Below are 144,179 nucleotides of genomic sequence, written 5' to 3' on the forward strand. Positions count from 1 at the left end.
ATTTTTTTTTTCTTTTGTCAAGCTGGTTCAAAACAGGATTGTTTATGTCACATCTGCAGAAATATAAACACAATAGCTAGTCTTTTGAGGGGTAAAATGTAATTTGCCACCTTATATTTGAATTTTTGTGCATCATGTCTAAATATAATTTAAGCAAGGTATTAAATAAGGTAAGAATACTGCCACCTGTATGAAGCAGACGGTGCACTCGACTTATTAGCAAAATAATGGGTCAATTGAAATGTTATCAGTATTTTACATTTGAATATAATGGTGGTCATTCTATTAGAAACAGTTGGTAGACTTACCTGTTTGGAGCGATTGACAAGTACTAGGGGTGCTGTTGCACTGTGCCCCCTCAGCCTGCACAGTAACATTGAGATCCAAGCCACAAGGAAGATTATGGACAACACAACTGGTGTTTGTAGTCCTGCAGGTGTCCATATAGCCATATCCGGCTATTTCAGCTTTGAAGCTGTCTCGTCCAACATTGTCACTGAAACTGAGCACGACCGTGTTGTTGCCACACATATACTGCTTGGAAATGAGCACTGGAGGGCAGGGAGCTGTAAACAAACAAATAACAACAAGGTGAATATTAACTGCATGAAGCAGGCAAATGGACCTCAACAATGCACCGCCGACCTGTGGTGATATTTGCACTTGGTCCAGGTGGACTGTCACACTGGCTCCCCTGAGCCACAACAGTGGCTGTGTACGTCTCCCCACACTGTAAATCTGTTAGCGCACACGTCGCAGTCGCCGTACTGCAAGAAACTGAGTGGCCGCTTGCAGCAGTTGCATTAACCATGTAACCTGTGGCATCGGCCACTGGCATCCAGGACACAGAGGAGGAATTAGCGCCACATATCTGGGTGCTGTTCTCAATGTATGGGGAGCATGGAGCTGGGAGAGAATGAAAGTGAGGTTTAATTTTTTAATTATTTGAGATGTTTAAATTGTCAAAACATTTGCCTCGGCAGTCACATTGCGGATGAGAAACGTAGTAGTAAAATGGGGTGCACGCAACTAAACCTGACAGTATGTAATATGCCGTCACATACAATATTAGGGCGAAGCATATTTAGTCCCTGGAATCTCACATTGGATGCCTACAATCTGCCCTTGCAAGCGTACTGTGCAGCATGTGTGTGTGCCCCCCCCTACGCTGACACCGACTCTGGAGCTGGGCCACGCAGGGGAGCTACATACAACTTTGCCAGGGCAACAAATGTGCTCCAAAGCTGCCGGGTGTCCACTTTTCATCCGTAGAAAGCCTTGACAGAACATGAAAACCGTGAGGGACACCATCTGAATGTAACAGGCCGTGACGGGAGGGAAGGTCCTGGCATCTGTTATAAATCGCAGGTCAAAACATAGTGCCCCTTTGAGCCTTGTCCTCTCCCACGGACCATCACATATATCATGATGGACTCTGAGAACATTTAGTTAAACTTGAGAAAGAAATGGCAAAAATCCAAAGGCGCATTACATTCCGGGCAAACGGAACAGAGCCCTAACAAACTCATGCAGGAAATATTAGTCATTGGAACTAGAGGACTCTGCATCTTTTTGCACAATTGTCAAAAATAAATAAATAAATGTACCGGCATTACCAGATAACTAGCAACCCTTAACTGCTCAATGACTGTTTTTTTTTGTCAATGTCTTTATGTCTCCAAAGTGTTCTCTGTCAATTGTCGTACTAGAGCGGCTACAACTACCGGAGACAGATTCCTTGTGTGTTTTTGGACATACTTGGCAAATAAAGATGATTCTGATTCTGATGTTAAAATTTTCCACTACCTGTCATCAGCGCTACTTGTGATCGTCCTGTGCTGTTACAGGTATTGTCCTCAGCTAGCACAGTCAGATTGTATGTCACGCCACACTGCAGCTCATTCAATTGACAGGAAGTTGACATGGTCCCGCAGGATGTTTGATGCTGTGCGCCGTAAGCCAAAACATTGTACGCCGTGGCCCCACCGCTGGCGGTCCAGGATACTGATGCTGCATGAGAGCCACACTGGAACTTAGCGGTCACATTAACTGGATCACACGGTCCTGGAGGAAGAGGTACCAGGAGGATAAGTATTGAATCCTGGGAAATGAATCACAATAAATATCACAATTTGAAAAAAACTACCAGTGGTCATTGTCATCTGAGCGGAGGCGGTGTTGCAGTAGTCGTCGTGAGCGGTGACGTTAATGCTGTATTGTGTGGCACACTGTGGTTGACTAAAAGAACATGTGAGGTTCGATGTCGAACAGGTTTCAACGAAGCCATTTGGTGCAGTCATAGTCGCCGTATAGGAAGTAGCCCCCAAAGAAGCCTTCCAAGAGGCCCAAACGGAGGTTGTGCTACAGTCTGTCATTGCTTCCAAGCTCTGCGGTGCACATGGAGCTGTAAATAAAAATATATCATTTGATTTTATTATGTATTATTATTGTTTATTATTATTATGATCAAACTCTTGAATTAATTCTAGTCTTAATTTATCCTAACCATTCCGCCACTAAATCACAAATTCTAATACCTGTCATGATGGTCTGTGGGATGCTGTGTGGCCCAAGGCAATCTCCATAGCAACCTTTCACGGACACATTGTAAGTCTGTCCACAGTGAAGGCCACTCAGACTACAGTAAGTGGTGTCAGTGTGGCAGGTGGCTGATGTCATATCTCCAGAAAGAGGAGTGGCGCTGACGCTGTAGTTGAGTGGCCAAGAAGAGTTTCTCCAGCTGACAATTAAGTCATTGGTGCTGCAGGACAAGTTGGTGTCGACATCCACTGGAGCACACGGTACTAAGATAATAAAAAGAGGCAAAATCAAAAAAAAAAAAAAATGAATCAGGCCCCGAGATTTTCAGAGGCTCCCAACACATCTCATAAAAGCTGATGAATTTTCTTTGATTTTAAGCGATTATTATGGTTTGTCTTAATTGACAAGGTTAAAACATGTGTCTCTTCCTAGTGTCTACCAATCAGTTCCCTCCAATCACTCATGTCTTGTCCAGGTGTGACCCGTCAGTTTGCTTGTATTTAGTTAGCTGTTTTCTGTGTTTGGATCATTGTTGCTATAAGTCATGGTTCCAGTGGCATGTTAGGTGTTTTGGTTGTGGGGAGTTTATCCCTAGTATTTCTTGGTTACTTTGACCCTTGCTTTTAGGACTTTCAGTTAGTATTTTTGATAATTCCATGTACCCTTTTGGCTTCTTGTTTTTTGAAAATAAATACTTACTTTTGAGATTCCTGCACTCCAGCCTTGCCTCCCTTCTTCCCTGCTTCTGAGTCCACTACCTATTGCCTCCACTTTTTGCCAAAACCACGAAAAGATCAAACGTAACAAAACACATCACAATGCTTAATCTAATATGATCATTTCGAGTGCTCCCCCTCCCTTCTCCTGCAATGGACTATTCCATTTTCCATTTCAGCCTGTACAAACAAACAGGAGAATTTGTAAGTTACCTCACAGAGCTGGCAAAAGTACTCACACTCTGCACTTCAGTAGAAGCACACATTAAGCAGAAGGAAAAGTGTGTTTTTTTTTCTGCCACACTGCTGCTTGTTGTGACTTGAGTTGAGTTCATTGCCCACACAGTGCTCACATCCTGGATTTTTGTTCACAAGTTAAAACAAAAATTGTCCAAACAACGGCTTCTTTCTCGAAAAAGTTGGAAGTCGGGTCACTCGTATCTGAAGCCACCACTGTATTTGCGATCAACTACACTATCAATGGCCCTACTTTTGGGCAATAGAAGTGCCACATACTGAACTGTAAAGCTTAATGGAACCTGAGTAACAACTTCTAAACTTTTTTTTTTTTTGCTCTAGTTACGGTATATTTTTATCTTCTTTACCTTATTAACAACCACTCATTACCTGGTGCTTGCCAGATGGAGAGACTGTCGTTGCTGACACAGATGCCATCAGTAGCCGTCACAAAAATGTCATAGGGGTGGTCGCAAAGCAGGTTTGTCAGTGTACAGTTGGGGCTGGGGCTGACACAGGTGAGCTTCTGATCCAAATTGGTGGCTATCACAGTGTAGCTCACAGCATTTGGATCCGATTTCCAGGACACATGAGAGGTGCCGGCTGCACAGTCCAGTCGGCTGGACACATTGGTGGGGATGCATGGCTCTGCAGGAGGTGAATCAGTGAATTGGTGAGTGGCACTGTTCTCAAAGATGCTGAAGTGAGGGTAGCAGTCAGTGCGTCTCACCTGTGTGCAGTATCACGGCGTCTCCCTGGAGACCAGTGCAGTTGTCGTCCACTCCTGCCACACTGATGCTGTAAACCTCCCCGCACATGAGGTCATGGAAGTGGCACAATGTTTCATTGGTGGTACATAATGAGGTATAGCTTGTACTGCTCACAGCAACGGCAGTGTAGGATTTGGCACTGGCACTGGCCACCCAAGAAACAGGAATGGAATCCGGTGCGCACATTTCCACAGCAATGACAGATGTAGGAGGGCATGGCACTAATAGGAAAGGCAAGGAGAAAGTGAGATGACATCAAGGAAGTTTAAATGGCAACCTTAAAGATTCCATATTTTGCCACACCAACTTTTTCTGGTATTTGGGATGTAATATTGTGCCTCAGTAAACATGCAAAATATAAATTAAAATCGTCCACGCATTCCTGAGTTCCAGACATTTTTTTGCCGAGAGGCCTGAAATCAGGTCATTCAAATTTATCTACGTAACTAGCAAAGATCTCCGCTTACGTCCCCGCTACCGAGCCGGCGCTGTCAACATAGCAAACACCTGTGCTCTCACAAGTCGCCAACCAATCAGAGGAAAGGGGGTGATCTTAGCCAAATATGGACAAAACGGATACAGAACTGGGTCAGACAGAAGTAGCTGCCAGAGGGGTCTTTTCTGGAGACTCATATGACAAAACCAAGGTGTTTTTGTTGTTGTTGTTTTTTTAAATAAAATGGACACTTTTGTACTAAGTCCATGTTAAAGAGTCACTCTCTGGAGGTCTAAACACCCAAAGAAATGGGGACCTTTAAAGTATTACGTATATCTAATATGTGTTATATATGCACGTGATACATTAAGTATAATAAGTAGAGTAATCCCCCGCTATTTGTGGGGCAATAGGAGCTGAATTGTGCCAAGTAACTGACGTCCCCCTAGACTTCTTTTTACAATTACCAATATTATTGGTTTAAACTGTAAATATAGCACAAACTATGATCCCAAAACACTTTGATATAATTTCAAAATCATTTTACAAACATTAGCCTTAAAAATAAATGGCTGACAGATTATTTTATTTTTAAAAATGTGTCCCTCAGTGTCCATGCCCATGTGGAAGACTCTGCTTTAACAACCCAGGCTGAACTTAGCTCCTCCCTGACATATAACGTTTGTCTCTCAGTTGAGCTGTATCACTTCAACATACTTTCTTGGAGCAATTACTGTACTACTTTCCTATTCAGACAAGGCTTTGTTCCTATCTAGTGGCATCTTTGATCTTTCCAGAAAGACCACAAACACCGTGAATACTGAAAGGTGAATTTTTCAGCAAACCGCTTCGGATAGGTTCGACAGAAAAGAAATGTGAAGTGGGTAATTAATGTATAGTGATCCCCAAATACAGTATGTGGGAGATTACTGTATAATTATACATCATTGCAATCTCATAATTTAAACCTCTCCTAGAAGCGAGGAGCAGCATACATATTCACCTTTGGTGCGTTTCGATCTTTGATCTCATCGGGCATCGAATAATTTTAAAAACTGCGCATTTTTTGTATATGATTTGAGGACTTGTGTTGAACTAACGAGACATTTTTTTTGTGGTGCTGTGAATGGTAGTTTCTCAGCACGATGCATATCCTTACATGTTTGCACGATGACCTCTGTACTGGGCATACTGTGACACGACCCGATGACGGCCACAACGGTCACAGAGTAAGTGCTGCCGCAAGCCAACCCTCCGCTGGTGCACCGGGTGTCTGTGGAGTTACAGAATAGGGGCTGACCCAACCCTCTAGAAATGGTGGCTGTATAGTTCTCCGTTGGGACAGAGATCCTCCAGGTCAATGTCACTTCGCCTGTAGGGCAATTTATGCCGGCTTCAACATCCTCTGGACCACATGGTACTAGAAGAAGACGACATCATGTATTACTTTGAGCACTTTTATAACTGATGCTCAAAAACCTGAAGCTGCAGTACCCGAGTCCATGCTGATTGATGTTGAGGTGGAAAGGCAGCTCCCGTCATTGTTAGTGACAGTAACGTTGTATGTCTTCCCACAGGGCAGATCAGGGATTTTGCAGTTGTTGACAGTGTCGCTGTTGCAGGTGAGTTGAGCTCCACTCTGATCCTCTATGGTTGCAGTGTAGGTGCCCGTGGGCTGGTGGTTCTGCCAGACTATCAGAGCGTGGTTGGCATCACAGTCTCTGAATGCCTCAATGTTATCAGGAGGACAAGGTGCTGAGGAGAAGGAGCAGAGGAGATTGAAATAATACATATGGGATTTTTGATTTGTTTTTTTACATGTTGTGGACTATTCGCAGTCACTTACTCTTACCTGTAGTGAAAGCGATCTTGTTACTTGCACTGCTGTTACATTTGAGATTGGTTCCGATAATGTGAGCCGTGTAATTCTGTCCACATGTCAGGTCTTCCACCGAGCATTCAGTACCGACTGAACTACAGTCGTGCGAGTTTCCATCTAAATCCTGAACGACTGCAACGTAAAATATGGCGCCGATGCTCGTTGTCCAGGTGACTGTTGCTGAGTCTTGGCTGCAGTTAGCCAATACTGACACAATGGTGGGGGTACAAGGAACTGGAAAGATGGAGGAGCATAGAAATAAGTATTGAACTGGATTTAACTCAGGAAATAGAGACTATATTTGTTTCCCGTTTGTCTGTGTCGATTCTCAGTCATTCGGGTCATGGTAAGCCGCAACGGTTGAATTGGGGCGACTGGACCCTTCTTGTTTGCTGAAGATGTCTCACTTGTAATCCAAAAGGCTTTTTCAGCTCTATAAAAAAGTTCTTAAAAGCAATGGACTGAAGGACTGAAGAAGACTTTTGGATTAAAGGTGAATCATCTTCAACAAACAAGAAGGGTCCAGTTGGCCCAATTCAACCTTTGCATTCTCCATTGTACATTTCTGGATTTGTTATTATTTCGTAAACAATCATGTTGGAGTATCTGTGGTCATGGAAAATATGTTACTGTTTCAGAAAGGTCAGATTGTTGGTAAGCATGCAGTAAAGAAACTTGGCTTCAGCCTTAAGTCAATTATGACTCAAAACTGTCCAATCTACAGAATAGTGGTGAGCCATCATCTTCCAAGAGGGAAGGTCACCAAAAATATTTGGTGAAATCAAATAATCATGTACCATTAAACACATAGCTATGTTTGGGGAAAAATAAACTAACTACATACTGTAAATTTAAAAAATATATACACTAGTTTCACAGTTTAGCCCAAAGACTGGACTCTGGGGCAATTGAAAAATGGAATTGACCCTGTTCCAGAGTTATCAGGTTAAGTAAGTGAAAAATCATGCCAAATGATTACTCCGCAAGCCTAGGAGGGAATACTTTAATTGGGATTTACTACAGTTGCTCACATGTGGTTTAAGCTGACTGAATCAGAATATAACAAATTAACATTCTTTCTTTTTACATGCAGTGATTATTTTAATTACATAAGGCAAATGGGGCTCTTATTACGAAAGGGGAAGCTCAAGGAGCATGAGACACAATTTGATCTCATGGGTCAGCCACTAAAATGTCCAATCTAACTGAGAATTTTTTTTAGCCCAAAGTGTATTCCTCCCAGCACGTACTAGTCTGAGCCACCTCTCCCAGGACCCTTTCGCTGGAGCAGTTGTCGTTGGAGGCAACGATCCACACGCTGAGGTGTTCGCCACAAGACACGCCGGTCACTGCGCAGCTGTTGGACGAGGAGGTGCAGTTGTAGGTTTCTCCCGTGTTGCCCTGTGCTTCTAAAGTGTAGGACAGAGCTCCTGCGGCTGAGTCCCAGGAAGTAATCAGGGTTTCGGAATGACACTCTGCTGCTGTCTTTACGTTTGTCGGAAGACAAGGAGCTGGGAGAAAGTGAAACAGAGTTGCAGTGTATGCAGTCTTTTGATACACTAATTTCCTTTTACCGCAATCCCCTGTTTATTACAGGGGCTATGTTCCAGATCTGTGATGTAGTGGAACTGCAGTGGGTGAACTGCCATATAGCTACAGAACACTATATTAATAGCTGAAATGACTATACCTGTATCTATGTATGCATAGATAGATAGATAGATAGATAGATAGATAGATAGATAGATAGATAGATAGATAGATAGATAGATAGATAGATAGATAGATAGATAGATAGATAGATAGATAGATAGATAGATAGATAGATAGATAGATAGATAGATAGATAGATAGATAGATGAAGGTGAAATCATACTCACAGGTTCGTACAAACTCAGGCTGGCTGACTTCACTGTTGCACTCCGAACTGACAGCATACACGGCGTATGTATAGAACTGACCACAGCCTGTATTGGTGAAGAAGCAGGTGCTGTCTTGTGTCCGGCACTCAGTCACTTGGCCATTGCTGTCTTCGGCCATGGCGACGTAGTATAAGGTGTTGTTGGTTTCCTCCCAACTAAAAAGGATCACATTGCTGGAGCAGTCGTGGCTGGTCAGAGGGTGAGCAGGCGCGCAGGGCACTAGAGACGGAAGGTTAGGGAGTTAGATGTTCATCAGTGTATGTCGTTAAGTAAAACTGAGAATTAACACCTTTGTCTCTTTCCTCTTTGGTTACATTTCAGCCACACAGCACTTAGCAAACATTACATAATTTCTTTACGATAACTGACCTTTGAGATATCCACCTCACTTCAATAGACTGTAAAGAACTGTAAATTGACAGTGTTGGGTTTCCACTCTAATGAGAGGGTGTGACTGTGAGAAAATAGTGAATGATACAATAGCAGCAAGCTGAACCGCATCCCACTCGGCCGACCTATTGGCAGATGACATCGAGCTGCGGCTTTGCGCGTGTGAAAGTAGCAAAGTAAGATGAGAAGGTTTTGGCGGAGACCATACAGGCTCACTCACCCGTCTCGAACATGGTGGAGGTGTTGGCGATGCTCTCGCAGTCGTCCGAGGTTGCTATCACGTGGACTTTGTACTTCTCGCCGCACTTGAGCATGGTGATCTGGCAGCTAGTGTAGGCTGACGTACAGTTGAGCGAAGCACCGGTGCTGTCCACGGCCGTGGCCCGGTACGCGTTGGCGCCGAACACCAAATCCCATGTTACTGTCACCATGCCACTGGAGCAGCTGTAGACCGCCGTGATGGATGTCACTGGATTTATGGCTAAATAAGAAGAGTGAAAGGATTTAGTCCCTCTTTAGCATTGTTTCGTTATCCCGGTAAAGTGCAGTGCTACTAGGGCAGTAGAGGTTCATCCATAAGAACGTGGCTTGGGCACTGGAAGTCATGGTTCAAGAGCTGATCTAGATACAAAATGAGATCTGCCATGGATATAAAAAACAACTTGACCCTCACAGAGTAAGAAATCTGGAGGTTGCTGGTGGCACCAGGGTGCTCCACCAAAGCCCCTAAATATATGCATTGAGTTGAAAAAATATCAAAAGTGGAATGGAAATGTCCCTGTTACGGCTTGAATAAAGGATGTTTTTAATCCTGATCGCTCTTAATCTGATCATCCATTCATGATCCATCCATTTGTATACCTCCTAATTAGGGTTAAGATTGAGCTGGAGCCAATCCCAGCTGACTCTGGTGCAAGGTACACTCTGGACTGCTTGCCCTTTAACTGCATGGCACATAAACAAATATACATTCACACTCACATGCACAACGATTAGAATTAGATGAGAATTTAGATTCTTCTGTGAACCTAACATGCATGTTTTTAGATTGTGGGAGGAAGCCTGAGTATGTGTAAAAAAAATCCAGGCAAGCACAACGAATGCATGCAAACTCCATACTGGAATGCCGGATTCAAACCCAGAACCTCTGGACTGTGAAGTAGACGTGCTAACCACTAACCAAATCTGATTATGTATGATCAAAATTCTTCATCCTATGTGCAACCCTTAAGGACGGTGGATACATAATTCTGCCCATGACCATTAGGGAGCGACTCTGCTACTCAAGTAAATGGTTTACATGTACCCTTTTCAGGGCAACCTAGAGTGGCAAGCCAGAGGTTTTTACGTTGTACCTTTTTCCAGCTAATCCCACATTTCTAAATATTACATAGCCAACTGTATATTTTGTTGGATGTCGAAGCTTAAGTTGAAAGAGAAATTAAATATGATTGAGGATTCAGTCAGTTGTGCAGAATTATTATTTGTTAATGGCAAAATGGAGTGCATTACTTGGCAGCAGAGGTGCTCTTGAGTCAATAAATCAGTGAAGTCTAAAGAACAACTTCACTGTTAGCAATGGGATGTTCGTTAATCTGCCCAATGATCAATGCTCCATTGATTGATTGTTCATTTCACCCTATAGATAATCAAATAATTTTAGTCAAAATGTTCATCTCAATCAACCACCATTAGATACTCACTGGATGTTATGTGTGTGACATTGGAAGCCTCCCCTGGTACTAAGAACATGTTGACTGATGACACCCCCACCGTGTAGGTGGAGCAAGGCTCCAGATTACTGATATCCATCGTTGTGGACGAAGTGTTCACGATGACGGGCGCGTTGATGGGATTGTCGTCGTCGATCACGATCACTTGATAAAGCAGAACTTTATTGACAGGGTCCCACGACACTTGAGCCGTACTCTTTCCCGTCGGGACAAGAGTCACACCGGTTGGCGGCTGCACCACTAGAGACAAAATACAAATGTTACTGGTGTGTATCAAAATAAAAGCATGACATACTTTTTCATTGAAACCAGTGACCTGTGTGGACTTACAGGTGGTGATTGTCCTGATGTTACTTCTGGCCCCCCTCCCTGCTGTGTTGGAGGCGTAAACGTAACAGTTGTATGTTGTAGACGGAGTCAAGTCACCGACTTGCCCGCTTAGAGATGTGAAAGTCTGGTTGTATTTGTTCGAGGGTAAACTGAACAGCTGCTCCACATACAAGGTGTAGCTGTCAGCCCCAAACACACTTGACCACTCAAATATCAAAGAGGTACTTGAAATAGCTCTGGAATATGTGATCTGAGATGTTGCAGGCACTGTAAGAAAGCAAGAAGACCTTTAATGTAAGAACAGCCTGAAGACTATAACTGTCTAGTTAAACAATAGCTACCTGTCATGGTTTGGCGAGTGTCTTTGCACACAACAGTATAAAACTGAAAGACCTTGAGCGTGACAAGGTACGTGTGGCCAGGTCGTAAGCCCTGAATAAGCCTCTGAGTGCTGGGTGGATACGGCATTACCACCACAGGGGCAATACTGCTGAAGTTGACCACTCGTAAGTCCAGTAAATACACCGAACCTCCAATGTCATCGCTCCATTTGACATTCAGGGATGATGCTGAAGAAGATGTCACTGACACAATCTGACATCCTGAAAAATAGTGCAATTGAGCTCATTTAAAGAGAGATTAGAATTTACTGTAATGCAGAATAAAAGCATCATGTGACACAATTAACATACCGTACATCCATCCATTTTCTACACAGCTTATCCTATTCAGGGTCGCAGAGCGCTAGAGCCTATGCCATCTGACTTCGGGCAAAAGGCAGACTACACCCTGAACTGGTCGCCAGTCAGTCGCAGGGCACATATAGACACAGACAACCATTCAGACTCATATGCACACTGTCACTGAGTGGGAACTGAACCCACACTGCCTGCACCGAAGTCAGGCTAATTTACCACTACACCATCAGTGACATCAGTACATCCATGTAGAAGAGAATGTATTATTATTTTTTAATATATATATATATATATATATATATATATAATTAAAGTTGTATTATTTGTATTATTTTTTAAACTTTTATGCAAACGGTACTTTGCATGAGATTTACAATCTTTAGACTTTAGAGAACAGACTGCTGGATTTGTTGATCTAACACTCCTTCGTCATCAGAATCATCAGAATTAATTGATTTAATTACTGTTGTAATAATAATAATAATAATATTAATAATAACAATAATAGAGAAAATGTATTATTATATTATTATTTATTTATTATTTGTAATGATTACTAACTAAAAAGTTAGTCAAAGTTCGTACCATTTTTAACATACTCACCTGTTGCCAAAACTTGTTGCATCTTAAAAAAAGGGATGAAGAAACACATGTTAACATAATTGTACACTATGAAAGTAAAAACACCAAAAAAATAGATGCACTAATGTCGAATTACCTGTATGACAGACAGAAGGATTGCTGAAAAAAACGTCCACATCTTATCCAAACGTATTGCCATTCCAATTAAGGCGTTATTTCCATTCATATGTCCCACATTCAGCTCTTCTGAATGATGATCTGAATTTTTTCCGGCCCAAGTAGTGCACATCAACTTGGTGGGAACCAATCAGGTCGTCCCAAATGAGGACAGGTGGATGGATACCTGTGGGCGCTCTGTCATCATGAGAAGGAAACGAATGGGGTGGTTAGGTGGGGGCGCTTTCACTTCTCCACCCAATCTTCCATTCACACGTCTTCCATTTACTTAAGCGATACAGTATTTATATAAAAAAAAGTGAAGTTTAAAATAAAAACACTAGCATTGAGAAAGAAACAAGATTCACATAGAGTATATGAAGGGATTCTTCTCTTCATGTCTGCATTTCTATAAAATGACATTTTATATTTTTCACTTGTAAGATAATACGATCTCTTTTGTATGATATGCTAGGTGTCCTTGTACTTCCTTCCTGGATTGATATAATTTTTCTTGGAAATGCTTAATCATGTTTCGCTATTGTACAGTAGCTACTCTGTTAAAAAAAAAAGTAATTACAAAAGTAACTCGTTGCTATAGATAATTAATGATTAACTATGTAATAGTACCATTAAGTGAAGTCTTTTCCAGGTGTTTAACAAATTGTTGAGGCGGGCAAAGCAAGTTGAATAATTAAAAAAAAAAAAAAAAAAAAACCTCAAACAGTGATATACAGTAATTGTGCTGATATAAAGAAAAACATTAATAATATCAGTTTAAACTGATAAGGATAAAATACAGTGAAGCATCCAAGCATTACCTTGTTTTGCTTGCCATGGGTGCTAATCTAAGATTTAAAATCTCAGCTTTGTTTCTTCTTTGTGCAGCTAATATTCAAAGATTGAAATGTTAAAGAATGACTTTTGAACATAAATAAAATTACATAGGAGAAACTAGAAAACATTTACCTTTGGCCTGCCATGGAAAATGTTCTTGAGATTCAGGAACTTAATTTTCTTTGCTTTGGATCTTGAAGTTCCTTTCTCTCAAATCTGAAAGACAACTAGTTTCTCTCTAGGACCACTTAGCCTAATACTAAGTGACATTGTCAAGCTACTTTATGCAATGAAGATAATTACCTAACGGTACATGTCCTTTACAAATCATTTCGGTAATATTTGGGTATCACAAATGCAGCTTTTAGTTTAATTGAAAGTGGACCAGTACTTTTTTTTTGGGGGGGTGGGGTAATCCTTTCTCACTTTCAACTATTCTACTACTCAACTGATGTTTATATCCTTAAGAAAGTTCTAAGAAACCAAATTAAACAAATGTGTTGCGTTGAAGTTTTTCAATAGGAAATACACATCATCAGTCATAGCTCCAGGGATTTCTTGTTCGTTCTTCGCACTGTTATCCCGTTTTTATGGCCTCAATGCTGAAGGTGTTATACAGTATGTCTCTAGTATGTCACATGGCACTAATAAATAGGACCACGTTTTGCACTTTAGACAAATTGTTTTTGTAGGTTCACTCCAGGGATTCTTTTTGTTGACACCATCCTCATGTGCCGATGAAATCACCTGCATAAGCCGAGTTGACTTTGCGGAGGAAATGTACTGTAAAATGTTGATTTCAGCATGATGGTCTGTCATCATTTTCAAACGACCAAAATGTTAAAATGACTGTATGTACAGCTACATCCAATGACTATGAAGGACATTTTTTTCATCTCTGTTGTTGCTTTAACTAAAGGGACCACTGGAATAGTGAACTTTCCTTGATATCAGACAATTATCCACAATTCATCCTATTGTTCATTTAAGCGTTAAATAATATAACTTACTTGAAAAGTTTAATTACAAGAACTAGGGCTGGACGATTAATTGATTTTATTGATTTTATTTGTCAGGATTGCTTGCACTTAAACAATGGCTGCAAACAGAGAGGAGGTGGTTTACAAAAGCTGAGTCAGTGTTGGCAACTTCGCGATAACAGCCATTTTAACCAATGTATTTGGGGTAAAAATGTGGTTCTCAATCCCCAAAATGTACAGTACCGTATGTACAAGTGTAGAGTCTGTTATGAAACTTAAAAGATCCCCTTTAGTGTGAGATTAAGACCTATTTTACGGTATCACAACACCTCCAAGAACCTTCACATACACCCCAAAAAAGATGATCGAGACACAGAGTGTGGTAGGCAAAATAATGCTTTATTCTTCAACTGTGAGCGACCAATCACACGGATCATCCATAGGCCTGATGACTCCGGGCCCCCCGACCCACTTCATTAGTTGACCCTGTTTAATGTTTACACCCACCTGCTTGGGGGAGGGGAGTTGGGATTTACAAACTACCTAAGGACATATCTCTCAGCATCTGGTTTGGGATTTTCAGGATACGGAATATTGCTGAGGCAGCACAGTGTCGTAGTGGTCACTACGCCTGTTTAAGGTTCAAATCTTGTACTGTGTGGTGATTTCATATTCTCCTCTTGCTTGCGTGGATTTTCTCGAAGTACACCGGCTTCCTTCCATATTTCAAAAACGTCCATATTAGGTTCATGGAAGACTCTAAATTGCACATAGGTGTGAATGTGAATGATTGGTTGTCTCTGTGTGTCCTGCGATACAACGGCAACCAGGCCAGAGTGTCCCCCGCCTCTCGCACAATGTTAGCTGGCTCCAGTTTACCCGCAACCCTAATGAGGACAAGCACTATAGAAAACGGATGGATGGGATTACTGTGCAGTTTCCATTTCTGCATTGATACCACCTCCATCTTCAGGTTACATAAACTTTCATTCAATCATTCATCTTCCGTTCCGCTTATCCTCACTAGGGTCTCGGATGTCCTGGAGCCCATCCCAGCTACCTTTGGGCGAGAGGCGGGGTACACCCTGAACTGGTCGCCAGCCAATTGCAGGGCACATATAAACAAACAACCATTCACACTCACATTCACACCTACGGGCAATTTAGAGTCTTCAATTAACCTACCCTGCATGTTTTGGGGGTATGGGAGGAAACCGGAGCACCTGGAGAAAACCCACGCAGGCACAGGGGGAACATGCAAACTCCACAAAGACGGGGCTGGGATTTGAACCACGGTCATCAGAACTGTGAGGCGGATGTGCTAACCAGTCGCCCACTGTGCCGCTGTTACATAAACTTACACTACAAATGGTGTCATGTAGCCTATGACTCCTACAATTGAGTGGTATTCTGTTTTCATCACTATTTGCTTGTTTGCTTTGTGACTATTTAACTGAATGCTGAATGTAGTTGTAAATTTTGGGAGCACTGCACTTGTTTCTCTTTCAAGGAGCCGGTCCCATCTTGGGACACAATCACATCCGGTGTTTTACTTATGTCCAGTCTACTCCGTAATTTTGGTTTAATCATTGTAAAAAATTTAGAGGCTTCATTGCCTCGTTTGCGAGTCTTTCTCCACATATACACAGAGTGAGATTAGTGTGTGAGAATAACCCGTCGCTATAAATCTGTATTTTAATGAAGTTTTTTTTCTTGGTTTGACATGTATACGGAGGTACATGTCAAATACCAGAGTACGGTGTACTACAAGCTAATAAATAAAATATTTTTTTGTTCAGTCTTTGCCTGGTGGTTGAGGACTGCTGGTCTATAATATGCCTGGACACGTCTCATTTCGTTTTAGGACTAGCATTAATGCTAACAGAGATTTTTCAAAATTTTCTTTCCCTTTCTTTCTCTGTGTGACAGTGAAGCAGGAAAATTTGGTACTGATCCAAATTAGGACTGTTCAACTTGCACTCAACTGAATGTTATTCTAGTATAATGTATGAAAAATATGTTTATGTATTATTTTAGCTTTTTTAATCATTCTGCATAAAATAGCCATATTACACAAATACATATCTTAAGCAAACATCAGTGATGCACTAGATCATTCCTCAACAGAAGTATAAAATGACATCCATGTACACACTTTGGATGTAATTATAGTCTTCCTCCATGCTGTGGTGTTGTTTGGAGGCTCCCTGGGGATTGGAAAGATAATTCTTGTTAATGTTTGCTCACGACTCCTTCGTGTTCAATAACCATCATATTGTGTGTGACCCTGGATTTACAACAAGCACCTTATCATCTTACAGCCCAAACACACGATGTGTCATGTTCCTACAGCACCTTTGCATCTTCTTTTACCTGAGTCACATTTAATATATATACTATATAATATAATTTCCTGCCAAGTTTCTGTGTTGGAGTAAATGGGGATGAAATCAATGATTTTGTTAATATTATTATGCTCTTCAGATTTTTTTCTCCTCCTACAGTCAATCCTATTGTTTCCACACTTCTATGGGCACAGTCATTTTATTTTATGGAAGCCTCTGATGCAGTTATAAGATTTCGCGTCAAGTTGCGAAGCAAAACAATGGCTTTGTCCCGCTTTTATCAATTGCTTTCAGGCGTGCAACAATCACCGCTTTGTCTCAGGCTTAAATAAGTCATCCAGGAGGATTCACATGAAACTTACCAACCTTTATTTTATGCTTCTTCTTCCACGAGAGATCACTGAAGAGAGAAGTTATGTTATTTGAAAGTCCATAAAGTAAAATGTGAAATTACAGTATGTGAGAATACTTACCAATGCCACTGTTCAATCCTGGGCAAGGAACTAAGAAGAATTTAAAAAAATGAATGAATGAATGAATGAAGGAATGCATGAATGAGTAAAAAGAAACAAGATGTAATAGTTTAACTTTGACATAATATCCGTACTGAACTACTCTGCATACAGTAGCTAATTTCTACTTTTCTAGTTTTATAAATATATTCTACAACCCCAATTCCAATGAAGTTGGGACGTTGTGTTAAACATAAATAAAAACAGAATACAATGATTTGCAAATCATGTTCGACTTATATTTAATTGAATACACTACAAAGACAAGATATTTAATGCTCAAAACGATCAACTTTATGGTTTTAGCAAATAATCATTAACTTGGAATTTTATGGCTGCAATATGTTCCAAAAAAGCTGGGACAGGGTCATGTTTACCACTGTGTTACATCACCTTTTCTTTTAACAACATTCAATAAATGTTTGGAAACTGAGGACACTAATTGTTGAAGCTTTGTAGGTGGAATTCTTTCCCATTCTTGCTTAATGTACAGCTACAGCTGTTCAACAGTACGGGGTCTTCGTTGTCGTATTTTACGCTTCATAATGCGCCCGCCACACATTTTCAATGGGAGACAGGTCTGGACTGCAGGCAGGCCAGTCTAGTACCCGGACTCTTTTACTATGAAGCCACGCTCTGCAGAATATGGTTTGGCATTGTCTTGCTGAAATAAGCAGGGGCGTCCATGAAAAAGACGTTGCTTGGATGGCAGTATATGTTTCTCCAAAACCTGTATGTACCTTTCAGCATGAATGGTGCCTTCACAGATGTGTAAGTTACCCATGCCATTGGCATTAACACAGCCCCATACCATCACAGATGCTCTTTTGAACTTTGCGTCCATAACAGTCCGGATGGTTCTTTTCCTCTTTGGCCCGGAGGACACGACGTCCACAATTTCCAAAAACAATTTGAAATGTGGACTCGTCGGACCACAGGACACTTTTCCACTTTGCATCAGACCATCTTAGATGAGCTCGGGCCCAGAGAAGCCGGCGGCGTTTCTGGGTGTTGTCGATAAATGGCTTTTGCTTTGCATAGATTTTTAAGTTGCACTTACGGATGTAGCGTCGAACTGTATTTACTGAGATTGGTTTTCTGAAGTGTTCCTGAGCCCATGTTGTGATATCCTTTACACATTGATGTCGGTTTTTGATGCAATGCCGCCTGAGGGCTCGAAGGTCACAGGCATTCAATGTTGGTTTTCGGCCTTGCCGCTTACATGCAGTGATTTCTCCAGATTCTCTGAACCTTTTGATGATATTATGGACCGTAGATGATGAAATGATGAAAAGCAATTGTACGTTGAGGAACATTGTCCTTAAACTGTTCGACTATTTTCTCACGCACTTGTTCACAAAGAGGTGAACCTCGCCCCATCTTTGCTTGTGAATGACTGAGCAATTCAGGAAAGCTCCTTTTATACCCAATCATGGCACCCACCTGTTCCCAATTAGCCTGTTCACCTTTGGGATGTACCAAACAGGTACAGCATTCCTCAACTTTCTCAATCTTTTTTGCCTCCTGTCCCAGCTTTTTTGGAATGTGTTGCAGCCATAAAATTCTAAGTTAATGACGATTGACTATGACTATTTGCTAAAAATAATAACGTTTGAACATTAAATATCTTGTCTTTGTCGTGTATTCAATTAAATATAGGTTGAACATGATTTGCAAATCATTTTATTCTGTTTTTATTCATGTTTAACACAACGTCCCAACTTCATTGGAATTGGGGTTGTATTGTATATTTATTTTTCATCTATATGTGCTGTGCGATCTGCCTCACAGTTCTGAGGACTGGGGTTCAAATCCCAGACCTGCCTGTGTGGACTTTGCATGTTCTCCCTGTGCCTGTGTGGGTTTTCTCCGGGCACTCCGGTTTCCTCCCACATCCCAAAAACATGCATGCTAGGTTAATTGAAGACTCTACATTTCCCTTAGGTGTGAATTGTGCAAATGGTTGTTTGTTTCCATGTGCCCTGCGATTGGTTGGTAACCAGTTAAGAGTGTATCCCGCCTCTCGCCCGAAGATAGCAGAGATAGGCTCCAGCATGCCCGCGACCCTAGTGAGGATAAAATGGTCGAGAAAATGGATGGATGGATGTGCTGTGCAAATGGCTTGTGACCAGTCCACGGTGTACCCTGCTTGAAAATCAGGTGGGATGGACTCCAGCTCACCTGTGACCCTAATGAGGATAAGCACTATAGGAAACGGATTTTGGAAACGGATGTTTGAAAACCTTAGTTTAATGTTCAGCAAAAAACGCTCCAATTATTCCTGTTTCTTTATGTATCTGTCACATATGATCCAACTGACCTGAGTATGTCCTCTGCTGACAGAAGTTGACTTTGATGCCATTGGGTCCAACTGGCGCCGCCACAACCGTGTAGACGTCCCCACATCTTTCCTCCTGGATGTCGCAGAATTTACTGTTGGCAGCCGCGAGGCATGTGTAGTTGGCAGCCGTCCCATACAGTTCCACCGTGTGCTCCTGGATCTGAGGAGTCCAGGAAGAGTGCCAGTACACCCTTAGGGAGTTGTTGGCCCAGCGATACAGTTTGACATTGGTCGGGCAGCAGGCACCTAGAAGAAAGGAAGTTAATTAGCGTTGTGCCATGGAGGTCTGTTTAGTTGTGCCACTGATGTTTGGTCACTAATGCAGATTACCATCATCATGGCATGGCCACTCAACTGAACTTCTTTAGGTAAGTGCTATTATATAGAGTGGTGGAAAGTAAAAAAAAAAAAAAAGTTTTTACTTTTACTTAAAAACAGAAGTGTGACTACTTTTGCCACCTCTGATTATATTAATTTGATCAAAATAGGATTTTAGTGACATAATGTGCAGTAAATTATTATTTCAGCATATTGAATAGGATTCCTAATATTTTGTCCACCTTTTTGAGCTACAGGAGAGAGTCAAAGTCTTTGTTGAACTATATTTTTTTCCCTCCTCTGTTGCATTTACTGTTCTGGGAATAGGACAGATTTAGCCTCTCCTGACTGACTGAGAGCAAAAGGCAGAGTACACTTCATATTGGTCGCCACTCAATCGCAGAGCAAATATAGAAAATCCCTATCCAGATTTTAGACGTCATTGTCCTCAATTGAATGTCCCTTCTTCTTGAGATGGAAATGAACTGCTGACTTTAGAACAAAAGAAGCCGCTTGCCAATGTTGCGCCATGTGACTGTACAGTGGCTGCTTAGTCTCTCCGATGTAAAGTTCATTGCACTCCTCTCAGTACTGCATCAGCGACAGTTGAGTTTGCTTCTCGGAATTTTGCCCTTTTGGTGAACTGGCTTTGAGGGTATTGCTAGGTTTGAGATACATTGGTATGTGATAGTTTGGAAGAAATCTCAAAAATATTGGTTGATTCATGAATCAAACACTTAGGGTTAGGGCTAGGGGTTGTGAATTTTGTGGTACAGCCCCTTGTTAGAGAACAACAAGTTATCTACATGGTCAAGATAGAATGGCAACAACATCAAATTTAAAGGTTAATAAGGATGTTAATAATCCCTTGTTGAAGAGACTAGTCGCTATGTGGGTGTCCTCACTTGATGAGAAGCCGTGATATTTGCACACGGAAGTGTGTCCAGTGTTGCTGATGGCTTCCAGGGTGACGCTGTAGTTCGTACTGCAGCTAATACATCCCATCAAGCAATGGATGTCCATAGTGTGGCACTTGGCGTATCCGTGTGACGAAGTCAGCGTGACAATGTATGAGCGAGCTCCACGTCCGACGAACCAGGTCACGTTGGTCATGGCCTGCGTGACCTGGCTCACGTTCATAGACGCGGGACAGCAAGGACCTTGGAGAAATACAATGTGATGATCAAAATCAAAACGCATAAATGAATTGTCTTTGTGACCAATCACCGTGTAGTACCTGTTTCTAAAATGTTACTGTATCCGGGTAGACTCCGTCCTGCGTTTGTAGTGGCCACGGCTGTGACCTCATATGTTGAACCACACGGCAACCGTGTTATATCACAGGAAGTGTTTCTTCCGTGGCAAGTGTGTCTATCATAGCGCCCGGTGGCAGTGATGGCGTATTCTGTATTTTGGGCATTTGGGGTGGTAAAATGGACTCTGTATGAAGACTCGTTGAACTGGGTCATATTCAGAATCTCTGGAGAACACGGAGCTGCAGACAGACAGAACATAAAGGTTCTCAATGAAAGTAGCATACAACGAGAAATTCCTCCACAATGAAAAGATTGAAAGTAATGAATTTGGAACGCCAGGGGATCCTCGGATTACGACGGTCACTCCCGCCAAGAGCTACGAATGAGTGGTTTGTAATTCGAGTCGATTCTTGGGTTGAAAAAAAAATTATAATTGGGGGATTTGAATCAATCAAACGATTCAATGCATTATATCATGATGCACAAACTATTCAATTCTTTACATTCTATTTAATTATGTTATTACTGTCTGTTTTTATCAATAAAAATACTGTACAGTGCTATTTTCCCTGTTAAAAAGCGTGTTTTGTGGGGCGCTTGGACATCTTAATGGCAATTCCATTCATTTCAATGAGGAATGATGATTTGGAATACTGTATGAGTGCGATCATGGATAGAATTGACAGCATTGGCATGATAACCCAACAGCAAATTAGTGGTCGCACTGACTTATCATTACCTGTCTCGTGCGTGTGGGGCTTGCAAGTGCGGTTGCACCCTCGCAGCTCGCTACACGGTGAGACCACCACAGAGTAAACGCTGTTGCACCTCAAATCTGACAGCGCGCACACCGGCGCAGTGTCATTGCAGCGGATGACTTCATCAACCTGCTTTGCTGTCGTCTCGTAAAGTTCTGACCCTTTGACCGGTGACCATGTGATCTCCAGGGTCTCTGTTGAAACTGACTGTAAAGAAACACCCTGTGGGCAGCATGGAACTGGTGGAGGGGATGGAGAGGAGAAGAAAAATAGAGTAAATTATTAATGTGGGCCAAAAAAAGTGTTGTTCATTTTTCTGTCAACTTATATCAGTGTCAGATAAGTCCCCACTGAAGGCGCAGAAACCAAAACTACCACCCATCACTGACATTCAAATTGGAACTTGCAGTGACACTGGTATGTTAGTCAACTCGTGTGATCCATCCTACTCGTGGTGTAGTTCTGCACATGTACAAAGGGACTGGAGCCGGCCTGGTTGTAGGGGAAGATGCTGGTGAGGTAGGTGTAACCACACACACAGAGGAAGTGGCAGCTGGTTCCAGTGGTGTTGCACAACTTCTCGGTACCGTCGTCCCTCTTTATAAAAGCCATGTAGAACTCCGCCAGGGGTACCTCATCCCACATGACTGAGCAGTTGTCAGCTTGGGCTTCCTGCACCCAGATGTCATCTGGGGAACAGGGGTCTAACACATGGAAGGAACGTTATATGAGCAATGGTAGCCATTTTGAAGCCATGTTACAGTCAATATTTTGTAGATTGTGTGTAGTGCTGTGATTCTCAACCGGTGGGTCGGGACTCAAAAGTGCGTCGCAGGCCCATTTTGGGCCGGTTGCAGACAACAGGTAAAAAAGAAAAATACATAAACTGTATTTGTATTCAGATTTTTTTGGTACAGTACAAAGCCGTACCAAGTTGCCACATGAACAAATTAGGTAAGTGACAGGAAATGTTACTAGTCACTAGTTTACACTTCTGGCTAGCAGGCGTCATGGCGAGCAATATTGGTGGAATGTCAAACTTTTTTGAAATGGCATTTAAAAATATTACATACTGTACATGTGTTTTCAGAGGCTATTTTTAAACAAAAAAATGCTTTATTGTTGTTAACTTTTATAAAAGTTGGTCACGACTCCAAGAATAGGAAAATGCGGGTCCCAGGATGACAACAGTTGAGAACCACTGGTCTCGTGAGAAAGCGTCATAACTTGTACTCGAAAGGTGTTTTCAAAACTGGTCTTTGAAAGAGGCTTCTGTGTCTGATATTTGCGTTGGCTGAGTTAGACCCACATGTGACGTAGTCAGCTGGTGGTGAGGGCAAGCTAGGTCCAGCTGAGTTGAAAGCAGTGACAGAGACCGAGTGATTCTGACCACATCCCACAGGACTGATGTAACAATGGTTACTGGCTGTGTTTTTACAGTTTTGGCCATTGGTGGTCCAAGCCACGTAGTCCTCAGCTCCTTGCACTGGCACCCAGTACACAACGATGCTGAGGGACCCACCCTGAGTCACCTGGACGTGGACCAAATCTGGGGTTGGAGGACCTTTAAATGAAATTCAGAGGAACTTTAATACAGCGCAACTGTGAACTTCACAACATCTGGCCAGCATTAGTTCACATGGTTACCTCGCAGTGAATTTGTAGGTTTATGTTCGCGTTTTCCATTTTTTTGTCAATGTTTTTTCTAACCATGAGTTGGATTTAATTGGGAAATTTGATTTGCGATACGAATGATTTGAGTTATAATTGTGATCACAGAACAAATTCAACTTGTAAGTCAAGGTACCACTGTAACAGGATACATGACACATTGTCGACCAACTACAGAATCAAAGTCAAATTTCTGCTGCTCACGTGTGATCTGGCACACAGTGAGGTCGTCACCAGCATGACCTTCTGAGTCCTGGGCTGCGCCTTTGATGCAGTAGGTTGTCCCTGCCTCAAGGTCACTGAAGGTCATGTTGTGGTCAGTAGTGTTGACCTTGAGGCGTGCGCTGGAGCCCTGCTGGATGATGCAGAGCGTGTAGAGGATGGCATACTCGACGGGGGACCATGTGACCAGGATGGTGTCATCATCAGGGGAGGTGGGGTTCAACTTGGGGGCCATCACCACTGAAAACAAAATGTATGAAGATGCAACAAATACAGTATGTTGTTTTGTAAGAGATATATAACAGTAAGCATCCCTGTGATTAGATTTCACTGCATTCTCCTCGGGGAGAGGACAACACCTTATTCTCATGGTTTCTCTTTTCATTTTATGAAAACGCTACATCGCATTGGATGGATACAGTTTCGACCATTCTGCATAGACTGCAGAGCTCCGTAACGATGACAATGAGAAGTGAAATGGCAACACTGTTATGCCCGGCGGAGTGAGACAAGCCATTGTTCTACGGGAACAATTGTATGACAATCTTCATACACAGATTAGCATCTGTGCAGGGTTTGTGCAGCAAATGGTCATTACTTACACATTTTGATCATAGGGAACCCCCTATTTATCGCAGGGTATATGTTCCTGACCCACCGGTAATAGGTGAAAATCTGCAGTATTGAGAGACTATAAAACATGCTGAAATAGTTTTACCCCTCCCACGCCCTTTAAGCACATTTTAACACACTAAAATTCACTTAAACTTATTAAAACACATTTGTGAAATGTATTTCAACTCTCAAAAATGCGTTTTACTGTTGTGGCTGAAAAGCTCACCGGCGACTGTGGCTATCCTTTCCCACATGCAAGGGCATTATAGTAAGTAAGTATACTGTAAAAACCCGTGAAAAGGACGGATTTAAAAAATTTGTTTTGCGAGAATCTCCACGTGTGGGTCGCACTAGTTGTACGCTGGCTCTCTCGTGTCGTGCGAAAGAATCACTGAATGAAATGTAAATAAAATGTACGTTTAAAACGTGCAATACAATCAAACATATTTGAATTATGAATACATCCTGTTTAAAAAAAAATTAAAGTCATGTACAGTACATTTTTACTTTTCAAGTACAGTACATTTTTATTGTACAGTTCAGTTGTATTTAACTGTGTTAAGTACAGTACAATACATATCCATTTAATCTTTAAGGATGGTTTGTTTTTAAATGTGCTAAACTTGTTTTGCATTTGCATTTTTTATTTATGTGCAATAGATTTTAATTGAATCATTAAGTACACTTTTCCTATATATTAAGCACTTAAACCTCTGCTTCCTTTTGGGTTCACACTTATGCCTAGTGTACTATTTCTATGTTGGTCATGAGAATTAGAATCAGAAAATGCTACTTAAAGAGCTAAATATTTTTTTTGCAGCGGTACTAGGTGTAAAATGTTTTCACAATCACTAAACAGTAGAAACAAGGATCAGTCCTAATGTAAGAATCATTCAGAAGGTGCAAGGTGTGATCATTCACATCGACACATTGGTCAATGTCGTATTACTACCTGTTCTGGCCTTGATTGGGTACGAGGGTTGGCTCCGCCCCCCTGAGTTGATGGACGTGACGCTCAGCCTGTAGTTCGTATAGGGCTTAAGTCCTACCACGGTGGCCGGGGAGCTGGTGACCGTGGTTTCCGAGACAAAATTGCCGCTCTGCAACACTGCCCTCAGGCTGTAGCCGGTTGCCCCGGCAACCTCTGTGAACTCCACAGTGATGCTGTCACTGTGCTTGGAGTAGGCCTGAACAATGCTGGGCACCTCAGGGGCTAATGATGGATGTGAAGATGTTAATACAGTTGGTAATAAGTCACTTTCATTTATATAGCACCAATTAATAGCAGAGGTTATCTCAAGCCACTTTATACACGGAGCAGGTCAAGAACCCCATTCCTCGTACATTCTAAAAATATGTATATCATCATTGTCAGGTGTAGTAGACCCAGTATCTCCAAATATCGTCAACTTCCTCCCACCGTAGGAGACCTGCAGCATTAAGTTGCCTCAAGATTGAAAGTCAGAATTTGGTTGGATATATTTGAGTCATCATGTTTTGTTCAAAATTGATAGTTGTAATGTTTGGGTGCAGACGAACAAAGTCAGCCTTATAGGTAAGTTGCAGACATTAATTTCCATTGATTGATTGATCGACAAGAGATGAGTCAGGTCAACTTTATCGTGAAGAAAAGTTTTCAGTTCTCCATCACACATTGGTTCACTGACCTGTTGTCTCCTCAGTTTCCGCAGTGCTCAGGACATTGAGAGCGTCATCCATGGCCTCCAGTTGCACGGTGTACACAGTGTTTGGTGACAGAGAGTTGACCGAGCCCATCACAGAGTCACCGCTGAACTGAGCAAGAAACGAGTGCCCCCGAGAGTTTTTGGGTGTCGCCGTGATTTTGTAGGAAGTAGCGCCGGTATGTCCCGTCCATCGCACGGTCATACTTTTGGATGTAACCGTAAATACAGAGAAAGTGACGTCTGGAGGAATCAGAGATAATGATGTGCATTTATGGAAGGGAAAAGCCAAGGGTCTATATTATACGGTGGTACCTTGATTTACGAGTTAAATTTGTTCGGATTTGATCTCATTTTGCAATTTACTCATCAATCAAATCATTTTTCTCCATTGAAATGAATTGAAATTGTATTAATTCGTTCCAGACCCTACAAACTATGATAATTTTTTGGTTACGTTTTTAATAAATCAATAAAATGTAAAGAAATAAGCTTTGTTTTACAAAATGTCATTATTGTTAAGTACGTGCTGTAGTATTTGTGTATTGGATGTGTGCCTTTATAGGGCGTGGCCTAGTGAGTGACAGCAGGAGCTGGAGTTGTGAGTGTTCTCATTTTGTATTTGCGTGTTTGAATGTTTGTCTCATGTCTGAAAATGCATCGTCAACTGTGGTTCTCCTTGCCCACATGGGAGGGCATTACATTACCTTAATTGCTCAATTTTTTTATTTTTTCATTTCACTCAAGCGGTGGTATATCTGTAAATAAACAAAAATTTAAAACATCAACCAGGCGACAGCTCGTAACTCGAAAATCTAAAGCTGGGACACTCGTCAATCAGTGTACCACTGTATTTCCATTCATTGAGGACAGTGAAATATAGAAATAAACTTTTTTTTTTTTTTTTTTTTACCATTTTCAGATGTGCATAGCTGAAAAAGACAAAAACGATGTGGTCAATAAATTGAACTGGTTATAAACTACAGTAGAAATGCATTACAAGGACATCTTTCCAAGGTCAGGGATTCAATGCTATTGTATCCTGAGGGAAACTATGCCTTGCCCACAAGAGAGCCAGCGGGCTGCGCATTACTTTCACTCAACACAGATTTCAGCGCAGGTATTTCTTTCAAGTCTGAATGAATTTGTCCATTGAGGGAAGGGTGTGCATGCCACACACACTCGATGAAAGCTATGAAAATCAAAAGAGCCTGTGTCTTTACAATCATACCGCTATGCAATGTAATATTTTTGAACTGCACATAAAACATGCAGATATGAAGGATGAGAAAAAATCAACTTTGTGACCTATTGTATCAAACTAGCCTTAGTTGTGTTAATAAGCAAAGTTGGTAAAGTACTATATAACTACTCTCACTCTTAAGTAGAAATACAGATATAGTACTTGTGTACAAAAAGACTGGTAAAAGGAGAAGCACTGATTCAGCTCCTGTACCTAAGTGAAAGTACAAAAATACAGACTGAAATATACTGTAAGACCCTGTAAAAAGGGAGTTCAGAGATTTGTTTCTAAATACATTATAATCTACACGTTTGAAGATAATTGATGAAAAGGTGCATAGACCAAGAACGATGTAGTTCTAAGTTGTGGCGATATAGCGTTGGACTGTTTCTCACCATATCAGTTGAGAGCTGTTTCGGCATAAGAAATAGTTGAAGTAGTACCCGTTTTTTAGCGGGCGTGGTTTCACGCATTAAGCGGACACGCTAACAACATTTGAGAGGGAAGACAATAACTTTATTTTTGTATGATTTTTAAGCCTCATTTTATATACTTGCTGATGTTGTAATCATTTAAATTTGTCAGGGCAGTTAATGACACTCTCCTCTGTGGTGTGTCAAATTTAGAAGACGAATGATTCTAGTAACTAACAAAATTAAACAGTTCTCTCAAGGAACGGATAGGGAATGTCTTGCTTCTCTGAATCGGTTCCCGTCGTCATCGTTGCTGCCTGGTTCACATTCCCTCATGTTATGACTGACCTGACCTTTTTTTCCCTGCCTTATAAGACGCCAAATTTCAATCAAGATCGCAACTGCGGTTGACTTTACTTCTCTCTATTTACATTTTTTTATTTTTTATCGTGTAATCATCCGTGGAGGTTGAAAAAAGGTAACATGCCTGTTTTGACAAATTAAGGAGTAGAAAGTAAAGCAATCTGTTTTTTGGCTTACCTGTGTGATAGTCATTAAGATTTTCAGCATCGTCAGATGTGTTTTTCCCATAACTGCACACTTTCGTTACAGCCTGGAGGCAAGATGAATGAATTTTTTTTTGTTTGAAACAACTTGACATTTTCCCTTTACTCTCTCTCTCTCGCTCTCTCTGTGTTTCTCTCTCTCTCTCTCTGTTTCTCTCTCTTTCCTGATGAGCCGACAGGTGTGTTATTGTTTCTGCAAATACCAAAGAGGGGCACTTCAACTCCTCCCCTCGAGGGGTGCTTAGGTGCCCTATGCAAGTGAGACTGGAGGAAGCTCATCTTTCTTAAATTGAAATGTTTTTGTTTTAATTACAGTCAAAGATGCAGTAGAAGGCCAAAAATATCTATTTTAAATTTGACACACCACAGAGAAGAGTCTTGTTAACAAGTCAGTGTTCAACACCAAACTCATCCAAGCACACCTTTACATACTAGTTAAAGAAACTGTCTCTTGTGATCCTCCTATGTTCCCTTTGCATGAAGACATTCGATGTTTCTTGGGCCCTCGTGGCAGAATGTGGTAAATTCCCCTGCGGGAGAAGTGGAGTTTTGGCCAGGTCTGCCATCAGTCTCTTGGCCATGCGGTCCGTTATCCTCTTCATGCTGCGGGCGGCCTCAATGGCCTGGTCCAAAGACCAGTTCACCTCCTGCTTCTTGAAAACAAAAGGGGAAATACTGTAAATGTCAAGGATTTGCAATGGAAGAATATGGTCGGTAATTGGAAGAAAGGCTACCTTGCTTCCTGTCCTGCTGCTAGACCTTTGAAATACAGGGGACAGAGTGTGCTGAAAGTACACATTGCTGGGCAGCAACGCTGTGTCTGACTGGGTGGAACGCTTCCGGTGATTGGTCACGTGCGGTGGAGGTTCCTTCACTTTGTAGCTGAATGTGACAAGAAAGTTGAATGTAGAACCTCCTCGGAAAGTGGTGATGTTGCGATTCAAGTGTGTATACCTTGCAGGTAGACTGCAGGAGGAGCCATAGCTGGCCTGGAGCAGGGACTTTTTGGTGGACTGAGGTGAGGGAAGAGACCGCATGTTGTTGGAGTAAAGTCTCTCCATGATGGCCTCTGGTGAAAACCCAAGAAAAATGTTTGCAGTATGTTTTTTGTTTTTTTTAATGAGGAGAATAGCACTCTATAATATTTACTTTATAGAACATGAAATTATACTATAATTAAATAGAATGTGAAGAATGAAACAGTTTGTGCATTATGATTAATAACTCCTCCTGGTATTTGTGACTTGGCCACATGGGGGCAGTATAATACAGTGATGAAGACAAACAAAGAAGAGTTTCACAATCACTGGAAGTCACCGAGTAAACTTTTTGTGATCAAATATCCGTTGCTTGGCTATCACACTACAACTATCGATGCTATTCGTTAACCTGTCAAGGGCGTTTTGCATTGCGTGTTAGCATTAAGCTAGCGGACTTTAAGGCAAAGTGATGTGGTTGTATTAGATACACTGTGTTTTATTTTTAGTTTGACAGTATACTTCAACTGGAAGTGGCTTTTTTCACTATCTGCCAAGCTGCTGCTTGTTGTGAAGTGACCTGAGCTGAGTTCACTTCCCATACAGTGCTCAAATCTCAATACTTTTGCTCAAAAGTCAAAGCAAAAAATTGGCCATACAACAGCTCGTATCTCGAAAACCACACCACTGTACTTCATGCATTAATTTTATGCCCTCAGAATCCTTTATTTAACTCTACTGATGGTATCACACCCTTATCCCAAATTACATGATTGAAATTAGTGATTAAAAAAAAAGACACCTTTGTGTCTATGAGTGCTGTGACCTTTGCAGTCACAGCAACGCCTAACATGTTTACAGAGCATTTTGTTCTAATTGAATAGAATTTCACAGTGAGGTTTTTTTTAAAATGTTGCTCATTGTAAAAGATTCACAAATCCAGCATTTGGAGACAACATTAATGTAAAAGGTTTACATTTTTACGTCATCATCGAAATGTGGATTCATGGTCTTCAGGCTATAAACTACTTGAATCAACAGCACAATTCCTAACTATCATCTACCAATAATTTGATTATGATGCCCCTTCCGAATATCAACCCCTTGTAAAAACCAAACAAACAAAAAAATGAAACGCAGGATGGTATTCCTATTATAATTGGTAAAATGCACACAGACAAACCTTCACTGATGAACCTCATTGGTTGAGGTAATCATTTTCATTCATTCACTAATTCTGTGGTGTCTGAGTTTTTTTCTCCCTCCAAAGTTGAGCTCATCAAACCAGCAACTAAAACTTGAATAAAGGAGTAGTATAATAATCATATTACCCTCTTTCACCTTATGTAAAGTACATAGCGTGTATACATAGCTGACCTTGGTTGCCTTGCTGTGTCTCCTGTTTCCTGATGACTCTCTTGCCTCCCACAAACTGCAACATCGTCTCTGCGCCTCCACTGTCTGTACCTGGAGCCACATCAATATGAGTACATACACAAGGATAGACAGATAGGGGTAGTAATCCCTCACATATTCGGAGTTCACTATTCACAAAATTACCTCTGTGTTTTTTTTTTCTGTGGAAGCGATTCCCAGCTATTTGCTAAAAAAATCCCCTATTTGCTACGTTTGTACGCTCTGAAGCTCCATCTCAATCCCAGAATAGCGAGGGATTACTTTTTATTAGGGGGTACTTTAAGATACTTAAGTAGTGGAGAACCTTTACTCTTGCTGGGGTCCATATCTGTTGAAATCCAGTCTTCTAGTCTCAACTGACGAGAGGCAAAATTGCTCAGTATCTGTCTGCTGCCTGTTGACTTCCACATGCTGGAGTTTATAAAGATGATATTAGTTTGCTGTATTTTATTCAGCCTCATGGATCAATTCCCCCTACCTGATTGGCTTAGGGTGGGTCCTGGCTTTGGTCTTGGGCCTACGCTCCTGACGATCTTGACTGTATTTGGAGGCCAGGTTATCCATCTTCCTTGCCAGGTGAGGCAACTGGACCAGACCTTCTTCCAGGTCCTTCTTCAGCCTGGACACCTCTACCTGCAAGGCCAGGATAGCCTCACTGGACAAACACAAACACACCACAGATCACTCAGTGAGCTAGTTTAAAAAAATAAAAAAATAATAGACATTTGTAAGATATTGACCTATTACAAGAGCACAGGTGGCATTCTCTCTGTTCTACATCCATTGCAGCACTCAGGATAGGTTCAGAGGCGTAGTGATTCTTTACATCAGGGCCTGTTCGGATCATTGATGTAGACGTGATCGCAATTATGACGAAGGATTAACTCACCCTGCAGCTTGAGAGAAGACTCTTGAGTAGTATTTTGCACCCACAGTTCCACTGTAGCTGCTGAGCCTCCAGGCTGCGTTTGGACGTCCGTTGGATGGATGGTTGTCTGGAGATTGAGTGAAGAGCCTTCACTGTCCGAAGAACTAAATCCATCACTCTGCACTCTGGGGAAAGGCATTTAAAAGGTTATGCACTAAAATCATTTAGTGGAACCGTGGCAATGTGATATATACGCTAGCTAACAGCCGTTGGCGAGTAACCTCACATTCACCATAATGATCAATGCAATGAACGGTTCTGTCCCATTTAGTCATCACTCTCACTTAGCTTTACTTTACTTTAGCGCCGGCTAAACGATTTAAATAAAATACATCATATTCACCAGAGATGCTAATTATTAAATGTATTACTGTGTGCAGATTGCCACAGACATGTTTTGCTATGCTCTTGAGTGTCGTATATTTCAATGGTGCCGAAGTCACAGTTCCTTTGAGAGGGCCAAATGTTTGGAGATCTGTATTCAAGCCAACCATCTTTTCTTTGTAGTTCTACATCAAAGGACTTTCTTCAAGCATTTGTACATTTATTAGGGTTTCCCTTCTCCGCCCAGATAGTAACAGGTCTTGCGTTCACAACAGCCATCCCGGTCCGCAAAGAGGACTGTTTTGCATCTTATAAGATAAGGGTACCGGGTGTGAGCGTAGCTAGACTGTTAGGCGCCTGCAGGCGGGTGTGATTCCAAATATGGTCATGAGGAACAACCGTCTTCCGGGTGCACCCAGAGAGGGGCTAATTCCAGGCCTAAAGAATTAAACCGGGATAAACTGAGATACAAGGGTTTTCCGGGGCTTTTTCATTCTCCTGGCTTTGTAAACAGCTGTTATGACACTAAGGCTTGTTCAATAAATCGAATTAGCCCAAACGCCAAGTGTCTCGAAGCCTTCATTCATTCCTGCCCGGGTGACCACCGACTCGGAACCAGAGATGGAAAAATCCACCTCACGAGGAACCAGTCAAAGTACCAAAAAATGCTGATGCTGCTTTAGTGCAGCAAGCTGGAGCATCTGAGATCAATTTGAAATTGTATTTGTTAATGAAACCGTCTATTTGCTAATATAGTTCAAGCTACAAGGGCCAGTACTAGTGACTCTCAGTACTAGTGGCTTATCAAATTGACATGGCAACACATCTAGGCTGAAATCTGATTGGACAAAAAAAAAAAATCCAACATACACATTCTGGAATCAAAGCAGCCAACAGAAATGCTACAAAATGAAGGGAACAAATGAATGCAATTTCATGGAACAAATATTATAATGTAGGTTTTAAATATAGTTCAGTTCTTCTGCTAGTGTCTTGTACCTTTCTGTTGGAGGATTAGGCTGCAATATTCCACAGGACTGATTCAAGTAGGAGCTCCCAAATCCACTGTCTGTCTCTCTGCAAACAATCCCCTGCGCCCCCAGACAAAACCAATAACGTACCCATGTCAAGTTAAACATTAAAAAAAAAAAAAAAAAAAAAAAACTAAGGAGCATTATAGTTTGACCTGCGAAAGTGATGAGCGTGCATCAGAGGAAGAGGAGACCTCCACAGCCAGGCTGACACCATCACCGAGGTCACATTCTCGGTTTAGAACGCTATATTGAGTGCCACTGCAGCAGAAATATTTGACAGCATTAATGAGGCAAACTTATTGAATGCATCCGTAATAACAGCACTAACCTTCTCTGCGTCCCTTTCCCACTGATTCCATCCCAAGTGTCATTGCTAGCACTCCCTTCCAACAAGGCAGATTCTCTCTTTTTGTCACAGTTCTCCTCATCCTTAGCATCTAGAAGTCCCTCCGCAGAGACCCCCGAGCAAACAGAAAACCTGCACACAATTCCAAAACACTCTTTAGCTGACCGCAATGGAACCGAACACCAACCTGAAACACGATCTGCCTGCAGGAAGCTTAAGAACATGGCTATTATATGAACACACGCACTACTCAGAAGATGAATGGTGAATGTGGATAATAACATACAGTCGTGTGTGTTCTGTATGTACTGTATCCCAGTTTATTATGCTGTTTTTGCCTAGGGATGGGCATAATAAGATCAGTGATTTCCAATCAGGCTGCCTTGGCACACTAGAGTTCCACTGTAAATTATCCAATTTAATTGAACTTGTCTGAAAATGTTTTTTTTTTCTTTTTTTTTTAATAGATTACAAATATATCTTTGGTCATCTATCGATGCCAGAGATGTAAAGTGATAGTCATAACAACGAAATGCTCTTTCATTAGATGGCAGAAAATAAATTTCATAGTCATGGCTTGTATCACCTTTGTGATGACTTAAACAGTTCCAGATTTCAAGCTGAGTTAGTCAATTTGGGAACAAACTGAGACGATATCATCATCATTTCAGTATTTATAATTTTTGTGACATTTCTCTTTTGGTGGTGTGCCATGGGATTGTTTTTTAAATATGTGCCTTTGTTCAATAAAAGTTGGAATACACTGAATTAGGCAAGTAATAAGGAATTCTAACCATTGAGTGTAACTGTTGTTTAAGCATCTTATAAAAAATGGAGTGGACTACTTGTTGCAGTCAGCAGAGGCGCTGTTGAGTCAATCCCAACCAGTTTGTTGGCTAAAGAAAAAACATGGCATCAGCTGTTATTTGTTAAGTCTCATTTACGTTGTAACAGTTAGTTTCCTTAATGCATCTGCCTCACAGTTCTGCGTTTATGGGATTGAATCTCAGCCCACCTCCAACATTACAAAAACACACACACGTTAGGTTCATAGAGTGAGAATGTGCTGGTTCTGGGATAGGCTGCAGCTCACCTGTGACGTAACCCAAATTGGGATAAGAGGATACGAAAATGGACGGATGGATAGAAATTCATTGCTCCTTAATTTTACCAAAAAAATGGATCAAAGAAATGTGTTCAAATGCCCATCCCTAATAAGGATTAATTTAGCAGAATAATGAAAGAGCTGACAGTTGAAACTATATTGTCCACCCTTTGTGATTATGATTATTAAAAAAATAATAATAAAAAAAAAAATATATATATATATATGCGTGTGTGTGTGTGTGTTTTAAATCAAGCAGTCATCCATAAGAGAATATTAGATCCTCACTTGTTACTGACTTGCATTGAGTCATTGATGATGACCTCACTCCTTTCCTCCAATCCATCATTTCTACTGGTCTCATCTTCGTCCTCCTTTTGTACCTCAGTCTTTGTTTCCGTTCTAAAACATTCAGTGGTCAGACATACACTTGACCCCTGAAACATGAGACACAGTCAAAGTTTGTGCACTTTTTCCAACACAGCCTCTCAAATGTGCATTCAAATACAAACGACGCAGGGCGAGGACACAGCAAACAAACAACGTTATGTTTGTCAACATAAACTGCCTAGATTTAAAAAAACAAAACATTTTCTAAGTATGCTGAGCTGAAGAAAAAAATGGTGTTGTGGAGCAATTAAAACGTTTCTCAAAAATTGAATATTGTACTTTAAATTAAGCATTAATAAATTAATCATGCTCTCATTATATGGCAGATTAAGCTATAGGACATAGCAGATATAGAGGAAAATAGCATATTACTACTGTATGTTGAAACTGTATTTCCTCATGTAGCGGCCAAAAGCGTAAATCAACTGCAGAGAATGGCAAGTGACTAATTGGGGTAAGGCATTTATTTATTTATTCCGTGAACCTAATAGCATTATTGGCCAAGTCATTTTTTATTTACTGTCACAATGTCAATACAGAATACTAATGTGCTTGCAAAAAAAAAAGTTTCCTTGGGTTCCTTGCAAATCACTATACAAATCTAAAGTATTATTGTTATTATTATTAAAAATATTAGTAGTAGTAAGTGAAAGGCATCATTTGTGCAAAATGTTTTCTAAAATATTCAATAATGCATTGATTTATTTCAATAATACAATGTTTTTAAAATAATTTATTACAAATGTTACAATATAACATATATATGATAATAGCTTAGATTAATCAATATTTGCCAATATATATAATATATACGAATAAAAGGGCAAGTACTGCTGCATTCCACTGCAGCAACACAGCATTCGGACATGCCTTGGATTTGTACAGTATAAGTAGTATTTGACTTTTATTTAATTATTTCTTTATTTATTGCAAACTCCTACTCAGGTCAATCTAAACAGGGTGTCTGTTACCTCATGTAGTGATGGTGGAGGTGAGGCCTTCACTGACAGGTTGTTAGTTTTTTCTTTGGGAGTAGACGATAAGAGAGGCGGGACAATCTTCTCACGCGTGTTTTTGTCGATCATCTCCTTAATATCCTCCAGGTGCATACCCACTCTGAATAGATCTCCTTCCAGCAGCCTGCACACATTCAAACAGACCATCACTTCTGCACAAATGGAGCACAGAGGGCAAAAGCCTTCCTAACCTGTTTGGGTCAAAAGGTCCGATGTTGTTGCACAGGCCCAAATAATTCTGCATCTCCAGAGTTCGGTGCTCTTCCTTCTTGCTCATGTATTTTCTTTCCAACTGGTCCTGAGCTTCCATCAAGCTCCTCAGCATCTAGCAGCACATCTCAGTTACAAGCACACACAACAAGTGCTCATATTCTGATCACCATTTACCATTTGTTGTTCTTCTGTGCTAACCGACATGTTGTTTACACTCTGCTTGAAGTCATCCACCTGCACAGATCATGCTTTGGCAAGGTGTTTTTGTTATATTAGTACCATATGAATTAATGTTTTTTTTAAACTAACCATCTGCATGAACTGGCTAATGACAGCTCTCAGCTCAGCAGTCATTTTTTCAGCCTCATTGGTACATTCTTGATGAGACTTATTGTTAGGCTCCATCTCATCCTGGTTAGTTGTTTTTACTTTTTCAACAATGTTCCCTGAAACACATAATTTCCTCAGATCATAAGGCGTAAAGTTATGAGAAACAGGAATTGATGGAATGACAAACATGTTTTTAGACCATATTTTCAGGGAAAATAGCTCAAAATCTAATTATCTGCTATACAATCGTCATCTTTAATTTATATAATGTGTTCATAGTCAGTGACTCTCATGTAACTTAAGGAGCCCAAAGAAAGAAAGATGTTTGTGTAACCAGAATCGTGTCATTCGACCCCATTTGTCTCCATGGAAACAAGAGGTATATCCTCCAGCATGCTCTGTTCGCAGTCGGTGAAGCAAAGCGCTGTCCTGTCGTAATATCGTATGTCATTTACCCGATGTTGGAATGTGCGGAGCTACAGGTCCAACATGGCTACCCTCACTGGAGTTTCCTAGGTCATCTTTGACGCAAATGTCTGAGGAAACCTGCAAAAAGAGATTAAGTGAAAAAAGTAGATTTTTTTTCCTTTTACTTTATTATGATTAGATCAGATTTAAGATTTACTTACATTGGTTCCTAACCTAATTTTATCTATGAGATTCTCAGCCCTGGCATATTTGGTCAGTAGCTTATCATATTCAGCCTAAAAAGATCAAGACAAAAAAAAAAATGTTAAAAAAAAAAAACAATCGTACCAGAACATCAGCCAAGGCATAAGCAAACAAAGCACCTGCTTAGGACCTTGTGACCACTTGGGGGCCCCCAAGAACATTCAACAGAGCCTGGAGTATTTTTTATTTTTTTTTGTAGACGCTACCAGGCACTGTGCTCCAATTGTTTGGGACAGAAGGTTGAATGGAAGATCGACCAAAAATAGTGCGGAAAGAAGTGGTTAATTAAACTATTGGAACGGAAAGTGCTGATTGTGGTATGCATGGTGAGCAGAGAGCGAAGAAATAGTATCTGTAATAATAATAATCATCAACATCATCTATCTATTTTATATATATATATGTATCCCACTTAGTCAACCCAAGTCTGCTCTTGTACTATAATTTTTTTTAAAATAATACTTACTATAAGTAGTATGGAGGTGTGGGCAGACTCTGAATCTTAGACTACAAATAAGATGAAGTAGTAGAAGAAGAGGTGAACCTGTAAGTGATGCACCAAGGAAGGACTGGTCTGCTCATTCGTGTCTTTGAGAACTTGAGGCTTCTCTGAAGGCAGAAGGTCTGAATCCTCCAGGACCCTGCTGATCACGTCTAAGATTCCTGGGGAGGACTGGGCTCGGATCATGGGACTGGGGACTTGAGGAATGAATCTGACTGGACTACTGGGAATCTTTGGAATTTTGACCTTAGGGGCAACCTTGGAGAAGTCAGGGAGAGGATAATGGACTTGACCCTGGCCGTACTTTAGCTCACCGAAGGACCTGCTGCGCAAATGTGACATTTTCCTGATGGGAACTTCACACTCTTCACATTTAGATGGTGTCACGTCACTCTCATCTCGACTGGACGCTGTGTTGTCCTCCTCCAAACCTTCTCTTTGTTCGTTGCCGTCACTGTCGGCACTCTCCAGCAGGGAGACCTCTGGAAGGGTCTCGGCTTCAATCAGCCTTCCAGTCTGCAACAACTCTTCCCGGGAGAAATGTCGCAGCATCAACTTGTTAATGTCAACTGGAGGATGAGTGCTTGGTGGGGCTACCTCTTCATTCTGTTTATGTTCTTCTTCTACTTTCTCCACATGAGATCCATCAGGAGACTGATTTTTTGTTGACATTTGTCTTTGATCGGAGGTCACGTTTCTTCGAGCACTATTTATGCAGGAGAAGTAAGGACTGCCAAGATTGCCATCGTAAGGGAGGTCCTCCTGATCCTCATCACTAGTATTTTGCCCAGGGTCCTCATATGGCTGGTTTAGAAGTTCCTCATTCTGCAAAATGCTGCTCTTCATTGGGAGCTCCATCTCACTCCTTACAATTATGGCGTCTGAGGCGATGTCATCTGCAGATAACCAAATTAATGTACAGTTTCTATTATATCTTAAAGCAGTTTCTCAACATTTACTGAGCCATAGTTTGCATGACAAAAATCACAGCACAGCACACCACCAGAAAAAAAGGCACACAAGTTTTATATAGTGTACTGGAATATGGTGATATTTTCTCAATTTACTCACAGACTTAGTTAGTGTGAAATATGGTCCTGTTTGGTTGAACGCAAAGCTGATATACAGGGTGTCCCAAGAAGTCGCTATACGTTACCTTTTTTTAAAACTTTGTTTCAGGCGTCATTCGGACATATGTGAGGCCATCAGATTCAGCATATTAAAGCTTAGACTTTACAGGTTTTGTAAGCCCATGGCTCACCAACTGGCATTGTCGCAGCATTGCAAAATTGCCTGCCTGGCAAGAAGGTTTTCTGTCCCCAACTGTAGTTCAGCGCTAAAAGCGTTTGAAAAGCTTCACGGCTGTCACACTGCTCTTTACAGTTCACGCTATTCATGGCAAGTTTCTCAAAACAAGATCTTTTTCAAACAGATAGATACAGAAAGATGCTTGCTAAAACTGCAAAGCCTAAACTGTCAAATCATGATGGCCTCACATCTGTTGGGATGATACCAGAAACTAAATAAAAAAGGAAGTTTACGGTGACGTTTGGGACAACCTTTACTTACCACGTACTTGCTTCTTTTTTTGGGAGTACAGTGGTAGTTCTACAAAGTGCATCACATGTAGGACTAATTATTACACTCCAAACTAACTATTACTCATTAACTATTACACATCTGTCAATCCCCTCGAAAGAATGTTTGGATGAGTTTGGTGTTAAACAACTTTGAAACATCTTTGACATTGTGACATCTGCATCATCTGACCTGAAGCTTCTTCTAGATGTATAGAGGAGTAAACAGCTCCGTGTACTGTCATCGTGTGGAAATATTAATGTACCAAATGATTCCCGTACTTTTGTACATACATAATGCAAACATCAACCATTGCACTTCTTAATGTAAAATGGTATAATGTAAAATAATGTAATTTTTTGTGGGAGTAAGGGCTACTTTTTAAGGCCAAACATCCATCCAAGTTGTGTATTTTTGTACATTTTCCTTTATACCTGTATTTGCTACGTTTGTTGCTTTGTGTCATTAACCGTGATGCGGTTGAAGTCGGCGTGCGTGACTCACCACTGAAATGGATGCCGGCCTCTGATACGGCAGATTCGTCCTGCGACAGATGCAAAGCTAAAGAAGAAGCCCGCAGATCACTGAGGTGGAGACTTTCATCCTCACTCAGATCCACCACGATTCTCTGCTGGATGCACTTTTCCCACAATAAGGTTGTCTTGCGTTCTTCCTTAAAATCCTCGTCAAAATCCTCTGGTTCCCCCTCCATGACCCACGAGCAGACCTTGTCCAGTAAGTGAGCCGCTTTTGTCAAGACAAGGGAACAAGTTCACCAAACGAATCAACATATTTTGATTCATTCATTTGGCAGTAATATATAGTTTAAATAACTGACACACTCTCATAGTCCATAAGGTAACACTGCATGCTTTCATGCAGTTAAAGGCCAATACAAGATAATGTAATAAAATGTATGACGTAATATACAACACTAAGCACTATAATGCTAAAACCATGGAAGTTAATGAAGTGAATTGTAACTTTAATCTGTTCCATGAAGAAGTCACCAACCATGGAACAAAATAGGGAGATGATGAAGAAGAAGAAGATAATGGAAAATAAGTAAAAAAAAAAAAAAAAAAAAACACCAAACAAAATAATTAAGGCTTGCACAACATCCCAAAGACATGTCCTCTATCTGCATGTGGCAAAACGTCTGTGTCACAAGTGACTACTGTATATCCATCTACATTCAAACGGCTAAAAGACGGGTACTTACTCGAGTAATAGACAGGTCCTTTCAAAAAGATAATGCTGCATAAAACAAAACGTCACCTCTTGGCATAATCCTGCCAGTAAGTAAGTCCAGAGCGTCTCCCAATTCCTGTCTTGACATGTGCTTCCTTGGACAGGTTTTTTTTCCTGCACCATCATTAATATTGCACAGGTTAGTGGTGTCCATCTGGACCTGTACTGTCAGCTGTACAGGCGTCTGGTTGCCTGGTAACGGCAGCAGAAGTGACATCTGGATTTTTATTTCTTTTTTTTTTGTTGCTGGGGTGGGGGGGAATGGACATGTTTTGCACCACCTTCATTGCATTATCATATACATATATTTTTTATGTATTTATTTATTTGCGCCAGACTGAATAATTTGCCAGTAGAAAGCCAGTAGAAGCTCTCATTTGATTCACTTTGCAAGCATCAAACGGTTAAGATAAAATAGAATAGACACATCACACATCACTCCATCGTGACTCAATTATATTTTGTGGTCTGGATGGCTCAATGACAGCGGATTTACAATACGTCATGACATCATTCCATTCAAATCTTTTGGACCAAAGACTGAAGACCTGGGCGTGGCTATCTTTGAATAGCGTACTACGATTGGCTGCTTGTACAAAAACACACTCCACTACGATAAGGCAAAAAAAAAGAAAAAGAAAGTCAACCTTTAAACTATTCCACGAAGTTTAACAAATTTAATGAAACAATGGCTATCAAATAGTTGCGTCTTGTACGCAGCGTGTGTATTCTTTGCACGGTGTTAGTGTTTATTATCGTAACTAAGTGAAAACAAGGAAAGAAAAATACACGAAGCGTTCGAACTGGATCGACTCACGTAAGTTTTCAGCTAATATGCTAACCGGCTAACCATCGACAGTAATTTACAGTTTGTAGCATTTGTGGAATAAAACTTTTAATGATTGGATTAATGTCTACTCATAGCTACCAGTCAACTGTGATATTATTAAATGAACAGAATAATGTTGACTTTTGAGAAACATGCTGACATAAAAAAAAGTAGCAGTATTGTAGTTCTGTAGAATTAATTAGGTAAATAATCAATCATGTACTGAACCTTGAGCCATAATAGGTTGAGTGTAATTACTTGTATGTTTCTTGTGGAGAAAATATATTACATTATATAAGAAAATCGCTTTTCACTAATCTTTCATTCTTATAATCTATGCCATTATTGGCTTCCCTATTTACAATGGCAGTGTATTATTAAGGGATCAGGCAATCCAAGAAGATAATATAAATTATGATACTAAATATGAACAAAATTGAGATTAATTAAATAATTATTAATGGTCCCAAAAACTCTCTGCAGGCTTTCTAGATTTCCTGTCCCTGTGAGGAAGAGTTACAGGTCAGTAAGCCATGATTTTATTATTTATTATTCTTTAGATTTGCTCCAGGATTTTCTTGCTTTGTGGTGTCTGGTGGCAGCCTTTGCTTTCATGAATCCATATCAGCCTCTGCTTGGAGTCTTCTAGGGTCACCAATAAACATATACTTACCAGATACTTGCTTAGGTACACCAGCACAATACAATGGAATCCAGTACAATTGTATAAAATAATCATAATAATAATAATAGTGCTCACTTTTGATTGATTGTGAGAAATGTATTCATGTAATTGTTTGTTCATTCTAGGGATTTTTAGGTGTAAACTACACATACTGAGAAGTGTTTTTAGTATTTTGCCCATCTCATGTAGCTCACTAAGTAAACCCAGAAACCACTCTAGTTCTACACCACTGCAAACTACAACCACGATAACATTACTACACTTATATTACATATTGTTGCCTTTGTGACAGTGTGACTCACAAACAAAACATCATGTTCTGCATTTCATCGCCTTGTGCTGGTGTACCTAATATAATGTGAGATGAGTGTGTTTTTCCTGTTCACATACACACACGTCAACAAAGAGCTTTGAGTACAAGTCGGTTAGAAACACACCCATTTGGCAGAAAAGGTGCACACTGGCACTCCTAAAACTTCCTCCAACAGGGATTACGCTGTGTGGATGCAATCTCTAGAAATATTCCTTTACAAAAAGTCAGCCAACATTTTCATACAGAAAAAACTAAACAAATGGGTGAATAGGGCGGCTGGTTAGCACAGCTGCCTCACAGTTCTGAGGAACCGGGTTCAAATCCCCAAAACATGCATGATAGGTTAATTGAAGACTCTAAAATGCCCGTAGGTTTGAATGTGAGTGTGAATGTTGGTTTGTTTATATGTGCCCTGCGATAGGCTGGCGACCAGTTCAGGGTGTACACCGCCCCTCGCCCGAAGGTAGCTGGGATAGGCTCCAGCACGCCTGTGACCCTAGTGAGGATAAGCGGTATGGAAAATGAATGGATGAAACAGGTGAATAGGTAAATGGTGAATACATTTGTAACTAGACAACTGTGAATAAGTGTGAGATCACTTTACAGTATTTTGAATGCGAAAATTCAGTGCTATTGTCTTAAGTCTGTTTATTTACAGTAAAGAATCATGGGAAAGCATCGATCTGCTCAGTTTCCCATGAGTTCAAAGGGGGAGGAGCCGGTGGGTGAGATATATTAGTGTGGCTTGTATGACCTCATGGAGAAATTAGCTAACGGTCATTTGCTTGTCTTTAGGTAGTTCACACATGCTTTTTTTCTCCTTTTGGAGCATGTTCTGGACTGTTTAAGAGGGTTTTTTGGGGGGTCGAACCTTGTAAAGCCTTTCCATTTTCATAGCTAGGTCACATTGGCAACTCCACAGCAACTCATCACCTCGCCTTTGATTGACAGCTGACGTGTGCTGACCACTGTCCTTTTCCATTCCCGCCCTGCACTCTCTCTCGTACATGCCCGCCGCTGTTTGGTGGGTGTTGCCATGGCGCCGTGTGGTCAGAAAGAGGCTTCACACACAGCATCTTGTATTCTCTCCACAGAGGGCCACCGAGGGGGAGACTGAGGGGCGGTGACGCAAAGCGCACAAAGCAGCCCAGTGGACTCTCACTAGCCTCCCTTTTACTGAGCTTTTTAAAATTGTTTTTCTCCAAAGTTCTTTTTTGACCTTTTTCTTTGCACGTGGTTACTTTATTTTTTAACGCAACCATTTGGTCGGGAACGAAATTGGGATTTTCCCTCATATTATGCACATCAATGGATACCGAGGGATCAGTGATTAGCACACGAGCTGAGGATCAGTCCTTCCATGTCCGCTACAGGTAGGAGCCTCTACTCTTACAAGTACAAAGTGTTGCGCAGCCTAGTTGCTGTTTACCATATTACTCGCTGATAGCATTTCTAATATATTCAACAATTACATTCTTGTTATGTATGATTGACCAAGGGGAAAGTCAATCTACTTTATCCACTCAGTGATGGTGTAAATGTGAGAGTGAATGGTCGTCTGTCTATACCGTGTACTGTGTGTGCCCCGTGATTGACTGGCACCCTGATTCTATACTGTTGTCTGCCTTTTGGCCAATTTCAGCTGAGATAGGCTCCAACTCCCAGGGATAATGGATGAAAAAAATGTGATGATTGATGGACTATGCTTCATTTAACATGCATAAAATCTGTAACTATGCACAGTTGAGGGGACGATGTCGTAGTGAGAGGGCTCTAAAAAGGTGACAATTGGGAGGTAAAGGCATCTAGTCCGGCAGCTTACTTCATTACTGCCAGTATTTTATGACTACTGCCACCCATACATGTGTTTTTTGCTTGTTTACTTACTTCCTTTCCTTGCTTTTTGGAATATATTGGGTTTATGATCATATTAGATATTTTGTGTTTTTAAAAAAAATAGTGTCTGAACTCCCCATTTTTTTTAAATTTTTATGTCATCCAATTTCACACAATTGCATTTCGTCAGTTGAACTTAAACTTAAAAAAAAAATCAATTTACATGATTGTTACATCGTGTTATTGAAATTGAAGAAATGCAATTGTGTGGAACCGTTTGACTAATAATTATGTTACATCACTGTTGGAATTTTTCTCAAATTTCGTTATAGCATTTCCATCTTCTCACTCAGTAGAGCCACTGATACACACTTTTATTCAACAATGTATTTTTTTCCTGTGTAAGATTACACACTTACAGTGACTACCCAAAATAACAAGTGTAAAGTACCTACTTTCCATTTCATCCATCCATTTTCAATTTTCAACACCGCTTATCCTGGTTAGGGTCGCGGGACGCTGGAGCCTATCCCAGCTGACTTTGGGCGAAAGGCGGACTACACCCTGAACTGGTCGCCAGTCAGTCGCAGGGCACATATAGACACGGACAACCATTCGCACTCACATATACACCGTCACTGAGTGGGAAGTGAACCCACGCTGCCTGCACCAAAGTCAGGCGAGTGTACCACTACACCATCAGTGACTAGTACCTACTTTATTTTAGGTATATTATTTGATGATTAAACGATAAAACTGTGGAATTGTGGTCACAAAATAGAGTTGTTGATTCAGTCCCTATTGGTGAAATAATTGGATAAATTGAATAAATCGATTGCAAAAAAAAAAAAAAAAAAAGTCAAAGCAAAATCTCTCGAACATTTGCGGGGTCATCCACACGAGCTAATGTTACTGCAGACGCACACACCACTCCGTGTAGAAATACTGTAAGTTAATAAGGATGAAAAAGTATCTAAAAGACAGAGAATGTCCAGTCTGCGATCATTTCACACTTAAAACAGAAGACATCTAAGTGCAGTGTGTTTACTGGAAGCAGAACCAGCTTACACAATAGCATGTCTACAATCGCTGACACAAGGTAACGCTAACATAATTAGATAATTTCATATAGCTTACCACCGTGAGTTTGAACATATTGTAATGTAGTTGTAAGTAGTGAAGGATAGACACAGCAGCCTGTGTAATTTTAATCAATTTATTAAACCAACAGTAATAAATTAAACACGTACTGTAATAAACATTCATACACGTTGGCCACAACTGATGTCCAGACTGGCTAACGGTTAGCCACATGCTAAAATGAGCTTGCAACAGCTCAACTTTACTTTCATTCGCTGACACCCACGTCACTTCCCAGCCAGGCCTGTCACAAGTAATGCAGTGTAGAATGTGAGCTGGCGACCCCAAGTGGACAATAATAATACCTGCATGTTTTTTTTGTTTGTTTCAAAGTGCAAAATCTATTTTTATCTGATTAGTTGATGGTAAAATTGGTAGAATAATCGCTTCTGAAAATATTTGATCCTAGCATGACTAGTTTGATGTCTAAAGATGAACATGACATTGGTTATGGCTATTAACAGGAGTGACTACACACTTATTAAGTTTTGCATATTGGAATTGATGAGAAAAATCCAGAATATACTCAGTAGGATGCATTTTCACTTTCTAGTCCATATCGTTTGAGTTTACAGTCAGGTATAATTTTCCAGAAAACATCCCGGTGGCATCTCTAATTACCTTCCAAATGTGCACTGTCAAACCTCCTGTTGAAGGTAGCCTCAATATTTAACAAGCCCTAAAATATTCATCGCTTGCTTGCTTTGTGTGCGTGTCAGTAATATCGGGTCGGTCCTTCCCAATTAATTGACGCCATCGGACCGTGAGTGGCATCTGCCTGACGTAAAGCTACTTAAGCGCTCGCCCAACCTGGAATCTGTTGCGCTCCTGCCGATGTAATCTCAAGTGGCCAGGTCAGAGGAGACGGCTTGAGAGAAAGATGATGAAGATGAGCTGAGAGAATGCTGACTCTGCTCTTTCCCTGCCCTTCTTGCATGCAGGCTTAACAAAGTTGACGCCGTCACACCCCTACAGGGTTTTCCTCGTCTTTAATATCTCTGACATCAAACGCATTAATAATGTGACTGGAAATATTTTTTTCTTAGTGAGCACCAAAAGAGAAAAGGTTGTTCTTTTAAGGCTTTTGGGGTCACCTCTCCTTCAGCCTGGATGCAGTGGAAACCTAGTAGATGCCTCTCAGATGCACCATGTGCTGTTGTTGTTGTTGTTGTTATAAGGCAAGAAAAGGCTGCAGGTAGGCTGGTGTGTATCACATTTACTGGACTGAATCATCATTGCTTCTACACACTGAATTCCCTTTCCAGGATCTTTTATATTATTGTAAGCTACTGTAAAATTATGCACAGTTTGAACATTAACACACTGCTTTAAATAAAGCGAATTTTAACTATGCACTTAAACATTGATTCAGTTATAATGTACTGCACAAATAAGTTAAATACAAATTGTATCTAAATAAATGTTTGAAACCAAACAAACTAAAAGATTAAATGCTAATGTTTTGTATTTTAAAGTTAAATACAACAGCATTGTTGTTAACAAATGTACTGTACGGGGTTGGAAAAAAAGGTTTACCGTATTTTCACGACCATATGGCGCACTTAAAAGTCTTAAATTTTCACCAAAATCGACGGGGCGCCTTATAATGCGGCGCACCTTATGTGTGCACCGAGTTTCAAAATCTGTATATGTTGTGTGAATTTGATGAGCGCTCCGCTTGACTGACTTGGAGCATTTCCTGCCGACGCGCTGCTTATATAGAGGAAAGGCGGACGTGACTGAGGACAGCATGCGGACGTTAAAGGGGCAAGGGTGCGCGTGAAAGAGGACCCTAAAGGCACGCCCCCAGTAGGTATATAGTTCTGGTATAGTTCTGGTATGTGCATCATCGGTTTGGCTAAGGACCCCCGAAAATGGCACCTACGAAGAGACACGCTTATGAAGCACAGTTTTAACTGCAAGCTATCAGTTATGCGGATCGAGCAGCCGCGAGAAAATTCAAGATCAACGAATCCACGGTTCGCAAGTGGAGGAAGCAGGAAAACGAGCTTCGCCAAGTCAAGAAGATGAAGCTGAGTTTCCGCAGAAACAAGGCGAGGTGGCCCGAGTTGGAAGACCAACTCGAGCAATGGATAAATGAGCAAAGAACAGCCGGGACAAGCATCATTGCTGAACAGCCCCCCGGCAATAAGACTGACTCGGACAATGACGAGAGGGAACCCGGCATGTTTGATGGAGAGCTTACACAGCTATTCATTTCGGATATAGAAGATGAGGACTTTGATGGATTTGTGGATGAGGATTGATCAAAAAATAACGCGAGTACATTGTTAAATACTTCAATAAAGTACAACCGAACTCAGTTTTGCCCCCGCTGCCTTTTTAAAAACATACGCTAGCATGCATGCTTGCGTATGTTTTAGCGTGCATGCTTGCTACCGTATGTTTTAAGATAGCGTATGTTTTACCATGCCTGCGCCCAATAATACACTGCGCCTTATCCATCCATCCATCCATCCATTTTCTGAACCACTTATCCTCACAAGGGTCGCGGGAGAGCTGGAGCCTATCCCAGCTATCTTCGGGCAGGAGGCGGGGTACACTGAACTTTTTGCCAGCCAATCGCAGGGCACATACAAACAAACAACCATTCGCACTCACATTCACACCTACGGACAATTTAGAGTCTTCAATTAACCTACCATGCATGTTTTTGAAATGTGGGAAGAAACCAGAGTGCCCGGAGAAAACACACACAGGCACAGGGAGAACATGCAAACTCCACACAGATTGAACCCCGGTCTTCAGAACTGTGAGGCAGACGCTCTAACCAGTCATCCACCGTGTCGCCCGCTGCGCCTTAAGTATGTACATTAAATACAGAAATAGACCCCGTACCTGCCTTTTAATACGGTGCGCTTTATGGTCGCAAAAATATGGTAATCCTCTTTAACAGTGCAATTTGAACAGTTAATTCAGTGATTCTTTCACATACCACTAGAGGGAGCCTGTATCCCACACTTTGAGAATCACTGCCAGTGTGGTCGCCTCGGTAACGCGCTCTCTAGTATTGTCTTTGTTTTTGTGTTTTTCGTCCGTCTTTGGAGACCTTACACTCTGCATCTTTTTGCACAATTGTTTTTTGTCAATGTCTTTATGTCCCCAAAGTGTTCTGTAAATTGACTGTCTGTTGTACTAGAGCGGCTCCAACTACCGGAGACAAATTCCTTGTGTGTTTTGGACATACTTGGCAAATAAAGATGATTCTGATTCTGATTCTGATTCTTAGCGAAACGTTAAAACGATTTTGGCCTAGTCCCATGTAATCCAAGGCCAGATAAATCCGCCTATTGTTTGACACTTTTCATGTGGCCTTGAAGTGTGTCGCGTGTGACTGAGAGGCGTGTTTAGTCTCCATGGTGAGATTATTGTACCACTTCCATCCATTCATTATCACAATACAGGGGCACACAATCCGTAACAATGTTCAACTTCAAATGTTTTTTTTATTTTTTATATTATTATTATTTTTTTTTTAGAACAAAAGGCATATTAGGTGGCATGGTGGTCGACTGGTTAGAAGGTCTGCTTCACAGTTCTGAGGACCGGGGTTCAATCCCCGGACCCGCCTGTGTGGAGTTTGCATGTTCTCCCCGTGCTTCCGTGGGCTTTCTCCGGTTTCCTCCCACATCTCAAGAACATGCATGGTAGGTTAATTGAAGACTCTAAATTGCCCGTAGGTGTAAATGTGAGTGTGAATGGTTGTTTGTTTGTATGTGCCCTGCGATTGGCTGGCAACCAGTTCAGGGTGTACCCCGCCTCCTGCCCGATGATTGCTGGGATAGGCTCCAGCACGCCCGCGACCCTAGTGCGGAGAAGCGGCTCAGAAAATGGATGGATGGATGGACGGATAAGGCGCAGCGTATTATTTGCCCCAGGCATGGTAAAACATACGCTATCTTAAAACATACGGTAGCATGCATGCACGCTAAAACATACGCTAGCATGCATGCAGTTTGTCGTTAATGTTATTTGTTAATCCTTCTCGAGGTAGTGTTGACAGTATCTGAGTCATCCATTTTTTGGTATTAGGTCTGTGACTAGACTTCCATACTAATGCAATTGATGTCGTTTAACCAAGATTTATAAAAGCGTGTTCATTCTTACTGTGGTTCTGCTTTTCCGGAAATACATTAATCCCTCGTTTATCGCAGGGGTTAGGTTCCAGACCACCCCCGCAATAGGGGGTGGTCAAAAACATTTGCACCCAGCGGGATTATTATTGTTATTATTTTTTACAGAAATAATAATTTCTGTAAAAAAAAAAATTTCTCCATAATAATTTTTACCTCATCCTAAAAACAGTCTCACTTCTCTACATTACCTCATACAGTCACATAATGTTCCTTTATTCTCTGTACATTTAAAATAGGTTTCAGGAATATTCTTGTATTTTGTTGTTGTTGTTGTTGTTGTTGAGTTCCACTGGTGTCATATACTGTAAATTCTCAGTAGCCATTTGTATTGGATTAATGTCAGATGTGCATTCATAAATTTAGTTGGCGCACTTACATAAAATTTCCCCCATTCAGTTTCTGACATATCATATTCCAGATTTTGAATCCAGGCCCTCATTTTAACTCTCAAATACGCAGAGGAATGCATTGTTAACATGTTATAACACCTTCATATAAATAAATCATTTTTTCCCCCCAGGATGTCCTGGAACATTATTTCTTCCTGATAAAAAGGGGAAGATTTGGAGAGAGCAATATTCTGATTTGTTTTAATGAAACTTCTGCGTTCTAAATGAAATGTTTTCCATCGATGTTAAAGCTAACTCTCAGCTCTTCAAAGGACAGGATAGTGTCTGAGTCAGGCAAGTACAAATCATTGATTGTTCTGAGCCCCCTCAAATGCCATAACTTGCATTTGCAAAGATCTGCTCTTCCGGGTACGAATTGGCGCTTGCCCCACACTGGACTAAACCGAAATAGTACATTTGGTCCTTTTGGATATGCTCTTATGTGACACCACACTCTTATCATGTGCTTTACTATAGGATTCTTTGTTTTAGTAACCTTTGCTTATGAGTATACTGTAGGTAAAGGGAAGAGACATGATTCCATCTCGACCCACTGCTAAGAAATGAAACATGACATTATGACCTTTTATCCCGACAAAATACGTCTTTGTTCTTGTAAAGATTATGACTTGTTTTACATTTTTTAATATATTTATTGTCACCGTTTATGACTTTTACTCGAAATTAGACAACTTTTTAATTTAATGGTATTTTGTGGTACATGAGGTAGTCATGTTTAATAGGTTTAGGGTTATGAGGAGGTCCAAATTTCTTCCCAATAAGGGGTCCCTGCTTTAGATGGTTTCTCAGCTGCAATCTCATTTGCTGATGTCTCGCACAATGTCACATACAGGATGATAACGGTTTGGACTCTGAAGTTTTGTATGAGATATTTTGGGGCATATTTTCCTTGAACATTTTGGTTGAACTACACAATTCTTTGACTTTTTGGGATCTTTTAAACTACTCATCATAACCCCTATCCAGATTCTGCTGTAAAGGCAAGCCACACTACTAAAGGATGTGATCTAGCGTAACAAATAAGGGCGTACTCTGCTCAATAAGGTACACAGTTCACATCCATTGTTCTGTGTAAATGGAAGGAAGCAGCGAAACAACATCCTCGACGGAAGGCTTTCACTGAGCAAAACGTTTTGTTTGCCACTCAGTCCCAGTGATCTTGTGTCCGAGTAACCACGCAGCACTTTAGAGCCTTTTCCCACGAGTTTGAACTCGTCCAAAGTGAACTTTTTGTCTTTTGTCCGCTGTAGGATGGAGGTGTCCTGCCTCGAGCTGGCACTGGAGGGCGAGCGTCTCTGCAAGGTGGGCGACTACAGAGCCGGCGTGTCCTTCTTCGAAGCCGCCATCCAGGTGGGCACGGAGGACCTGCAGGTGCTCAGCGCTATCTACAGTCAGCTGGGCAATGCCTACTTCCATCTGCACGACTACGCCAAAGCGCTGGAGTTCCACCGGCACGACCTCACCTTGACCAGGTCGGTGGCGTCACCGCAGGCGCGACGAGCCATCTCATCACATCCGGTCTCACTTTGAAACGTGTCTCTACATGCAGGACCATCGGGGATCTGCTCGGCGAAGCCAAAGCCAGCGGGAATCTTGGAAACACGCTGAAGGTGCTGGGGAGGTTCGATGAGGCCACGGTGTGCTGTCAGAGGCACTTGGATATAGCAAAGGATGTCAACGACAAGGTAACACTTCCAAGAACAAGTATACTCACAGCTGCAGTAAACATAAATTTGAAATACGAGCATTGTATGGTGGCAGTAAACTCAACTCACTTCACAACAAGCATCAGTTTCGCAGAAAGTGAAAAATTCTGCAAAAAAGAGGCTTCAAGATGTTTATTGACACGCCCAGTTGAAATGTAATGTCAAACTAGTCGTAACACAAAGAGAATTAAATGTGTATTTAAAAAAAACAGAACTTTGGCTTACTTAAGTCTATTTAGCTTGAGGCTAACATACACTTTAAAACAGCATGGATAACAAACAGCATGGGTGTTGCGGTGTTGTAATCCTTGGCAATTTGAACATAAACGGTGCAGCAACACATGCAGACAGACAATATGACAATACTCACAGCCTCATATTGATCTTTTTCAAAAACTGGGAATTTGTTTTTATTTTTTTGCATTTGATTTATCTATTTCATTAATGAATGTTTTTAGTAAGTACAGTATAATGTAGTGCTATTTTGTTATTAAAAACATGACATTAATGACATTTCAATTCATTTCAATGGGGAAAGATGATTTTAGATACGAGTTTTTTGATGTACAAGCCAGGTAATGTAACATATTATCTCAAGGCACCACTGTACTTATATCAATAGACAGTGAACACCTTCCTATTCGTGGTTCGTTATTCACAAATTAAATTGCTTGCATTCTTTTCTATGGAACCTATCTTCAGCTATTTGCTGCAAAACTCACATTTTCACAGTTTTGGTGCTCTTTCTAAAATGCTGTAAAATGCCACAAGATGGCCCCAAAGCCTGAGTAAACTAAGGGAGGAGTTAAGTTTAGCCTGGGTTGTTAGTGGAAGTGGTAAACAGTTATAACTGCACTTCCGCTGCATCTATAAGCCATTTATTTGTTAGGGTAATGTTTTAAGATGAGTTTAAAGCTTTATTAAAATGTTATGGGTCATAGTTTGTGATGTATTTGTCGTTTAAAGTACTGTATTTATCTCAGCAGTGACAGGCATTTGGAGGAGATCAATTACTGGTGGGTTTTTTTTTTGTTGGTTTTGTTTTATTTCTCCAGTAGCAGGGGTTTTTCCTGAACCTATATCCATGTACCAGTGGAATCTGTAGTCTACCCATTGAGGACCTCTGTACTACTGTTATACTCACTACTTAACAATTGCATGGTGGACTACCCTGACCCTGCCCTACTGCAAACTTCCCTGTTTACATCCTTCCGCTTGTAGCTGACCAATAAGAGAGGAGAACAATGCCACATGGTTTGTTGTGACGCATTTGTGTTATTGTGAAAATGAATCAGCTCCACAATTGGGAACCATCGCTTTAACAAAAACTCATTTCAATATACGCCTCCTCCCCAGCTGCAGTTGAATAAATCAATACATTATCAGAAGTACAATATATGCATACTTACTCAAACAAATCATTTTAAGTGTAGAGTTTACTTTGTCGGTTTTAGGTGGGTCAGGCGAGAGCGCTGTACAACTTTGGGAATGTGTACCACGCAAAAGGGAAAAGTATATGCTGGAGCGGTGCTGAGCCTGGAGATTTTCCAGAAGACGTCATGATGGCCCTGAGGAAGGCGTCGGAATATTACGAGTATGTCACAGTGTATCTACTATGTTTGTGTTTGTGTTAGCACCGCTTGTGTCATCCATCTTATTCTAGCTGTCATTTCTGCGTGCATTTTCAGGGAAAACTTGGGACTCGTTCAGGAGCTCGGTGACCGGGCCGCCCAGGGTCGAACTTACGGCAACCTGGGCAACACTCACTACCTGCTGGGGAACTTTCGGAACGCCGTGGCGTCTCATGAGCAGGTGAGGCCTGGCACCAATGAAAAGCTGATTATCTGTGTGTAGATTGTCCCTTAAAAGTAAATCTTTCAATCTATCTTCAGCGTCTGCTCATAGCTAAAGAATTTGGCGACCGCGCCGCAGAAAGACGGGCTTACTGCAACCTGGGCAACGCTTATATCTTCCTTGGAGAGTTTGAAGTGGCAGCAGAGCATTATAAGTAAGTTGACGTGTTAATGTGGTAGCATTGAACCATTTTAAGATTTTATTCTTTAGTAAGCAATTTTTCACAATTTAGAATAGTTACCTAATGTCCTAATAAAAGGGCTATAACATTCGTTGATCAAAATACATTAAGAGTACAAGTCGTTAATAACTTTAATATAATATCAAACTGATTTTACAACATTCACCTTAAAAATAAATGGCCTAGAAAAAAACAAAAACAAAGTGCCCATGTACAGTCTCTCTGTAACAACCCAGGCTAAACTCAGCTCCTCCCATATACAGTACATAAATGCATACATACTGCTTTGTTTTGTTGGCCGAACAACGCCTTGTATCTAAAAAATACTTGCAAGTTGGGTCACTCGTATCTCAAGGCACCACTGTATGTCCTTTTTAAATGTCCTCTGTCCATGGTGATTCAGGAGGACGCTGCAGCTGGCAAGGCAGCTTAAGGATCGCGCGGTGGAAGCTCAGGCGTGCTACAGTCTGGGCAACACGTACACTCTGCTGCAGGACTACGAGAGGGCCATCGACCACCACCTCAAACACCTCATCATAGCCCAGGACCTCAATGACCGGTACACACACTCCCATAGCGAGCCATAGGATCATCATTCACGTTGACTAAAGTGTCGTGCGTGTGCAGGATCGGGGAAGGTCGAGCGTGTTGGAGTCTGGGAAACGCTCACACTGCACTTGGCAACCACGACCAGGCCATGCACTTTGCTGAGAAACACCTGGAGATCTGCAAAGAGGTTTCTCTCGTAACATTGATGCAAATAGCCCTTTATAGCACTTCATTACCTGTACAGAAGGGTTGCAACATTAATATAATTTATGTGTGTGTGCCAGACTGGAGACAGGAGCGGCGAGCTGACAGCACGTATGAACGTGACAGATCTGCAGACAGTGTTGGGTCTGAGCTACAGCACGAATAACTCCACCCTGTCTGAGAACAGGGACATGGACTACAAGATGCAAGGTGCGCTATTGGGACACTCGCTGTTGAAGATGTTTTCACACGCCAGCCACCATCATGGGGTGTTTATGTTGTAGGGGCGAGGCCGAGGATGACCAGGAGGCACAGCATGGAGAACCTGAAGCTGATGAAGCTCACGCCTGACAAGATGAACGTATGCACCTCCTTCTTGGATTTTATGTTTTTTTTCCCCCAACCTTAATTGAGCCTCATATTTTGCATTAAGGGAAAGAAAAATCTTGCAGCACACCACACCTTACAAAAATGTCATAAAAAGTACACACTGCTGCTTTGAGATACCGAGTTTTTCGTTCAGCAGATTTTTTGTTTTGACCCATAGCGCAAACTCTCAAGTTGACGTTGACTGTCAAACTAAACATAAAACAAATAGAATTTCAAGTTGTGTATTTCAAACAAGAACCTTTCCTTAGAAATACCCCTGCTAGCTTATGCTAGCAGATAATGGAAAAGGCCATAGACATGCTAATATTTAGCATCAATAATCACAGCGTTATAACTCCCAATGGATATGTGAACACAAATGGTGAAGCAACACATGTAGACAGGCAATGCCACAATACTGACAGGCATATAGTCTTTATCCTCTGCGTTAAAAGCCAAATATTATTTTGTCTGTCTGTATTATTATTTTTTTTTGCCGACAGTACGATACCGTCGGCAAAATAAATAAATAATTGCAGATTTTTGCCGATTTGAAAAGGGCTAATATCACTGTACATCGCGAGCATAGATAGATGAAGAAAGTGGCACATCTCATGATCTCTGATGACACAGTGGTTTGGAATCACGGTTTTCCACCAATGACAAGTGTTTGTGTGGTGAAGGGTCAGAAGTGGAGCAGTGACATCCTGAGCAAACAGAGCAAGCCAACCCTCACAAAGAGCTCCTCGAAGTTGTTCTTCATCAGCCGTTTGCGTGGAAAGAAGTTCAAGGCTGGCGGAGGTTCCAGTAAGGTCCTCCAGGACGCCAGTAACACTCGGGATACCGGCCACGCACCCTCACATGGGGCACACAAGGTTGAACCGAAGACATCCGCACACTCACTCTTGACACCCGTCTCTGACCGCTCGCCCTGTTTCTGCGTAGCGATCCAGCCCCGACATGCTCGGGGACGAAGGCTTCTTTGACCTCCTCAGTCGTTTCCAGAGCAACCGCATGGACGACCAGCGCTGCTCCATTCGGGAGAAAGGCAGCCGGTTGTCGCTAAATGGTGGCACAGAGTCTCCGCCCAGGATCATCAGGAGATGTGAGTCTGCAGCCTCAAAAATAGCCTGCGTTGTTATGGCAAGCTTTCCCCGCATTTGAAGAATTGCATTGATTATTTTTTCAAAATCAAATCATGTGTAAGCCATTTATTTTTAAGAGTAATTTCCAAGATGAGTTTGAAGTGATATTAAAGTTTTTTTTAGGAGATACCGCTCTGTGAAAAATTAATTTATCACAGATTTCTAGTACCGGTTCTTTAAGGCAGTTCAGCAGAAAGCAGGCATTTTTCGAAAAAAAGAGGCTAATTGTCCTTACGTCCAACTGTTTACAAAAGCCGGATGAGTGCACTGTGTACTTTATTCGACCTCCAGGGCCCCACACGACAACAGTACAGCAAGCACGGTGGCACATCACCTAAAGCAGAAGATAAAAGTTAGATAAAAGTAAAATCCACAATACACTACAACTCATACTTCAGTTTTACTTTATGAATATGACACCTAAAACAAAGTGTAATTTTTTTTTTTTTTTTGGGCCCTGTCCCTCTTACTGTAAGGAGGACCAAGATGGCAAGTTATCAACAATCAAAATCCATAAATGAATTCCTCCTCTCTTCCCTGGCAGCTCTTTCCGAGTCCGCAAACATGTCTGGCGCTCAAGGTCGGCGGCTAGAGGACCCCTCGACCGCCGGCGGGAGCCTGCCAGGCCTTAGACTCAACCAGAACAGCAACCAGGCCGTGCTCAGCCATCTGATGGCCAACGCAGACAACACCGAGCCCGACGAAGACTTCTTCGACATGCTGGTCAAGTGCCAGGTGGGCCTGCTAGTGTTTTCACGATACCAAAATTCTGACTTTGATAATATTCCTGCATAAAGTATCTCAATACCGATACTGAAACGATACCATGGCGAAGACCTAATATCAGAATCAAAGATGACAATTTCTTAAAATTCTTTATATTAATTCAAAATACTCCTTGACTGCTCCCTCTTGGGCACCAGTACTGAAAACACGTTATCGTTTCATTTTAAAAAAACTTTTTTTTCAAGATGGTACCACAGTACTTTTGGGTCACCTCGGCAAAGGCACGAGTCTAACTGGATGTCTTACGTTGTCTCCAGGGGTCCCGTTTGGATGACCAGCGCTGCGCGCCTCCCCCTCCTCCGGCGCGCGGGCCCACAGTACCTGATGAGGATTTCTTCAGTCTCATCATGCGCTCGCAGGCCAAGCGAATGGATGAGCAGCGCGTCACATTGCCCTCCTCCGCGGCTAAGGTCACCACCAACAACTCCAGCTGAACGAAGCACTTAAACTCTGCCCAAAATGGACCCATCAAAAACAGCAGCTGGCATGGAGTAAACCGCATGGAGGCACTTTCGACTTGGACAAGCGGTATCAGAGACAACTTAAACCTAATTTTTCTCCACTAGTGTCATTATTTCACCCAGTGTGTTATTTCTAATACATACGTGCATTTGTCTTTGAATGTGTTGTACTTTTTATGAATGTTGTGTGTCTCTTAATTAGTGTAATAGTCCCTTTGTTTCTCTCTCAATGGATTTTATGTAGTTTCTTCTTAATTTTACAACTGATATTTCCAGTAAGGTCTACAGAATTATCAACTAATGTACAGTGATAATACCCTTTTGTACTTAATTTTTAAGAGTGAGGTTGTTGGAATTACATCTCTCTCGTGGCTACTTCTTGGTTTTATTGACACATCCCAATGAAACACAATTCCGCTTGATTAAAAGACACTTTATTGAACATAAAACCAATGTTAGCTTGCATTAAATTAAATCCCTTTTTCTTTTTAAACAATAATTAGACTGGGTTACTACATCAGCAACTAGCATTTCAAAACATCTTAACTGTACATAATCACAGCTGAAATAAATAGTGTATTAGTTTGGTGTTATTTAAAAGACTTAAACGTTAAAAACCTTTGAAAATAAATCAGAAGGATAAAACATTTGAGTTCGACAACAAAGTGCATTAAACCTAAAAAACAATACATATCTCCCTAATACTGGCTTCACATAACATTTCTATTGTGCATACAATTACTAGTCTCGACTGCCCCCTTTTGTTGTGACCTCAGTACAGCAGCATGTGGAAAAAAATAAGAATGAACCCCCCCAAAAAATGTTCAACGAGAAATAGAGACTTGTATTCCCTTTGGACACTGTCCTAATAACAATCTGTCATGGTTTAGAACGACTCCTCCAAAAAAAGATAACAGATGACTCAATTTAAAAACAACAATTTACACATTTGGGTTAGTAATCCAGTGGATACAGTAATGCCAGCACGTCGGGAAGCAACAGCAGAGACTGTAAAGACTGCCACAAGCTTGCTATTGACACACCGAACGATCACAATTTCACACAAGAACTTCCACTTTTCCCGAAAAAATTGAACTACAACAGCTGGAGGAAATTGGCTTGCAAAAAACATGGAATTTGATCTGGTCTGCTGTTGAAAAATCAACAAAGGCACCATCATGAAAAAAAAAGCTTTGTTCTTTTCAGTAAAAGCGCATGCAAACTGGTATGACTCATGTGCATATATTGTGTGTGTACGCGTGTGTGCAATGTAACCGTAGTGATGAGAACGCCAGTGAAACAGTGAGATATGGAAAGTTGTTTAAGCATTTATTTCTTGATATCCAGCCTAAGGTCCATGTACTATTATGTGCTTGGACCTCACTAGTAAGACAATTCAGCGCACTAGTAAAATTACTTTAAAAATTACAAGGAGGACAACTACATATTAGTAGTGAGCAAAACTGCACAAGTTGACATTTGCGCGCTGCTAGTACTACTAGCGGAGTGCTAGATGTTAACTGGTAGAATATAATAATAGTACAATAGCACCAGTTGTCAAGTACTGTACAGATTTGCTTCAGTAGTAACATATAGTTGTCCTAATCGTATGGCACAGTTGTCCTACTAGTGTGCAGAAATGTCATACACCTGGAGAAGTCAGTAGTGGGGGAGGAAAAAAAACATTACTAGTAAGACACAGTTGCTCGACTAGTATGCTGAACTGTCTTACTGATGAGGAAAAAAGCACATTGTAGTACTAGTATGCCAAGGTTGTCCTACTAGTGTGCAAAAACGTCAAAACAGAAGGCAGTAGTAGAAAAAAACTACCAATATATTTAAAATATTACATATTTTACTTCCTATCCAGCTTAAGCGACATGTACTAGTATACGCTTTGTCCTCAACAACAGGACAACTTTGGCATACTAAAGGCATAACTATATGTTGCTAGTAAGGCAAAATTACTTGTGTGCATTTTGGTGCTGCTGGTACGGTCCAGGAGGTTACTAATGCGTAACACATGCCTACTAGTTGGCCATAGTAGTGTTACAAGTGCAGCACAGTAGTTTACTAGTAAGCTTCAATTGTGTACTAGTAGGCCAAAAGTGACAACTAGCAGCAAAGACACTACTAGTAAGACAGTTGTTCTATTACTAGTGTGCTGAATCGTCTTACTAGTGAGAACAAAGCGCATACTAGTACATGGACCTTAAACTACATATGTCAAGGATATCACATAAATGCTCAAACAACTTAGAACGAGGACGTGCAGCATGTGCTTTTCCTGTGTCGCTAGTTTATGATCAGTGTGATTCTCTACGTTGCCGGCTGTGTGTGTCTGTGTGTGTGTCGTTTAGATTCAATGTTACGTGTGCGAGCACGTCACGGGTTGTGCGTCCACAGCGTGACGGTGCGGTCGGCGGACGATGACAAAAAGGAGAGGTCCTCGGTGTGCCAGCGACACTGGATCACCTTGTCGCCGTGCTCGCCCACCACGCTCACAGGCAGCTGCTTGGTCAGGTCGCCTGAGCACAGGAAATAATAATTTAAAAAATAAATTAATTAATTAATTTAAAAAAATTATTTATATATATATATATATATAAAATCATCTATACACCAAATATTCTATTCTTTTAAGTACCACTGGGGGGAGCACACATACCTCTAGACAAGTGATTGTTTTACACCAACTGCCACCTCAAAAAAATACTTTGCTCTCAAAGTACCTCCATAATGACTAACATTAAAATACAGTAATGGAGTGACAGAGGTTTTATTGCTAAAAGGTATAGTTTTGCTCGTCAAATAAGAAAATAGCTATAGTTTAATAATAATTCAAATAAAATATATTGCAGATAAAATGTAAATCAAAATTTGCCTAAATAAAATCTTTGAAAACAAAAGTGTAAAAAATGTAATGTTAATGTATTTTTCTTAACAGCTAAATACAACTGAACTGCACTTAAATGTACCGTAGTGGATTTAAAAACGTTAAAGCCACTGGAACATTTTTCAGTTTGAACATTAACAAAGCACTTAAATAGAACTAACTGTACTTAAATGATTCAATCCATATATATTTTACATAAATTTAATACAAATCTTCCCTAAACAAATGTTTGAAACAGTTCTTACATGTTAAATGAAAATGTATTGAACTTCAACGTTAAACACAACACTACTGAATTGTACAGAAGTTTGAAAAAACTAAAGTTGAAGCCACTGACTGCAACAACATGGTTTGGACATTAAAACTGTTCTCAAATATAACAAAATTAATACCTGTACATAAATAATTCAATTAAACTGTATTGCAGATAAAGTTAAATAAAAATCGTAACTAAAGAAAACAGTTCTAAAAGATTAAATGCAAATGTATTGTACTTAAAAGTTAAATACAACTGAATTTAAATGTACTATGTTGGATTAAAATAAAGTTGAAACAACTGCAGTTTTGTGCAGTATTTCATTCAATGATTCTGTCCTGTACAACTAGGGGAAGCCTGCACAACACATTTTGAATGCGCTGCCCGGTAGATAAATGGCTCACGGCGTGGGGACCATTGAACTTGAGCAGTGATTTCCAACCAGTGTGCCGTAAGAGCTCTTCAGGTGTGCTGTAGGAAATTATCAAATTTCACTTAATTGGTCAGAAAATTATTTATTTACAACAAATACTGTATCTTTGTTTATCTATCTATGCCAGATGTACAGTGACGGACAGAACAATTAAATACTCCTTCCCTCAGGTCGGCGCTACCGATCAATGCAAACTAGAACTAGCAGACATTCCAACAGCTTCTTCCCTCTTGCGATCAACTTCTTAAACACCTAACCGACAATTCCATTACAACAAGCTGGCAATTTTTTGACTTAAGTTCTTTGTCACATTTCTGGTGGGCCAATTATACATTACTCGTGCACTCACTGTAGTTGTCTCGCCATGCTGCACTATTTGCATATAGTGGCCACTCATGCCAGAGTAGCATCTGCTCCATTTGCACACTGATTGAGGAGTATCTGCAACATTTGCACAACCAACATTGTCCCAGATAATCACACTACTCGTCACTTTAAACCGCATACACTCCTTGAAGTCTCGGCGCCCTTTGCACAATGGTCATTGCACCGGACTATTGCAATATTAGTCATTCGAACTGCTCCAAGTGCTCGAGTACTCTGCATCTTTTTGCACAATTGTCAAAAAAAAAAATGTACCGGCATTACCAGATAACTAGCAACCCTTTACTGCTCAGTGACTGTTTATTTGTCAATGTCTTTCTGTCTCCAAAGTGTTCTCTGTCAATTGACTGTCTGTTGTCGTACTAGAGCGGCTCCAACTACCGGAGACAAATTCCTTGTGTGTTTTTGGACATACTTGGCAAATAAAGATGATTCTGATGCTCTTTTATTATATGGCAGAATGTACATAATTGACTTGTGTATCCACTTTTTGTGACTTTTTTTTGTTTGGTGATGTCCCGTGAGATTTTCCGAATGTAAAATATGTGCCTTGGCTCAATTAAGGTTGGGAATCACTGAACTAGAGACTTCACCTTGAAGGTTGGTGACGATGACTTTGGTGTCGTAGGAGCCGGTGAGCAGGTAGTGAGCGCCAGGGGAGAAGCGGACCGAGCGCACGTCGCTGCCGTGCGGACGGTAGACTTGCACAATGCGCCCGCCTCGGATGTCGTACAGCATGCAAGCGCTGTCCTCCTGTCCCGTCGCCAGGAGACGGCCGCTCGGGTCCACTGCTACCGAGGCCACGGGGCTGCCTGCGGAGGAGAGAAAGACGGACCGCGTCGATGTCACGCGAGATGTCGGCAAGTCTCGTAACAGTTCATCTTGGCGTCTAAAGCAGGGGTGGGTAAACGTTTGTGTTTTAAAACTAGAGAGATGGACCAGGACATGCATTTGAAATTTTGAGGTCACTTAGAAGGCCCACACCAAAGTCATCAGAAGCCGCATGATGAATTGTTTTTAAATGTTTCCAGTACCTGAGCCGTGGAAGGCCGTGCCCACCACTCGCACACAGCTGGGCACCCTGAGGTCCCAGAAGCGTACAGTCTTGTCTTGGGAGCCGGATGCGATCATCCAGCCCCCCCACGTGTAAAGAGACAGGATGTGACCTTCACAAAAAAAGCTCATATTTGAATACACTTTGGAATTGTGCAATTATGGTTGCATCAGTGTGTACCCGTGTGTCCGCTGAGGGCGTGCAGGCCCTGGCCTCGCTGACAGTCAGTGGTGTAGATGTTACAGTCTCCTGCTCCGGCACTGATCAAGATGGCCCCGCCGCTTTCTGGACCCTCCATGAAGGCCAAGTCCCTGATAGTGCCGTCGTGCATGCTGAACTCCAAGTCTGGGCCTGTGGAAACATACCACAAAAATCACACTTTAGACCACTGTTTCCCAAACTTTTTTGATACACCAGCATGAAACATTGACACTGTAATTAAATTATTTGTTACGCTACAGTTTTGACATGACAACATTAAATATTATTGTTAAATCATGAAAATCTTAATCTAATAACTACTCGTTTTTGCTTCTTCAGTTACACAAATATGTACAGTATGTATAGTAGGTGGTTTTCTTCCAATATAGTGATTACTGCCCAATTGCTATATTATGACACTATTGTTTTTTGTCAATAATATTACACTTCCCACTTTGTACAAATTGTACAATTACTACTGTCGCATCACTACATTTAATTTAATTTGACCACAATCTTACATTTTTAAACTCCTCCTCGATGCTGCTCTTATATTTCGTCACTGTTGAGTAAAAACCTACTATGTCCAAATGTGGTCCAATTTTTCACAAAACGAGAGTATTGGTCAATCCCCATCTTTCTATTGTTGCCACGTGTTATTCTGTGATTGAGGATTTCAATTCAGACACACACTTACCTGTGGCATTGCAGGTCTCGGCACTGAACGGTAGAACTTTGACATATTTGTCGTTGGAGCCGGTTGCCAGCAGCTGCCCGCAATGGCTCCAGGCCACGCAGTAGATAGAACCTTTGTGGTGTTTGTTCCTTTTGAAGCGGACCACGGGCTGCTTCACTGGACTCGATACACTGACAAAAGAAAGAGGGGACCCAAGGAATAAAAAGGGAGGATGTGTAGTAAAGTTCTACAAATTTGCCTGACTGCTAGAGTCACCTTATGTCCAGTGTTTCTGGATAAGCGCAGACCCGGAGTGTTTTGGAGTTGGAGCCAACGGCGTAGAGGGCCCCAGATGGGTGGAAGGATACAGCGCGAATAGCTTGCGTGTCCTCAAGCGTATGCACTGGCACAAACAGACTTTTTTCTTTATCGCCACCCTATTAAAAAAAAAAAAAAAAACTTAAGTCACATTACATCTATTTAATACAACTGTGTAGAATACTCAAACTTGATATTTAAGCAGCCTGGCATCAATGTCACACATGTAACAGTTACAATGTCCAATGAATAATCTTCTTAGCTATATTAGCTCGCTCGTTTGAACTCAGTAGTTTTGGAACAGTAAATCTTTGTGGCTTTCCATTGACAATGCTCTTAAAAATAGCACATATTATGCTACTGCATATACAGTATATTTATATATGATAATATTTCCATATCGTGCTAACAAAATAAACACGTAATAAGCACAACAGCAGATCCATACATGGTCTGCTATGACCACAACTAACACGCAGACTGGCTACAGTCACATAAAGTCACAGATATTATATAGTGTGGAACGTAAGGCTGGCGACCCCAAGTGAGTAACGGTAATACCTGCACTTCACATGCCATTTTGTTGTTCAACAAGACAAAATCAATTTTATCTGATTCATCGATGGGAAAATCGGTAAAATATTTGGTTCTGAAAATATTCGATAACTGCACCCATAATGAAATGTAGACAAAATACTGTAAGTGCAGTAGGTGCTATGTGTTGGACAAGTGAGAGGCAGGGCTTGGTGTGGTGACGTGACAAGTCCTCGTGGGAGCGTCTGGCCGGGAACTGAGGTCGACAACAGCGAGTGAGGCAGTGTGCTCACTGGGTCTGTGTTTCACTTCTCCCGGCGTTAAAAAAAAACAAAAAACAAAAAAAAAAATGGCAAAAAAGTGCATCGACGACTTCGACTCTCCTTTGCCACAGGCAAAGCCATAACAGTAAGTAACACAAAATAAATGATTGAGTGAGGAAAAACTCTACTCCACTCCACCACTTGGTGGAAACAAGTAGATACTGAAATTGTGCAGCACCAATGAACACAATACATGCTGTGTAAACACACCTCTTTAATGCAGGATAACGAGCCCGGTGAGTCACCGTGTGGACCTGCTTTGTGATTCTGCCCGCTGTCGACAAACCAAAAATACAAAAACGCCTTTAAATGTCTGTCTGTTTGACTGTGAACCTTGCAATGTCGCACAAACCTCTGTGAGAAAACGGGGGATTCAATTCGGGGCGAGACCGGACGGCCTCCCGCTACATGCTGCGGGGTGCTGCTGAGCACCCCACCCCCACGGCCGTTGTGCTCTGGGCTGGCGGACGGGGGGTTGTTGTTGCACTCCGAGGCGGGCGCATTCCCGTTACCATTACACTGCTGGGCCAAAGACTTCACCTCCTCTCCTAAACTCTCCATCCCCACGTTGAGCTCTTCCAGCTTCTGGATGGACCTGACGACACATAAAAATCTACATCATTACATTTTCTGGTTAATATGCTATTAAATACTTACACCATAAGGCCAGCACAAAACTTTTGCCGTAGGTCTGTAAGCTGGCTACTTAAATTAAGATACTTAAAATTAAAATATAGTTAGCTGGGGCTCAGGTTAGTCCTGAATCCTCCCTGAGTTATGCTGCCAAAGGCCAAGATCAGTGAGTGGTTCTCGAAGTGGGGTCCCCAGACTCCTATCCGGTCTGTGAGCCATCGCTTGGGAGAAAATAAGTTTCAATAAATTATTATGTCATATTTTAAAAAATGTATACCTACATATGGGGACCAGCGTGCAAATAAAACACACATACTAATAAGCTAATTGCTCCACTCTATTTTAGCTTTGGGCCAATTAAAAAAAACTGAAATGATTGTGAGGTATGCATAAATGTGACTTCCCTTTCATGAGTTTTTTTTTTTTTTTACAACAAAAAGGTGCCAACAACCCTATTTTTGAGTCGGCGGTTACACATATTATTCCAGGAATAAATTCCAACTTTTTTTTTTTAAGACCAAATGATGTATTTTTTGATAATACAGTTCCATTTGTTAAAGAATTAAAGCATCTCTTCCAGAACAAGAGGCATCATATTACAAGTTGTATTACTGAAATTCACTTCATAAAACAAGTGAAATAAATAAATATAATTTATTTCCTTGTTTAACATCCACTTTATATCATTATATTACGACTTTATACTGGGGAAAAACACGACTTTATTCTTTTTCTTTTCATGCTGACAAAATACAGGTACAGCTCAATAAATTTGAATAGTGTCAAAAGCTTTGTGAGGTAGTTCAATTCAAACAGTCTGTGAAATATTTCATGATATATCGTAACATTTTGACCTACTTCTCAAAAAAGAAAAAGAAAATTTTTTTTGTTTCAATGGCATTTCGGGGCAAACATGGTAGTTGAGTTTAACTGGCGTTGTGTTTGTAAACGATTCTCCCCTTCTAAAGAGTCCCTGGACCCCAAAGGTTTGACAGATTTTCAGGGGATTTCAAATGAAGCACCAAGCTTCTGTTATAATATTAGTAATATTCACAATAATTCCCGTGAACAGATGCATTCTTTCTTCTGCACCTATTCATGTGAGGAGCTGTTTGTAATGTATAATAAGTCATGTGGTCTTAAGTCGTCTCCATAAGAAGTGACTTGACATAACGTCAGTTATGATTTGGTGCTATATACATAAAACAAAATTGAAAGAGACACAGCTGACAAGGTTAATAATGCAGACAGTACGGTCATTCTCAGGGGAAATGTTACAGGGCCTGGGTATGATAATGAGCACGTGTGATGTGACGATGCTGGCCAGCACAGATGGTGCATTGTGCATGGGTGTGTGTGTGGGGGGGAGAAGCCACACGGGACTGATCATTAAAAGTTGCCCCTCCTCTTGTCTGACAACTGCTCATTGCCAACGAGCTGCACTCTCCGTAGTTTTCTCGTTATTTTTACCTGTTGAGGAACTTCTCTGTGAGGCTGTGCTGCATGTCACTGGGCGGCGGCTCCTGCTGCACGCCGCCCTCCAACAACATCTGCTTGTACATCTGCCTCTGCTGCTGCTTCTGCTCCAGGTGTTGTTGCACACGCAGGCGCTGACGGTAATACTCCTCATACTTTTCTGTTGAGTCCCAGAGCTGCAAATTGAAGCAGAACGGGCATGCATTATATACTACACACAAAGGATTGGTTTAGGGAGATGACGGAAAGTATGAAAACAGGCCTGAGCAAATTCTTGGTCACATTATGGAACACAAAAGAAATTTCATGCGTGAGATGGGTCACTGTAATTCCTTGTCAAACACATTTCAAAGGCTGCATTGTGTGGGGATAAGTCAAGCTCCACCCACATGCTCCTCTCCATTTATGTACACTATCATTTAATATAGCCTACCAACACAAGTTAGAATGTGTCATAATGCCCCCACAAGTGGTCATGGGTAAATAAAAGTTGCCGGTGCACATTTTCAACCACTTTACTGAACAAACAGTAACAAAATAAACATAATAAGCACATTCATACACAACCTTTTACAACCAGAGCTGACGCCCAGGCATTTAATATACAGACTGTAAGCCAGTTAAAGGCTGGACGTTAACCTGTGCTCACAACAGTCAACTATGCTTTCATTCGCTGACGCACACGTCATTCATCAGGCCCCGCCTTTAAAAGCCACACACACTCAAAGTCACAGATATAGTCCAGAACGTGAAGATGGCAACCCCGAAATGCACACTGATGTATCATAATGCAAAATCAATCTCTATCCGAATGCTTAATTAATTGATGGGATAATTGGTAGAATAATCCATTTTAAAAATATTCGACAGCCCTAGACTAGTGCCCTGCGATTGGCTGGCAACCAGTTCAGGGTGTACCCCGCCTCCTGCTCAAAGATAGCTGGGATAGGCTCCAGCACGCCTCACCCTTGTGAGGATAAGCGGCTTGGAAAATGGATGGATGGATGGATGGAACCCTAGACTACAACATCTTGTAGACCGCGGAATCTGTTCTAGCTGAAAAAAGGGACTGAACATCATATTCTCTTCCATTTTCACATTTTGCATTTATGAGTGCGAGATTTCCCGATTCATTTGTGCATAGCGTGTCAGTTGAGTGAATCTGAGGACAGGAGGGCGGGTGATCACGGAGTCCCCTAGAGGCAGTGTCTCCAGGGTGACGGAAAAAGGGTAGTGTACCACTAACTTCACACTCTGCTGCACCCCAGGACCAGAAAGGAAGGCAGGAGGCAGACAGACAGATACTGTTGTTTATAGACATCATTAAGGACGATTAAAACTATCTGACTTCTTTCCACCTAATACACAGCCATATGCCTTCTTGGTGTGAGAAGCTGCAAAGCTATTAAATTACTTCAAAGAAAGGAAGCGCATTTAACAATATTGTCAGAGCTCAACCCAAGACAAAATGCATGACTGAATATGGATGTACATAAATTACATATTCACTGAAAGCGCTTGAAGCTGCAGCCAATGTCAAACTTGCAGAGGGACGATGACTCACTTTGTGATTAACCAAGATTTGTATTTAGATATTCAGTGAAAGTAACACCCAGTGAGGAAAGACAACAATGCAGCTTATCACTAATGCATGACGCACAACAGTGAATATGGTAATCCCCTGCAAATTTGCAGGTCACTATTTCCTATTTGCATTTGTTTCCTGCAACCTATCCCGAGCTATTTACGAAACAGTTTTGTGCTCTTTCTGGAATGCCATAAAAGGCCACATGAAAGCCCTTTTTAAGTACGAAAGTACAGTGGACCCCCGGTATTCGCAGGGGATATGAACTGGGCCGGAGCGTGATTAGCAAAAATCCTCAGATAATTGACAGCCATTATAACTGCATTGAATATATAATAAGAAGAATTGTTTTGCTTTGTTTTTTAACCCCATAAAATACTGAATAAGTGGAGATAAACTGCCAATAAGTGTTTTTGGGGTTGGTTAAAAAAATAAAAATGAAAAAAGAAAATTGGAAAACTATTGAAAAAAAAAAAAGCTGCTGGGGGTCTACTGTAGTAGAGTAATCCGTGTCAAGGAAGTATGTTGAATTGATACATCTCGACTGAGAGACAAGCTTTGCATGTCAGTGAGGAGCCTGGGTTGTTAGTCAGGGCTCGAAGTTTACCGGTTCCTGATTGCCCGGGGCAATTCAAAAATATTCACAGGCAAGCTAGCAAAACATACGACTGAGAGGAGTGTGTTAGCATTGCAACTTGCTACGGCGTACAACTACTACTACTACAACATCAGAGCGTCGCTTCACAATCGACTGGGTGAGATAGAGGCGCCTTAATTTGTTGATCACGCCATCCTCTGTCCAAGCAAACGCAGATCCACAGGCCAGGATCGGTTGCCGTGGACGTCCGCTTCACGGAGCCAGCGTCCTGGACACCCTGTGAGTTGGACCTCCACGTGTTAAAACATACCTCTGTAATTAGATTCCATTAGTTCCAAAAATGAAGCAATAAAATAGGTCCACTCCATATCACTGCAAAAATAAGTCATCTTACATACTTCCCTCTCTTCAAATGTAATGTCTACATTTCAAATAAAAACATCTCAGGGGCTGCTCAGATTGATTGATTATTTTATTTATTGTTACTTGGCGGTTTCTATAGCTGTGTTGCTGTTAACAGTGTTCCTGACTCAAGTAAATAAATCACTGTTAGTAGGCAGTAATTTTTAACGTTAGTTAGAATAGCAGCAATTTCTAATGTTATAATTTAAAACATATCTGACAAATTATTTTCAATTTGTGAACAGACAATTTCTCAATGGGCAGTTTTGTTATTGTGAGCATAGCATGATTATCGCTGCAACAACAATAGCTAGCGTTTTGGACGTACTGTATACGAATGTAAACATTGGCTGGACGGGGATAGAGGTACACGTTAATTTATGATGTGAAGATGTCTTTTTCACAAAAACCTGTGGGGAAACGCACAGAAACTACTAAAGCCTATTGAGAAGGACTCGGCGACCAAGAAAACGAGAGGTTTTTCAGTATTCCTGCTTTAACCTCTTCACACCACCTGTACCGTCAACCATCCTGCAATACCATGAGCTTTCCCACAATACCGGAATAATTATCCTACCGTGTGATTAATACCATGATCAGACCGAATTGTAAGATATAGCAAAGATTTTAATGCACTTGACCGAACAGGAAAAGCTCAAATTTGCCACGGGCAAGTAAAAATTCTAGCAAGAGCCCTAAAAAGTTAACTGTAAGCCCTGTTAGTGCAAGTTACGGGACAGCAATAGTGTAGGATTGCTGTATCAGAAGCAAGTTTGGGATTTACCTCATTCTTTTCAGCAGAGCCCGCTGGAGGTGCATCTTCTCCTGGAGCTGAGGCGGGACGCGAGTTCTGAGTGACACTTGAACCCATCATTTTGTCCACAGGCGTGTCGGTCCTCGAACTACACACAGACATACACACACAAGATCTGACAACCCAACCACAAACAACAGTGTTCCCTCCTTATGTCACAGATTTGTAAGCAATCGTTTTTTATTAGTTTTTAGTACACAGGAAAGTCCAAATTCACACCTTTGGTGTAGTAGCACCTTGTGTCGCAATATGCCAGGCAGCACTGAGGTCTACTGATGAAGATGCAGCGTAATTAACAGCAAGAAGAGAGATGGAAGGTCCCCAATTAATCTCCAGTAAGTCGTTGTTCTCTGAGAGTTGAGTTGTGTTTTTTTTGCTGCTTGTATGTGCCACTGCGCCTGTGTGTTAGTGTAGCTGTTGTTTGAAGCTTCATAATTACCATAACGTCTATGCTAATTTACATTAGCCCATCTATAGCATTTCCCATTATATGTTTGTATTAAGCTCGTGGACTTTCATCGGATGAGAATATAGGGTTTAGTTTAATATTTTGGTGTTTAAATACACGTTTGAGTCTTTTTTGCTTTGTGTCAGTTTTACAGTAAACTTCAGCTGGGAGCAACAAACAACTTGAAGCAAGCATGCTTTGCCTCTTATTGAGAGAACTGTACGAGCGAGAGAGAATAAAGGTGCTCACTGATACTTTAAAAGGGTGTTTCAATCTACTCCATGCTATACACTTTCTTATATTAATTTCTTAATTATAATTCAGAAATAAATTACAAGTACGTAAAAATACAGTTATTTTTCAATCATCCTGTACTCTCTATAGCGCAGATTTTCACATATTGCGTGTGGGTCTGGAATGCATGCAAACTTACATTTCAGGTGATTCCTCAAAGATACTGTGGCAGTCGGAGCTCTCCATCATGAGGCTCCTGCTGAGGTTCTGTCCGCCCGCTCCAGGGTAGTGGAAGTTGGCAAAGGAGTGAGACATGGGTGAGACACCTTTACTTGGGGCAACCTCGCCGCCACCCCCTCGCTTATCCTGGCTGGACAGCCCGTAGGACAACCCGTCCAAAGCCGGATTCAAAGAGCGCGACATGTAGGTGTCGGCGGACTGGGGCCGGCGCAGTGGCGAGGACGGATACGGAGACAGTTTGCTGATGAGCGGTGTGAGCAGGTCGGCGTACCCGGTCTTGGCCGGTTTGACCAGGCGGTCCACGTGAATGTTGAGCTGCTTCTGTTCAAAGGCGCAGGAGAAGACACTATGGGCCAGGTTCTGCATCCAGGACAGGAGGGACAAGTCCACGTCATCGCAGCCGTTACCGCACAGCATGTCAACCCCCAGCAGGACCTCGCTCTCAGTGATCTCCTCACCTGTCGCCTTGCTCTGCACACAAACAGAAAACTCAACTGATCCAACAACCAACAACTGATGCAGCATCTTCAAGGTTCACTGTTCACAAATTCCCCTATTTTTAGTTTTAAATAGGAAGGTACAGTGGTATCTTGACTTAAGATTTTAATTTGTGGCTTGACCAAGCTCATAACTCAAATTACTAGTGTTGTACTAGAGCGGCTCCAATTACCAGAGACAAATTCCTTGTGTGTTTTTTGGACATACTTAGCAAATAAAGATGATTCTGATTCTGATTAAAATGAACTGACATGCCATTAATCCGTTCCAGCCTCAGTAAAAAACACCAAATTTTTTCGTTACATGTAGGTAATAAAATATAATGTAAAAAATAACACTTTATGAAAGAAATTTCAGCTTCAGTCTCACAACAACACACACTGTGGTATTTGTGTGTTGATGTGTGCCTTTAAGGCGCATGGCCTAGTGAGTCACATCAGGAGCTGGAGTCAGATAGTTGGCCGTTTACCACGCAATCAGTTTAGTGCTAGTGTGTCTTCCTTGCTCCTTGTGAGTGTTTCGTATTTGTGTTTGACTGTCCTGCTCAATAAACGGCTGAAAGCGCTGTTGCTTTTTCACTTCACTACAGCAGCAGCATTTTGGTTTGCGACATAAGAAGTGAAAAAAATAATAATCGACCAAACCATAGCTCACCTCAAAAACAAATTTGGAAACTGGGGCACGCGGAGGTCGAGGCACCACTATATTACAGTATTTGGTGCCAAGGCCTGTTTCATGAGTTTGTAATAATTCTGTTGAACCAGAATTCAAAAGCAAGGTCTGATTTTCTTTGGTTAATTTTCATTAAAGTTTTATTTATTATTACTTCTGTCGAATTCAAGTTATTTCTGTGACAGCTGTAAGCTTTTTTTTCATTAACAGAAGGATACCATTAATTTTGTCCAGGTGTGTACTCGTACGTTTATTCATTATTTGCAACTGGGCTCAATCCCGGACTCCCTACCCGCCATAAATTGCGGGGTATTACTACACTACTGTCAGTCCTAACCTGGCAGAACTCCACACAACACTCATAGAGGACTCCTTTGAGGAGCAGCTGAAAGAGGCGATCCCCGCTGGCTTTGAATCCAGCCTCGCTCAGCTTCCTGTCTGCCGGGATGAACTCGGCCACCATGGTGCAGGCCTCCTCGAAACACTGCACTCTGGCCGTGCTCGGGTTCCAGTCCTAACATGACATCGGCAGTAAAGTCACAAACAGCTCAACCGGAGCGGCCACAATGTTAATAACCTAAGTAAAAAAAAATCCTTGCCTTAAATTCGGCATGGTTTGTGAGGCGAGGCAAGGTGAGCAGCAGACACAGTTTGCTGTAGTCTTCTTTTGAGGGGCAGAACTCCTCCAGTGTGTGCAGGCACTTGACCGCCTCCTGCATGGTGAACTCCAACTGAAAAACATATGAGGCAATCCAATTAAAGAAGGTCTGCACCACACTTGCCCAAAACAAATGATTTTCCAATACATTTTTGTACTGTGGAGACAAAAAAATGTAATGGTCCAAGAAATTATCCAATTTCACTCAATTGGTCCAAAAAATATTATTTACTACAAAATACGTATTGTTGTTCGGCTACCTATGCCAGTGACGTATAGTGACAGTCGGAACAACTGCTCCTTTATTAGATGGAAGAAGGTACATAGTTCACCTATGCATCCATTTTATTAAAAAAATAAAAAATGAAACTTTTGCAGTGTCCCATTACATTTTTCTGCCTTGACTCAATAGAGGTTGGGAAACACTGCCCTATCCTTAAAATCCCAGTAAAGTGAAAATAAATGTCTTCTAAATTTGCCACACCACAGAGAAGTGTTGTTAACAACCGTGCCAAATTTGAACAATTAAAAAGAAAATGAGGCTTCAAAATTGAAAAAATATCAAGCAATTCTCTCCACTCTCAAATTCACTGGGTGTGTCCGTTAAATGCGCTGAAACCACGCCCTACTCAACTGTCACTCAAACACCACTACTACAATGTGCATCTTTCTTTGCATGACGTATGCGCACTTACATCCCACAACGAGGCGCCATGCAAGCGGACTATGCGAACGGAAGATGTATTTTGGGGGGGGGGGGGGGGCATAGCTAGCTAACACAATTACGCTGGGTAACCCCTGATGCCAACAAAGGTACTCAAGTTATTATATAGTTGGGGAGAGGCAACTCATGCCAGGGCCGAGGTGCATCACTGGGTCTTGTTTTAGCCACGCCCCCCCAAAATCTAAAACTGAAATGGTGGAAAACAGTTTAATGCTATATCTCCAGAACTAAGTACTACATAGTTCTCAGTCTCTGCATGTTATCTTTAAAATTGTATAATGCATTTCAAACCAAATCCCTACATTCACTTTAAAGGGCTCTAAATGGGAAAAAATATAGCACTGAAGCTTCAAAATCAAATATCGCGACCTACTATTGCTAGTGTACAGATACATAGTGTTCACAGATGCCTAAATGATGCGCCCTAATCCTGTCACCACGCACAAGCTGTGGCACACTGTCACAGGCTGCAGCTATGTGAAAGCTTGGTTGAACCAGTTAACATTATTAACCCAATTTACGTGAATCAATGAGTTTAATACAGACAAATTATATTGACTGACAATAAGAATTAATGGAGACAAACTACTGGTGCCGAAGCTTTTGGGGGAGACATAAATGCGGTTAACAAAATGCATTGTGTAATATCAAGATCTCTATGGAAGTGCAGTATCTTTTTGTCCACATGAATCAAGGTTAGTCTACAGTTTTTTAATTACAGATCACACTAAAAACAACTCTGCATTATTTATACAACGGTAAGTGATGAACTGTTGCTTGCAGGCCGATTACATCAAAATGCTGACTTGGGTAATATACATTGAGCGGACCAATTTTTAAAATGATATACTTGTCAGCCCTATCTTTGACACACTTTGAAAAAGGAATTTGACACTAACGTCTAATTTTTGCATGCTGGAGCACAGAATTCAGGAATCAAATGGCAATTGTAACAGTGCAAGATTATCAGATCCATTGCTTTTTCTTACATGTTGTGGCTCATCCTCCGCAGACATGGCGTTATTCACACACAGAGCTTCCAGAAACTTCTGCTTTAAGACAATGTAACGGAACCTGGGATGGAGAATTAGTCACAATGATGTCTTGATGCCATCTGCAGTGTATTTTCCTTTGTGCCAACACTGACTAATAACTAAAAGTACAGTAGAAGAGTTGTGGCTTACCTCTTTTTGTCAAACTTCTCCATACACTCCAAAGGCTGAATGAACTGCAAGACCTCATCCCATTGGCCATCCAGCACCAGTTGCCTACAATAATCACAATAGTTGACATCCACAACTTTTAAGATAACAGGTATTATACACAATTATACCAATTATAACAGGAGAAACATATCTCATGATCGAGGCTACCTGAGGAAGAGCATGTCGTCCGAGTAGAGGCCATTGATCACGCCGCTCTCCTTTTCCAGAGCTAGCATGCTGATGTGCAACTTCCGGGAGTGAAGGAAGTCCAAGATCACCTTGATGATCTCCACCTCCTTCACGTTTATGGTTTCCTCCTCTGTCATGTTGGCGAAGGGCTGAAAATATCAATATGCTGTACAGTAAATCTGCAAAACCACTGGAATAAATCACTGGATGAAAACTCACCATTTATCACAACAAATGTTCCGCATTTAGAAATAAAAGATGTACTTCTGTACAAAATGTGGAATAATCGGGCTTCATATAACACAGGGGTTCTCAAACATTTTGGGTAATTTTTCCAAGGACCCCCTTATAATCCTAATGCCAATTAAACAATTAATTAAGCCCCTAAATGCCATGAACATGTAACTCAACTTAATCGTATATTAAATCAGTTTTCCCCATTGAGATTAAATTGTTTTAAAAAAGGACCTGAACCATCCATCCATTTCCCGAGCCGCTTATCCTCATTAGGGCCGAGGGAGTGCTGGAGCCAATCCCAGCTATCATCGGACAGGAGGCGGGGGAACACCCTGAACTGGTTGCCAGCCAATCGCAGGGCACATATAAACAAACAACCATTCGCCCTCACATTCACACCTACGGGCAATTTAGAGTCTTCAAATAACCTACCATGCATGTTTTTAGGATGTGGGAGGAAACTGGAGTGCCCGGAGAAAACCCACACAGGCACGGGGAGAACATGCAAACTCCACACAGGCGGGGTCGGGGATTGAACGCCGGACCTCAGAACTGTGAGGAAGACGCTCTAACCAGTCGGTCACCGTGCCGCCGGACCTGAACCAAATTATTATTATTTTTTATTTTAAGTGATGAACTGAAATGCCATGACTGCATTCCAGTCCACCCAAAACACACAATTTTATATTATTTAATATACAAAATAGCACATAAATATATAATTGAAGACAATGTAAAGAAATAAACTGGTTTTACAATGTGTACCTACCAGCACCAGTTGCAAGATCAAGTATTCTTCGTGTGCTGAATGTGAGTCTTTAAAGTGTGGCCTCGTGAGTGACATCAGGAGCTGGGTTCTGTTAGTTTGCGTGTGAGCATCTGGTTGTGAGCTTTGGCTTACAGCAGGTGCTTGCAAGTGTTCTCATTTTGTATGTGTGTTTGACACATTCAATAAACGTCTAAAAGTGCAACAATAATGTATTGCTAATTATTTTATGGACCCCAAATTTGAGAACTGCCTGAGATTGATTTGCACTAATTTGACTACAAATTATAAACTCACCGGATACGTCTTTAGGTACACTTGTACAATCCAATGATCAAATAGAACGTCATTTAATTGCCACCTAGTAATGACAATAATTCGCCGTCAGTGACAATGTCTGGCACGTAGCAATTTAACAGTAGAATAATTATTAATGTGTTCAATTGTTCAATTTGGCTCAAAACCCCTCGCAGCTAGACAGCAAAGTGAATTCAGGTGAATGATGAATACGTTCACGCAAAACATTTCTGTTAATGAAGTCTTAACATTTAGGAGGACCTCTACCTCTGAATTATTACGGACACAAAAAGCAGCATCAATTCAAGAGTAATATAAAGAAAGACGATGCTAGGTTAGCATGCGAAGTGAGCGGCTGTTAGCAAATAAGTGAACCATAAGGAGATTAGGCTACTTATTAGCATTACATGCCCGGTCGGATTACAGCAAAAGCAGCAAATAGTTACCATTAAGAGCTCATGCGAAGCAGGCTAATTTACCAGGCGTCACTAAAAGGGGAGATTTGACGAGCTACACCCAGGCCTATGATAGGAGGAGAAGAAGGAGGAGGGCGGCATCATCATCCGCTCGTTAGCCGGGTGGGGTGCACTGTTCCCCGGCGACAGGCGACGTCAGTAGTTTGGGGAAACCGTGAGAAATACTCACCAGTTAGGAGAAAAACATGGGCTGAAATCACACAGCCGCCGTGTCTCCGTGACGTTAACAGACGCTGTCACGTCGGTAGCACTGTCACTCGGTGTTATTGACTGGCGGGCGCCCGTCTGCCTACCGTCACTACCTCCTCCTCCCGGCTTGATGCATGTGTGGCCCGTCCCAGCACAGCCCGGTGGTGCCTTCACGAACACCGCCTCTATTCATATACACGTGGATGACTAACACTCCAGCTTCCACACAAAATAAGCAATGCATATAGCAATAATATTGCTAAGAATAAAATGTGATAATTACAGAATAACATTTTTATCGGTCGGTATCATACCGTTTCAGTCGGTGTTGCCATGGTGACAATGAAACGCCAAACAGTGATCTTTCAGCAGTGGTACTTTGTAGCACCTGCACACGTAGTGCATTGTACCACTGTACAAACAGTAGCTGTTGACTGAATAAATAGCCCCTTCAAAATAAAAACATGTCAGAGAGACCCCGATATGATACAAAACAATCTGAACAAATGTTTGTTTGTATTAAACAGTTAAAGTAGCCTGGGGTCAAATTGACAACAAATAACACAGATGAGCTGTGTACAAGACATCAAAAATGTATCATGTTCATTTTATGTTGTCCTAAAGAAAAGTCACGAAATATAAAACAGAAAATCAAAGTCACTCACATTTGGAGAGATATTAAATGAGGTCAAATTGTCCCCAAATATAATAGGTGTTCGTCGAAGAACAGATAAAGTGCTGTGAAAAAGTATTGCTCCCTTCTCAAATTCTTATGTTTGCATAGTTTCCCCACTTTTAGTTTATGCCCATGAAACAAATGTAAACATCAGAAAAATATAACCCGTTAACTTAAAATGCTATTTTTAAATGGTGATTTAATTTATTAAGGGAAAAACATATACATGTTATATTGCAGCCATTTGTTAAAATCATTTAAGTTCATTTTTTTCCCTCATGAATGTACACACAGTACCCCATATTGACAGAAAAAAAACAGAACTGTTGAAATTTTTGCTGATTTGTTTAAAAATGAAAAACTGAAATATCACACAGTCATAAGTATTCAGACCCTTTGCTGTGACACTCATATTTAACTCGGGTGCTGTCCATTTCTTCTGATCATCCTTGAGATCGTTCTACACCTTCATTGGAGTCCAGCTGTGTTTGATTATACTGATTGGACTTGATTAGGAAAGCCACACCCCTGTCTATATAAGACCTTACAGCTCACAGGGAATGTCAGAGCAAATGACAATCATGAGGTCAAATGAACACCGTGAAGAGCTCAGAGAGTATTGTGGCAAGGCACAGAACTGGCCAAGGTTACAAAAAAAATTCTGCTGCACTTAAGGTTCCTAAGAGCACAGTGGCCTCCATAAATCTTAAATGGAAGATGTTTGGGCCAGAAACCTTCCTAGAGCAGGCCGTCGGGCCAAACTGAGCAATTGGGGGAGAAGAGCATCGGTGAGAGAGGTAAAAAAAGAACCCAAAGATCACTGTGGTTGAGCTCCAGAGATGCAGTTGAGAGATGGGAGAGAGTTCTAGAAAGTCAACAATCACTGCAGTCCTCCACCAGTCGGGGCTTTATGGCGGAGTAGCTCGACAGAAGCCTCTCCTCAGTGCAAGACACATGAAAGCCCGCATGGAGTTTGCTTAAAAATAAATAAATAAAAACACCTGAAGGACTCCAAGATGGTGAGAAATAAGATTCTCTGGTCTGAGGAGACCAAGATAGAAATTGTTGGCCTTAATTCTAAGTGGCATGTGTGGAGAAAACCAGGCACTGCTCACCACCTGTCCAATACAGTCCCAACAGTGAAGCATGGTGGTGGCAGCATCATGCTGTGGGGCTGTTTTTCAGCTGCAGGCACAGGAAGACTTTTGCAGTCAAAGGAAAGATGAATGCGGCCAAGTACAGGGATATCATGGACGAAAACCTTCTCCGAAGTGCTCAGGAACTCACACTGGGCCGAAGCTTCACCTTCAAACAAGACAATGACTCTAAGCACATAGCTAAAATAACGAAGGAGTGGCTTCAGAACAACTCTGTGACTGTTCTTGAATGGCCCTTACTTAAAACCAATTGAGCATCTCTGGAGAGACCTGAAAATCGCTGTCCACCAACGTTCACCATCCAACCTGACAGAACTGGAGAGGATCTGCAAGGAGGAATGGCAGATGATCCCCAAATTTAAATGTGAAAAACTTGTTGCATCATTCCCAAAAAGACTCATGGCAGTATTAGCTCAAAAGGGTGCTTCGACTAAATACTGAGCAAAGGGTCTGAATACTTAAGGCTGTGTGATATTTCAGTTTTTCTTTTTTAATATATCTGCAAAAATTTCAACAATTCTTTTTTTTTTTCTGTCAATATGGGCTGCTATGTGTACATTAATGTGGAAAAAAATTAATTTACATGATTTTAGAAAATGGCTGCAATATAAAAAAAAAGAGGGTCTGAAAACTTTCCATACCCACTGTGTGTAGCACAACATTTCAGGCGAAAAGACATACCAACAGTCAAACACGATGGTGGGAGTGTGATGGTCTGTGCTGCTTCTCTCCTTCAGGACCTTGACAACTTGCTGTAATTGATGGAACCATGAATTCTGCTCTTTAACAGAAAATCCTGAAGGAGAATGTTCAACCATCAGTTTCTGACCTTAAGATGAAGTGCTATTGGGTTCTGCAGCAGGATAACGATCAAAACACACAGTAATTTTTTGAATGGCTTAAGAAAACAAAATTGGAACGGCCTCGTCAAAGTACAGACTTGAATCTGATTGAAATGCAGTGGCATGACCTTAAAAAGGCCATTCATGCTCGAAAACCCTCAATTCTTTCTGAATTCAAACAATTCTGCAAGAAAGTGTGGGCCAAAATATCTCCAGAGAGATGTGAATGACTCATTGCCAGTTATAGAAATCACTTCATTTCAGTTATCGCTGCTGAGGATGCCCCAAATTATTAGGTTTAGGGGGCCATTACTTTTACACACGAGGCTAGGTAAGTTTTAATCGTTTTTTTCCTTCATAAATTAAATTAACATTTCAAAACAGCATTTAAAGTTCACTTGGGTTATTTTTGTCAGATATTTATGTTTGTTTGATGATCTTAAAGTTGGGAAACTATGCAAAAAATATAGTAATTTGAGAAGGGTGCCAATACGTTTTCATCATAGATAGGAAATTAAATTATCAACTGATGCACCAGTCTTGAATGTTGCTGCATTTTAATAAAGCTCAAAGATGAGGTGGACAAACATTAACAAATGTACAGGATATGTTGAGCATATTCAGTAAGAAAAAAAGATTGATTATACTGCATGTTATCATTCTTACAGTCTCTGTAAAATATTCATACATTGCATCATTTGCTCAAACTTCCTTCATCAGTGCACAACGCCATCTGTAAAATGTTACAAAAAAAATACCTTACTGCATGCCAAAGTATTGCTGTACAGTGCTGATGCATACTTGAAGATAAAGAAAACTGTAAAGTCAATTAACAAATAGGGGAATATGTCATGAAAACAATTTAAAACACTTATTTACAATTGTGGACAGTCTGGATCTAAGAAAATAACACTGATTGTATGTTTCCACTGAACAAAGGGATTTATGTCAATCAGGGATAGTGTCGGGGAATAACACTTTTTAGGATATTGTGAAACAAAAGAAAAATGCTATAAGAACAACAGCAACATAATAAAAACCATAGAATGAACACAGGAATGATGCATAAGGATGATAAATTATAAAGGTTTTAGTATATTGTATTGCTCTGGATAAAACCGCCTTGAAATATCTTAGACCAGGGGTGTCAAACTAATTTTTGCTGCGGGCCACATTGTAGTGATGGTTTCCCTCAAAGGACCATGATTACTGACATGTACACAAAAATCGATGAATAACTATATTTTAAATCAGAAGACCGTAAAAAGTTGTTAAGTCAGTTTATTTTGAAATGGGGATTGATAAAAATGTTTGCAATCAACGTTTTTAAAAGTGAAGACGATTTGCAACGTTGTTATTTTAGCAAGAAACACAAAGTCGACGCACTTGATTTGCTTTCACGGGCCACATAAATTGATGTAGCCTCCGGGCCTTGAGTTTGACACTTCGACGCATAATAACAATAGAAATGCATTCCAGGAAGGCTTAATCATACTCAATATGATCATCGGACTTTCCCCCCACCCCCAGTCTGATGGCGCAACATGAAACATAATAATAAAAATTAAAATATATATATTTTTTAAATAGATGGTAAAATACTTCAGGTAATAAAGCTATAAGGGCATGCGGAATAATCAGACTAAGAAGAAAATAAAATGTGCAATAAGCATCAGGTGTCGGTGTGAAGTTTTAATGAGTGATACAGTCTTATTTAGTGTTCATGAATCTGATGGCCAAGGGGAAGAAGCTGTTGATGTGGCAGAAGGTTCCGGTCCAAATAGACCACAGCCTCCTGCCTGAGGGAAGAGGGTTGAATAGGCTGTGTCCAGGGTGAGTAGGGTCAGCTGTAATCTGACCTGCACACCCCCAGGACCTGGAGACGTACGAGTCTTGAATGAATGGGAGCCTTCAGCAGATCACCTTCTCAGCAGCACGCATAGTGTGCTGTAGTCCGCGCCTGTCCCTGGCTGTGGCACCAGCGTACCACACAGTTATGGAGGAGGTGAGGATGGGCTCAATGATGGCCGTGTAGAACTGTACCAACATCTTGGTTGGCAGCTTGAGTTTCCTCAGCTACCACAGGAAGAACATCCTCTGCTTTGCCTTTTTGATGAGGCAGCTGATGGTCGGCTCCCACTTGAGGTCCCAGGTAATGGGGACCACGATGGAGATGGAAGAATGTGTGAGGGGGCATTGTGGGGCCGTGACTTACCTGAAGTCCACGATCATCTCGGTTGTCTTGATGGCTGGTGGTGCAGCAGTTGGTGTACAAGGAGAAGAGCCAGGGGGGGAAGTACACAGCCCTGAGGGGATCCGGTGCTGATGGTCCAAGTGTCTGAGACAGTCTTCCCCAGTCGCACATGCTGGTTCTGGTTTTAGACAGCAATGGCTTCCTCCTTGGTGCTCTACCATAAACCCCGTTCTTGTTTAATGTTTTACGTATGGTAGATTTGTCAACAGAGATGTTGGCATGTGCCAGTGATTTCTGTAAGTCTTCAGTTGACACTCTAGGGTCTTTTTTTACCTCATCGAGCATTCTGCGTTGTGCTCTTGCAGTCATCTTTACAGGACGGCCACTCCTTGGAAGAGAAGCAACGGTGCTGAACTTTTTCCATTTTTTGACAATTTGTCGAACCGTGGACTGATGAACATCAAGACTTTTAGAGATACTTTTGTAACCTTTTCCAGTCTTATACAAGTCAACAATTCTTAATCGTAGGTCTTCTGAGAGCTCACTTGAGCGAGGCATGGTACATATCAGGCAATGCTTCTTGACAAGAGACAATTCTAAACTGGTGTATGTTTTTCTAGTGGCCAGAGCAGCTTTAATTAAAGCACAGTTCCAATCTTGTCTTTTTGATTGTTGTCTCACACCTGACTGATTAGCTCTTTGAGGCGTAAGGAAGGACGCCAATGGTTGATGGGCAAAATGGCGGAGTCGTTTCTGAGATCTTGTGAAGAGCTGTTTTGGCAACCACACAACTGAAACCAGAGGCACTGCTGGAAAAGCGTTTGAATTTGAGGAGAGCGGGACCTTGGTGTGGTGGAAGGACAGAAGGAGGGACGGCTTGTGTCCGTTGTGTGGTGAGATTGTGAGTGGTGACAATGGCAGGTGGAGAGTCGGAGGAAGACAGTAGCAATGGAATGGATCTGAGGGAAGAAATTGAGAAAAGGATCAGGTTAATTGGCAGACTGCAAAGAGAACAAAAAACAAGAGATTCGCTAGGATCAGAGAGTGGGAAGTGTTGTTCGAAGGGGGAAGTACTGGATATAGGAATTGTGAATGTAGGAGTGAGGTTTGAGGGCACGAGGGATTTAGGTCATGGATACATTGAAGCTAGCAAAAATTCTCAGGGGACTAGTTGGAGAGGTGAAATATAGAAATATATCCCTACATATACATATATATATATATATATATATATATATATATATATATATATATACATACACATACATATACATACACATATATATATATATATATATACACACACACATACATATATACACACATATATATACATACACACACATATACATACACACACACACACACACACATATATATATACACACACACACACACACACACATATATATATATATATATATATATATATATATATATGTGTGTGTGTGTGTGTGTGTGTGTGTGTGTGTGTGTGTGTGTGTGTGTGTATATGTAGGGAAGAGTTGGTGGAAAAGAGACTGAAAATGTTGGGAATGTTAGAGTGACCAAAGTAGTCAGAGTGTATAACCCTTCACATTCTTTTTCCTCCCACTCCTTCACATAATTTGTGAAGGAGTGGGAGGAAAAGGAACGTGAACTCTTTGGAATTTGTTACATTTTTGCATGAATTGGTCATAAAATATAGTCCTCTAAATCACAAGATGAAATAAATAGAGTATGCTTAAACTAATACCACACAAACAAACGAATGTTTTCATATTTTTAAAGAGCACAACACGTAAACATTAGGAAAAAGAAAGTGAACCCTTGGATTTAACTGGTTGACCCTCCTTTGCAGCAATAATCTCAACCACATATTTCCTGTAGTTGCAGATCAGACATCTGTGCACAACGATGATGATGAATTTTGGTCCATTCCTCTTTACAAAACTGTCATAGTTCAGCAAGATTCCTGATATTTTTTATGTGAATAGCTCTCAAGGACATGCCACAGCATCTCAATCGGGTTGAGGTCAGGACTTTGACTGGGCCACTCCCGAGAACACATTTTCTTCTTCTGAGGCCATTCTGTTGTTGATTTGCTTCTGTATTTTGGATCATTGTCCTGTTGCAATACCCATTACATTTTGAGCTTCAACCTTGGACAGAAGGTCTCAAGTTCTTCTGCAAAATATCTTTAGCTGTCCAGGCCCTGAGTGGACAAAGCACACCCATACCATGATGGTCCTGCCACCATCACAGTTGGGATAAGGTTTAGATGTTAGTGTGCTATATAATTTTTCCTCCACACATGGCATTGTGTGTTCCTCCAGAACAATTCAACTTTTATTTAATTGGTCCACAGTATATTTTACCAGTACTAAGTACTGTGGAACATCCAAGTGCTATTTGGCAAACTTCCAACAAGCCGCAATTTTTTTCACATGGCAGGCACCTTCCTCCCATGCGATCTCCCATCGTTTGTTTTACATATGGTAGATTTGTCAACATAGATGTTGGCACGTGCCAGTGATTTCTGTAAGTCTTCAGTTGACATTTTTTACCTCATTGATCATTTAACACTGTGCTGTCGCAGTCATCTTTACAGGATGGCCAATCCTTGGAAGAGAAGCAACAGTGCTGAGCTTTCACCATTAATAGACAATTTGTCTAACCATGGACTGATGAACATCAAGACTTTTACAGATACTTTTATAACCTTTTCCAGCTTTACACTGTACATGTCTTAATCGCAGGATTTCTGAGAGCTCTTTTGGACGAGGCATGGTTCACATCAGGCAATGCTTCTTGACAAGAGACAATTCTAAACTGGTCTGTTTTCTAGTGGCCAGAGCATCTTTAAGCCACACTTCCTAGCTAATCTCATCTATTGGACTCCAGGTTGGCTCACACCTGACTCTGAATAGCTCTTGGAAAATCCATAGCCTGGAGGATCACTTTTTGGTCCCTGTCCTGTGATTGTTTAAATGTTATTTTCAATAAAAATATGTTGTTGTTTTTTTTTGTGTGGTATTAGTTTCAGCATACTGTTTATTTGTAGGATTAAGATGAAGATCAGAACACACTGACATTTATGTGAAAATTTAAGAAATTCCAATGGTTTCATATACTCCTACTGCAAGATGTTTTGAAATATTGGGTTTAGTTCCCCATTAAGACCAAACCTTCAAGTATGTACAATTTTGATTTATTCCGCGAGATTTCCTTGTAAAGCTTCCAACTTTGAAAATTCCTAAATTTTGCAACCCTATTTTGAACTTAAATCTTGGTTCACAACACAAATAACTGACTGAGTGATGGCTTCCAACTTGATAAACTTGGAAATTGGGGGACTCATAAATCGAGGTACCACTGTATGCACGTTTCAAATAATGCAGTACAACATAATAATGTTGAGAACTACGCACATATGGATCTGCACTGATTTTCCCACAAAATAAACTCACCAGACACATGTACAATGTAATAAAATCAAATCGTGCATCATTTAATTGCCCTTGACAGGCTCCAGCACGTCCGCGACCCTAATGAGGATTAGCGGTACGGAAAATGGATAGATGAATAATTTTAATCCTGTTGAGTTGTTGAACAGAAACCCCTCACAGGTGAAAGATAACTACATTCACAAAACATTTCTGACAAACAATAAAGCCATGTCACTTAATGCACACAAAAAAAGTATCAGAACTATAACAATAATATGAAAGAAACACACGACGATGCTAGGTTAGCATGCGAAGCGAGCGTCTGTTTGCAAATAAGGGAACCTAAAGACATTAGGCTACTTACTAGCATTAACAAACCGAGTAGAGCTGTCGGGTTACAGCAAAAGCAGCAAATAGTTACCATTAGGAGCTCATTTACCAGGCGTCACTAAAGCGGGAATTTGACGAACTATAGCCAGGCCAAAGAGGAGAAGGAGAGGGTAAAATTGGGGAAGAGGAAACCGTGAGAAATACTCACCAGTTAAGAGAAAAACATGGGGCGAAAATACACAGCCACTGTGTCTCGGCGACGTTAAAACACGCCCTTCACGTCGGTGCCGCTCGGTGTTGTTGACTGGAGGTTGCCTGCCTGCCTGTCTGGGTGCCGTCACCTCCTCCTCAGAAGCCAACTAGTGACCCCCTCCTCCCGGCTTGAGGCATGTGTGCCTCGGCCCAGCCCAACCTTGGTGGTGCCTTCACGAGCACCGCCTCTATTCACATAAACATGGATGACAAACACTCCAACACCCAAAAAAAACAACGTAGAATGCAATAACAATAAGGTTACTAAGAATAAAATGTGGTAATTACAGAATAACATACCAAAAAATAAGTATCAGACGGTGTTGTCAATTTGCCATGGTGACAATGAAACTCCAGTGGTCGCTCATAAATAACTACAGCAGTTGTTCTCAAACTTTTTCCATCAAGTACGTACCACCTAAAAAAATACTTCTCTCTCCAAGAACCAGTGACCAACAATAAAATACAGTAACTATAGTAGGCCAAGTGTTCGTCAAAAAAATGAGACAGAGGTTTTATTCCTCAAAAAAAGTATATCTAATATAATTATAAGCAACTGTTACATTATGAAGTTTGAATATTATTATCACTGCAATTAAATATAGGTTAAAAACTGCTTAGTGATTCAATTAAAATGCCTTGCACATAAATGAAAGCTTATTTTAAAAGATTAAATGCAACTGTATTGAATTTAGAAGTTAAATGCAACGGAACCGTACTTGGGCTCTGATTATTTCACATACCTTAAGAGGTCCCCCGCACTCCCCTTAAAATTTGCCCACATCTTTTATCCTTGGAGTCAGTTTGACCCCAGCAAATTAAAATTGAGAACTCAACTTTCCCAAGTTTATGTCAGGTACTTTGTTACAACTATACACAGTACATTGAACAAACAGTACCTGTTAACCACCTTAATCACCACTTTAATTAAAGAAAAAGCATGTCATGGTAAACTCTATATTATCCAAACCAACCTGAATAAATGTGTAACATGTTGATATTTGTATGTTTTCAACAGTTAAAATAGCCTGGGGTCAAATTGACACCAAATAACACAAATGAGCTGTGTACAGGACAGACATATACGTATCATCATGTTCATTTTATATTTTACTAGCTGTCCCCATTAAATTTAGGACAATTTTTAAAAAATAGGAAAAGTCATGAAATACGCAACAACATAAATCCCATTTTTAGAGATGTTAAACATCGAATGGGGTCAAATTGAGGCCAAAGGTAATCAGAGGGTTAAGTAGAAGTAAAGATACATGATGATATCATTCAAACAGATGGACAGAAAATTGAAAGATTAAATGACAGCGCAGGAATCTTGAATCTTGCTGCATTTTAATAAAGCTCAAAGTCTGTGGGGAAAAGACAAAAAAATCTTAAAGATCTGTTGAGAATATTAAGTAAAATGAAAATTACTATTTGGAATTTTTTTTAATCAATGATAATTATTTGTCTCTGTCAAACCTTCATATATTGCATCCTTGCATTTCATTTTACAACACCTCCTGTGCTCAAACTTCCTTCATCAATACACAACTCCATCTGTTAAATGTTACAAAAAATACTTTACTGTATGCCAAAATATATCTGTATAGTGCTGATGCATACTTGAAGATAAAGAAAAACTTAAAGTCAAGTAATGAATAGGGGAATATGTCATGAAAACCATTTAAAAACATTTATTTACAATTGTGAATAGTTGAGATATAAGACAAGAACACTGTGATTGTATGTTTCCACTGCACAATAAGGGATTTCTGTCAATCAGTGATATTGTTGAGGATCACACTTTTTTGGATTATAAAATAAAAGCAAAAACAGGAATTAAAAAAAAAAAAAATAGCGACATAATAAAAGGTCCTAAATGAACACGTGGGAAGGATGGATATTGATGATAAATTAGAAAAGCTACTCAAAGGCTGCTAGAAGTTCACTTCCAATTATATACAAATAAATTCAAGACATTAAGTATATTATGTCGCTCTGGATAAAATTGCCTTGAAAATATGTTAGACGCATTATAACAATAGAAATAAATAAATGAGTCTTTTACCAGTGCATTCCAGGAAGGTTTGATGATACTCAATATGATCACTGGAAATGGCAAACACTTCTCTTGGCACTTGAAATACACACAAAAAACATGCTTGTACAGCAACATTTGTACAGGCTGCTTCAGTCTGATCCCTGATCAGACAGAGGGCCCTTTGCCAATCTGAACCCAAAAAGGCGCTTACAAAAAAACCCCAAAAAAACAACACGATCAAACCACAACACATCTCGGTGACACAAAACAAGCATAAGGCCGCACATGATCAACTTATAGAAACCTCGCTTCCTCTTTGAGAGGCGGGACATTCACTACAGAGGTTCGTCTCGGCATCGATTGCCTATTATCGTCTTGTTTTGGCACGTCAGGAAACATGGTGTCCATTTTAGTCCATATCTGTGAAACTTCTTCCACACTCCAGTTGTGATCTTAGAATCCAAATTGTTTTTAGTAAAGCGGCTTGAATCCATATCCTTGATCTCCAGTTTAAGGTCCATACAGTAATCCGCTTTGAGTCCTCACTAGTAAGACATTTTAGCACACTAGTAGAACGAGAGTGTCTTACTAGCAAAATTTTTTCCCAGTCCTAGTACCACTTTTGCCTACAAGTAAGAAATTAAACCTTACTACTAAACTAATGTGCTGCACTAGTAACACTACTAGGCCTAGTGGAAAGCAGTAGTGGGAAAAACGTTACTAGTCAGACACAGTTGTTCTACAGCTGCGCCCTACTCACTCTCCTAGTGCGCTGAATTGACTTGGACAATACATAATAATATAAATAATAAATGCTATGCCGTATCCTTGATATGCAACTTAACATCAATGTGCTAGTATACTTTTTATACTCACTAGTAGGACAACTTTAGTATTCTAGTTGGACAACTAAATGTTACTAGTGAGGCAAAACTGCACAATAGTTGACAATTGTGTCCTACTAGTACTACCAGACATTTAAAAATTCTACTAGTTAGCTTGAGCTTCATGATCAGTACTCGTGCACACAGATGTCAACTAGTGCACAGTCTTGCCTACCTGGTAACATGCAGTTTTCCTACTAGCATGCCAAAGTTGCCCTACTATTGTGCAGAAATGTTACATAGTGATGGAAGGCAGTATCCATGGGTAATTGACACCCACCCATAAAGTTTGTAATTACCTATTGATGCCACAAGTTGTCAGCAAAGCACCTTTTTCAATTAGACAAGGTAACAGCCTGACTAAATGAAGCTCATCTCACTTATATAGTTCCTTGGCCCCAAGATGTCACAAGATTGTGCCAAAGCAATATTTTTAGCGTAGACATGGCTTTGGCCTCGGCAAAAAATCCGTGAATGGGCTAATTCACTCTAGTGTAAAAAAATATTACTAGTTAGACACAGTTATTCTCCTAGTCTAATAAGTTGTTTTACTCAAGAGGACAAAGAGCGTACTAGTACATGGATCTTAAGCTGGATATCAAGTAGATCTAATAAATGCTTCAAAAAGCTTTCCATATTCCAGAGAACATTGCCCTATGGTGCTACTTCAAGTGCATCTTTTTGGGCGTGCCCTGCTTTTTGTTATGCCATAGATGACTGGCAATGGTGATGGCATCTACACTGGCTGACATGGTTTTGGCCGGGATCTGGCTGAATTGCTTCCTGTCCGAGTTGTATTTATAAAGGCGTTCGATCATCTTTGCGGTGATGGTCTTCGGCCCGATGCCGGTCAGCCGTGTGATCTCCTCTGTCTCGGGACAGTAAGCGTACACCGACCGGAACTGGCAACCGGCATCACGGAACAACACAAGGAAGTTGTTAGCTTGGGATTTCTCAATTTCCTGCAGAGAAAGAATACCAAAAGTGTCACCACGCTGCTGTAGAATGTTATCTGTCGAATGCAATTTCTGTAGTAATTGCATATCAATGCTGAAGCGCTAATGCTGAACTGAAATACTGTTAAACTAATGAAATTGTTGAAATGAAGAATGTGAGATGAAGTTGAAATGGTTTGAATCAGTCAAGAAATGTGGAAGGAGGGAAATGTGTAAAAATCTCTGAATTTGGGAATTTTATTGTGAAAATGTGTGAATTTGGGGGATGGGAATAGTTCCCAAGATGTCCAGAATGAGCTGAACAGTTTGAAGGTGGAATGGTTTGAATTGGTCAAGAATGTAGAAGGTGGAGGTAAATATGTAATATAGCTCTTAAATTTGGGAATTTTATTGTGAAAATTGGGGAATTTTGAGGTAAAAATGGGAATGTCCAGAATGAGCTGAACAGTTTGAAGGTGGAATGGTTTGAATTGGTCAAGAAATATAGAAGATGGAGGTAAATATGTAATATAGCTCTTAAATTTGGGAATTTTATTGTGAAAATTGGGTAATTTTGAGGTAACAATGGAAATGTCCAGAATGAGCTGAACAGTTTCAAGGTGGAATGGTTTTTATCGGTAAAGAAATGTGGAAGGGGGAGGTAAATATGTAAAATAGCTAATATACATTTGGGAATTTTATTGCAAAAAGTGTGAAATTTGGGGAATGTGAGATTTGCTGGGACGTGGAAAATAGTTGGGCTGAGCAGTTTGAATTTAGAATGGTTTGAATGGGTCAAGAAATGTGGAAGGAGGGGATAATTATGTAAAATATCTCTTAAATTGAAAAGTGTAGGATTTTGGGAACTTTAGGACTGTGGAAAATAGTGCTAAGCACTTTGAATTTGGAATGGGAAACGTGTAACTTTTCATTCACTTGAATGAACTGACAACTTTGGGAATGTGGAAATTAATTACTAACGTTTCCCGAAATTTTTTTAACCTTTTGATGTTTGAATGGTTTGACTTTGCTGAGAAATGTGAAAGTGAGGCAAAAAATGTAATAATAAAAGTTTTTTGGTGCAGAATAACGTATTACGGCCCCGTCAGCATTCACACAAGTAGTTACAAAACATACATCGATGATCTTGTTTTTCTGCCCTTCGTTGACCTTTCCAGCCAGGCAGCAGTGGGCCAGGGCATTCTGGATGATGTGCTTGTTGGACTTAGCACTTGGCTCCTTGTATAGTTTGGGTCCTGGATTGCAACAACAGAGTGTCAAGTCGATAAAGGAGCTGAATAAACTCCCCATAAAGCGAGTCAACACAATGCCTAATACCTGTGTACTCAGTGTTGGACGGAGTCGAGGAAGTGGTTGAATCGTTTTCCCAATCTTTCTCTCCATTACGACTACCAGCAGAGGGGCATGAGGAGAGACCCTCAGCAGAGTCTGGCCTGTAGATAGCAACAAACCGACGGTGATTGAGACATACTCAAGGTATGTACAGACATTTGTACAAACAGAAGGAGGATGGGATGGGAATCAGCCTGGTAGCTTGCGTCACAAGAGTCCTATAAAGCTGTGCAGTGAGCGACTGGAAGGCATGTTCAGCCAAGCAAAGCACATTTTAGCTCTGTCATCACGGCTTCTGTTACAGCGGGTTGAGGCAAACAGTTGGAAATGCAGCCAGCATCGAAAGAAACAAAAATATTTGAGAAGTAACAATGGGAAGAAAAGCTGAATTGAGATGAGACAAGAAAAAAAGACTAACAGGAGTACAATGGTACCACCATGTACATTATTTCTGTGTTTAATTTAAACCAGGATGACGGTGTATCTCTAAGTAAAAGACAAGGTGGGGCCTTCTCCGGAAACACAGCTCATGTCGACAAACTAGTAGGACTACTAACCTTCCCTTCCTTTCTTTAGGGGAGTTTAGAAAGAACGGAACTTGAGAAGGAACTACTTTATTGCTTCTGAGGGAAGCATGCAATAGAAGGAAAGGAGACAAGGACACAATAAAGGTGTGTAAAACATAACATAATCCATAAAGTCATTAGTACATCATCGCTACAACATTGCTTCATGTGGTATAGAGCAGTGGTTTCCAAACTGGGGTCAACAAAAGGTGTATTATTTGGGGATAAAGTCCTATTTGTTTTGAGAAAAAAGGCAGATTTGTTTTGGGAGAATATATTCCTATTTTTAGAGAATACATGTATACTTGCTTACCTCGTAAAAGTTTGACTTTAATCTCATAATAATATTTTTATCTCCGAAAAATATGTCTTCATCCTCGAAAGATTACGTCTTTTTATCTTGACAAAATAAGTCATTGTTCTTGGAATGATTACAACTGTTATTTCCTCAAGAAAATATGAATATGACATAACATTACTACTTTATTTTCCTCAAAGAAATGTGAATTTGTTATAGTAACATTCCAAAATGTTTCCTGAAAATAGGCAACTATTTCATTCCTATGGCATTTTAGGAGTTCATGAGTTAGTTATGTTTAATTGAGGTTAGGATTATGAGGGGGTCCTTTGAAAAAAAATTCTCCCCTGAAAGAGTTCTTTGGACCCATAATGTTTGAGAACCCCTGTCGTGGAGTGCATTGTTAAACAATGGAGTGGGTGGTGGTGTATTGTTTTGTTAACTTTGGATTACTCCTCAAAAATTAGGGTTAATATAGGGGTTGAACTGATTACCGTATTTTCACGACCATAAGGCGCACTTAAAAGTCTTAAATTTTCTCCAAAATGGACAGGGCGCCTTATAATGCGGCGCGCCTTTATGTGTGCACCGAGTTCCGACATCTATAAATGTTGTTGTGTGATGAGCGCTCCGCTTGACTTTTTTAAATTTTATTTTATTTTTTGAGCATTTCCTGCCGACACGCTGCTTACACAGAGGAAACGCAGACGTGGCTGAGGGTGCGTGAAGTAGAACGCAAAAGTCATGCCCCCGCGCCGTTTTTATTTATTTTATTTTTTATACCGCTTGACTGTCTGGGAGCATTTCCGGGGTGTGCATTGTGCAAAACAACATCGGTTTGGCTAAGGACCCCCGAAAATGGCACCTACGAAGAAACACGCTTACGAAGCACAGTTTAAACTGCAAGCTATCAGTTACGCGGAAGAACATGGTAATCGAGCAGCCGCGACAGAATTCAAGATCAACGAATCCATATTTCGCAAACGGAGGAAACAAGAAAACGAGCTTCGCCAAGTCAAGAAGACGAAGCTGAGTTTCCGTGGGAAAAAAAAGAAAAACAAAACGCGGAAACAAGGCGAGGTGGCCGTAGTTGGAAGACCAACTCGAGCAATGGATTAATGAGCAAAGAACAGCCGGGAGAAACGTCTCAAGTCACCATTCGACTGAGGGCAATAACACGAGGCATGCCATCATTCCGGGAGGGTTGACGAAGCGCTGGACATCCACGTAAATAGGGCGTTCACAGTGAAGTGAGCGGCGTGGGAGCCATGGATGACAGATGGCGAACACAGCTTTACTAAGACTAGGAGGCAGCGCCGGGCGAGTTATGCCACAATTTGGGAATGGATTGTAGATGCTGGGCTAACGTGTCTGCTTGCACTGTTGTTCGAGCTTTCGCACGGCAATGAGACTGACTCAAACCTGCCGTGTTTGATTGAGAACTTGTCCAGCTGTTTATTTCGGATACAGAAGATGAGGACTTTGATGGATTTGTGGATAAGGGTTGATCAAAAAATAACGTGAGTACATTGTTAAATACTTAAATAAAGTACAACCGAACTCAGTTTTGCTCCTGCTGCCTTTTTAAAAACATTGTTTTAGCGTGCATCCATGCTACCGTATGTTTTAAGCTAGCGTATGTTTTACCATGCCTGCGCCCAATAATACGGTGCGCCTTATGTATGTGTTAAATACAGAAATAGACCCCGTAACTGAGGCTGCGCCTTTTAATACGGTGCGCCCTATGGTCGTGAAAATGCGGTAGTCCCCAAGTCGACTTTACTACGCCGCATCAACATTTTAAGCTTGGAGTTGACTAATCGCTAATTAGATGTTTTTGGCATCTCATCTTCCAGTTGGCCAATTTAGAGTACTTTTGACCCGCTTATTTGTTTCTATGCCAGTTTGGTGAAACGTATGTCTTTATGTGCAACCGGTCCGTGGTGACCGCTCTTATGTGCTGCAAAATTATCAATAACGTAATCGATTAACAGACCTCGACTCGACTTTCACCACATTACAGTCGACTACAAAAAAATCTTTAGTCGTTCAACCCCCAGTTTAAGAAGCACAAGATAATTTCATAGGCAGAAATATAGCGGAGATTGAATCATGCATAAAAACACACGCTCAGTCTAAAAAATACGCATTGGAAACTTCAGTAGGTATAATCGATGAGCGGAAGTTCAAAAAAAGTTCTACCAACTCATTAAAAACATGAACTAAATATTGACTGATTAGTGTTAGTGTTAAGGAAGGTGAATGGATTATGGTCTTTTTTTTTTAACCAAAGGGAAAATCTGACTGGTTAAAAAGTACAATGAGTAAAATGTAAAAACAGAAAACCACAACAATATTCACAGATCAAAACAGAAAGGGCTTTCTTTACCGGAAGTTCTTCTTGTTATCTGGATGGTTGCTCTCATTATCAGTCAGATTCAGAGAGGCCAAAGAAATGCTCGACACCGAGTAGCCTCGAGGACGCACCCCTGTACCACAACAACATCACGCAGGTTAAGCATGATTCTGCATTATTAGGTTTGTTTTGCCATGGGATTTGCGCATCTCCTACCTGCCGCTCTCACAATGGGACTGGAGGACTCCATGCCATCCCTGTGGATGGACTTGGGGCGAGGCTTCTTCTTGAAACTTCCACATCTGGGCTTGATGACCTGATCCATGTCCTCCATCAGCTTCAGCTGCTTCCTCCTCAAATACTCATTCTTGATGTAATCTCTCCTTTCCTTTTCCTCATCCCGCTTCTGCTGTTCTTCCTCCGCTTTCAACCTAGTGGACAGGAATTGTCATGTAAGTACAATGAATAAAATAACATGATTTAACCCAGTGATTCTCAACCACTGTGTGTCGGGTTAATAAATGCAATAAAGGTTGGGAAATAATGGTTTAACCAGCAATTTCCAAATGAAGACAAAATGAAAGAGAGAGACCGTGCAGCTTCCTTCTTCTGCTCCTGGTCCACCTCCTGCTGTTGTTTTTTCTTCTGCACCTCCTTCTCCCTCCTTAGCCTCTTCTCCAGCAGAGCTGCTTTCTTTGCCGCCATGTCCTCTTCACCTTTTGCATCATCCTGAAGTTTTATGAATGGGGAAAAACAGCATTATCACGGAAAATGGCCATTTAACAAAATTTCCTTGATCGAATATTGGGGAAATAAAAGTCTACCGATCAGTCTGGCTTTGGTTGTGGCTCAGATCGATGTATCATGAGTGCAGTATTATTTGTGATTGCACATGTTGTGCCATCAACTGTGTTACATTTTGTATGCAGAGGCTCTCAATCTGGCAGAGGAGTCAACAATGGTACATCTACGGTACTTCCAGTTTCATGACTACTTTGGTCAAAAGTTGAGACCTTGTAACCGAACAGATCCACCAGAGGTTATTTATACAGGGTGATTGAAAAGTAACTCCCCATTTTAAAATACTTATAATTTATTCATATGTTGTCATATGAATACTTAAAAACGGTACTTAAAAATAGGGAGTTACTTTTCAATCACCCTGTATATTTATGGATGCTTTTAACTCAGGTAGCATCAAAGGCCTTATAATTAAGCTATACCTTTGCATTACTTCATTAAATATGGACAACGTTGAGAGAACGAGTTCAATGAAATAACATAGGGCGTGTGGCTGGATGCATGAAAAACACAATCATCTTCCACCTAGGCATGGGCTGGTTCCCAGTTACAAGGTATAACGTGGTTTTAAAAAGTAACTTTTTTTTAAAACAAATTACTAAAAGCCGTCAGTGCAGGCAAAGTGACAGGACCCATCCAAAACCTGCTTACGAAACTGGCTGCTAAGGAGGCAATTCTTCCAACACGATGTCAAATTCAAGATAACGTTAATACATTAATATAAGGCTGCCCTGAAACGAACGTTTGGAATCAGCTACGAAAGTTTGCATGTCTACAATGCGACAAATAAATACTGTCGACTCGCTACCAAGGCAAATAACTGGCACTAGCATGGCTAACATCACTTTGTTGCCACTCTGACCTTACTTCACCAAACGAGGAGCATGGAAGTAGCTATTCATTTTCTGAGAAAGTACTTTTTCTGTTGTACTACATTTTGATTTTATTTGGAAAAATTCTAGTTTATTTTTTATGTGCACTTATGTAACTACATAGCACGTTCCATGGAAAAAAAATATTTTGCCAAATAGTATTACACAGTCAGAATCTGATACCAGCCCATGCCTACTTCCACCAATTCATGGACCTGGAGAGACTTTTGTTGGAAAACCCCACTCCATTTTTTCATTACTCCCCAGCGGAAATCCAAATTTTCTGGAGGAAAGTGGGAAAGATCATATCAAAGGTTTTGTTTTTTTAAAATGTCATTCTTAACCCTATATCTTAGAATTATCCAAGAAGGATTGAACAAAAATGAGATTCATCTTTTAAAGGTATTGCTGGCTTCAAGAAAAAAAATAAAACAATCACAAAACATTGGCTCCAGAGAAACTGCCCCATGGTAAGCATTTTTATCAAAATTGTAAAACATCTACATGTGCTGATGACTGATGACAGTAGATCCAATGACTTGTATTGGATCTACTGTTGCTCCACCTCACCTTGAAGAAAAATCCACAGCACATCTTCTGGTCTTCTCCGGTTTCTCCAGTTGTCTCCTCAGCTTGGCTCTCTGCAGGCCAGATTCCAGACAGCGTAACCTCCACAAGTTCTCTCTTGTCCTGAAGGATTTTGTTGCCTTGGACCTCAGACATCGGCTGACACAAGACCTCTGAAGTCCTTGACTGTTCATTCCTTAGCGGAGTTTCCTCGGGACCTTCTGATCCTTCTTCCTTCTCTTTGGCTGCGGGAGGCTGAGGAGTGCCTGCACTCTTCTTCTCCACCATCTCTTCTTTGTCCTTAGTGTTTTCTTTGCTCTCTTTGGTCTTCGGGCTCTTGCTATTCCAGGATCCTTCGTCGTAACTCAAGTATGCAAACGCGCTGGTATGAGTTTGGCTCGACGTGAACCGCCTCAGTCTCGGTAAGCTGTCTACCGAGGTGGGGGTGTTGAGCATTCGGTTGATGGGCGAGATCTTCAGATCATTCGGCCGCGGAATCCGAGGTGTCCTGGCGTGGAAGGAGGCCGGCCGTCGCTTAAGGCCAGCGGCGGGACGACTGACGGAATTGGCAGAGCCAGACGAGGACAAAATGGGGGACAAGGAACCCACCGACCCTCTGGTTGATCCTCGGCCTGTGACACTGCTGCTACGCAACTCACGGAGCTGCCTGGGGAGGGAAATCAAGGTTAGAGTTCATGACTTATGAGAGCATTACCACTAAGGTTCCCTTTTCCAAGCAGTTTGGTCTCCTGTCAACTCAATGTCATCTAAATCAGTTCTGCACATTCTTAGTGGGGTAAAAACCACAGTGGTATATGGCCTACCTGTGTGGTGATGGCGCAGGGGGAGGAATGACCCAAGCTTTTTGCTGTTGTTCTTTCATGGACATGATCCTCTCCTGCTGCTGAGCCAGTCGCTGCATCTCTGTTTGGAGGAACCCCAGTGATGTGTTCAGCCTCTCGATGGAGCGAGTGTAATCTGCAAGGTCAGTTTCCCCTGGCGTTAAACCTGCATCACATACAGAATTGGATGAGCCTCTGAAAACTTGGTTGAATTATTTTAATTCATATATGAGATTCTGAGGGAAAAAGGTGAAGTTGAGTGATGAGCATCATTGATCTTTTAAATGAAAACAAATAAAATAAAAAAAAAGATAACTAGTCATGATTGCTTGGTTGCCTACCTCCTCCATCTTCACAGGAAGATTTGGGAGCCGCACCATCAGGCTTGCATCGCTCTGCCCTCTCCATGCTGCCATGGCTGGTTAATGTCTTTGGCGAAGGCGTTAGACCTCCGCTCGAATTGGGACTGAGTGGGCTGGTTACGCCTTTTCTTCGCACTACATTCAGAAAGGCTGTTCTACCCATCTTCTGACGATGCCGTGTAAATGCTTCCTCCACCTGGGAAGAGGATAATATGAGTACCACCGGCAAGAACTACGCCAATTTTAACTACTTTTTACTTTGCTTACCTTCTTCTTTTGGGCTTCAATGGCTCTGCGCTTCTCCTCCAGCTTCATCCTCAGCTGGATCATCTCTGAGGCTATCAGTTGGGAGGGGTCTCGGGGAGAAGGTGTGACTGGAGAAGGTGATGTGATTGGCAAAGGGGGTGTACCAATCTAAAAAAATAAAATAAAACCAGTGAACAATTACATTAAAGCCAGTGATTCCCAATGTGTGCTGCAGGAAATTATCCGATTTCACTTAATTGTTCCAAAACATAAGTATTATGTATTTACTCCAAATAATGTATCTTAGTTCATCTATCTATGCCAGCGACGTACAGTGACAACCATAACCACTTCCACTAGGTGGCAAAGAGCTGGTACAATTAACCTCTGTCGCCACTTGTTGTATTTCATAAAACAGAATAGCTTTGTGTTAAACTAAAGAGGCCCACATTTTACATCCAGTAGGTAAATTTGTGAGTAAATTGAAACTAGTTCATCATTATTTCAATATAGTATTACAGTATATTATTTTCAATATAGTATTGTATGAGGAGCGTCGTGGTTCTAGACCTGCTCCTTATGTAAAGCTTCTGCTGTGAATTGTTGCTATATAAATATAATTGAATTAAATTGGGCGGCACGGTGGACGACTGGTTAGCACATCTGCCTCGCAGTTCTGAGGGCCGGGGTTCAAATCCTGGCCCCGCCTGTGTGGAGTTTGCATGTTCTCCCCGTGCCTGCGTGGGTTTTCTCCGGGCACTCCGGTTTCCTCCCACATCCCAAAAACATGCAAGGTAGGTTAATTGACGACTCTAAATTGCCCGTAGGTGTGAATGTGAGTGGGAATGATTGTTTCTTTATATGTGCCCTGCGATTGGGTGGCGACCAGTTCAGGGTGTACCCCGCCTCTCGCCTGAAGATAGCTGGGATAGGCTCCAGCAGCCCACGACCCCAGTGAGGATAAGCGGAACGGAAGATGAATGAATGAACGAATGAATTAAATTGATGTACAGTGCCCACAACCTCTACTTTTTTATATATATTCACTGAAAAATTAGCCCATTTACGGTTTTAATGCGCTTTCTGAATAACTGACGATACCGCACACCAAAGCCCTGTGTACTGTAATAGAAAAGTATTGCTTTGGCGCCATCTTGTTGCATCTTAGTTTCACGGAACTATGTTGAAGTGAGGGGAGGTGCTTTGGCCATAATAGAATCGTGCTTTGATACCATCTTGTGGCATCTAGGCAATGGCCATCACTTACTATCAGATTTTCCTTACGCTTCCCCTACCAACAGTGGCAGGCTGTACTGACATGTTTGTTTGGAGGTGTGCTGTGAAAGTTTTGTAACGTAAAACATGCGCCTTAACTTAATAAATGTTGGGAAAAACTGATTTAAGTGTGCTGTGCGATATTGCTGTGCGATATTACGATGTATATCACAGTGCGCTATAAAAACGTCGACTGTATGATATAATCCTCTGTCATTTATATTATTTTGATGTGAGGTAATATGTTAGTGCTGCACCAATGTAGCGTTTGAGAAACACAACAGCAGTCGCCTCACTCTACAGGCATTGCTAATCGATTTACGCTAAATCCAACTGTTAGACAAATGTGACAGTTGGATTTAGCGTGGGTTGAGCAACACAAACCTGTGAGCAACTGTTCCTTGCTGGGTTTCTATACGGTGTGTTGACATCTGAACTCTCCGGTGTCGTTCCTCCACTGCTCCTTCCCTCCAGTTTTCTGAATTTCTGCTCGGCGAAGCTCGTCATGCGCACCATGCCGCCTCCCGAACCACCGTAGGATGAGGCGGGACTCACAGTGTGAGATCTGGGCAGGGTGGGTGCTGAACTCCTGTCTTCTCCATCGTCTCTGCCACTGCTAAATCCGGGGTTTGACTCACCAACACCTTTGCACCGTCCTTCCCAATTCCTCTCTCTCTCAGGCAGGGGACACGAGCGTGTCATGGTCTCACAGTCTGGGTCGATATCTGAATAGTCTCTCAGAGAGGAGTCTTCATCCAAGCTTTGGATTTCCTCTGTCCTCACATGAATGCCTGTGTCGTCAGTGGAGAGCGAATTAGGGTCATGGTCAATGAACCGGGCCTTAGCTGCACCCGGGTCGTCTCCTGGACCCGTGGCCCCCGGAGGCCCTGAAGGTTGAGCACCATGGAGAAAGAAGCCATTGTCTTGATCTCCCAAGCCCAGGCTGGCGTGGGGCCGTTCTGTGTCGTGGATAATCTTTAGCGCCTCCTCGATGCTCGGAGGGGTCGAGGGGCTGATGTGGCCGCTGTGGTTACCACGATGATTGGTGTCGGGGAGTACTCCATTGGGATGCCTAGAGTCAGGGCAGATGTGCTCATTAAAGCTTTGGAGACTTTAAATATGGATCCAAAAGCCACACACAAAAATGACTCCTAGGGATGGACACATGATTATATTTCCTTCAGTAAATTTTGGGAAATTAATGAGCAATTATTAATTAGGATTTTTAAATAATATTTTTGGATTAGGCGACACAGTTCACAAGTGGTTAGCACATCTGCCTCACTGTTCTGAGTTTCAGGGTTAGAATCCCAGCTCCAGCCTTCCTGGGTGGAGTTTGCATATCCTCCCTGTGGTTGAGTGGGTTTTCCCCAGGTACTCCAGCTTCCTCCCAGGTTTTAAAAACTACCGAGATTCACACTAGGATAACGCCTTGATCATTAATCTCGTCAACAACACTGGCACGAAAAGAGGTGTTCGGAATCTATCGATCCATATACCACTTCTTCAGATTAGGGTTGGAGACGAGCTGGAGCCTATTCCAGCTAACTTTTGGAGCGAGGCAGACTACACCCTGGTTTGGTCATCAGTCAATAAAAATGTCAGGAGTTCATAATATGTATAAGGAGAGTCTCCTGTACTTTTCAAAATGATAATAAAAAAAAAAAATTGATTAATTAATCATTAGTCTCAGTGAAATTTGTGTTCAGAGTATCTACCCATCAATTTTCTATACCGTTTGTCCCCGTTAAGGTCACGGGGAAGCTGGAGCCTATCCCAGCTGACTTTGGGCGAGTGGTGGACTGGACTGGACTGGCAGTCACTTGCAGGGCACAAAAAACACTCACATTCACATTCATACCTACGGGTAGGTTAGGTCCCTCGCACACCAAGCGATGTCAGGCAGTGTCCAGGGTTCTGTCCCTAGATTTGATAAGTGGCCGACTGTTGGCCAGTCATTTTGCTACGATTCAAAATTTGAATTGCTGGTGTATGGCATCGCAATGTCACAGGTATAACAGCCAGTTTAAAATACACCAGCTTTCATAAGAAATACATTTCTGTAGTCAGTGAATGGGGAGAATTCTAGCCGGTTTCCTTTTTTTTGTGGCCATCCGCATCTTCCTTTTCAAGCCTCACACAGGAGGGCCTGAGCTGAGATTTGAGCCCAGAACCTCTTGGCTGTGCGGCAGACATGCCAACCAATAACACACCATGTTGCCTCTTCCACATAATCAAGCAAAGAAACGTAGTCCAACAGACAAGCTTTTTCCTAATTGTTCCACTGGGAAAGTCCATGCCTGGTTTGGCAATAATGTCTAACATTGTTTTGGTAGATATTTTTTATTAAACAATGACACTGCACCTGCTTTGGTTCTTGATCGAGAATGTGTTGTTCCTGCCCAGCGGTTTGTGGGGGGTGAAGTCTTCCTCATCCTCTGCGATGTGTCCACTCTGTCCATTCACGTGAGGCATGAGGGACACGTGGCGCTTCATGCCACCTCGAGGTGCATAGTGAACTTTGAACCCCAGGCCGTCGCTGCTGGCGGAGCGGGTCATACCACTCAGGGAGGGCGCTTTACAGGACGGCAATGTGGCATCTCCATCCAGAGGAATCTCAAAGGAGATTCCACGTGTGGAAGAGCTGAAGGATGAAGGTTTTTTTTAAAATTAGTATTATTGTATTGGATTACCTGCTTTAGTAGGAAAGGTGTGGATTTTAGGTACAAACCGTCTCTCCTGTGGCCAAGTCCCAACACAACCATCCACAAAGGACATGGAGGTAGATCTCTTCATTACAACTAATTCAGAGGGCAAGACAAAAATTTCAGTAAAACAGCACAGTCCCGTGATCCCCACTATTCGTGAGCTGGAGCCGTGAATTCCCAAAATCTGCACGCCCTCTCAAAGGTTTGCCACAAATTGGCCACAAAGCACAACTTTTCTGTTACGGTGTTTTTCAGCAAATAATGTTGGACAGGTTTATCCCAAAAAAGCTGCGAAAATGATAATTTGCAAATACCGATATGCGATGGTAACATTTTAGTTTTTTTAAAGTGACACCCTAAGTGAGATTTTATATGCTACTATCAGCAATTTATGATTTACAATTTTTTTTAATATTACAGGATTATGATTTATGGTTATTTACTGATTAGTCTACCATGCTGATTGAGGCTAATTTTTTTTCTCCTCTTCTTCTTTTCTACCCTCTTCTCTGGACAGTTTGTCATTTTTACATGTTTACATAGTTCTCAATTAATTTGTCCCTCCCCCCCACATATTGTAAGCAGCCCGATTGGGGGTGGGGGGGGGTGGGGGGGGGGGTTAGTTTGGGTTTACCATTTGTAATGCCCATTAATTGGGCGTTGCTTGATATTTGAATCTATGTTAGCATTTTGATTTTAAGAGCTAATAGTCATATATTTGAGGTGATTTCCACCCCCCCCCCCCCCCCCCCCCCCCGTGCCTAAAGGGCCAGCCGACCCGACACAAGAATAATAGCTTAGTGAGCAGGCCCTGATTTTGCACAGAGTAAGTATATTTGTGAGTAAATTGAGGCAAGCTAATCATTATTTCATTTATACTTTTTGTGACTTTTTCTGGGTGGTATGCTGTGACATTTTTCTAGTGTAAAATATGTGCCATGACTGAATAAAAGTTGGTAAACACTACTCTAGATTACACTAGAAGTTGCCATGATGTTTTAGATATATATATATTTCGATATGTTTTAGAAAAATATGTCCAATAAGCTTAAATATATACATTTTTCGACGATGTCTGTAACAGCTTTTTAGTGTCTTTTTTGCCATTTCCTTAAAACTCAAAAACAAAGTATATACCTTCATCACAGATGTCCTCTGGGCTATCAGGTCTGTCCACATTGTTCTGCTTGGACACAGGAGCCGTATTTCTACGGGATGTTACAGGTTCACAGGCTGCGGAGTTAGAGAGCTTCCAGTTAGTTTTCACAATTTCATGTTGTACCAATTTAACAAGTAGCATTCTGATATTGTTATTGATCGTTAAATTGCAGGCTGTACCATTTGGGTCAAAGACTCTGGGTTGCACAAAGGAGGGTTTGACCACTTCGAACCACCAGAAAAGCTCAGCCAGAAACACCAGGTAGTTACTCTGCGACAATACACAGGCACACACTTAATGAAAATGTTATAATTATACACAATGAGATGGAATTTTAATATTTTGGCTGTGTTATCTAGCTGGATGAATGGGGAGAATATAAACATTAGTATCATGGAATTGTTCACCAATGCAAAACTATACCCACAATATTAAGTAGACTGTTAAACTCCCACTTCATTGACACGTCAGTCAAAACCGTGCGTGTATATTCATGCAATATGTTAAAAATGTGTCTATTTATATTGCACCTGTTTCACCACGTGCTTGTTTAAGGATGCTGGATGGTGACAATGTTCTACTTCTGATTACTAAAGAACGTATAACGCTAGAAACAGGTTTTAAGGGTGAAAGGAAAGAGTCAACTCGATGTTTTGATACGTTCTGTGTTTATATTGTCACAGAACACAATGATCTGTGTGTCTTGAAAAAGCCATGTGGCTGATCTATTGGGTCAAGGCCTGTGTTGCTAGGTAACTGGATAAGAAGTGAGAGCACGTGTACTGGACTGGGAAATCTGTACAGGCTTTACTGTCTGTGGTGTCCAATGACAAGCCTCCTGAAAGCAGTCAAAACTCCATCTGGAAATCAGTTTACGTATGTCATACATGCGCAGTTGGATGCACAACGCATGAATGTTTCTTTTAACAACAAAGCCATTTGCAGTTGAGGCCAATACAGATGATCTATGTGCATGGCAGCACACATGGAACAGTCTTTCTTTACAGGAATTTTCCTCATTGTTTGATACATTTAACACAATCCAGTAATTAGATCCTTTTTATAAACAAAGAAAGATGCAGAGAAATAGTAACTATAAACATTCTCATGTCACTTGATCTGTCAAGTCAGCGTTTTATCATTACGTGACCATATTTATTGATAAAATAATTACAGGATATGGATAGTCATCATCAAGACATAATTTGAGGTACAACGATGTGGTTTGTTGCAAATTGATTTTTTAACTTCTTTAACCAGTGGTTCTCAAACTTTTTACACAAAGTACCACCGAAAAAAAAAACAAAAAAAACTTGGCTCTCTGTTGGATATATTGTAGAAGTTATCATTTATTTGCTTAGCTTGCATTAGTATTCTAGACAATTTTTAGAAAGAAAGATGTCTCGCCTTCAAGAAGATGACTCAGCAGGAATCATCAGAGAGAAGGACGTGGCCGGGACGTGGCAGGTGTTGGTGCCATGTTTTCACCTTGAAACCCTGCCCTTAGTGTGTTGTGTCTTGTAAACTTAGAAACCTCCCTATTTTCAAATAAATGCAGGAGCGACGGGAGAGATTGTTTAGAGCGTGTTGAGAGGCTGTAATCTGAACAATCTCCCATCCGCCCTCCTCATGAGAAAAAGAAACCAGCGTCTTCATTCCTTTTGTGTCTATTTTTTATAATGTTGGGCAAGATAAATCCAACACTCTCCATGTACCACCAACATGACCAACGTTAAAATACACTAGGCCGAGTTCATCAAAAATCAAGCAGAGGTTTTATTCCTAAAAAGTAGATTTAATATTAAAAGCCACTGTAACATTATGCACAGTTTCAATATTGACACTGCACTTAAGTATAGAATCATAATACAAATAGTATAACTGTAAAAATAATATAAATAGTATAACTGTACTTAAAGATTACATTCAAATGTATCGAATAAAAAAGTAAAAAAAAAAAGTGTACCTAAATAAATGTTTCTAAATGATTAAATGCAAATATATTTAAATATTAAATACAACAGAACTGTACTTAATAAACGTAAGTAAGTAATGTACTGGATTTAAAAAAACATTTGAAGTTGAAACATGCAGGTTGAACAATTAATTCAGCGATTGTTTTGTAAGCCACTAGAAGCCCACGTGCCACCAGTGGTCCTCGACGAGAGTATAGATACCGCATTTTGGATACTGTACTGTGAGAGTTTATGATGTGAGGTATCAAGATAAAGGTTTTGCCGCACCCACCCTTGTGTCTGAGCATGGAGAGATCGAATACAAATAATATTATATTGATTTTTTATTGATTATATTATATTGATGTGAATGTGAGTGCCAATGGTTGTTTGTTTCCTTGTGCCCTCTGATTGGCTGGTGACAGGTTAAGGGTGTACCCCGCCCCCCACCCGGAGATGGCTGGGACAGGCTCCAGCAGCCCCCTAGTGAGGATAAGCGGTGAAGAAAATGGATGAATGGCTGATATATTTTGTTATTACTTGTTTGATTTGCATGGGTTTTCTCCTGGTACTCCGACTTACTCCCACATCCCAAAATCATGCATGGTATGTTAATTGTAGTCGCTAAATTGCCTATAGGTGTGAATGTGGGTGTGAATGATTGTTTGTACCCTGCCTCTCACCCATAGTCAGCTGGGATGGGCTCCAGCTCACCGAACAACTCAAGTGAAGATAAACACTATAGAGAATGGATTCATGGATGGCTTTAAAAAGAACCGGTCTGGTGAATATCAAGTGTTGTGGTGCTCACAAGAGAGTGAAAAGCAAGTGTTGGAGACCAACGAACAAACAAACATGCTTTGGAAGGATCTCAAAAGAGATGTTTTCTAGTCTGCAAGTCAGCTGTGCCTGGAATGGGAATGTTTCCGCCCGCACTCTCTAAACCACTAAGACTTCGCTGCTTCGTCCAATTCCGACACCACAGAGATCCTATTACATGGCAAGTTGGCATTGATTAGCCATAGCCACAATTGGTGGTTGTATTGTGTGTAAAGTTCCCATGTTTTTGTTGTTGTACAAAAGCAGTGGAGATGACAAGGGGAGCGAACAAGAGAGGCAGGCAGAGACAGGCCAGGATTTGGAGGGTCTGTCCTCTGTGCTACTGAGGGACGCGGTCACACACAGACTGTCATATTCATTTCGTCTACTCGTTCTAGCAAAAAAAAAAAATTTGAATTGTCTTCACGTCCTTGCATGCACATACACAGGCGCACAAGTCAGGCAGGCAACACACACACATTAATGTATTTCCAAGTTTTTCCTTGCGTGACTCATTCTCCCCTATTGGTCATAACCCGCTGTCTTTCTCCTTATTCTCCAAAACAACTTTTCTTTAATGTTTTTCAGATGAATCCACATTCAGAATCAGAAACAATGACTTTCTGCATCTTTGCCATTCTTTTACAATATTTATTTATTACTAGGGCTGACAAGCAATATTTTTTTAAGGAAGATTAATCACACTTTTTAATTTTGATTAATCAAAATGTATTTATTGAAAGCCCCATCGGGGTGACTTTTGAAGCAAAATTTGCCGCCGAGCATACCAGTCGGAGTCTGCTCCCCTCATCTTTGCATTGGGGTAGGCGTTGACCTGATCACTGGCTTTGTGGCAACCTGCACCGCGTTTCAGATATCCATCCGCAGTTAAGGTAAAGGAGTGTGTCAAAAACAGAAGCGTCAAAAATAATTGTGTGATTAATCTGCAGTAATACATTATTAATGTGATAATTTTTTGTAATTAACATGAATTAATGCATTAATTTTGTCAGCCCTATTTATTACAAACAAGTTTATTCACTTAACTACAGTGGTTATCTGACAAACAAGTTTTTCGCAACACAAGCCGTCATTCGGCCAATTTTTTGCTTTGATTTACGAGCAAAAATTCCAGATACAAGTGTTGTATGAGCAGTAAAATCAACTCAGCTCACTTCAAAACAAACAGTAGTTTGGCAGATAATAAGCAATTCTTAAAAAAAAAGAGGCTTGAATTTTAATGTCAAACTATACATAACACAAAGATTTACAAATGTATTTTAAATCAACCACACAACATTGGCTTCTGCTAGCTTAATGCTACACACAATACAAAACACCATAAACAGGCTAACGAATAGCATCAATAGTCTTAGGGCTTATAACCCTTTAAGCACTGGATATTTGAATACAAACTGTGAAACGAGTTGAGTTGAGTTCATTGCCACCATACATCACTCATATCTCAAATTGTTGTTGGCAATTCAAAGCAGAAAATAAATAAATACATAAATCAGCCAAACGACAACTCGTATCTCCAAAACCCAGAACCTCTCGACATGACAACCACGAGTCCACCAAGCTGTCCGCATTGGCACCAATTACATTAGTTTTAATTTGTGTTTTTTCTCCTTTGATGACTGTTGTTCTGTTGACCTTGTAATTGTTTTGTTATGTATTTATTTATTTATTTTATTTTTTTAGAATTTCAGACATCTTGTCAGTAAAAACGTCTCTAGTCTGCACGGAATTTTTCCAATCATTTCATGTGAACGCCTACCTTTATGGATGAATGCGCGTAGAGCATGTCCTCCAGGCTGAAGTGGCAGCAGTGGTTCAAGTTTGCCCTGCAGAACTCCTGCACCAGCTGGAGGTTGTACAGACTGTCAGCCAGAGACATGATCTCCTTCAGGCAGATATCTGCTCGGCCGGGGGTGGGGTCAAGCGTGCGCAGATGGGAGGGGTGACAGGAAGTCGAGGGAGAGATAAGGCTATGTTTACATGGGACAGAAAATATTTCGTACACTGCAAAACTAGGTTTAAAAATAACACAACGTAATGAACAAATAATGTATTACTTAATGTAAGCAAAATTATCTCCCTGTAGAACAGTAAAATTTGACAAGTAAAAAAAAAAAAAAAAAAAAGAAAAAAACATAACTAACCTACCCAAAAACCTACTCATCACCAATGATAAAATCTGAATAATAATAATAATACCTTAATCATACCTTATTAATATATTTTTTAAAATATCTTGGCAGACCAACAACAAGCATATTTTGCCTTGATTAAAAATGTTCACACTTCAAGTGTAAGCAGTCACTCGCTCAAAATGCTCCAGTACTCTTGAAGAAATGTATGACTAATTTGAAACAGGATGAATCATCGGGATTTGTGCAGTTTGTCATATGACACCTATAAGGACCTTTTTTCAATTTATCCTTTACTGTGTCAAACTGTCAACAATTTTTGAATTAATGAGAAATTTAACCGACTTTCACATCTGGTACACGTGTGTGTGTGTGTGTGTGTGTGTGTGTGAGAGCGCTCAGAGTGCCGACGCTCGAGTTGTTTATCTTTGAACTCGCAGCAGCTCGTCCTCCAACGTCACACAGCCCTTGTGACCAATCACAACCCAACCCAGAGCATTTTTAGAAATGAGATTGCAGAGCATAATGGCCTTTGTTTCTTCTCCTTTCTACCTGCCTTGCAGTCTTTCTAAGGCCATTGTCGACTAAAATGCTTTTGGTTAAAAACATAAAAATAAAAAATAAAAGAGAGAAAAGCTAAAACAGACTGCTTTAGGTTTGTGTGTAGCTGTCTGTCACTTAGTTGAGAGCAACGATGTCCATACTTTTTCCACAGAGGGGCACATTTTATTTTTAAATAATATTCTAACTCCACACAGGGGGAGGCCGGATTTGAACCCTGGTCTTCAGAACTGTGAGGCAGATGTGCTAACCATTCCCTACCGTGTCGCCTCCATTCTATTTGTCAAAAAAAAAAGTAAATAATTATTAATTACATGTATATGCTCACCAATCTATGCCAGCCACCTATAATGACCAGAAAAACAATTACATGCTCTTCCATTAGACTTAGTAGGTACAATAAATCTGTGAATCCACCTGTTGCCATTCTTACAACAGAATAAGTCATAGCTTCCTGCGAGTAAATCAGGCCCAGATTTCACACCGAGTAAGAATGTGTGAAAAACAAGATAATTATTTCCGTATTGAGACTTTTGTGGCATTTCTGTTTGGTGGTGTGCCATGACATTTTTCCAATCTGAAATGGGTTCCTTAGTTGTAACTCTAGTGCAATAAAAAACAAAGAAACCTCTGCAAACAACATGCAAACCCCCACCTTCTAATCGAACAGCCTGTGGGCAGTAGAAATGCAGCAGAGCCGCCAGAGCGCAGCCGTCTGTGTTGTCCTTCAACAGGTTGTCCACCAGGGGGAGCAAAGGTGCGCTGCTCTGCTGGACATGAGACTTCCTGTACCGAGCCTGAAACCATGGCAACGACACAAAGGTATCATTACAAATATGACACTGCATGTGTCATCTGGCTGGTTATATACAGCTCTTTCTTCATGCATACAAACTGGGGAGGGACGCAAAGGGTGGCAAGACCAACTGCGGTTCAATTAATCATGCAAATAACCAGATGCAAGTGCTTGTTTTGACATTAATTGTACCCAATGCAGCATTGTGCATCTGCAGTACAAGTCAGTGGCATCATATGACTGTGGTGCTGGGAAATTATCCAATTTAATTTAGTTGCTCTGACAATTATTAGCCTACTTATTTACAAAAAAATATATATATCTTTGTTCATCAATGTCAGTGACATATAGTGACAGGCATAAAAATTAAATGTTCTTCCACTAGATGGCAGAATGTACAATCAACCTATGTTTCCGCCTGTTGCTAGTCATACAACATAAGAGGTTTATGATCAAATAAATACTCAAATTGCGCATGAAGAACAGTGAGTAAATTCAGACAAGGTGATCATTATTTCAGTATGCGGTATATACAGTACTTTATGTGACTTTTTTTTTTTTAGGTAGTGTGCTGAGATTTTTCTAATGTAAAATTTGTACCTTGGCTCAATAACGGTTGGGAAACACTGCTGTAGTCGACAACACGTGTGAGTTAGATCTTAATAATAGGCTTCCAAATTGCGGATATATTCTGTGTCTGCCTGCCTGTGGGCCAGTTTAAAGCCACAGAGACAACATTACTACTATTGTCTCAAACTCCAAGTTTGGCCATAAATACCCCGGAGCGGAGTCACGCTTGCATTGGACAAGACACATTTAATCACATTCTCTGTCTGTCAGGGGGAAGAAAAAAAACAATTCTACTAATTCTAAAATTTGTTTCACTGTACTTGAATATGGTGATATGATTGAGGTTACATGCAAAGAGGATTGGGGATGGAGTGGGGGAAATGTGACATGATTCTGGTTAGATACAAAGGTTGGGGAGAAGGGCTTTTTATGACTGAATGGACTTACAGGTACAAGTCTCCAGTACCATTTGTTGGGAGACTTGATGGTGGAGGATGATTGGACAACAACAGGAGAGAGTAGCATTAGGGCTAGTAACAAGCAAGTTCTGTTACTGTATGTATGTACTAAAGGGACAAATGCTCCTAAAACTGGAAAACCTAGAGGGTTTAAATTACACATCGTCGTGATACACTTCCTTTTTTTCTATTTCATTGCAGGTATCATTCATGAGGCTATCATCATTTGATAGCTTCGGCTTTGCAATTTTACAACGCTGATCAAATGACAATGGGCGATCCATGGGAAAGGGAAAAAGGTGCTCCAAAAAATTGCATCAAACGCTGATGGCCTCATATCTGTCTGGATGAAACCTAAAACGAATTAGAAAAATGTAAAATGAAACCCCATCTATATACATACATTTAATTATACAGTAAAATCTCTTCAAATCTGTATTAGAACATATTAGAGCATCTGAATAATCAAATACAGACAGAGTCATATAGTGATATAGAATTGCATTGCATTTTACCAATAATATTAACCCTCCAATGTAACTTACCTTAAAAGTACTGTATTTACAAAAGCAGATTCATTTGGGAAAATGTATTGTATGGGTTCTTTTTAGATTGAATACTGAATAGTGCTGCCAAAAAGTGTAAATGTAAAAACAGCAATAATGAGAGAAAAGCTATTGCACATCACTCAACCAATACAATTCAAGCTATATGTCATTTGATAAGCCACATTCCAATTTTTTTGCGGGGGGCTGGAACAGATTAATGGCATTTCCATTCATTTCAATGGGTAAAGATGATTTGCGATGTGAGTGTTTTGAGTTACGAGCATGATCACTGTACAAATCAAGCTTGTATCTCAAGGCACCACTGTATTAAGATTTTTTGTGCTAAACTGTGATCAGCACACACTGCAAATCAGTACAAACAAAGAATACTATGAACACAAACGTCAATGTCCCCTCAAAAGCCATCACACTTAAACAATGCCATTCTAACCTCTATGTGAGCAAGACTTACATGCATGCCAACAGAGTGACTATACATTCGGCACAAGTATTCTCAGTCTCCACCCACAAATGTGCCGTGCAATTAGTCATAAGACCTCCATTAATGATTATTCACACCGTCCCAGAATAGACAACGTGTCTTGTGCTCCTGCATCAGTGTGTGTGTGTGTGAGTGCCTGCGCGTGAAATTGGCTCCTGCGAGTGTGTCAAGCTTGATGAATAGACGTTTGTTCGAGCTCCGGGCACAGAGAGCGAGCGAACATACTTAAAAAGACCTCGCCTCCCCCCATTGTTGTTACATGCAAATTACAAGACAAACAATGTGTGGTATATCAAGGATTCATTATGACACGCTTGGATGAGTTTGGTGTGGAAGAACTCGAGAACCCTCACCTCATCCCCATCCAACAGATGAGTCACAGCTACAGACTCCACTACAATTTCTACCATTTTCCCTTCCTGTAGGTGTCATGGCTTGGTGTTCAAATACCTTCGTTCATGTCGTGTAATGTGACACAGGAGAACTGTTTCAGGGGAACTCCCACAGCAGATGAAAAGCTCTTCTTTACTGAGCAAATTTAGCAACTTATGTAAAGCCGCAGGCCTTTTTTAAAGTGATTTTGTTCCATAACAAGGACAGTCTCACCATATGACTCAGCCACTGTACATAATACAACCACATGTGCAACCTCGCATGTGTTTTGGGGTAGTGTCTTTTGGACAATGTTCAGGTGATACAACCATTGCCTGTTGACCCAGGTATTGCAGTACTTTTTTTGGGGGGGGGGAAACCTCTACACTTTGTCATTTGTATTTGGTTGTATTTCTATTGTCAACCATTATGAAGGGTACCAAAATAACTGATCTGTACCATACGCAGACCTTCTGTTGGGGTGCTAACCACGGTCTTACAGTACCTAAAGGGTGGAGCTAGACATCTGTGGTGGATTCATAATTCAATTAGATTGGAAAAACATATTGCCTTGTTGCAATAAACAGGAACATACTAAGGCTGGATTAACATTGCATGGTTCAAGTGACATAATTCCCATTTTTTTGCTCTCAAGTGGCACAATTTGGATATGCGGCAAGGCAGCGTAAAGGGAAAAAAGCACATGGAATCGAATATCTTGAGATCGTAATCAGACCTTTTGGAAATTCAGACAAAAATCTGCTAAGATAATAATAGAGTACAGTGTATGTGGCACCACAAATTGTCCTTTTGTGATAAGAACACAAAGGGGCGCATTTCTTTTCCATTGCAGCAAGTTGATTGTGTGTGCGGCGGGGAGTCGCTGACTATTTATTTTGTGATTGCCCAGTACAGTCGCTTTTGGTCTGCAGCAGGCCTAAATCAACAGGTAACGAGTCAGCAAAGGTCAACTAAATGCTATGTAACTTGCAATATTTGCATTATTTATGTATTATTGTTCAAATCTGTGTTGTCGCTGCCGGGTGTTAACACTTGTGCAGTTATTTAGGTGCAATTTGTTTCATACGTTCCGTGAATGTAAACACAACTATGTGATTTATGTGTCACTTTATCTGTAAATGTACATGGAAATAGTAAAAAAAAAAAAATGCTTATACAGTAGGCATGAAATCAGAATTCGGCACTTGGACCAGCAGTGTAAATCCAACCTAAGAAAAAAAAGACCACTAATGCTGCATATCTTTTTTGTTTGTATTTGTTTACTGTGTTGTGCCTCCTCAAATCGTAGCATGGTGAGCAGAGCTAAATTGTTTCACTTAGTGGAAACATGCATTAGTTGACCTAATTGGGCACTGTTATGTAGCAGTACGTTTCAGTGTGAGACGTGCATTTGCCTTTCCACGTGCTTGTTGTGTCATACTTTTCTTACATAACCGCACCACTCCTCATTTTGCCCCAGTTGACAGAGCATCCGTAGCACTGTCTCCCACAATTTTCCCCCGCCACTTTGATTTTGCTTTCCTCCTGTCTTCCCCCCGATCTTTGTCCGCTCTGAGAGCAATGCCACAGCTCATGCCAACATTTCTCTGCAGCTGGTGCGTGACTGAGCAGCTCATCTGTCTGTCTGATTTAGTAGGAAGATCTGTGTGAACTACAGTACTGTTTGAGTTGCTTGTGTGGATGCAAACATGCCACTACGTCTGTAAATGTTATGGTTGGCATTCAGCGAGGAGACAAAATAATAGTAAAACAAAAAAAAAGGCAAGGAAAATCCTTTTCCTTGTGCTCAGTCTAAAAGAACTCAGACATCCAGGAAATATTAATGTACTTTTTAACATATTATTTATACTGAACATGATGTACACAAGCAGGATTAAGAGTGATACAATACAGCAGCTGCATCAGCAATTTGGCATTTTCAAAACTGTTGTTTACCAAATGAAGTGTGGGGTGAGTGACAAGAGCACCGAGCTTAGCTTTAACCCTGAAGACAATTAGTTTGGCTCTCCGTACAGACAAATATGTGAACTTTTTCCTGTACACTATGAACTGTAACTAAAATGACAAAATATCTAGATAATTTTACATGGAGTTTTTTATACTAATGCTAAGACAATTTAATTTAGGTTGAAAAATAGAAATTGGGTTAAACGCTGTAAACTAGACTATTATTAATTAATCATTAAGCACGCTCATAGGTTCTTGCAAAGGGATTTTTAACCGTGTTTGCTGGGATAAAATCATGTTTGTTGTATTCTTCAACTTTTTTTGTATGAAAATTATATGTACAGTGGATATAAAAGGTCTACAGACCACAGTTCAAACGAATGTTTTTTTTTATTGTGATATAGAAAAATGAGACCAAGATAAATCATTAAAAAAACGTTTCCACCATATATGTTGCATATAACGTGTACAACTCAATTGAATTTTTTAAAATCTTTTCAAGAGAGGACGTAAAATTAAACAACAAATAATGTGACTGCACAAGTGTGCACAAGCTCTCAAACCTGAATTAACCATATTTAAACAAACGTTAAATGGGAGTCAGCACACACCTGCCACCACTTAAGTGCCTCTGATTAATCCTAAATACATTTTTGATGTTCTGTACCCCGCCTCCTGCCCGATGACAGCTGGGATAGGCTCCAGCATGCCCGCGACCCTAGTGAGGAGAAGTGGCTCAGAAAATGGATGTTCTAGTAGCCTTTTCCTGGATCTTTTTTTTTTTTGCTTCCTAGCAGAAGCCTGGTTATACATGGTGGTGGCAAGATCATGTTTTGGGGCTATTTTTCTTTTTCAGGTGGACCTGGGTTTCTTGGACAAGGTGGAAGGAATTATGAACACTTCAAAATAGCAGTCAGTGTTACTACAAAACCTTCAGGCTTCTGTTAGATAGGAAAAGGAACAAACAAAAAAAAGTAAGGAAAACCCTAATAGAACATCTGAAATTTATTGGGGGATTTGCACAGATAATGGGCCACCTTAATGGTATGAATTATCTTGGTCTCGTCATTTATTGAACAAAAACCTGGTATTTGAACAGGGGTGTGTAGACTTTTTATATCCACAGTAGCTGTCAATGTTATGGCAATACATGATTAATTTTAGTACGACCAAAATGGTAAAATAGGGATGAAATAGTGTGTGAACCCCTGGTAAAGAAATAAGCTAATGGTGGTTTTGGTCAGATTTGATGTTTTTACTTTGGGCGTTGTGCTTGCTTCTTGGTGGGAAACGTCTCTCAGCTTCTGCTCTTCAACAAGAATGTCTCTCAGGTGTTCATTCACCTGCGGAGTGACAGAAATAGCATAACAAAGGTCACATCTCACACAAGCATCTAATGGGCTGAATAGTGAGTTTGTGTTGAGGGATGGAATAACACAAAACCAGGAAAAGAAGACTCCACACATAAAATAAAACTTCACTTTCAGCACTACCTTTAATTACTGCCTTTGCAGTCTTAAAAGGTTCCATATAAAATGTAATGCAACATCTTGGCCTGGGGTTGTAGGAATTAATCACCCAATCCAAGTTCTCGAAAACGGAAATAATCCACCATGTGTTTTAATGTCTGCTAATAAATCCTGCTTGTCTTTGTCTTTGGGTAGAAAATGTGAAGATGAATCACATGAGGAATGGGAGTGATCATGACAACTGCAGAATCCATATTGCATTTCTTGTACAATTTAAAAGACATTCAGTGTTGTACTGTGTGTTTCCAATAACATATGCTGTTCTTAAGTAACTAAAAGAGGCTACGCAATAGTGTAAGGATGCACTCAGAGAGACGAGACCCTTCTTGAAGCTTTAATGTGAGGCTGGTGTCATTCAGTACTCCATAAGCTCTCTAACATAATTAAATGTGATCTTTGTTGCTTCTTCGATTACTCTTGTGCAAACATTGAAATTTGAAGGAGCAGTATAGGGATTTGACTGCTGACTTATTTACTAGAAGGTACACAGTGTGCATATTTTAAAAAAACCCTGTGAAGTGAATTCAGAGTTTTGTTTTGTTTTGTTTCTAAATACATTATACAATTGATGACAACATGCAAAGACACAACTATTTAGAACTCATTTGTGAGGTTATAGCGTTAACTGTTTTTCACCATTTCAGAAACCAGATTTTCGAGGTATGGCAAAAATGGTATGAGTCACCCCACCCCCACGGTAAAACAACTTGAGTCCTTCCTTCACATTAGTGGTTATCCAGAGCCATTGGGATGTGCAGTTAGCTAGATATCTATGCCTACACCCCGAAAATGCATCTCCCCTTTGGATAGTGGGCTGGCGTGGCAGCTTTAGAGTGCCTCGTTGTCTGCTGTGAGTGCATGTACATTGCAGCAAGATAAGGTGGAGGAATAAGATAAGAAGATAAATAAAGTCCAACATGACAGCTCAAGTGTAGACAGGGACTTTGCCCTAGCGGGGTCGCTTTAGAGCGGCTCGTTGTCGCAGCATGGAATAGGGCCTGGCGACCCGGTTAGATATATTCAAGCCACCGGAGCCTTTTTGTATTTTCACGGCTCAAACGTAGTTATGTGGAGGCATAAGAAAGATGGTTGACGAAGTAGTAACCACTTTTCCAAGTAGTAGAATTGGTAATTGGTATACAGTTCACAGTTGAGGTTTCTGCTCATTCAATGGACACGCCCACTGTGTTTGAAAGCAGAGAGATGGCTTGATGTTTCATGATTTTGAAGCATCACTTTATATATGTGGCGATCTTTTTAATCAGTCAAATTTGGCAGGATTGTTAACAATACCGTACTCTTCTCTGTGGTGTGTCAAATTTAGAAGACATTTATTTTTACTGTACAGGACTTTTAAGGATATGCGCATGACTGTGCTTCTCACCTTGTTGAGCCATGTGGTGATGGCATCCTCAGTGTCATAAGGCAGTTCATGGACGTGCGCGTCGGTGTGCGAAGGTCCGGCGGAACAATGTCTGTTTATGCAGCACATCACCCGCTCCACACTCATCATCTCCACCGTGTACGCCATCATCAGCGTGTCTATCAGTGCCAGATGGGAAGTCTGTCGAGATGTAGCAAAAGTTTAATAATGCTCATTGATAATGAGATCCAGTAGAGAGGTATCAATTTACCTAAATGTCTCATTCAATTGCACTAGTGCACCTCATGGCTTTGGGATGGCTAGAGAGTGACAGTAACAAAAAAATAAATAAAATAAAATAAACTTCCAATCATGATGCCTGATGAGTTGTGACACATTTGTCACCAATCCCCCTCCCCCCAATCATCTACATCTGGAATAAATTTTAACCGTACAGTGGTGCCTTGATTTACAAATTTAATTCATTCCGTGACCAAGCAAGCTTGTGACTTAAAACAATTACATCTCAAATCATCTTTCCCCATTACGATGAATGGACATGACATGAATCCATTCCAGCCCCACAAAAAAATAAAATAATTTTTAATGTGTTGTAAAATAATGAAAATAGCTCTCAACAGTATTTTACTTTAGAAAAACATAAAATAATCATGTCACAACAGTCATGGCTTTGTATAAAAAGAGGCAAAAGTCCCCCCCGACTGTTTGTCCTGAAATCAGGATAAAATATTCCTGTACTGGGTTAATTAGGATTTTCAACATTTGCTAAATGCCAGACTATTCAGAGAAGGATTTTTTTAACAAATACATATAATGACAATAAAGTGACCCCAGGCCTGCCAATGTTTTTTGCCATGGCTGTATTTATTTTTTTTAATTTCTATTTATTAATATATTATTATTTGTTATCAATGTATATTCTGGTTGTTTTAGTAAATTATATTTAAAGTTGAGTTTTGGTAGTTAAATAAATACAAAGGTTTGAAATCAATTAATAATTGTGTTAATGAATCGTGATTTCAATATGAATCAAATAAATTGTGATCATTCCTTTTTCCATAATCCTCCAGCCCTACTCTACATGTGCTGCTGCACCATTTGTGTTAAAATAGCCATGACTTAACACTTTCTACCACAACAGTGATGCTCGTTTTGTGAGCCCATCTATGTCATTGTGTGATAGTATTAAGATAGCAAAATTTTAAAGTCATGTGGGTTAATTAAATACACAATGAGCAAATCTCTGTTTTACGTGTAAACTTCAACTGGGAATGGCAATAAATAACTTGAAGCAAGCATTCAGGCTTTTTTTTTTATGATGAATTGTTGCTTGATGTGAAGTTCGCTGCCCCCATTTAACGCTCGTAACAAATATTTTTTTAAAAATTTAATTTTAAAAAATTTAATTCAATAAAAAACATTTTAAAAATCGGCTTGTATCTAGAAAAACATGTAAGTCGGGTCACTCGTGAGTCAAGGTACCACTGGTCACCATATAGCCGCCTGAGACCCAGCCTATTCATTTGTGTCCACTGTAGTAGACATTTGGTTTTGGTCGATAAATTTTGACTAATTTGAACTACCCTACTAAGTCCTGGTGTGCGCAGTAGAGGACAACCTGGCCTTTCCAATTATATCTCATGTGTTTGGGTGGGTTCTAAGTAACTGTGCTTTCTTCCTGAGACAAAATGGAGAATCCAGCAAAACACAAATGCCAGGAAAAGAGAAAAGGAAAGTTAAATATTATAAGGATAATGTTTTTTCACCCCTCCTTGAGCCGTCCCCTTATCGTGGTGGAGGGGTTTGTGTGTCCCAATGATCCTAGGAGCTAAGTTGTCTGGGGCTTTATGCCCCTGGCAGGGTCACCCATGGCAAACAGGTGAAGGACCAGACAAAAGCATGGCTCAAAGACCACTTATGATGACAACAAAAAATGGACTTAGGTTTCCCTTGCCCGGACGCGGGTCACCGGGGCCCCCCTCTGGACCCAGGCCTGGAGGTGGGGGCCGAAGGCGAGTGCCTGATGGCCGGGCCTGCACCCATGGGGCCAGGCCGGGCACAGCCCGAAAGGGAGACCATGGTCCTCATTCGGAAAAGGGTGGCTTGCCCTCTCTAGCACGAGGATGAGATCCTGCCCCAAGTGGAGGAGTTCAAGTATCTTGGGGTCTTGTTCACGGGTGAGGGAAGAGTGGAACGGGAGATCGACAGGCGGATTGGTGCAGCGTCTGCAGTGATGCGGACTTTGTATCGATCCGTTGTGGTAAAGAAAGAGCTAAGCCGAAAGGCGAAGCTCGCGATTTACCGGTCGATCTACGTTCCTACCCTCACCTATGGTCACGAGCTGTGGGTCGTGAACGAAAGAACAAGATCCCGGATATAAGCGAGGAAAATGAGTTTCCTCCGCAGGGTGTCCGGGCTCTCCCTTAGAGATAGGGTGAGAAGCTCGGTCATCCAGGAGGATCTCAGAGTAGAGCCGCTGCTCCTCCACATCGAGAGGAGCCAGATGAGGTGGCTGAGGCATCTGATTCGGATGCCTCCCGGATGCCTCGCTGGTGAGGTGTTCCGGGCACGTCCCCCCGGGAGGAGACCCCGGACACTACCCTGGACACGCTGGAGAGACAACATCCTTCGGCTGGCCTGGGAACGCCTCGGGATCCCCCCAGAAGAGCTGGATGAAGTGGCTGGGGAGAGGGAAGTCTGGGTGTCCCTGCTAAAGCTACTGCCCCCGCGACCCGACCTCAGATAAGCGGTAGAAAATGGATGGATGGATAGATGGATGGATGGATGTTTTTTTTCACCAAAGGCAATCATATATTTTTTTGTTTATGAACATGTTATGAGTCATAATTTGGAGTCAGTGTTCAGTTTAACTTTTTGTTCCGAAAAATAATAGCCCTTTTATAAATGTCTACTGTAATGGACAAGAGGATGATTTGATAGTGTTAGCTAATAGCTAAATAGCTTTCAAGTTCTTTGTTTACCTTCCATTTTCTGCCCCAAAACACATTTCTTTGTGGGGTAATAAACATGGTGAATATATTCTCTGAATAAAATAATGATCGATCGATAGATAGATAGATAGATAGATAGATAGATAGATAGATAGATAGATAGATAGATAGATAGATAGATAGATAGATAGATAGATAGATAGATAGATAAGGTTATGATTATTTATTTGAACACCTTTAATTGTGACATTATTGTAGGAGGCAGAAGCGAGGCAAATTTTGTACCAAATAATTGAAGAAAATTCAGTTCTGGAATTGTCAGATTAAGAGAATGCAAACAATGAGCTTGCTTATGCTGCCTCTTCTTCTGAATGCTCAGATAGGCAGGCTCTACCAGCCATCATCACCAGAAGCATCGTTAAGAAAATGTGGGGCCAGGCACATACCAGAAATGGCAGACTGCAACCATGCAGAGAGGTGCCGAAACCAAGGTTGCAAGGGAAAAACGTACATGCGATGCATCAGTTGCAAGATGTTCCTCTGCCTTACAAAAAAGAGAAACTGCTTCCTGGAGTACCATAGCTAAGAATTGATTAATGAAGAAAAGAGGAAGCTGAGGAGAAGCTAACACATTGAAACCTGTGCTACCTAGGCCTCCTGACTTGAGAGGACAAACATGTTAAAGCTCAAGTCTGTACGATATAATAGCCTTTTTGTTTAGCAGTTTAACAGAAACACAGGCCAAATGTTATGTTTTATTAAAAAATATATATATTTTGTTTTCATGTGAGCCTGTTATATTTTTGCTGTGTTATGGTAAAATTGTTCTGCTGTCAACTACAGTAGACATGCTGTAAAATCAAAATTAAAATATATTTTTAAAAACTCTAAATTGTGAGTTGTTGTTTTAGCTCCAAGGAGGCAGGAAATCACAGAAATAAATCAATTGAAAGACACTTTTTTTCCCTGGTTCTCAGGAGGATATATAAATGCAGAAAGAGGTTTTCCCACATTGAGAACTTCATTCAAGAATAATCTATTCTATTAACTATTGTTTGAACTATTAAAAATGAAATTATTTGTAACAAAGAGCATAGTTGTTCTGTTCTTCAGTTGAGACAGAATCAATAGCACCTCTGCTGGTTACAACCAAGTAACGGATTTCATTTTTTTTATTTTTAATTTTTTAATTTTTTAAATCAAATCACCCAAATATCTGAATAATAATTGCGTATTATGCCTTACTCTAATACTGTATATAATATTCCTGCATGGGTGTCTCTTGGCTTCTTATGTTCTTACTCAGGCTAAAGAAGCAAAGCATACTACTGCATGTGCTCCTTGTGAGCGTCAATCCCACTCTGGCTTGCGATGTTAAAGAGGAGCATTTGTGGCATATGCCCACCACTGCGGACCTGCTTCTCTTATGACATTTAAAACCACTCTCCAATGAGAGGTCTGCTTTCACGCTGCACATATTTGAGCTCATTTGGAGCCATTCACTCAACGTGAATGCTTCTATCAGCCATCAACACCTACACAAAGGTTGACATTCTGCTGGCCTTTCTAATCTAACTCTAGGCCAGGCCAGGCAAGGCGGGCCTTTCGACCTCCACTTCCCTTTCCGGTGAAGCTGCAGCTCCATTTAAAACATTGTCGCAAAGCAAAGCATCCATCCTGGCTGAACAAACATCTCAAGTCAGCTGCTCCGTGACCTGCAAGACCTCATCCTGCCAGCGACAGGTCTTTTGACGAGTACAGTGTTTCCCTGAAATATAAAAAGCAATGACTGGTGCTTTAATTCTTCTCTACGTGCTCATTCTGCCAATCTAAACAGACAGTGTGCTCAGAAAGAAACATGCCCGCTGGAAACAAACTAGTCGAGAACAATAATAAGTATGATACATGACACCAAAACCTGACTAAAAGGGCCATATGTCAGCAGCACTCTTTCATTCTTTCATAACAAGAAAATCAAATATATTTGATCTGAGAGGAAAATTGTGACTGGTGAGGCTAATTTTTCTCATCTGGAAAAAGAAACCTGATGCAGAAATCCTTTATTTAATTAATTACACATTTTTTAAAAACATTTTTGATGATTAACAACAATAAATATGGAGTGTTTTCTGTTAACTTAACACTATAAATCATGGTTAGTTAACACTATGAATAATGGTGGTCCCCCTAACTGATTAACTAACTATAACTACCGTAGTTTCTCGTGTATAATGCACACCCATGTATAGTACGCACCCCCAATGTTGACCACACAATTCTGGAAGACCCTTCTACATATGTATAATGCATTTTTACAATGCATGATTTTGCTTCTACCCAAATGATCAAAACATGAAGTATTAGCTGTATTTTTTTCAATAGTGCATAAGTCGCACTATTGACTTTTGACAATTTTTGGGGTAAAGAAAAATGCGCATTATACACGAGAATTTACGGTATAATAGCTTCCCCTCTTCTAGGGGAAAAAAATGTGTGTAAAGGTTGTCCATTCATTCATGTATGAGGGCAGGAATCTGTTCTAGTTCACAGCAAAGGTGTTTAATGGGGTTTAGGTCAGTGTTGAGTCAGGTTCTTCCACACCAAACTCAACCATGCCTTTACAGATCTTGTTTTGAGTACTAGGAATGGAAAAGGGACTTCGACAAAGTGTTCTCAAACAGTTGGAACCATAACTGTCAACGTCTTGTCTTGTAAGAGGAAGAATACAGTAAGCGGATCTAAAAAGTCTACACATCCCTGTTCAAATGCTAGATTTTTGTGATAAAGTATTTTCTAACTTGTTCTACCTTTAGTGTTACCCATAACCTGTACAACTCAATTTTTTTTTTTTATCTTTTACAAAGGGGAAGAAAAATAAACAACTGAGATAATGTGGTTGCACAAGTGCACAAGCTGCCTACTTGAACATCTTTACTTTATTTGGGGTTAATTAGAGGCACTTTGAAATGGTAGGAGTTGTGTGCTGACTCCCAAGAGTTTAAATGTGATTGGTTAATGGGCTCTTGGCACATAATCCCCCACAAAAAACAGCTGGGTTTTTTCCCGGTTTTGAGAAATTGTGTTATTCTAAACAGTGTTTGCAGGACTTTCCTTAAATAACCAGCACAGACGTACATCGTCATTTCAAGTTCCCCTCCAAAGGACTGAGCAGCAATTTAGAGATGGGGGCTTTATGATGTAGGCCTCATCTTACATCCACAGATATGAAGGTAAAAAACTATTATTCCTTACGCTTTGGATACCTTAGATATACTGTATCTTATCAATATGCCAATAAGCAATCCCAGTTAGTGATCAAATATGAGTGATATTATATTATTGTTAATATGAGGATTTCTGGTTATCTAAACATATACAGAACATATCTAACATTGTGTTCTATGTGTATTTAGGTTCTTCCATCCATCCATCCATTTTCCGTACCACTTATCCTCACTATTGTTTGGCATTATTAGTGTCAAGTCAGTACAAACAGGCTGTCTGCTTCCGATCCATCAAGATGCATGAAAAAGCTCTCAGTGTAAACGTAGGGTTGCTTTGTTAGCTTTCTCACATCTTACCTTAATAGAAGCAAATGTAGTCATCAGATGCGGTGAATCTTTGTAATCTAAATGTAGAGCTAATTTTTGGTTTTGCTTTTAATTTGATGTTTCAATACACTGTGGTGTCCAGGAAAACAGGTTCTAGGACAGGGCAATACACGTAACGATGAGTACTAGGTTAAACCGCTGGTAAATCTTCTTAAAACAGCGTTGAATTTGGATGACGATGTACAGTATACATTGGAAATCATCAAATGTGTTTGAATTTTTTTTTTAAAGTTTTTTTATAAGGTTTATACTTGGCTAATTCCTCGACTATGAATACACGGGTATCACGGTTGACCAAACCAGAAGAGGGTAAACCGTAATATCTGCAATGGATATGACATCATGGCGCTAAGTTGCAAAGAGCCAATTCTGAAAACATCCACATCCCTGGTTATAAGAGGGTGTGCACAATTATAATAATTCAGTTGTAAATGTTATAGGTCACATTAATATGGAAAATGTTTAAAATAACATTTTCATTTTTTATATCACAAAAACCTGGCATTTTAACTGGGGTGTGTAGACTTTTTATAGCCACTGAATTAAAGAAGTTCATATTCATCGGTGTGTCCAAATGATTTTGTACATATACTGTATGCAAATCGAAATTCCTGTTAGCTGCCACATTTTTAAACATGTCAAACATGTTTCAGAATTCCAGCATTGCACAAATTGGCCAATATTTGCCACCACGTGCAGAGTTAATGCAGCCCTACTGACTGACTGGGCTTAGGGCTGAGCGGCTAATGACTGGAGATCCAGCAAAGATTTTCATCAAAACCTGCTGCGCTTTTTTTGGTGATTTAAGCTTCTCTGAGCTGAGATTCATTTTGCATAAAATTCCTTAATCATTAATGAGGGCGAGAAGCTTATCTAAGTATATGTGGGGGTTCTAGGCAGAGAGGCCCCAAGATTATTAATATACTGTAGGCATGACTTGTTTTGACAGGGACACATATGAGATATGTGTTCAAAACAGTAAAATGTCAAGAGTTTACTAAATTTGAAAGAGTTTGCATTTAAGGACTTCATGACGTTAGGTGGTCTTCTTTCCATTTTACGACAGGTGGTCGATAGAGCAGTCACCAACCACCGGAATGGGATGTTTAGCACCAGGTCTCACATAGAGAAAAAAATATATATATATACAGACCCTTTCCCAAAAATTTTAATATCATGGAAAAGTTTATTAATTTCCATAATTCCATTCAAAAAATTAAGATTTCATGGATTATAGATTGAGGGCCCACAATTTAAACAATTTCAAGTATTTGTTTGTTTATTTTTACATAATTTGGGGTTCCAGGTCATAAAATTTGAATATGGTGAAGAAATCCGCCCAGATTTTGCAGGCCATAAATGTTTTAAACTGTGTGTCACACACTAGTCATCTACTAAACTCAAAGCACCTGCACAAGTTTCCCCAGGTGTCATTAAATTGCTTCAGTTTGGTTCAATAGTCTCAGTTGGGTTCAATATGGGGAAGACTGCAGACTTGACAACTGGCCAGAAGACCATCATTGATACCCTCCATAGGATGGGTCAGCCACAAAAGTTCATAGCTAATGAGGCTGGCTGTTCAAAGAGTGCTGTGTCCAAGCATATCAATGGAAAGTCTAGTGGAAGGAAAAAATGTGTCAGGAGAAGATGCACCAGCAAAAGAGATGAGCGTGGGTTTGAGCGGATTATCAGAGTGGAATGAGGCGGGAGTCACAGTTTAAAAAAAACACCACATTCAGACGCATCCAGGAGATGGGCCACAACTGTCGGGTTCCTCGGGTCAAGCCACTTCTGAGCCTAAGCCAACCTGGTTTGATACCCATGCCATCACAGTGCTTGACTGGCCAGCCAACTTGCCGGATCTAATCCCCATTTAGAATGTATGGGGTATTATCAAGAGGAAAATGAGGGGCACCAGACCCAAAAACAAAGAATAACTGACCGCAAGCATCAAGGAAATCTGGGCTTCCATAACTCCCAGGCAATGCCACAGGCTGACTGCCTCAATGCCATGGCGCATCGAGGCAGTGATTAAAGCAAAGGGATTCCCAACCAAGTATTGAACATTAACATATTGTTTTGAAAGTACCATATTTCGATTGATTTAATGTGACCCTAATTTCTTTCTTTCTTTTTCTACAGAAAATGAGAAGTAAATGGTGATTTCTTCACAGTATTCTAATTTTTTAAATTCCTGATTTCATGGGTTTTATGAGCTGGAAGCCCAAATTATGTAAAAATAAACAAATAAATACTTGAAATTGTTTAAATTGTGGGCCCCGAATCTATAATCTTTGAAAGTTCAACTTTTTAATGTAATTATGGAAATAAATCAACTTTTCCATGATATTAAAATTTTGGAAAGGGTGTATATTTATTGATCAGTCTGAAAAAATTTTTACTTTGAAAATAAGGTGTATCCATCTGTGCCTTTGTAAACGTGAAAATGCTCTACTTCGTCACAAGTTACAATCGTAAAAAAGTAAGCCCACAAATGAGCAAAATGAGTAAGAAAACAAATATTTTTGAAGTACGGGTTGAACCGAATAGTCGAAAAGTCAAAAAGATGACTTTACTACTCCACATCAACATTTAACGCTTGAAGTTGACAAATTGGCAATCACGTGTTTTTGGCTTCTTGTCTTCCAATCGGTCGATATACAGAGGACTTTCAACTCACCCGTTTGCTGCTGTCGCAGGACTATGACGCTGGATTTGTAATCATTTGTATTTATTTTTTTTCTATGCCGTTCTGTCAAAATATTGCTTTAAGTCAAAACCAGTGGCGCAAAGAAACTTGGGAAATGCTGGTCTAATACACTTCTTAAGTACTGTATGAATGATAGATACTTTGACTGAAGGTCAATGCGGCAGACACCTGCAAACTGTCATATGGACTTAAAAGCCATGTGCTGTGTGCGTGCGAGTGTGTGTGTGTGTGTGTATGCGCACGTGCGTGCATGCGTGCATGCAGAAGCAGTAATGACACCCCACTCAAGGTGACAGACACACCTTATAAGGGTGTGAAAATTGCAGTGGTCACACAAGAAAGCCCGTCAGTTTTTCTTCCTCACCATTGTTGCACGACAATGTGTATGTATGTGTGTGTGAGACCTTCCTCAAAGGCATTTAAAAAGGCCAATGCAGCTGAGCAAACACATCAGTATCCTTCTGGTCTCCAAATAAAAAAGTGTTTATATGGCAGGATTTTGCACTTACACGCCAGACTCAGATAAAAACAAAAACATAAAATTCCCATTTGGAATCCCTCATGCCAAACAGTTGTTGTTTTTTAGGGGTAAATTCAATTACAACTCAATCGTTCTGGTCTCTCTTTTTCATGTCAGTCATTTAATACGCAGCATACAATTAAAGGGGGGAGGTTATGCGCACATTCGTGAAGGTCTGACAGACTTCGCAGTGTGCGTGTTTAATGGAAAGGGGACTCAATGTGAGACCCCACCCTCCACTCTGCTGCAGTACTGCACGTCATGTCCTCCTCCTTTGCTTCCTCCCTCATGCTTTTCTATGCTTTTCCTTTACTCCTCATCTCGCTCTTGTATTAACAGATTCTGCTCGTCAGCATAACCACCCCCCTTTTTTTGCATCAATTCATCCTCTGACTGACTGACTAACTTACTGCCACACTCCTCCTCCTACTCTGCCTCAACATGAGTTATTCTTTCTAAAGTCTTGGGAAAAGCATGAGGTCATCATTGTCACAACCTATAACTCAAAGTGAAAAGCAAGAGCTTTGCACAAAAAGACCCAAGCATCTGAAAGCTGTTGATATACTTTGTAGTACAACTCAATGAGCAACTGTGAAGAATAATGATGTTTTTTGGGCACGGGTCTCCCTACAGTGACGAAATGTAATTCAGTCCACAACTGCAAATAGACACTGACTTGACTAAGGGGACGTTAGCTCGATGGATTGGATAGAAATTCAGTATTAAAAAGATGAAGAAAAGGAGGCCTTGTGACCAACATAATATCTGAAACTAAATTCAAACTGCAGGAAATGGAACTGACGAAGAAATGGTAAGATTGCAAAGAAGCCAAGCCAAGAAATGAACTACTGTAATTGTGCTTAACTAACAAAATGTTGGAACGTCATGTCTTGAAATAAACCAAATCAGTAATGTTGCTGACGGTAGTGCTAACCTAGCACATGAGTTGTCCTGGCTGGTCCACCAATATCAATATTGTATACAGAATATTTCCAAACATTTGACTTTATTTTGAAGTTTAATAACGTAGCCCTTTCTCACTGAAATGATAAACGCTTAAGTTTATTGTTAGTTTGTTTTACTTTCCTGGTGAAGAATTATGTTCAATAGCAATGAAAAGGTTTGTTGTGTGTTTTAAGAATTAGCTCATTCACACTGCCAGTGGTCTTCAAAGCAGTTCCCCATATTCCCAGCCATTTTGCAGGATTTTTTAGTGATCTTTCAAGACACACAGATCATTGTGTTCTGTGACAATATAAACACTGAACGTACCAAAACATCGAGTTGACTCTTTCCTTTCACCCCTTAAAACCTGTTTCTAGTGTTATACGTTCTTTAGTAATCAGAAGTAGAACATGGGTCAGTTTCACCAAAAACACCCGTTTCTGACCGAATAGCAGAGAAAATAAGTTTTGGGTGAAAAGAAGAGTATGAAAATGATTTTGACCGCAAAATAACTTACTTACAGACATACAGCTATGAAACGTGACAATGACTCATTGCACGGCTCAAGTTGAACATCAGCAGCTTTTTAGAATGGCATTCTTCATTCACTCCATTTTTCCCCCCTGCGATCGCGACACACACGTTTTACAAACTGCCACAACACAGACTGTTTATACCATACCTATAAGTAATCCGTTCGAGTGTGTGGTGCCTAAACGTGTCCTACTTGCGGCATTTCTCTCCCTCATAATCAATTTGACAAGCCGATATTTACCCCCTAATATTTATCTTCTACTCAAAATCTGTGCTGAAATCCCAAAACGTACTTAGTATATAGAATATGTCGGTGGTAGTAGACGGGTGCATTCCAGTTAAGCATAACTACATGTTGATGATGTGGTAATAGAATAATAGTCCAATTCATTATGCCTCAATTGTGTCAACACATGATTAATCAACAATCAATTCCTCACAATCGACAGAATCCATCCCGGTCTAGTCATCAATTATTTTGCTTAGCCCTACCCCCAGTCACCTAAACTCACTGCTAGTCTCTACATTTCTCAGTTGGGAAATAAAATGGTCTTATTAAGCATTGTAACAGATCTCCATCCGCCATTACATCCTACATCATTGGAGCTACACTGGATTCATATAAATGTCCTTGATGGGTGAGTTACAATGATCCCCAGAAGGTTCAAAACGTATGTTAAGCACAACCTGAAAAATCATCCCATAGTAGGCAGACTCATTGTGGCTGTAACTTGAGGTTTTGGATAAGCTAATTTAGAGGTAATCTTTAGAGAAAGGCTAGAAGCAGGGAACATGTGGAGGCAGGTGAGAGGGAGAGACAGAGGAATGAAAATGTGAGAAAGATGGCAGTGGGAAGGGTCCGGGAGGGGAGGGCACACTGCAATGCAGACACATTTTAAAGTGATGGTCGCCAACCATGAGACCTTTCTGCCACACATGCTTCCCTCATACCAAACAAATTCCAGTGCTTTCAGGCTAAGAAGCAAATTTTGGGAAATTAAAGATTAATGATTGACTTTCCAGAATAAACAAACCTTGTTTTTTTGTTGTTTTTTTGCATTTGTTTTGAGAATATAGACAATAAAATAGGCAATTGCATGTTGTTCTTCTTTCGACCCCAAACTAGGTGAGACGTAATCAACAGTGCCTCTGCTGGTTATAGCCTTTAGATCAATCCAATGCAAGCACATCCAGATTTGACAATGAACACCCACAATTTCCAGGGTTGCTCCAGCCTGAGTACGTAGCTGTCAAGATTGTGTGTATATGACATACAGGTAGTTTAAGAGAAAATGCCCCTATATGAATAAACTCAACATGATTATAATGCCCAAACCTGGTTTAGACCGATACGATAATAACATCATGAGTTTGAATGCATTGAGAAAAACTCATTCCAGAATGCACCATTAAAACAATTTACATTTTAGAATGACTCTCAGCGTTCCAGCAACTCTCTCAGCATTCATACAGTGGTAATCACATACAGTACAGTTACATGAAAACCTTCGAGCAGATTGTTTTAGTATCTTGGCCTCAAGTTAGATGACATGTTTGGCCAGCGCAGTCCAATGACACAGACTCAACAGTAAGTAATGAGTTGCTCTATTAAACCTGTCATTAGCAGCTCTTTTTCTTTCAGCATCACACATCATAAGGGCCCTCTAATAGTACCATAGAACACAAATACATACATAACCCTTACAAATATCAAGACACGATCACTCACCATGAGTATAGGCGTGCTGGTCAGATCTCTCTCCGTGACGAGTCTGTCCTGATCGGTGACATATAAACCTTTCTGAGCCAGAGCCTGGATGACGGCATTGTGTCCCAGTAAAGGTTTGACGGCATCGCTTCGAAGGATCAGGCTTCCCGCCCGGCAGTAGAGCTCTGCGGACTGGAGTAGGCTGGCCACCGGTGGCTTAAGGTGCTCCTGGTTATACTGGTCCCTGTAGAAAGGTTCTACCAGCTCATCTGGCACTTCATCTGTACGGAAAGAAAGGGAGAACAAGAGACGCATGAATTTGATCCAACTACTGTACACACTTTGAAGGGTGGATGCATTACTGACTTCATTGCTACCGACTAGAGAGGGGAACAATTCTGTCAAAGAAAGTAATTGAGGCAAACCAGATCAAATCTGAATCACTCTCCACTAGTTTGCTATCTAAAGAAGTACAACATGACGTGACTTCTGGTAAGTTGAGCAACCGTACATCCACACAAAACTCCTCAAAGCAGTGTCAATCTGCTAAATACAATGCTGGCAACTGAACAGTTGTTCAGAACATTCAGACATATTCTTCCACCCCCTTATAATATGTATTAGTTGATTGCCCCATAGTCGATCATGGAAATCTGGTGAAATTTAGACGTATGCCCATCCCTAATACTTTACAAGTATATATAAAGTAGGGGTTGTACCTATTAGTTGGCAAGTTGACCAGTTGACTTTACTACTCCGCATCGACATTTAAAGCTATCCATCCATCCATCCATTTTCTGAGCCGCTTCTCCTCACTAGGGTCGCGGGCGTGCTGGAGCCTATCCCAGCTGTCATCGGGCAGGAGGCGGAGTACACCCTGAACTGGTTGCATTTAAAGCTATAAGACGATTAATCACTAATCACTGTTATTTTGGCATCTCGTTTTACAAATGGCTAATTTACAGAGGACTTTCCACTCGCCTGTCCACTGCCTGACTATAATCATCTATGGAGCAGCGAAATAGCCAACGAGGGAAAAAAAGAAAATAAGATGGTTGTAGCTGATAACAGTTAGCCTGGCTAGCTTCAGCTATTCCAATTGTCGCTAGTCTTAAACCATTATTACCACAGGGACTGCGGGACTGCAGGCAAAGAACGAGGGCAGCAGAGTGAAGTAAAGCTACTACTTCATCGCTAAAATGTTATGTACGTGCATGTGAAAATATTTTACCAAAAATAAGACCGGTCACTTGCAAAACATGCAAGTATATCCTCAAATATAATAAAAGTCCTAGGGAAACAGAAACAGTGAAACAGAGAAATGCTTAATTTTTTGGCATCTGATTGTGATGTCGCGTCTTACAACAGGCTATGGAACACAAAATGAGACCATCCAGCTCGTCGAAGCAAAAAAGATGGCGCAACATGGATGGAGCATAATGGTAAATTTTATTTTTAATCATTTTTAAATTTGTTATGCCTGTCCATCGAAATACACGTGAAACCGGTCTGTGGCGCCAAAAACGTTGGGAACCGCTGTACTATGCTGACAAAATATCAATGACTTCATCAATTAATCAACTTTGACTCAACATCACATTATAGTCAACTACCGAGAAAATCATAGTCGTCAACCCCTAATATATAATATTCCGTGGTATAGTACAAACGTCATGGGCCACCATTAGATATGTTATTGTAGCAATGGTATAATGACCATACTGTATATAACTAGAAGAACATCTAACTATATTTGTCAGATTATCTTTGTTTTTGTCCAAATTACTGTTGTGGAAATAAAGAAAGTTGTGGGCATGGCCTAAAGACATTTACACAACACCATATATATGCATATATTTTATGGATGTTCTGTCCATGCTTGTTCTGCTGTACTGTAGTATCTCATTGCATCAACCTAAACAGTTCGTCAAGTCCACGGATTCAATCTTAACTGCTCTGGAATGTATGACTATTGCTAGAAATTGCACGTCTGTTTGTGCTTTGACATGGGACTGACTGCTTTTTTTCTTCAAATCTGATTTACGTGATGAGGTAACAGGATTAAGTCGTCTTCATACAGTGTGTAGGCTACTTATTATACACAGACACAAGTGTAAAATAAACACCCAAGCATTTCTCTCGTTTGTTTAGTAACATAGTCTACAATGACACTGTAGCTCACCTCTGCTTCATAGGCATCATATTAGTCATGTAAGTGTCTGCACATGTAGAGTATGTGCTCCAGCCTGAGTGTGTATTCCTGGTGGGAATTTCCTCCCTTATTGCGTCGGAATCATACAAAGGGAACAAAGGAAACTGAAGGAATATTTTTTTTTTCTTCTTTGGGCCCAATAAAAACAGCAAAGAAGTTCAGTTCTAAAAAAAGATATGTACAACTTGTGATCGAACCGCTACCATTTTCCAGTGGTTGTGGTTAACGCAACCCCCGTTCCTTTAAGCTTAGTGACTAAAAAGTGCAGTATTTAAAGCAACAGGCGAATAAAAACACTTTGTCCTGTACTTCATTACAAATCGGGTGCCAGCTATACACAACTATTTAATACCTGTAGGCCTGACAACAGGAGAAAAAAAAAAGCTTATGTTATCTAGATCTAAGTTAACTAAGCCGTTTGTAATGGAGTTCTCACCAAAGCAGTCCGCCTTTGAAAAAAACAAAATGTTAAAACTAAGCGTTCACAATGTTCTTTGGTGTGCAACTAGATGACTTAATAGTGTAGGCCATATTTGTTAATATAAAAGAAAGCAAAAAAATAAATTAAAAAATCTTCCTGGTCAAGGGGAGGAAAATATCATCTTTTGTGTTGGCCATTAAAGAGGAAAAAGACAGGAAGTAACTGCAGCAGGAAGTCCAGGAACGTAGATGACTGCTGCCCGGGAGACCCCAAGGAGACAGCTCAGCAATGTTTATCTGCTAACATTGCAACTACATTTGGTGGGAAAATAAGAGATAAAGCACACCTTTCAACAAAGTTACTGCTGTCCTGTTATGAGACAAAAAAGACTTTTATTGAATGTTTATATTCATGTTGAACTGGTTAGAGGCCATTTGTTTTTAGCACACTCCCGTCATACTCTTGCTCTCATGCATTGGCCATTTTGGACACTCTCTGAAGTTAATATGGTAATCAAAATTTACTGTTGCCCTCTTGTACCCGCAGTTTTGATTATTTATTTTTTTTCCGTGACTTGGTGTGTGCTTTGATGACAAGAGAGAATAGCATCACAGCCATTTAAGGGCATCTGGAAAGTGAGTGTCGGCAACACTGGTTACATCACAGCCAGCAAGGGTCATTGCAGGGTCGGCTTCCAATGGTTGGCATTAACACATTGTCACATGATTGTCACGGTTATCTCCATAATCACATTTTTTATGTCAAAAATATCATTTGAATTGAACAACATTGGAGTATATCATTAATTCTTTAGCATGTTATTACTTCCTCTGAGCACCAAGTGGAAGCGTCAAAACTAAAAAAAAAAAAAAAAAACTACTTAATTTCTATAATACTATATAGAGGGGTGTGGAAGAAAATAATTTTGGTCAGGGTCCAAACTGTATTTATTACTGAGAAAACCGCAAACGCTGCAGATATGGCTTCTTCTCCTTTTTTAAGCAATTGCCAACCACTTTGCAATGTGCATCACTGCATCTATGGGACTGTAGTGGAACATTAATAACTGCAACCACGGGAACTGTAAATGGGGGAAATTATCACATTCTCGGGACCCATGACTGACGCGGGCTCCTCGTAAATACCGGACCGGTAGTATTTTTTATTTTTTTTGATGAGGAGATGCCCAAAGTTATACTTTTTTCACATTTTCCCTTTCACTAGCAGGAAAGCTTACTAACAGGTAGTTTTTCTCCTTCCTACTCAACAAAGTGAATCACAACCTGGGAGGGAGAAATCCATCACTGGCATTGGCAGATCTCTTCGCTCTATTTACAGGGCTCTTGTTCATATTTATTTATTTCCAGTGGACTCTATTGACAGATCACTGCATCGAATCGATCAGTTGAGAAGAGTTGACTGGCGATTAATCGTTTCTTGCAGCAAGTGAGACAAAAATGTGGGAGTAAGCTGAACTACCCGGAAAAACAAAACAAAACATGAAAGCATGGGGAGAACATGCAACTCCAAACAGGAGGGCCTAAGCCAAGTTTCGAACCCGGGACCCATCGACTGTGACGTGACATGCCAACCACGAGTTCACTGTGGTGCCTATTCAAGGTCCTACTCTGCCTATTCACATTATTTATAGCTGTTATGTTTCTGTACTTGCATTCTTTTATTTGAAGATACTGTTTTTCTCCACAAACATCACTTATTCCAATCTAGGCAGCCCAGGCTCTCGGTTATGGCTATGAATTGGGCCACAGTTCTTGGCAATCCTCAGAGCGGAAAGTATGTCACCAGAGGGACGAGGGAAAAAACGAGGCAAAGGGAGTGATTTTAAAGAGCAAGAGTCTGGTGTTCTCCCATGTTGTCTGCTTCCCTGTTTACTGAATATCTCTCTGTTTAACTAAATAGGCTTTGATTTCAATTTCAATTTGTGAAAAAAGTGAGACAAGATCAAAATTATTTCAATATATTGGGCATGATTTTTGCAACATTTTAGTTTGGTGGTGTGCCGTGAGATTTTTCTAATGTTAAATATGTACCTTGGCTCAATTAAAATCAGAAACAATGATCTAACTAACCACTGACTATATGCTGTGAAAATCATTGAGCATATCACACAATGTGTCAATGACAGTAAAGTTTTGTGTGCATTGCGGAATAATAATTAGCAATAGACAAGTGACAGTGGGTTTGACCTATGACCATATAGCCAAAAAACATAAATGTGTCATCATGTGGAAAATTGTGAGCAATTCTCTCAGTCTAATGGAACACTCGAGGGACTAGCATTTATTCATACAGCCTGTCTGACAAATTGGATTTTTAATCCTTGATCAATGTTACAGAGAAAATTGAATGTTTTGTTTTTTGTTTTTGTTTTTTTTTGCTAAATTGCAGGCACTTGTTTTTTCCAGGTGCAGATCTGGCACCTGTGTCCAAGGAACCCTCTGAGCTCTGTAGAACTTCTGTTCCTTGTATTTAGTATGTGTGATCATTCTTATGCCGTTGTACTTTTTCCACTCTTTTGAGATTCTTATGTCTCTTTATACACAAGTGGCACATGTTTCTGCGGGAACCTTTGCAAATGTGGTGGAAACACAGAGAGTTTTGGGACTATTATAAATTTCCATGTGACAACTGTCATCACTGTCCCATAAAAAGACACATATGCTTGGACTCTTTTACTGTTTTGAGACAAACATTCGGCTGTTAGAAAACTGCAGTTGCTTGGTTGTTTTCAAACTCAACTTGTAGCAAACGTGAGTGGCATCATGCACGCTTTGATCATGACATGCAAATCTCCAAATGTGGTGGTCACACAAGAGAGTTTTCAGGACTGTTACAAACTCCCTCGTGAAGGCATGAACACCGTCGTCCACATTGTACAATAGAAATTCACATATACAAGATTTGGTCTCTTTTTCGGTTTCGAGATTCCCGCTTGACCCTTCAAAGACCAACAGGTGAATGTTTCCTCGGGGACCTGTGCACATGTGGTGGAAACACAGAGTTCTCGGAAATGTTTCAAGCTTCTTCTTGAACACAGTGTCCCATTAAAAATCTGCACATTTATACCATTTATAGAGTCACCGTTAGAAGATTTCCACCATTACAACCAGTTGCTTGATTTAAGCATCAGTGGTGGTTTCTGACATGTGCATTATGTGCAGCCAGCCAGGACAGCACTACTGGTGGGGCGGCAACGCACCCAAAAAAATGCTACAGAGAAGGGTTGTCAATCATTGAGAATTTGTGCCCCCATGTAGAAGTAATGCAGGGTGAGGGTGGGGGTCTTGGAGAACGGTGGGAACACAACAGCTTTATTCATAATGAGTATAGTATGCTGTCATTTTTTGGTGTGTGTGTGGGGGGGGGGGGCAGCACTGGGTGCCATTCAAGCTAGGACCGCAACTGGTTTCGTGTACACAAACTTTGAAGCACTTTTTTTTATATATAGTTTTTGTATATGTTGGGTCACTTTAGGAAAATGCATCAAATTCAAGGGTGAAAGAATAACATTTTAGAGTATTTTCTATTGCTGCCAAATGTCAAAACAGTGTATAAAGACTGTATTCCACGGATAGGAAAAGATGATTGGGGCGCCACCTACCCGAGCCAAAAGCCTTGGCCACCAGCCACGTCAGGCTGGAGGACATCTTCGCCCTGGTGAAGTCATAGTGCTCGAAGCTCCTGATGGCAGGGACGATGAAGGTCCGCCTGACGCCGCCGAGGTGCGCCGCATCTCCCATCGTCTCTGCTGCTCCACTGCGGCAGGAGGACGAACCAAAGAAGTCAGGCGCAGGAATTCCTCCCGACGGCGGCGGGTGACATCGCGTCCGCAGGAATTCAAACGCAGCTTGTGAAAAAAAAAAAAAAAAGCGTTCAGATGGTTGGAGGGTCACGATTCCAAACTCACATCACTCTCACGTCCTTCCTCGTGCTGTACATTAGTAGATGTCGCTCCATTCCCGAGCACGACATCCATGGAGATACAGTAGAAAGTTTCACACACGTAGGGCGCTTGTGCCCATCTTGTTCCTTTTCTTTTTTCGTCCTCCTTCGCTCGCTATTTCTCCGCCGAGCCGTCTCTGCGTTTTGCTGACCGAACTGAGCAGAGTGCACTGCGCATGCGCGATCCACCCACCCAGCCCATCCAACACATTCATTTTGATAAAGTATTGTACTTTTTAAAAAACTTATATCCACAGTTGGTGCCTTTTACATATAGTTTTACAGTATTATTTAAAATATCAGCCTCCAGTATTTTTTTATGTTGTACACATAAATGAAACTAAAACTGTCATTTACATTGAAAAGATGGTAAGGGCAAATCATTTAAAATATATATATCAAAACAATATTTCTATACAGCACACCAAACAATGTTTTTTCTTGTCACTGCAGGAAATTAACATAATTTATCAGGAATAGAACCAATTAGCTTGTCTTATTTTTAAACTATGTCGCGCCCATTGGAAGATGTGCTCGTTTGTTTAAAACGTGTCTTCTCTGTCATTGTTAGCCATGTACAATTGAAAGGAATTCAACATGTAATATAATTACTAATCGCTTATTCGACACGCTGCTGTGACGGATCCGTCTTCACTTGGAGACATTGTTGGTTGCAGGAGACGAATAATTCCGAAAGGTGGCAGTAAAGAAACAAAATGGTTTCAATCTGCCATAGAACGCTGTCGAGTAAAACAAAAATAAAAAAACGCGGAAGTCAGCAACAGCACACTACAAAGCAAAAGTCAGTCATTTTGTGTTTATTCCTTCTTAATTCTTCCTGTACATTTTCGGAAATCAAAGGGAAAAATGTTAAAATAAGACCAGGGCTTCAGCTTCAAAACATGATTCTTCGCTTGCTAGGTGCAAACAAAGAGAACCGGAAGTTAGCATTGCTGTGCTGCCGAGTGTATAGCAGTCTTAATTAGTGAGCGGTAATTCATTTAATTTGTTTTATATTTCCACCCAAAACACTGATTGTGGTGCATTAAGACTTTGCTGTAACTGTGTGTAAATAGAAGCTACTCAGTTAGCACAACCCCTGCAATATAAATTCTGACAGTGAATGCACTGGATACTTGAATGACGTAAAATGTGATATAATGATGACATTGTTTCTTAACCATGTGTGTTTGTGTCCCTTGTCTCCTGTAGCTGCGCAACAGTTGTTGGTTGGATAAAAGAGGTTCCCGACTTCAGCACCCCCTTTCTCCGCATCAAAAGCAAAGAGGAAGTACTCTAGATCATTCTAGAACAGTGGTTCTTAACCTTGTTGGAGATACAGAACCCTGCCAGTTTCATCTGGAGTTCACGGAACCCTTCCTAATTTGAAAAATAAAATATAATTTATTTCAAACTCAAAACGGGTATATATTTTATTGTCTGTGTAGATTCTCAGTCATCCAGGTCATGCACAAAATGAAGCATGCAACAGTTGTACACAAAATCATTGTGTTAAAAGAACAAAACCAATAAAACTTGAATTTCACACACACACACAAAAAATAATAATTCCACAAAAATTTACTGTCAGTGAATGTGAATTTTGCTGTTGCCATTCCCCTTGGTAAATTGTAAACTATTGTCTTTATTTTTTTTATGGTGCATGACTTGGATGACTGGTTAGCAGATCTGGCGCATAGTTCTGAGGACGGGGGTTCAAATCCACCCCGCCAGTGTGGAGTTTGCATGTTCTCTCCGTACCTGAGTGGGCACTCCGGTTTCCTCCCACATCCCAAAAACATGTATGGTAGGTTGATGGAAGACTCTGAATTTCCCTTAGGTGTGAATGTGTGCGCGAATGGTTGTTTTTTATATGGGCCCTGTGATTGGCTGGCGACCAGTTCAGGGTGTACGCCTCTCGCCCGAAGATAGCTGGGATAGGCTCCAGCACGCCCGTGACCCTAGATAAAGATAAAGCGGTACCGAAAATGGATGGATAGACTTGTAATACACTTTATAAAACACTCAACAGAACCAGTTGTTCTTCTATTTATGTCCGGCAACAGTGTGCGCTTCAGGTCACTTCCTAATTGGCTCTGGTTCCGTTTCACGTCACAATTGTGAAGTGCTTTGCTTGGTCCATTTCAGTGTTGACCACACACTTGGATTTCTGATCATAGATATTTAACAAATTAGATATTTAAACCCCTTAGGCTGGAATTCCACATTACAACAACAGCGCTATCACTGTGATATGACCTATAGGCTATGCCTAGTCCCTGTTTGTGGGGAGAAAATAGGGATTATTCGCAAGAGGTAATTACTGTATGATTATTTCTGCTACAGAAACGCAAAATAATGTTTAGTTCGATTTTTCCAAATGGGAGACAAGCTTGGTAAAATGTGTCATTTCCAGTACAGTGGGGTGAAATTCCAGGACACGTGCGTTCAAAAGTTTAGCAAAGGTCAAATTAAGTTCACCTGAAAGGGTTATAGTGCATTTTTGGGTCATCTGAAAATTTCACCCAAAGCCCAAATAATCTGAATTTATTTTGAGTTGTGTATGTGCTCACAAAGGAGGGAAACCTTACTCTCATGCAAGGACACATGGGACCTTTGGGGTTATAAAAAAACACACTTGAGGGAGAAACAAAAATATTTGTACTCGTTGTTCAGTTTGAGCTTGTTCACATGAGAACACAGACTGGGCGAGTACCGATTCTCATGACAGAAAACACTGATGACACACGAGAATACTCAAGGGGAGAAGCTTCCACATAAGCAATGCACACACAAAGAGACTCTGGAGAAAACTCCTTGTCCTGCTCTGGACACCATTTTTCACTCTGTGTGTTCCAAGTGTCAGACATCGTACAACATTGACATGAGGATTGACTGATTAGGGACAGTCGATGAAATGAAAGGAAACCATCACGTTGTGATTTTACATTTATCAAAAATAAAATTTAATTGCAAGATAAACATTTTTGATCATGTACTTGTGTTTTTTTTCCAACACTTAATAAACGAACTTCTTTGATCCATACATTTATTTTCTATATTGTCCTCATTATGGTCACAGGTGAGCTGGAGCCTATGCCACCTGACTTTTGGCGACAGGTACACTGGAAAAGTTGCCAGTTAGCCAACCATTCACACTCACACCTATGGACAATATATAATTCTTAATTAACCTAACATGGACACTTTTGGAATGTGGTGATAAGCCAGAGTACCCGGAGAAAAAGCACCCAAACACGGAAAGAACACAAAAACTCCACGCACAAAAACCGGAGTTGAGATTCAAATCCCCAACCTCAGAACTGTAAACTGGACCTTGCTACTAATCACAGTGACATATAATCTAATCTAAGAAAAAAGCATGCAAAATCCTCTTGGACCCTCCATATCCTGGTCACCACCTCTTCCAGTTCCTTCCCTTAGGTAGGCACTACCGAACAAAGCAAACTACAACAAGCAGACATTCCAACAGCTTCTTCCCTCTTGCCATTAACTTCTTAAACAGGTAATTTACAATTCCATTGCAACATGCTGCCAATTTTCTGTCTTGAGTTTGTTGTCACATTTCTGTCTGGCCAATTATACATTACTCGTGCACTCACTGTAGTAGTCTTGCCACGCGGCACTATTTGCATATCTGTTGTTGACCAATACTGGCCACACATGTGCTTGAGTAGCAGCCGCACCATTTGCACAATTGACATTGTCCCAGATTATCGCACTACTAGTCACTTTAAACTACATAACATTTCTTGAAGTCTCGGTGCCCTTTGCACAATGGTCATTGCACCAGACTATTGTTCTATTAGTCATTCCAAACTGCTCTAATTGCTAGAGGACTCTGCATCTTTTTGCACAATAAAAAAAAAAAGGCCCCCACATTACCAGATTACTAGCAACCTTTTATTGATCAGTGACTTTTTTTGTTTTTTCAATGTCTTTATGTCTCAAAAGTATTCTGTCAATTGACTGTCTGTTGTCGTACTAGAGCGGCTCCAACTACCGGAGACAAATTCCTTGTGCGTTTTTGACATACTTGGGAAATAAAGATGATTCTGATTCTGAAGTGTAATATAGCAAGTGTAAAGCAGACTTTTGCCAGTAGGTAGCACTCTTACGTTAAAAATTAATCTAGTCCCTTGTATGGCATGACAGTTCATTGGACTCCTGGCTCTTGCTAGTCCGTTTAATTGATTTTGCTTTTATAGAAATGCAGTGACTCACGGGATAGTAATTATACCCAAGAGCTTTTGAAACAGGTTACCTTTTAGTGTTGATAAAACAGATAATCTTTTCCAGATGTTATAGTTTTAACTGGAAATTTTGCCATGCCAATCTATTTTTTTCCTCTCTTCTCTGACAATTGAATCTCTCTCTCTGGAACTCCACAGTAATCCACGGTCATGTGAGAGTCATTGCCGATCATAACATAGCTAGCATTTTCAATATGAATGTTTGGATGCTGCTGCAAGCCCGATGGCGCATTGGAAAAGTCCACCGAGCCCACAAAGTTGAGATTTTCCAGCATATGTGCTGCTTCACACCCCTGGGCCAGCTGCCTTTGATGTGTTCTCTGCTCTTCCCACCAAATGCTCCTCTGCCGTTGAATTTTTGCAGGCGAGAAAGCCCTTTTTATTTTGCTCTCGAAGCTTTTCTTCTCCTCCAGTGGAACAACGGTCTGCAGCACTAAAGGCATGCAGTGCCTGGGCATGCCATTCTCCCTTGGCACCAAAGGTATGACGGTGTTGTACTTGTGCTGCTTGTTAATGGAGTTGATCAGGGCCGAGTTGGTTTTCAGCTCCAACATACGTGTGTTGAAGTTTCGGGTGAGCAGCAGAACAGTAAAAGCCGAGTTGTTGATGGCGTCCTCTATGCACCTTATGGTGCTCTTTCCAGGTACTGCAAAGTCCTCAGAGAAAGTTGCACCATTACTACAGAGGACGCTCTCCAGTTTTTCCTTCATGCTCTCTGCCACTTCAGCATCTTCTGGAGCATGTAGGATGACAAATGGATAAAATATGACCTCATCCTCTTCTTCTACACATTTACTCAAATTGGCCCCGAGTGAGGCTGTTCTTTGGGATAAAACAGAGTTTGTCGCAAATGGCAGTGAATGTTTTGGTCCTGTTGTAGGTGTGGTGCTTTGGTTAAAAGGTTCTTTCTTGTTGAACTCCCCCTCCTGATGCTTTCCACGCTCTGTTTCAGATGCTGCATCTATCTTTGACGCTTCCAGCTCAGGAGCTTCACTGGATGTCGGCTGTGATTCCACAGATGAAAGGTGAGATTGCTCCAGAGATGTGCTGTCATTTAGGCTGTCGATAGGGCTTTGTTCTGGGTTTCCTAATGCTTCTGGAGTTATTTTGTCCCCCTCGTATGGGATTGTTGGGGGCAGGCTGATCTCCAAATGTGTGGGATATGATGGCTCAGAGCAGCTTGACTGCAGCGGACTGGGAAGACCTCGAACCTGTGTTGTAACGCCTTCGACCCGGCTGTTAGGGGTATCATTGTAAAAATCTGATTTGAGGTCACTGGAGGAACACGGCTGCACAGCAAGGTGAGGCCCACACACATCTTTAGCTTCCTCTTTGAGTTGATCATAGAACAAATCCGCATCAACGTCTGGATTTTGACTGTTGCTGGAAAGGGCCCTCTTGTAAGCCAGATTCCTTAAAAGTTGATCACACAGTCTGTGCTCGGACAGAATTTTAAACACACGAGCCAACGCTGCCAAAGATTGTCCCGTTAAATCCTGAGATTTACTACAGTGCTCTGCAAAGTCTTCTAATTTACACCCGCTCTTATTCCATATTTCAGCCAGATGCTTCGCAAGGTCGTTGTGCCCCAGCATGTGGAGTTTGTCCAGGCCTTTCTCCTCTTTACGGAGAATAATCAGACACAAGGCGTGTATGATATTATCTTCAGGAGACTCCCCAAGCTGGAATGTCAGGCTCAGCACTTGCTCCGGTGGCACACTGGCTAGTATATCATAGAGATCCCTCAGCCCTGTCCCTTCACTTTGTTCCTCATGACTCATTTTGAATTTGTGCTACAAGTAGGTTTTTTTAATATTTAGCACACAGAAACTCAAAACTCCAACATGAAAAGCCTCCATGTTTGTTCTCGAGTGTGGTGTACAGTTTCCAAATCAGGCTTTTCCCTTAAAAGAGAAGACATATTATTAAGAATCAAGCAGCAATCAAGCCTGTTTTTTTTATGACACAAACTGTAAATTATTTGGACAGCAATTAACCTTTGAACAGGTCACAAAACAAACAAAAGCCTGTTGACATGTACCCACCGACACGGAGTTCTTGAAGCCATGATCGTAACTTCAGCCTGGGTTTCCAGCTCAAATCAGGAAGTCCCTCAGATTTCCCCGACTCAACTGAGTTAAGACAACCTCCCTGTCCTGCCCTGGAACTTGTTGATTCTCGTTGGAAATCAACCTGTTGCAAGAAACCTCTGGATGAGGTGGGAGTTTGATTGTTAAGCCGTACGTTTAGCTCCACTGGTGGAAAATGTCGTGGACTAGTCAGTCTTGTGACGTCATTTATGATGAGGTATGGAAGCTCATGAAGGACAGAAGGCAAAAGCAAGAAGTAGTCTGCTCCAGTTGCCTGCTTACTGTACCTTGTTGTATCTTAACTTGCATGCAACTTTGCAAACATGCCTGTCTTTTGCTCCTTTACGGACAATAGGTTCAGCCGAGGAATTCTGGCTGTGCACCCTACTCGGCCGAGAGGCAAGTGTATTTTTATCCACGGAGGAAACCTCCAACCCTGTATTTACCAGGGGTGGGGTCACACTAGGCAGAGTGCAAACCAACATCAGGTCGCTCAGTACAGCACAGACAGAGAGCCTCTCTGTTCTCGCTGCAGTCAGATATGTTTACTGTGTGACCACTTCTGAGTCGTTACAGTAATTCTATAGGAGCAGCGGTTTCCAGGCCTCCCATAAATACAGCACTTGTGGAGTTGCTATATATCTGCTCTTACAGAATACAGTGTCACTATTCAGTTGAGCTATGAAGAGCGTGACTCCAAAGCCACAGCATTACAGTACCATTGCAATGTCGACATGCATACAACCGTATATGCCCTCTGATACGCACACACGTTCTGACAGTGTTACCACAAACTCAGGATCATTACATAACAGAGTGCCGAACGTCCATCTTTATTGAGGTCAGTGATTTTTAACGAGAGACACGCTCTCCCCCAGCAGCTGCATTAGTCACCCTGGCAGTACATTCGGGTTCACCTCCAAGCAAAACCTCTTGTCAGTTTTGCAAACTATGACATTGAGCAGAGTAGTTTTCATGAGGTGATGGTAGGGAATGCATTCTGACCTTCACTTGTCTGTTTTTTTTTTCTTTTAGTATTTTGGAAGCTGCACACACACAGCTGCACACACACACACACACACACATATATATATATATATATATATATATATATATATAATATTTTATACGACACAGGAACCTCTTTCTTCATATGAAAGATACAAACCGAGTGCGAATTCAGGAAAAAAACTGTTGAAGTGCTCAGCTCCCAATCAGAATGTTAAGCAATCAAATTTAAAATAAATGTTATTGTGGGCTATGCTAAAAGTCGTCAACGAAACGACAATTTAACTACCGGTAGGTTCACATTACAATGTTTTAGGATGGACCATTTAATTTAGGGGTGCATACCTACAGCACATGAGAACATTATACATTTTTTAAAGTCCCTGTAAAGTGAAAATAAATATCTCTTGTAAGCGGTAGACATGGATGAATAGTGTTGTTGGTCATTCACGAGCAACTTGTTCAAACAAACAAATATTTTTAGTGAGCATACTGAATAGAATCCCTCCCTAAACTGATTCATTCCATTCTCAGTTTAGTTGAGCTCAGCTGCAAGCATGTGGCGCACAATAAAGTTCCTTGCAAACGGCACCACTCGTGGGCAGCAACGGTGCCCTCCAACAATTCGGCGTCTGTGTTGCTGTACAGCAGCTATGATGATCTGTCAAAATGTCTTTACATGAAACCGGACTGTGCTGCAAAAAAGATTGGGGACCGCTGCCCGAGAGAGCTGCGCCAAATCAGCCGATCGCCTGGTCCCATGCTGTAAGCAGTGGCGGTGCTAGCATGATTGGCCCGCAGTGTGGGCTGGCACAACCACGGTCCACTCCCTTTTGCCATAAATTAGAAATAAATATCATGAAAATTTCCTCACGGGATTCTAAAATATGTGTCTATCTATGATTACATGTACAGTATATATAGAATCCAAGGCATGAAATGATATACAATGTGTCTAAATGAATGTCTGTTTGTGTTTTGTTTTTTTTGCTCTTGCTATTATATTTATGGATGTGCAGGCTGTTTACCACCTGTGAACTGGCTCAGACAAAGACTAATGTAACAAAAATTTAAAGCACATGCAAAAAGACCTTAGAGAAAAAAAAACTGTTTAAGGCCATTAAGCCAAAAAAAAGGTTTTGGAGCTAGTAGTTAGTAAGTAACAAATAGGACATATGTTTACAAAGGGATGTAAATTCACCCA

The 144,179-nt window shown here is 40.8% G+C and overlaps 6 protein-coding genes across 13 annotated transcripts; 1 reads left to right on the plus strand and 5 right to left on the minus strand.

Moving 5' to 3' along the window:
* Window positions 1-16,920: 16,920 nt before the first annotated feature.
* On the minus strand, window positions 16,921-26,853 carry fndc7a (fibronectin type III domain containing 7a). The gene is made up of 12 exons (XM_061694766.1): window positions 26,841-26,853; window positions 25,913-26,170; window positions 25,198-25,458; window positions 23,613-23,870; window positions 23,047-23,301; window positions 22,187-22,441; window positions 21,719-21,976; window positions 20,961-21,218; window positions 20,629-20,883; window positions 19,385-19,651; window positions 17,026-17,055; window positions 16,921-16,952 (listed from the first exon to the last, which is right to left on the minus strand). The coding sequence occupies exons 2-12, from the start codon at window positions 26,130-26,132 to the stop codon at window positions 16,921-16,923; spliced, it is 2,349 nt and encodes a 782-aa protein (XP_061550750.1). The 5' UTR covers window positions 26,133-26,170; window positions 26,841-26,853.
* A 1,727-nt stretch (window positions 26,854-28,580) lies between these two features.
* On the minus strand, window positions 28,581-39,692 carry LOC133411736 (microtubule organization protein AKNA-like). The gene is made up of 16 exons (XM_061694399.1): window positions 39,485-39,692; window positions 37,445-38,298; window positions 36,858-36,932; window positions 36,684-36,774; window positions 36,208-36,344; window positions 36,073-36,132; window positions 35,877-36,010; window positions 35,641-35,809; window positions 34,568-34,716; window positions 33,157-33,306; window positions 31,021-31,197; window positions 30,853-30,917; window positions 30,504-30,593; window positions 29,104-29,218; window positions 28,884-29,031; window positions 28,581-28,802 (listed from the first exon to the last, which is right to left on the minus strand). Exons 1-16 carry the CDS (start codon window positions 39,690-39,692, stop codon window positions 28,581-28,583), a joined length of 2,844 nt encoding a protein of 947 aa, XP_061550383.1.
* Window positions 39,693-40,850: 1,158 nt separating this feature from the next.
* Window positions 40,851-57,231, plus strand: gpsm2 (G protein signaling modulator 2). Of its 2 annotated transcripts, XM_061694090.1 has the most exons (16): window positions 40,851-41,048; window positions 41,544-41,582; window positions 43,153-43,431; window positions 50,852-51,073; window positions 51,151-51,286; window positions 52,762-52,901; window positions 52,996-53,119; window positions 53,200-53,315; window positions 53,746-53,901; window positions 53,970-54,078; window positions 54,176-54,305; window positions 54,380-54,456; window positions 55,148-55,339; window positions 55,410-55,569; window positions 56,154-56,344; window positions 56,653-57,231. In XM_061694090.1, the coding sequence occupies exons 3-16, from the start codon at window positions 43,367-43,369 to the stop codon at window positions 56,827-56,829; spliced, it is 1,995 nt and encodes a 664-aa protein (XP_061550074.1). In that variant the 5' UTR covers window positions 40,851-41,048; window positions 41,544-41,582; window positions 43,153-43,366; the 3' UTR covers window positions 56,830-57,231. The 2 variants fall into 2 exon arrangements, with proteins under 2 accessions (XP_061550074.1, XP_061550075.1); XM_061694091.1 differs by lacking the exon at window positions 43,153-43,431.
* Window positions 57,232-57,260: 29 nt separating this feature from the next.
* wdr47a (WD repeat domain 47a) lies at window positions 57,261-76,434 on the minus strand. Of its 3 annotated transcripts, XM_061694088.1 has the most exons (18): window positions 76,253-76,434; window positions 75,314-76,129; window positions 74,287-74,456; window positions 74,098-74,181; window positions 73,903-73,987; window positions 72,131-72,262; window positions 71,869-72,045; window positions 70,321-70,832; window positions 69,410-69,527; window positions 66,035-66,216; window positions 64,284-64,526; window positions 64,142-64,205; window positions 63,033-63,193; window positions 62,778-62,947; window positions 62,060-62,230; window positions 61,860-61,991; window positions 61,419-61,637; window positions 57,261-59,384 (listed from the first exon to the last, which is right to left on the minus strand). In XM_061694088.1, exons 2-18 carry the CDS (start codon window positions 75,386-75,388, stop codon window positions 59,242-59,244), a joined length of 2,838 nt encoding a protein of 945 aa, XP_061550072.1. In that variant the 5' UTR covers window positions 75,389-76,129; window positions 76,253-76,434; the 3' UTR covers window positions 57,261-59,241. The 3 variants fall into 3 exon arrangements, with proteins under 3 accessions (XP_061550072.1, XP_061550073.1, XP_061550071.1); XM_061694089.1 differs by lacking the exon at window positions 75,314-76,129; XM_061694087.1 differs by lacking the exon at window positions 76,253-76,434 and having other exon boundaries at window positions 75,314-76,224.
* Window positions 76,435-86,817: 10,383 nt separating this feature from the next.
* Window positions 86,818-136,969, minus strand: camsap2b (calmodulin regulated spectrin-associated protein family, member 2b). 5 transcript variants are annotated; one of them, XM_061695299.1, is made up of 23 exons: window positions 136,785-136,969; window positions 135,263-135,508; window positions 129,029-129,288; window positions 116,029-116,208; window positions 114,375-114,458; window positions 109,715-109,747; window positions 108,557-108,698; window positions 106,968-107,107; window positions 102,593-102,683; window positions 102,392-102,487; window positions 101,278-101,347; window positions 100,912-101,190; window positions 98,931-99,618; window positions 97,293-97,439; window positions 97,005-97,221; window positions 96,646-96,829; window positions 95,825-96,488; window positions 94,174-94,310; window positions 93,798-94,012; window positions 93,615-93,714; window positions 90,347-90,462; window positions 90,146-90,264; window positions 86,818-89,035 (listed from the first exon to the last, which is right to left on the minus strand). In XM_061695299.1, exons 1-23 carry the CDS (start codon window positions 136,876-136,878, stop codon window positions 88,736-88,738), a joined length of 4,602 nt encoding a protein of 1,533 aa, XP_061551283.1. In that variant the 5' UTR covers window positions 136,879-136,969; the 3' UTR covers window positions 86,818-88,735. The 5 variants fall into 5 exon arrangements, with proteins under 5 accessions (XP_061551283.1, XP_061551288.1, XP_061551285.1 ...); XM_061695304.1 differs by lacking the exon at window positions 136,785-136,969 and adding an exon at window positions 135,599-135,754; XM_061695301.1 differs by lacking the exon at window positions 136,785-136,969 and adding an exon at window positions 135,580-135,754.
* Window positions 136,970-137,396: 427 nt separating this feature from the next.
* On the minus strand, window positions 137,397-142,161 carry ticam1 (TIR domain containing adaptor molecule 1). Its single transcript, XM_061695305.1, has 2 exons — window positions 141,923-142,161; window positions 137,397-141,781 (listed from the first exon to the last, which is right to left on the minus strand). Exon 2 carries the CDS (start codon window positions 141,656-141,658, stop codon window positions 139,961-139,963), a length of 1,698 nt encoding a protein of 565 aa, XP_061551289.1. The 5' UTR covers window positions 141,659-141,781; window positions 141,923-142,161; the 3' UTR covers window positions 137,397-139,960.
* Between the last annotated feature and the right edge of the window lie 2,018 nt (window positions 142,162-144,179).

The sequence above is a fragment of the Phycodurus eques genome, chromosome 13, assembly GCF_024500275.1.
Source record: "Phycodurus eques isolate BA_2022a chromosome 13, UOR_Pequ_1.1, whole genome shotgun sequence".
Lineage (NCBI taxonomy): Eukaryota > Metazoa > Chordata > Actinopteri > Syngnathiformes > Syngnathidae > Phycodurus > Phycodurus eques.

What these genes read in the sequence shown, in the direction of transcription:
- LOC133411736 (XM_061694399.1), bottom strand. Translation starts at nt 39,692, where the DNA reads ATGGAGGGGGAACCAGAGGATTTTGACGAGGATTTTAAGGAAGAACGC. An exon ending in GGACCTTTTGACCCAAACAG is followed by an intron (nt 35,810 to 35,876) that starts GTTAGGAAGGCT and finishes GAATGTGTGCAG; the next exon opens with GCTGCTGGAAGGAGATCTAT. An exon ending in ACCCACCCTAAGCCAATCAG is followed by an intron (nt 30,918 to 31,020) that starts GTAGGGGGAATT and finishes ACAGATACTGAG; the next exon opens with CAATTTTGCCTCTCGTCAGT.
- gpsm2 (XM_061694090.1), top strand. Translation starts at nt 43,367, where the DNA reads ATGGATACCGAGGGATCAGTGATTAGCACACGAGCTGAGGATCAGTCC. An exon ending in AAGGCGTCGGAATATTACGA is followed by an intron (nt 52,902 to 52,995) that starts GTATGTCACAGT and finishes GTGCATTTTCAG; the next exon opens with GGAAAACTTGGGACTCGTTC. An exon ending in CCGTGGCGTCTCATGAGCAG is followed by an intron (nt 53,120 to 53,199) that starts GTGAGGCCTGGC and finishes ATCTATCTTCAG; the next exon opens with CGTCTGCTCATAGCTAAAGA.
- camsap2b (XM_061695299.1), bottom strand. Translation starts at nt 136,878, where the DNA reads ATGCGGAGAAAGGGGGTGCTGAAGTCGGGAACCTCTTTTATCCAACCA. An exon ending in CCAGCACGCCTATACTCATG is followed by an intron (nt 116,209 to 129,028) that starts GTGAGTGATCGT and finishes ACATCTCGACAG; the next exon opens with ACTTCCCATCTGGCACTGAT. An exon ending in AAGCAAGCACAACGCCCAAA is followed by an intron (nt 109,748 to 114,374) that starts GTAAAAACATCA and finishes TCCACCATCAAG; the next exon opens with TCTCCCAACAAATGGTACTG.
- fndc7a (XM_061694766.1), bottom strand. Translation starts at nt 26,132, where the DNA reads ATGACCGTGCGATGGACGGGACATACCGGCGCTACTTCCTACAAAATC. An exon ending in ACCAGCTGACTACGTCACAT is followed by an intron (nt 22,442 to 23,046) that starts GTGGGTCTAACT and finishes TCCATGTGTTAG; the next exon opens with ACCCCTGTTCCCCAGATGAC. An exon ending in CAGTAACATTTTAGAAACAG is followed by an intron (nt 20,884 to 20,960) that starts GTACTACACGGT and finishes TATTTCTCCAAG; the next exon opens with GTCCTTGCTGTCCCGCGTCT.
- wdr47a (XM_061694088.1), bottom strand. Translation starts at nt 75,388, where the DNA reads ATGTCACTCACGAGGCCACACTTTAAAGACTCACATTCAGCACACGAA. An exon ending in TTTGAGGAATCACCTGAAAT is followed by an intron (nt 69,528 to 70,320) that starts GTAAGTTTGCAT and finishes GTCTGTGTGTAG; the next exon opens with TTCGAGGACCGACACGCCTG. An exon ending in CGCCCTCAGCGGACACACGG is followed by an intron (nt 61,992 to 62,059) that starts GTACACACTGAT and finishes TTTTTTGTGAAG; the next exon opens with GTCACATCCTGTCTCTTTAC.
- ticam1 (XM_061695305.1), bottom strand. Translation starts at nt 141,658, where the DNA reads ATGAGTCATGAGGAACAAAGTGAAGGGACAGGGCTGAGGGATCTCTAT.